This window comes from Arachis hypogaea, chromosome 17, assembly GCF_003086295.3.
Source record: "Arachis hypogaea cultivar Tifrunner chromosome 17, arahy.Tifrunner.gnm2.J5K5, whole genome shotgun sequence".
In the NCBI taxonomy this organism is placed as follows: Eukaryota; Viridiplantae; Streptophyta; class Magnoliopsida; order Fabales; family Fabaceae; genus Arachis; species Arachis hypogaea.
The window spans coordinates 24,900,008-25,031,234 of record NC_092052.1 but is presented as its reverse complement, the minus strand read 5'-3'; the positions used below and the strand labels follow the sequence as shown (position 1 = coordinate 25,031,234).

Here is a 131,227-nt window from a genome sequence, read left to right as displayed (position 1 = left end):
CTAATAGAGATGAAATTGCAAGGTTGGAGTAGAGGTTTACAGACCGAGACATGTTATAGTAACTAAATAGTCAAATAGACGATTTTCTTTAATAGACAATTAGAAAAAAAAATATTTTTTCAATAAAAAAAGATTTTTTTTATTTTTTAATGTATTTGAAAAATTTTTAGGGTTAACCACCAATTATACCCCCGAATTTTGTAAACGCTAACAATAATGCCCCTCACTTTTATTATCGACAAAAATATCGTTGGATAATTTAAAAACGTGCACCAAATGCACGTCTGGCAAGTGATGCCTTCTCCGTTGACGGAAGTGTGTGATGTGACAAACGGAAAAGCTTGTGTGGCAAATGGAAAGCTTACCTGGACCCGTTCCCAAATTTCCTAATTCAATTACCCTAATTCCTAATTAATAACCTAATTTCAACTAATGCTTTAAGAAGTTAAAAGATTTTAACACTGTGAAAGAGTAAAATAGTTAACACTGGAGTCATAGTAGCCTCTCCATCTTCTCCTCTTCAAGTCACTGTCGAAGACCATCGTCAGCCCATCGTCGCCGCAACGCTGGTTTGGAGAGACATTGTCGCATGTTGGTGGTTGTTCATCTAACAAGGTACCCGTAATATCTCTGCCTCTTTGCCATTAGGAACTTTGTCTTCGTTCATGTTTCTGTGGCTATATAGTCTTTGATGGGAAAAAAATGGCAACTAAATATGTGACAATTTGGATTTTCGGGCATTAAAATTTTGTCACTTGATGCATGCCTTGTTTGCTGTATTGCATTGGTTTAGGGTTTAGTCAGGTTAATTTTTTTCTGTTTTGGATGAACAATTTTAGTAGTTGATTGGTGTTGTACTAGTATTAAAATGTGTATTTTTTCTGCTTGAAATTTCAGATGTCAGCACTCATAACATTTGTGATGCACCACATGGGTAGGTTAAAAAGCAATCAAAAGGATGGTTTGCAATATTCTGGGGATACTGTTAGCAACATTGACAGGATATGTATGGATACTTGTAATTTATTTCTGGCAGAAGGTAATTACTGGGAGGCCCAGTGGGTTGGGGATGATGAGCATAACTTATTTGAGGTGAGGAGACATGGACACAGGGTTACTGTTAACACACCAGAAAGAACATGTACCTGCAGAAAGTGGCAACTGACTGGATTGTCCTGTTGTCATGGAGTGGCTGCTATCCAAAGGAAGAATCACCGGCCTGAGGACTATGTGCATCACTGGTTGTGCATGGAGCACTACAACAGGGCATATCAGTTTCACATTAACTCTGTACCCAGTGAAGAGTATTGGGGTGACTATGAAGGTTATCCTTGTCTACCTCCTTCGTACAAAAGACCAATCGGAAGACCTACAAAAAAGAGAGCACGTCATGAATCTGAGCGTCCGGGTAATAGCCAATACAAAATGCCGCGAAAGTATGGTCAAACTACTTGTAAGTGGTGCAAAAAGGTAAACACCTCACTTGATAGTAACCCATTAGTTTTGTACTTGAAATCAGTGTATACATGACTTGTTAATTTGTATTCTAAATATGTGCTAACCTATTGTATATGCTGCAGCAAGGACATAATGCAAGGACATGTAAAGAGAAGAAAAAAAGTCTTAGGAGAGATACTAGTCAAGCAGCCGAAACTGCATCAGAAGCAGCAAATGAACAAGAAGATGCTGCTGATATATCAGATAGAGAGCAAGAAATGTACTATGAGGAGACTCTTGAGGCAGCTGATGAACAACAAGTTACACAAGGGCACCCCCAATCTCAAACTGATATGGAGGTTAGCTTCAATGTTAACACCTTTGTACTTGTTTTTTCTGCAACATACACAGACTTCTGGAATTTATGTGTTGAATTTGTAGCAAGCCCAAGGGTTGGAATCAGATCCTGCAGCAGCATCTGCTTCAACCACCACTATCAACAAGTCAGCTCCACCAAAGGTTGCTGGTGCTGTAGCTGCTGCTCCAAGACTTGTGAGGAGGGGTGCATCTAGTGCTAGGGCAAAGATCCCCATTATGAGACCACCATCTACTATTGCACTAGCACATGATCCAATTAGGCTACCATAGGTCAGGTCCAGTGTGGCTGCTGCTCCCACTCCAAAGGCTACCTCAGTAAGGCCCAATGTACCTTTTAGACCACCACAGGTCAGGCCCAATGTGGCTGGAAGGTCCAATATTCATGTGAAGCCCAATACTTCAGCCCAAGTGCATGTGCCAAATTCTAGCTCCAGTGCTCCCTCATTGGTTTCTCACCAAACAATGAGTGCAGCAAGCAAGGGTACCACAAAGAGATTCATGGAATTCATGCCTACACCTGCACCTTTAAAGCTTTCACAAAAACAAAAGAAGAAGCCATGATGAATGTGTTGTATTAGTGTCTTTTGACATTGTAGAACTGATTTAGGAATCCTTTGTTTTGAGTGTTAATGAGCTTTTCAGCTGACTTGTTTAAGTTGTTTTCAGATATATTGAACTAAGTTGTGTTTGACTCTGTTAAGTACTTTTTGTGGTAGATTTTCCTTATGTCATTGCAACATTGTCACTTGATCACAGGTTATGCTTGAATTACAGAGAATGTTTATTTACTTTTTGGGGATTGTTATAAACGTTATGTAACCTGTTATGGTCAATGTGATCAGATATAGTACATTTAAATGTTAATTACCAAGTTTGTACTACAAGTATTCTATTTGGTTTTACTGCACTTTGCAAAACACAACTGACATCAGGTTCTCATCAAATTTATAGTTGAATAATTTGCTACACTCTTAATACACATCAGGTTCCATGAAAACACAATACAAGAGTTGTCATTCCCTATTTCAACCAAATTTGGCACATTCACAGTTATCAAAATACACACTAATCATTCACATTTACTCTTCATCCACTATTTAACATTAGTTCAACTCAGTTCTTAAACAGAGCAAAGAAATTGATGAAGACACCAATTGCAACCCCAATGCACATCATGATTAGAAGAATTTCAATCCTCCTTAATTTCTCCTTCAATTCTTTTGTAAGAACAGGTAGCACCAGGGGATCTATGTCCTCATACTCCACTGATTCGGACAGCTTCCTAGTGCTCTTCTGTTTGAGTTTTCCACCTGAAGATAACCTGGGTTTGTGGTTCCAAGAATATTCCACCTCTTCAACCATGTCTTGCTCTTTCAATTCATCAATCCATTGAAAATATTTGCAATCCTGATTTTTATTCTGTCAAGAACACAAATTGAAAACCCATGAAGAACAAATCAATCATAACGTGCAAAACACATTAAAACAGGAATAACTACAAAGACCCATTAGAGGCCAAAACCTAGTCATGCTTACCTTCCATAGTGGGCACCGAAGGAACCACCTCCCTGGGTTAGCATTCGTCTTCGATCTCAGAGCAACAACAGCAAGAGAACAACGACACATACCGTCATACTGCTTCGAACCAGAGTCTTCGCACCTATCGTTGCCGCCTTCTACCATTGATGCAGACCTTCGCTTCATCATACCTGCTGCATCCATGGTTGAACGGCTATTCAGATGCATCACGTTCTCATTTTGCAATTGGGAATTAGGGTAATTGAATTAGGAAATTTGGGAACGGGTCCAGGTAAGCTTTTCGTTTGCCACACAAGCTTTTCCATTTGCCACATCACACACTTCCGTCAACGGAGAAGGCATCACTTGCCGGACGGGCATTTGGTGCACGTTTTTAAATTATCCAACGATATTTTTGTCGATAATAAAAGTGAAGGGCATTATTGTCAGCGTTTAGAAAATCCGGGGGAATAATTGGTGGTTAACCCCAAATTTTTAATAGTAAAAGTAAAAATACTAAAAAAATAAAAATATAAAACATCTTTTTCGAAAAGCTCTAATTTGCATCTTTTTTTTTAAAGATTTTTTTCTTAAAAAAAGATGTTTTTCACATAATAAATAAACAAAAAAATAATTTTATCTTATTTTATCTAAACATAATTGATAAATAAAATAATATTTTTACATGAAATATTCAAATATAAAATCACTTCTATTTTTGTAAAAAAACTTTTAAAAAATCATTAAAAAAAAGATCTTTTTCGAAAATAATGCTCAAATCAATATTATTTTTTGTTCATAGATCTTTTTATTTTCTGAACGTAAAAAGGTCTTTATCATAGAATTATCCTTAGGAATTTGATCAGTGACATTGGAAGGGAAATGAAGACCAAGAAAGCTTCAACATAATGGTGGATATGCTCTAACTGATTTGGATGACTTTTTTTAGGGACTACTAATTTAAGGAAATAAGCATTATTGTCCTTGAAATTAAATTAGGACAATATTTCCTTTTTTGTTAGGCAATTAGGATAATTTTTGCTTGTGGTAGTAAAACTATCCAAAGTAAGTTAAACTATTGCAGTGACGAAATTTAAATATGCAAGAACTTAAAAATATCAATTTCGAGTGTCTTTTACAGTACCAATATCTAATAGTCCAATGGCCTTTTCGTCAATTTCTTCTTGGTCACCATGAATCTACTGTGAAATTATGAATGGTAACTTGTAACTTGAAGTAATAGAAACTTAGAAAGTACAAGTATGTCTGGATAGCGGCGTTTTGTTATGGACAGTTTAGGATACTAAGAGCAAGATTTAAAAGACAAAAATATAAAAATTAGAATTTTTATATTTTATTTAATAATAACTTAAATATAAAAAATAAATTATAAAAAAATTTAATTTATTATTATTTTTTATACAAAAATTTAAAAAATATAATTACAAAAAATAAATAAGAATAATAAAAAAATTATATCTTTTGTTAATATTTCTATATTTTTTTGGATTTCTATATTACCGTTAAAAAATTTTAGAGTTAAAATTAAGAAATTTCTTATGTTATAGTTAAAAAATTTAGTGTTATTTTTTTAGATAAATTATGCACATTTCAAAATTCTTCATTCTCCCTTTCTTTTTCATCATCATCATGGTTCTAAAAATCGGACCGAACCGACTAATTGGACTGGTCCAACGGTGAATTGGACGTCTCTGTGGTTCGGTCTAGTCCTTGAAACCGCAAAAAAAAAAAAACTATTTACAAGCGAATTGAATCAAAACCCGACCGGTTTCAAGAAACAGCGTCGTTTTGTAAGCAGGTTCACTCCTTAAGTCTTCAATCTTCATTCTCTGATTCTCCTCAAACGAACTTTTTTGGATTTTTCCCAAAACAAAAAAGAAACCCTAACCAAGTTGGGTTGGTCTAGTGATTAGCTCACTAGTCTGCTTAAACAAGTGTCGAGGGTTCGAACCCCGCCTTGTGCATGCAGCTATCCATTGGCCAGCGGCAAACTCTTAAATGGAGCTCAGTACCGCGGCGGATTAGTCCTTGGCTTACCGGACTGAGGGATACCATGAAAAACCAAAAAAAAAGAAACCCTAGTAGTAGCCTCCCCCACTACCGCAAGGAGTGAGACTTACTGCCGCTGCCCGTCGTGCTCATCCATCTTCGTCCGGTCGTCCGCGCTTCTTCCTCATTCAACAATCGAATCTTCTTCCTTGAGCTCGCCATCAGTCGTTAATCTTCGTCTGCTCAGCCTCTCTTCTGCCGCTGTTCGTCATGCTCATCACCACCGTCTTTGTCTGGGCGTCGAGCTCGAAGTCTCCAACTCATCTCCTCGTTCACCAAGTGCAGCTTCTTCCTCGAGCTCGATGTCCGCGGTCTTCTCTTGGTTTGCTCAACCACGCTTCTGCTGCCTCCGTCATGGTGCTTGTTGCTTGGTTTTCGTCGCGCTTCTGACCTTCCGCTCCGAACGAAGGGCTTTATTTTTTTTCGTTCTTTGTTCTTTGCCTTGGTTTCTTGCATTTAATTGAATTATTGAATGGTTAGTTCACTGCTGTGCTTTTTTTCTTGTTAATCTTTGGAAAAAGCTTGTTAATCATTGTATAAATTGTGCTGAAATCTTGCTAAAATTGTGATCAACTGAAAATCTTGTTAATCATTATTAAATTTATGCTGAAATCTTGCTGCTGAAGCATGAGTTTCTACTTATTCATTATGATCAGCCTTTTGTGAGGGAAGAAATAATGGGTCATCTTTGTTTTTGATGTTTTCCTTTTCAAATTGATTGCTGCTTCAATTTGAGGGGATTGTGAATTTTAGTTTAAGCTGTGATTGAAGGTTCGTTTATTTGTGTGTTCTTTCCTTTCTCAGTGTGTTTGTCAAAGCTTAGTCTTTGATTCTTTGAGCATACACGTATTAAGTTATTATTTTCTGCAATGGTGATTCTTGGGTATTTTTTTGTGGTTTTTGTTTAAGAATTTGGATCCTCTAAATTTTAAATTTTTACTTTAGAGGGTAAAGTGTGATCTTATACCCTTGAATAGTTTCTCTCTCATATATATTCTTGGTCCCATGATGAGCGGATATTTTATACGCTTTTTGGCATCATTTTCATATAGTTTTTAGTATATTTTATTTAGTTTTTATTAAGTTTTTATAGGTTTTAGTGTTAAATTCACATTTTTGAATTTTACTGTGAGTTTTTGTGTTTTTGTGCAATTTCAGGTATTTTCTTGCTGAAATGGAGGAGCTGGAGCAGAAGTATGATTCAGAGACAGAGAAAGCACTACAGATGCTGTCCGGATCTGACCTCCTTGCATTTAGAAGAGCTTTTTTGGAGCTACAGAAGTCCAAATGGAGCGCTCTCAATGGCTATGGAAAGCTGACTTCCAGAGCTTTCCAGAAATATATAATAGCCCATACTTTGCTTCGGATTAGAAGGCCCAAAACTGGCGTCCAACGCCAGCTTCCTGCCCCCTTCTAGGTGTCCAGCGCCCAAAAGAGCAGAGACCAATGTACAAACGCCCAAAGAGGACCCCCTAGCTGGCATTCCATGCCCAGAGACCTCATAGCACGTGGATCTCATCAAAGCTCGGCCCAAATACTCACCAAGTGGACCCCAGATGTGGATTTTAGCACTAAATAGACTATTTTACCCTTACTAGTCATTTATTTAGTATTTAAGGGATTATATTTATGTAATTCAAACCTTTTTATGCTATTTTTGAGTTTTACCTTGTGTTTTACATCAGTATAAGTTTCTAAACCTCCTAGGTTGAGGGGAGGAGCCCTGCTGAGTCCTATGAATTAATAAAAGTGTTACTGTTTCTCTTCGATCTGTGTTTGATTAATTCTAAGATGTATATTCATTCTTCATCAATATGAATGCGTTGAACTGACATAAGGTTATCACATTCTACATGGGTTCAAAGTGCGTCTTTCATCGGACAATGATGAACCACCAGCTTGAATATACGTCTCTCAGACGGCTAATCAACGACTTCGTTGGGGACTTCTCGAGATATCAATTCAGCCGATTTTCGGGGAGATCAGGGTCTCTGTGGTAGAGGCTAGAACCCAAGGTGCAGCATTCTCTGATCCGGAAGATCTGACCTTGTCTGTGGCGTTTTGAGTAAGATCATTAAGGAGAATGAACTGTATGAGCTTCACCCTCAATCAGAATGGATCCGCACTAAACCTGGGGTTTAGATCTGGAGGAGTATTGGCAGCTGCTCAAACCAGTGTCAATCACATACAGCCTGCCATTGAAGAAATCACTTACAAACAAAGAGAGCAGTAATACCGGAGTTAATTCAGAAAGGCAAAGCAACTCCAATCCTCAACTCTATCTTTAAAGTATTAGCACCCTATTATAATAATCTCATAAATATTTATCTATCAACCTTCTGATCTGCCTGACTAAGACCTGCAAGATAACCATAGCTTGCTTCAAACCACAATCCTAGTGGGATCGACCTTGACTCGCTCAGGTATTACTTGGACGACCCAGTGCACTTGTTGGTACTGTTGTACGAAGGTGTGGAGATTCGTACGCACCATCCCACCTATAAAATAAATGGTGAGAGATCACACTTTACTCTCTAAAGTAAAATTCAAACTTTAGAGGATCTAAATCCTTTGTTTAAATGTTCCTATTGGTGTTGTGTTGTTGCTATGTTTTAAATGTTCCTTTATTACTTTCTTTTTCTTGAATGCTCAATGAGTACTTAGTGTTTGTTCTTTGTTGATTGATTTTGCATATTACTTGTGCTTGATGATCACTTTTAAATTAATAACTCTATTATTGGCTTGTTGTTTGGTAAAAATTGCACTATTTGTATTACTGAAACACTGTTCATAACTTTAAATTTTGTTAAAGTTTCTTGATGATAAATTGCCTATGTTTTCTTATTCATTGCTTTTTTTTCTGTTGTTAATCATTGTGCTAATTTTGTTAAAATTGGATTGAAAACTTTATTAATCTTTGTTGAAGCATGTTATTATTGTGCTGACTTGTTAAAATTATATTGAAAATTTTGTTAATCTTAGTTAAATCTTGTTCATTTTTGTTAATCTTAGTATATTTATTTATATTTTATTTATTATTTTATCATAAAATAGTTATTCCGATTAAATCACGGTTAAACCAGTTAGACTAGTAAACCAATGAACTAGTCACTAGAGCAGTTCAATGATTGGTCTAATTTTCAGAACCTTAATCATCATCATCTTCTTTTTTTCTTTATCTTCTCCTTTCTATTTCACCTATTCATAATTCTTCTTATTTCATATTTTTAACAAGAAAAAAACAAAGAAAAAATAAAAAAATATTGCAACAACTAAAAGGAAGAGGAGGAGGAGGAGGAAAAAAATGCAACAAGAAAAGAACGATGATAGGAGAAATGCACGAAGAATGTAAAACCCTGTAAATTAATAAATAATTAACTAATAAGTTAATCATGAGCCAAAGGGAGTAGAAAATTAAATTTTATAATCTAGAGAAGTAAAACTATTTAAAATACGAATTAAAACACTAATTTTAAAGATTTTGGCCCGAAATTGGACCAAAGACTAAACCAATTGAACCAGGTCCAAGTGGGCCTAAGCCCACTTACATAAACCCACTTATAAGCTTGCAAATCAACCATCTCCCCCTTCCCCATTTCATTTCAATGCTGATGAGGAAGAGAACCAAAACAAAACCAGTGAATAGAGGTGCTTAACAGAGATGTTATAGCAAACTTTTCTTTAGCAAAGAACTTTCTCTTTGTTTTAATTAAGGCTTACTTTATTGTTACACTGTAACTAGGTCAGATTGTAACTGTAACTCTTGCTTGAGTCGACCCTAATGCTGCTTTCTTATATGGAGATTTCAGTCGAGAAAGTGACATGGAGCAGCCACAAGGACAAGGCAAAGCTCACGCTGATTACGATTATGTGTCAGAATTGAGAAAAGCTATGTACGGGTTAAAGCAAGTCATCAAAAAGAAGGAATGCCCCAACCACAATTAAGCGCTACTTTGGCCAAACCCTTATCACTCTCAAATTTCATTTGCCCATAACTTTCAATTCGTAGCTCCGATTGGCAAGTTGTTTGCGACCATGCATTCGTCTTGGAACCCTCTTTGTTTCTGTCTGAACAAAGTGGTAAAAAAAACTTTGTATTTCTTGCACAGTTTTTCTTTCTCTTTGAATTTGCATTTTGGCTTGGGGTTATTTAGTTTTTCATGGTTTTGATAGTTTAGGTGTCATCTAGCTTGAGTAATTGTTAGGTTTCACCCTAAGGATCAATAGGTAAAGATAAGGGCTACGTTCTCCCTGTGTTTATGAAGTTTTATGAAGCCCTAGTTTTTTAGTATTGTGTATATTATGTGAAATCAGTGTAGATTGCGTATTCGAGGCATTGTATTGAGCTTTGGTGGTGCTTGAGTTTGGTGGAAGTAAAGGTTGGAATTTAATATTGGTGAAATCTGCAAATTGAAGGTTGATCTTAACTTCCTAGAGGTACAATTTAAGTTTCATTTAAATACCATGTAATGTGGCATAAAATCTTAGGCTAGATGCCCCTAGGAATAAGTTTGAATTGTGTAATTGAATGGAATTGGTACGTGTAATTGATGCATTGTTGAAATTGACATTTGGATGTTAAATGTGTGTTCGTATAAAGTTGCATTGAATTGATAAATGCTAAGCCTGAGACCTTGAAAGTTAAGTTTGGTAAGTTGATGAAATGTGTTGAATGACTAAGCATGAGTTTGAGATGATAATTATGTGATTGAGCATGTAATATTTGGTAATGAATGAATTAGAATTTGGTTTGGTTATGTTTGGAATAGTTTGAAGTTGATGATTGAAAGTTTGGAAGGCTTAGGAATGGTAAGAAAGTGGTTGGAATTGAATTAAATTGAAGAATTGGTCAAAATGAGTCTTTATGCAAATTTGATAAAAATAGAATTTTAACCAACTTCAGCGGGTCATAACTTGGCCCTCAGAGTTTGGATTTGAGGTGAACTTTGTCTTGAATTAAAGATGATTATGAGAACTTTAAAACGGTTTAAAGATGAAGGAAAAGGAGTTTCATAGAGAAAGCTATAAATGTTGGAAATTAGGTATAAAAAATTGAACTTTGTGATGTTGCAGAAAACTAGAATTTCTGGTTGTGTGCCCATGCACACTATCGTGCGTACGCACAGAGTAGAGTGTGTGTTGAGACTTGTGCATATGCACGAGGGGTGTGCACACACACACCCTATGATCTTTACAAGTTGTGCGTACGCACACGCTGGGAATTCGTTCTGGTGCGGGCGTACGCACAGCAATGATGCGTACGCACAAGCTCTATTTTTCACACAAAATTTTGTTTTTTAACTATTTGACCTTTTTGGCAAACTTGTAAACTTTCGTAACCCCTATTTAAGGTCCAATATCTAGTGTTAAGTTTAAGAAGAAGAGCAAACCTATTGAGGGAGTTAGTTTGGTATTAAGGAGAGATGTATTAAATATAATGAGAGGAATAATAATGATTGAATTTGATTGAGGATGATGAGGTTGGCTATGAGAATGAAGAATGATGAGGATTGATTTTAATTATGAATTTTAAGTGAAGTGGAATGATATTGAAAATGGATTTGATAATAAGAATGGATTTGATTGAGAAATACCACCGGGTAAGATGCAATAACTTTGTCCACTTGCTCCGGGTAAAGGGTTAAAACACCGGATAAGATGTAATGGCGTCGTCCACTTTCTCCAGGTAAAGGTTTGAGACATCGGGTAAGATGCAAGGGTTGAGTTTAATCACACTTGCTCTGGGTTGAGAATTGTAACACCGCCTGGGTAAAAGACAAGGGTTGAAGTTGTCCCCCTTGCTCCGGATTACGTGGGTAAGATACAAGGATTGCGGTTTGGTCTCACTTGCTCTGTGTTGTGGTGTTCCTGTCCAGGATTCGCTACCGGACATGTCGGATTTGGCTGTATAACTGACAGATGATATCATCGGCCATAGAACAGGCATACATCATTTTGCATTTGACTGAATTGTTTGGGCTTACTATTCTTGTCTTGGCTTGTTTAATTGTGCATAATTAAATGTCTATGTGCTAAATGCCTTATTTGAATCTACTTATGTATTATTCGTTTGCTTTGCTTATGTTTGCATATCTGAGAGGTCCCTCATGCTGGTGTTGGTTGACACTAAGGGCTGTTTTTTTTTTTTTTTGGAGTTTGGAGGATGGTGGAAAACTTTAATAAAAGTGAACTAGACTAGCATTCCCTAGGAGAGTTGCTTGATTAGGGATTCGTGAGAATTTATGATGAAAATATTAATGCATGAAGTTTAAGATTGCTTAGTGAATTTCCTGTTACCTAATATTGTATTTATTTGCCATTTTTACCATATTGGGAACCCATGATCTTGGGGGTTCTCATTCCATATATATATATATATATATATATATTATTTTTCAGATACAAATCCTGGGGGCTCCATGGTGAGCTGGAGTTCGTCTGGAAGATAGCAAAGTTATCTTGAGTTCTGTATTTTATTTTGTTTAGATTTTCTCTCTCTTTTATTTTGAAAAATTTTAATGATTTACATGTAAATATGTCTTTTGAAGACTTGCCTATAGAGGCTCTGATGTATTCTTGGAAGAGATAGAAATTGTTATCAACTGTTTTTACTTCTGTAGCCCTATCTGACCTAAACTTCGCGGGTCGTGACTATTGGTTATTATACCTATATATATATATATATATATATATATATATATATATATATATATATATATATATATATATATATAATTTTCCCCTACCATATTCTTCCTTTTTTATCTTGAGTTTTTTTTATTCCATTTATTCAAGCGCGTTGTTATGTGATACGTGTGTTTGCGATCGTTATTTTCTTTTACTCCCTTTTCAGGCTTCTTGTTTTAATAATTTATTCTAATAATATATGTATTACAACTTCACCTTGAGTCGTACCACCTTAGTATCATTGAATTATGACTCGAGCATTAGGATTTGAATGTTAGGGTATTACAAAGAAGAGGAAGGAATGCGAAGAAGAAGTGAGTGATTTACGCATTAGTTTTTGTTGAGTTTAGGCCAATTTGGCTAGACTTGGTTGACAAAAATGCTTGGATGTATAGTGGAACCGTATTTTAACTATACTAGGTGCATATTAAAATTACTCACCAAAATTAGTTACACTAGTATACAATAATATATATTAAAATATAAAAATATACATTAAAAATAAATTAAATTACATATATATTTATACACAAATATGTGTTGATTTATTTATTAGTGGTTAATTTTTAATATGTATATAATATGTTTTTAGGGCAAAATACACATATAAAACAATTGGAGAGAAAATTTACAGAAATACAACATTCTGAAAGGCTTATATTCGGATTCTAACCCCTAATCCATGTAAACCGCAACACCCTACAAGGTTTTACACATTTTCATATAAAATACCATACTTTGTCGCGGATTACGTGCAAATATTCCTAAACCCTAAACCGTGACAACCTATCACGGATTATAGTCAATTCACTAAATGCTCATAAACCACCATTTCCAGCAGCGGTTTACAAGCAAACAAAACCATGCATAATCCGCTATTGGCGGTCCCGAATTATAAAGAAACTAGCAACGTAATTTTGCTGCTGACTGTTACGATTTATGTTTGTAGTATTATAAAATTGCAATGGTTAGTCACTGGATTATTTATTCAGGTGAGCTGGGATATTTCTGGTTGAGAGATTTTGAGAGAGAATCATGCAAGCACCATATTCTCATGGGGTCATGAAAGAAGAAAATTGTTTGTACCGATTAAATAGTCTTGCTAACGTTGCTGAAAACATTAATGAGGTTAGTTGCTTTTTTTAATATAAGACTTATCGTTTGAGTGAAATATTGGTGATAGTTTGTTATATGTTAGACCTTTATATTTTTTATCACCTTTTATCAGTGCAATTTTTTGTTGTAGTGAAAGATTAGATAGATTATTCCTTGTAAGAATTTGTATATTTGAAATATAAATAGGGCATTTGTATAAATGTTATATGTTAGTCTTTTATCTTTTTTATCACCTTACATTAGTGTAATTTTTGGCGGCAGTGAAAGATTAGATAGATTATTCCCTGTAAGCATTTGCATACTTGAAATCTAATTAGGACATTTGTATAAAAAATTATGTGTAAGTCATTTATCTTTTAAAATCTAATTAGTGTATGTGTATTTATTTTTTTCATTTGATGCAACCAACTAGGTATATTTATAGTGGTTAAAGGCAACAAAATATGCCTCTACATGACCGGATCATACCTTATTTGGAGTTCACTGGTTTGTATCACTTAGCTAGACTGAACAGCCATTGGTTCTGGGTGGATGAGCCTATGGTGAATGCATTTATTGAGAGGTGGCGTCCTAAGATTCAAACCTTCCATATGTCGTTTGAAAAGTGCACAATCACGCTGCAAGATGTGGTATATCAGTTGAGGCTGCCTGTTGATGGGAAGGCCGTTAGTGGGTGCTTCATTGACTTCAAACAATTCATTCTTAACGAGAAGCCAGCGTGGGAGTGGTTTGAGGATCTATTCGATGAGTTGCAGCTTCCGAATAAAGTCAAGTAGATGATGATCTACTTCACATGGTTCCATGAGAGGTTTAGGGTGCTCCCAGCTAATGCTAGTGAAGACACATTGCGTATATATGATTGGGCTTACATTTTGATGCTACTATCCACTCAGTTGTTCAGTGACAAGAATGAGAACTGGGTTCACCTTCGATGGTTATCGTATGTGGCAAAACTTGAATAGTTGCGCATTTATAGTTGGGGTTCAGCTACATTGGCATGGTTGTATAGATCCATGTGTTGGGTTGCAACAGAAATGTTCCTAACCTAGCTGGACTATTTTAGCTACTACAGTCTTGGATATTCTGGCAGTTTTCGACACTGAGGCCAGATGAATTCGACACATTTTCTTTCTCATTGGTATCCAAGTATCGTTTAATGTTTTTCGCTTTATACATGTTTTATATTAATGTAGTAGCGTGCATGTATGTTCAACTAACAAAGAAATTTGTAGGTGGGCGAGTTATCTACCGATTTCGAATGCCAAGGAGCAGAGACTTATGGTGGTTGTTTGTATTATATGTAGGTGATAGGCTTCTTTTTATGTCATTCTCTGAGCATAGATTCTCTAATATGGGAGCCTTATTCTGCCGCTGATGTGGTTCACTTGGGGATACTTACTGAGGAGCACTCTAGATTATTACAGGCGGTCACAAGCTTAACATATTTTATTGTGATTGAGTGGCATAAAGTTGATAGAGTGATACCACAGCTCAGCAACATACGACATCTACCTGAGAAAGCACTGAACATAGATTGGCTGCACATGAAGGATGCTAGGGTGGAGATTGTTGGTTCTCCATTTACCATCAGACGTGGCATTTGCATTGGAACAACTGAGTTGATTCCATCCTTCGCATTCAAGGAGTTGTTATGTGCCAAAACTTAAAGGACCATGCTGTGTACATGAATTGCTCCTTGTATCCTCATTACTATCCTTAACTATATGTCGATAGGCTCCTCGTTCATATCATCTTCTCGCATTGTATTTTCAACTTGATCTGGTTCTCTGTCGCCTGCACAATTAGAAATTATATTAGGAAAATGAGCCATCGCAACCGCAGCTCACGGAAGGAACGATTGTCCCCTACAACACAAGCATCTTCATCCTTGCAATTCAAATCAACCTCAAAAGATAGAGATGCAACCAATGGACAGGCTGGTGCAACCACAGCATCAAACTGAAAGCTCCCCCCAATGCAGTCGATTGAAGATTCGGAGCTGATGCTCCAAAACTGTCAACACAACATCTTCTAACTTTGCATACACTGGTGTATTCTCACCTATGAAAAACTTCACCGACAATGAAATAGAACCTGAAGATCCTCATTAGACCCTATTACAAACATATGATACTTTACACCAGTTGAGAAAATGGCAATTGGTATCTTGTAAAATAACTTCTTCACCTGCTTGGTCCCATACATCTTGAGCTTCTACAATATACTAGTTTTTAGATCTAACAAACTATTCGATGAAAGAATAAAGACACTCAGCAGCTCTTTGTCAGTAAACCTCACACCCTCTCTTTCTCTTTTTTGAATTTTTTCTGTGTAGTGCACAAGAGCTAAAAAACTATCTTCACCGAATTTGACACTCTACTTGACAATTACGTTCAATTGGTATATATAGTGGCTCTTTGTGCTCATAATGCGCTATAGCCCATAGTGAATTATCACAACGCATTTCTTCATAATCCGTTGTACCCTCACACGTATTAACTTCACTAGTTCTCACATAATCCGCTGTATGGTCTCGCGGTTTCTTAGGTTTAGTGGGTTGACTATAATCCGAAATAGAGTGTCGCGGTTTAGGATTTAGTATAATTTGCACAAATCCGCAACATGATATGGTGGTTTACATGAAAATGTGTAAAATTCTATTGAATGTCATAGTTTACATTAATTAGAATTAGGGCTGAAATATAAGCTCTTTCAAAATGTTACAATTATAAAAATATGCTCTCTAATTCTTTTAAATTTGTAAATTTTCTATTTTTAATTACAGAATTATAATTACCTTTATGTTATGTGTATTATTATCTATAAATAGATTTTTTTTTATCTACATTTTTTTACAATTAAGTGACGTTCTTTATTTTTCTATTATCACTTATCAATTGTCATTTATTTTTAGAAAAAGTGGAACATTTGATGTTTGAGCTCAGCCTTGCACATACCCTGAACTCTAAACCTTTTGTTTAAAGGAGTGTTCTAAGTTTTAACATACACTCATTATAAAGTACTCACTTTATTTTTAGCTAGGGATGATAACATTACCAGAACTCGTGGATCCCATTCCGTTCTTACCCATGTAGGGTGGGTAATTATTCGTTCTGGTGCGGGACGAATTTCTAGCGGGCAGAATCGAGTTTAAGTAATACCCACTTTTACCGCACTTTTTACTTTAATTTATATTATATATATAATGATGGTTATATAAAGTTCGAAATTTAATTTTATTTATTAGATTTTAATAATTATAAACGTGGGTAAGGGCGATACTAGTTAGGATTTAACTTTTTACACTACCTGCAGATAAATTTAAAGCAGATTTTATATGAAATATTGCAAAACAGGGTGGAGTCAAATAGGACAAAAGTCCATCCTACTCACTTTATTGCCACCTCTATTTCTACCAGCTTTCATCAACCACTTACTTCTTCCTGTAACACCCTGAACCTGTAGGCTACGTTTGTTTCTAAGAACAGGACAGGACAAGACACTGAGAATAGAATAGGACAAGACATTGATGGACAGAGACACAAAATTTTGTGTTCTTGTATTCTGTTTGGTGATAAATTAGAACAAATTATGAAAATTCAATTTATTCTTATTTTTTTTCATTCAAAAATTTTGAGATGAAAAATATACCAATAAAAAAAATATAATTATGAAAAATTAACAAGAATAATAAAAGAAAAAATAAAAAATAAGTTGTGTCTCTTGTTAGTGTCTCCGTGTCCTTCCTATCAGGATGGACACAAAATACACTAATTCAGTGTCTCTGGACACATTGTCTCTATTCATGTCTCCTCTGCCAAACATAATTTTGTGTCTCAGTGTCCATGTCTCAGTATCCTGTCTCTATAAACAAACGCAGCGATACTGATCATATCGTTTGCTTTTTAATCCTTCATGCTTATTATATATAAAAAAAAATTGTACTCATCAACAAAAGCATTTCTAACTTCAACTATTTTAATGTAGGCCCCATATATATATATATATATATATATATATATATATATATATATATATATATATATATATATATATATATATATAGTTATGAGCATTACCTATATCTTTAATCTTTGTCACGTTTATAGTTGTGAGTATTTATAAATCCAAAAATTTATTGTTAGGATAAGATAGAATTTAGATTTTTTAGGTATATAGATTTTATTATATTAATTAAAGTCAAGATTAATTTATTAAAGTTATTATTATGTTTGTGATATTAGATTCTCAAAGGAGTCACTCTCTTTGTTTACTAGAACATGTAGAGTAGAAGTCTCTTTTTTGGTTTTAGTCAATGAAAAACTTTGTATCTATAATTAAATTTTAGTATTATATCATTTTTATAATTATAGAAAATAATTTTAAAATCAATTATTTAATTATTTACTAACTTATTTGTTAACATGATGTTTATGTTAAATATTTAAAAAAAATCTTATATGAGACATAAATAGTGTTGAAATTAAATAAGTTTGCTATTTGAGAAATGAAATTATAGTTTAAATTTATCTTTGTATTTATACTTTAAATATAAAGTTAGTATTGAATTTGGACAAAGTTGTCATGTGAATTTTTATTGAATTGATAATACATATATTGATTTGTTTGACAACTATTAGCTTGATTATAGTTTGTATGTCAAAATACTTTAAAAGATTTTATGACAGAAATTGCGGCTAGCGACAGTAGGTGCTAAACTTGGTTCTCTTTGTCATTATATAATTATATTTTCAAGTCCATATGAAATGAAAAATAGTACCTGTCTGTTTCATGTCCACAAAATCAGTGAAACATGTCTGTTTCAGAATTCACACAAAGAAAAAACAATCTAAGTAAGATTTATGTCTGTTATTTTGACTTTTCTAGATTAGATAACATTCCGTTCATATTTGTATAAAATAAGAAATTTAAACTTTGATATCTATAATTAATTATCAATGTGTTTGATCATATTTAACTAAAAGTTTATTATTTGTACAAGTATTTCTTGTGAGGCTATAGATGCTCTGTTTATCATTGAGTTGCAAAACTCATCATGTTGTTCTTTTATTTTATTTTTTTTTAGATATGAGTTTTAATCCTAACCCAACTTCATCGGTTCTGTTCTAGTTTTGTTTGAGTTGGTGAGCCCTTTATTATTCAAGGGCTTGATGTTTTGTGTAAATAGCTTGAAAGTTCTTTAGACTTGTTAAACTGCTCCATGTGACACAGGCAAGAACCGACCTTAGTCACTTGAAATATGTTATTTTGTAAATATTCTAGTAGATGAAACTAATAGACCATGCTTTATGTAAATATTATTTCTGTATATATGTTGACTTTATATTAAATATAATGCCTGAGCAAGTGTTGCCTATTAGTAATATTGAAAATTCTATTTATTTTTCTTTGCTGTAATATCAAATTCTGAGACTTGCTAGGAAAGATTTTTATAAATGCTAATCATGACCGCATTGGACCGTGACATTTAATTTGTATAAAAAATTAATGACAACATTTTACTGTCAATCTCTTGTATAAACAGAGATAGAGAATACATAGCCTATAAACTAGAAGGTTACTAGAGATGTACTTTCATAAGCAATCATATTTTATTAATTATTGATTTTATTTGTCCAAAAAGATAAAAAAAAAAACTATATTGTTGAAGACATGAAGTTAATAATAGTCAATGAAAGAGATTAATCTCCCGTCCATTTCATTAGAATAATCCATTTATATACCCTAAATACAAGAGTATAATCAGGCTATAAATAGGAAAACTAAATGTACACTTAACAAAGATGATATACACAATCAGTCAGAAAATATTTATCATATATTCTAACACACCCCGCAGTCGAAGCAGGAGGTCGCCGAATGTTGAGACTGTCCCGAAAATCCTCAAATAACACCAACAAAAAACCCTTGGTGAATATATCTATAATCTGATAGCACAAGGGGACATGTAACACACGAACCTGGCCACGAGCCACCTTTTCCTGTACAAAATGTATATCCATCTCAATATGCTTAGTGCGTTGATGTTGAACAGGATTACCAACAAGATATATGGAACTAACATTGTCATAATACACCAGTGTAGCCTTCTGAATAGGACAATGAAGCTCCAACAGCAAGTTTTGCAACCAACATGACTCAAAAACCACATTGGCAACCCCTCGATATTCGACTTCTGCACTAGAATGGGATAAAGTAGCTTGACGTTTAGTAGATTAAGAGATCAAGTTATCACCCAGAAAGATACAATAATCCGATATTAAACGCCGTGTATCAGGACACCCATCCCTAAGCAACATCAGTATATGAAATAACAGTGGACATGGAAGATGGATAAAGATGAAGACCAACATCCATAGTACCCTGAATGTAGCGCAAAATGCGCTTAAAAGCGTGCATGTGTTCCGCCCGTGGATCATGCATGAATAAGCATACTTGTTACACCACATAAGTAATATCGAGCCTCGTGAATGTAAGGTACTGAAGTTCCCCTACAAGGCTCCTATAAAGAGATGGATCCTCAAAATGTTTGCTCGTAGTTGCACCGAGCTTTGGTTTTGTATCAACCGAAGTAGGAGATGGCTTACATGATGACATGTCGGCTCGATCAATGATTTTACTAGCATATTTCTTTTGAGATAAAAAAATCACTTGTATGATGAGTGATTGCAATGCCCAGGAAATAGCTCAACAGGCCCAGTCTTAGCAAATTCTGAGCTAAAAAGAGTTATGATAGATTGATAGAGCTCATCTAACGAAATAGTCAAAATAATATCATCGACATACAATAAAAGATAAGCCAGAGAAATACCACGATGATAAATGAACAAAGAATGATCTGAAGTACTGTGAGAAAATCCAAGAGTATGGACATAGCTAGCAAATCTCTTATACCAAGCCCTCGGAGCTTGTTTCAGGCCATAAAAGAGATTTCTTCAGCAAACACACAAGATCAAATCTATCAAGATCCCAGTACCCCAAAGGTTGATACATGTAAATAATCTCCTTGAGTTCGCCATGTAAGAAAGTGTTTTTTATGTTAAGTTGATAAATTGGCCAAGCCTTAGAAAGAGCCAAATTGAGAACCGTGCGAATAGTCGCCGGTTTGACTATCGGACTAAATGTCTCACCACAATCCACGCCCACCTGTTGAGTTTTACCATCACCTACAAGGCGAGCTTTATGCCTCTCAAAAGAACCATCAGGTTTTTCTTTATGAACAAAAATCCACAGAGACCAAATGACATTAATATTTGGAGGATGGGGCACTAACTCTCATGTCTTATTGTCAATAAGAGCATTATATTCATCCTCCATAGCCAATTTCCAATTCGGGTCACAAAGAGCAGACACGGGATTACGGGGTAGAGGGGATTTAGACATTGATGCAAAAAGGTTGAAAGACTTCTTTGGCTTATAAATCCCATGTTGACTCCTAGTAACAGGACTTGTGGGTATACTAGATTGAAAGATTGGAGTTAGGCGAGAAAGGGAGATAGGTGGGAGAGTGAATGATACATGCTTCAAATGTCCATGATATGAAGAGTTCAAGTGTTATTTAGAAGATATTAGCTTATATTTTTAGAATATTTTAATTTAATTTGATATATTTTGATTTTGTTTATTTAATTACTAGATTGGGATTTATGTTTATGGGCTTTAGGGTTTTCTTTGTTTTAACCTAATAAGAGGTTATAAATACCTCCTTATTTATTGTAGTCGTAGTACAAAATGATTTAGAGGTTTGAAAACCTTTTTTGGTTTCGTGATGAAACCATGGTGTGGACAATTGAGGTTGAGGAGTCTCTCTCTTGTTACATCAGGGAATTGAGTAGAAGGTTGAGGAGTCCCTTTGATTCAATTCTCAAACTATGATGTTGACAAGTTAGGTTAAGGAGTCCCTTTCTTGTTGCGTCAAGAAATTGGATAGCAGGTAGAGTGATTCTCCTTGTATTCAATTTTAACCTATCCTTTTTGTTTTTATTTCAATTACAATTTATCATAAAAAATAGGTACATTAAAATTGAAATAGAAATAAAAAGGATTGATTGAAATTGAGTACAAAGAGAATCACTCTACCTTCTACCCAATTTCTTGACGCAACAAGAAAGGGACTCCTCAACCTAACTTGTTAATATCATAGTTTGGGAATTGAATTGAAGGAACTCCTCTACCTTCTACTCAATTTCCCGATGCTATAAGAAAAGGACTCCTCAACCTCAATTGTCCACACCATAGTTTCATCACGAAACCAAAAAAGGTTTTCAAACCTCTAAATCATTCTGTACTATGACTACAATAAATAAGGAAGAATTTATAACCTTTTATTAGGTTAAAACAAAGAAAATCCTAAAGCCCATAAACATATAGGCCAATCTAGTAATTAAATAAAAAAAATCAAAATATATCAAATTAAATTAAAACATTCTAAAAATGTAAACTAATATCTTCTAAATAACACTTGAACTCTTCATATCACGAATATTTGAAGCACGTATTAGTGGAAGTAGAAGTTGGGCTCGGTAAGACAGGCTCAGAAGAAGGTAGGAAGGGGGTGTGACCGGTGAGTTTGTTGGAGTAGTGAAATGATGGACCACGTAGGGAGGTGGCCCATCGTCCAAAAATCGATGATTTTAAGGAGTATATACCTTTGCAAAAGGAAATTACGTCTCATCAAATAGGACGTGACGGCTAATAATGATTTTTTTAGATGACAAATCAAGGTATTTATACCCACGATGATGTAAAGGATACCCAAAAAAACATAAGGAGTTGACCGAGATTGAAGTTTATTTATGATTGTAGAGGGAATAAGAGGATAACATAAACAGATAAACACCCGAAGATGGGAATAAGACGAATTCTTTTGATAAAGAATGCGAAGAGGAGATTGATAATGTAATAGCTTATGAGGAAGAATATTGAGAAGGTAAGTTGTCATTTACAAAGTATGATGCCAAAAGGAAGGAGGAAGGGAAACATGGGCCAATAAGGTACGAACAATATTGATAATCGTACAGGTTTGTCTTTTGACTTTTCCATTTTAAGGGGATGTATGAGGACATGAAAGACGAAATGAAAGACCATTTGCTTTACAAAAGTCCCAAAAGGGTCCATTATCAAATTCTGTGCCATTATCATAGTGTATATTCTTTATGTCCGCTCAAATTGGGTTCGAGTAAAGGTCTTGAAATTCAAAAATGTGGAAAAAGTTTGTGATTTTGTGATAAAGAAAATGTCCACAAAAATTTTGAATAATCATCCACAAACAGGAGATAATATCTATGACCCGATGAACTCAAAACAGGTGACGTCCAAAGGTCACTATGTATAATATCAAATGGCATAATAGTGCTAGAATTTGAAACATAAAATGGCAACTTAATATGTTTTCCAAGAGGACAAGAATGACAAATACGAGTGTCTATAACTTGATGACATCTAATAAATTTATTCTTCCTAAGGGAGTTCAAAATAGGTGCTCTCGGGTGACCCAAATGATCATGCCAAAAAGATGGTGCTAAAGCAGCAAAAGTAGATTGAGAAGGGATTGGATTTGTGATGTGATAAAGCTCGCCCCGATGTTCACACCGCATTACCGGCCTTCCCGTTTGAAGATCATTTATAGAAAATCCAAAGGGATCAAATTCAATAGAAATAAAGTTGTCAGTTGTAAATTTTTTTATGGACACCAAATTTTTAACAAGGTGAGGGGCATGAAAGACATTATGTAATTGTAAAGGCGGACACGAGAAAGACAATTTAGTGTGACCGTAGCCATGAATTGGAATCGATTGACTATTACCACCAATGATACCATGTTTATTGCTCAGATTGAAATAAGACGTGAGGTTACCTTGTGCGGATGTCATGTGAAAAGTGGCACCTGTGTCCATGTACCAATTTGCATCCAGAGGAGTGATACCAAGAGTATGCATTGTGTCTTCAATGTCGGTTGGAGTTGGAGCTGCCATGTAGGCCTACTGGGGTCTGGTCCCAAGTATACCATATTGTGGTCGATGTTGCTGTCCATGAGTGGGCCTGGCTCATGAATTATAAGGATATGGACAAGGAGGTATAGCCCAAGGTGTCATCCAGGGCCACGGTTGCCCGCGCAGACCATGGAGCATTGGTTGGAGGGTGCTGAACTACTGGCTGCTGCCCAATACTGCGGCTGTTGCCGCTGCCAATCAGACCATTTCTGGTACTACCCTCTCCGCTGGTTCCCCTCTTTTCGCCTCCACGACCACCATTGTTGCTGTGATTTTTCCTTCCATTATTACTACGGTTTTGGTTCCTCTTTCCACCATTATATTGTGGTTGGAAGAGGCATGATTAGGAATATCATGAGAGCCATTGGAAAAATGATCAACCATGGCTGATGAGGAGCTATGTGCCGCCTTCTTACTAAGGTCGGCATCTTCAAGATTGAGCATCGAATGGGCTTGATAGAATTGGGGTAAAGGATCACTTTGGCGAATAAGAGTGGTCACACCTTTGTAGGGATCGGCGAGGCCAAAGACCAGTTGAAGAACAAGTTTATTATTATCGACGAGAGAGCCAATATTCTTGAGTTGGTCCGACAAAGATTTGAGATGTTGACAATAAGTATAGACATTTGGAAAATCTATCATGTCTACATGAGTAAAGTCATACTCAAGGATGATGGCATGAGAGTGCTTGTTATCCTGAAATATGTCACGCAGTCTATTCCAAGCCTCCATTGCCATGGTGTCGGGTTCAAGAATTGTATGTAAAAGATCGTAAGATATAGTGGCGTAAATTCACTATAGAACGATAGCGTCAAGAGTTGACCAAAGTTCTTTCTCCTCCTCTGTTGTAAGCAGCTTCTCCTTACCCTGCATCGGAGGAATAATATGATCAATTACTCTATGGGATCGTATGTGAATCTTAAAGAGTTCTACTCATGTGGAATATTGTACGTTCTCCATCTCAAGAGTGATAGGAACATGGTTCTTGATGTTGGATACAGCAAGAGCAGGATGAAAAGAAGATTTTGAATCAGACATGGTGATTGAGAAGAAGAAGAAGAAGAAGAAGAAGAAGAAGAAGAAGAAGAAGAAGAAGAAGAAGAAGAAGAAGAAGAAGAAGAGAGGAGAGGAGCGGAGCTGTGCTGCGAAAGACAGAGAAAGGTAAGGATCTTTTCCTAGGGCTCTGATACTATGAAAAAGATTAATCCCTCATCCATTTCATTTAAATAATCCGTTTTGTTACGGCCTGGCCCAAACCATTCGCGGGCCGGCCCGACCCGAGCACTACCCGACCCGGACGGTCAGGTTCGACACGTCCAGTTGCTGACCCGGACACGCGTCCCTGACAGCTTTGCTACAGCTGTGCGAAGGAAGCATCGAAGAAGGTGGGCCTGTCATTGCAGGGCCCACCTCTGACACGGTATATATGAGGAAGGTCCTATCCTTCCCTCAAGGTACGTCACATACCAATCAACCCTTTTTTGCCTGCATACGTTGCTGACTAGAGCGTCGGAGTGTCTTTGCAAGTGACACCCCCCCCACACGAAGTACTCGGGACGTCGTCTACTCCAACCCGGTAACTTGCGACCAGGCAAGATCTCCCCCTCATCAACCAGGACACTAATTCGATCCGTCCGGTATCTGACCTACCGAACATTGGCGCCGTCTGTGGGGAATCGATCGCCTGAATGGACGTTGTACTGGGCCCAGGTGGAACAGGCCGTGAGACCGAGCGCAGAGGGGAAGCCTCCGCAGCTTCTCCCCGGCAGCGCACGAGGACCCTTCCAAGACGAACCACATGATCTCCCGAAAGACGCCCTTTCGGGGGAACTGGCGACAACAGCGCCAGAATAATGCAAGAGCTACGCCACAGGATGCAAGACCTGGAACGCCGGCTGGCCAACCGAGAACTTCGTCAACAAACTCCCGAATCGAGCTACTCCCGATCCGTCTCAAGAAGCCGCTCCCGACGAACCGCTAGCCCACAATCTGAGCCCGAGAATGCCAGGGAGGGAGCACGCACAAGAAGGCGCCATGACCCCCTCATATACGCCAGGCACGACAGGCATACCATAGAGCGAGACCATGAGGATGCTCGTCGGGAAAACGACGAGGGAAGAACAACCAGAACGCGGGGACCAGTGATAATGGGCGCAACCCCATTCCATCGTTCCATCCTCGAGGTCCGGCTACCAAAACACTTTGACAAGCCAACGAACATGAGGTACGACGAAACCCAAGACCCACAGGAGCACCTTACGACTTTTGAAGCCAGAATGAACCTGGAGGGAGTGGGAGATGAGGTAAGGTGCCGCGCTTTCCCAGTCACCTAAGTGGGACCTGCAATACGGTGGTTCAATAACCTCCCGCAGGGCTCGGTGACTAGGTTCTCGGACATCAGCCGCGCCTTCCTAGCCCAATTCACAACCAGAATCGCGAAGGCAAAGCACCCAATCAATCTACTTGGAGTGACCCAGAGATCCGGCGAGCCGACCAGGAAATACCTAGACCGATTCAACGATGAGTGCTTGGAGATCGACGGGCTGACGGATTCGGTTGCGAGCTTGTGCTTGACGAACGGACTCCTAAATGAGGACTTCGGAAAGTACCTCACCACGAAGCCGGTGTGGACAATGCAGGAGATCCAATGTGTAGCCAGGGAGTACATTAACGATGAAGAAGTCAGTCAGGTCGTGGCTGCCAACAAACGGCATCCCTCTTACAATCAAGCCTGGCATCACGGGAGTAGAGAAAGACAAAAAGAACATGCCAGGGATGGAGGTCTGAGTAAGACTCCCAGGCCGTTTCCTCGTGTCGGAAAGTTCACTAATTACACCCCCTCACCGTGCCAATTATGGAAGTTTACCAACAAATAGCCGAGAAGGGGATCTTGTCGAAGCCCCGATCTCTGAAGGAATGAACAGGAGGGAACAAGAGCCTCTACTGTGATTACCACAAGGGCTACGGGTACAAGACACAGGATTGCTTCGACCTGAAGGACGCACTGGACCAAGTGATCAGGTATGGAAAGTTAGTCGAGATCTCCCACCTCATTAGGGAGCCGAGGAGACGGAACCACGACCACGAAGGCGAAGACAAGACCCGGGCAGCAAAGCGACGCCAAGAGCTAGAAGACCACGACCACGGCCTTACCAGTGAACATGGTAACAGCGAGAAACGTGGCGCCCAGGTCCAAGTTGGCACATAAGAAAGACGCCAAAGTCCTGGCGGTTTCCACATCCTCTGCGCAAAGCCACAAGAAGCTTCCATCCATTTCATTCGGCCCGGACGACCAATGGTTCGACGAGGTCGTGAAAAGCCCTCCCATGGTCATTACGGCCAGAGTGGGAACCGGCCTCATCAAGCGGATCCTTGTTGATACGGGGGCAGATTCGAACATCATATTCCGCAATGTGTTCGACGCCTCGGGTCTAAAGGACGCCGACTTAAAGACTCACCAGCACGGCGTTGTTGGGCTCGGCGACCACTTGATCAAGCCGGACGGGATAATCTCCCTGCCGACCTCCTTGGGACAAGGCCAAGGGAAAAGAACGGTAATGGCAGAGTTCGTGATCCTACGAGACTCCACGGCCTACAACATCATCCTAGGGAGGAAGACCATCAACGACCTAGGGGCGGTCATCAGCACGAGGATGCTGATAATGAAGTTCATAACTGAAGAAGGATCAGTAGGGTCTGTAAGGGGAGACCTGGAAACGGCAGTCGCTTGCGACAACGCCAGTCTCTCGTTAAGAAAGAAATCCAAGGAAGCATCAGGAGTGTTCCTCACCGACTTGGATGCCAGAATCAGCGACAAGCTGAGACCCAAACCAGAAGGGAACCTAGAAAAGTTTAGAGTCGGCGACACGGAGGAGAAGTTCACCTTCGTGAACAGAAATCTCCTTCACGAGCTGAAAGAACCTTTAATCGAACTAATTAGGGCCAATGGCGACCTATTTGCCTGGACACCAGCCGACATGCCGGGAATAGACCCCAACTCATGTCGCACCATTTGGCCGTCAAGCCAGAAGCCAGACTGGTGGCCCAGAGGAGGAGGAAGATGTCACAGGAAAGAGCAGAAGAGGTGGCCAAGCAGACGGCCAGCCTCCTTGAAGCAGGATTCATCCGGGAACTTGACTACTCGACCTGGCTGTCGAACGTAGTCTTAATAAGAAAGCATAATGGGAAATGGAGGAAGTGTGTGGATTATTCTGATCTCAACAAAGCATGTCCCAATGATTGCTACCTCCTACCCAACATTGACGCACTCGTCGATGCGGCGGCGGGGTACCAGTATCTGAGCTTTATGGATGCTTATTCCGGCTACAATCAGATACCGATGCACCGGCCAGACGAAGAAAAAACGGCATTCATAACACCAGGAGGAATCTATTGCTACAAGGCAGGCACGGACCCAGTAAGGGCAATGAGGGGGCACTTGCCCCCACTACACTCAATTAGTTAAAGTCCCAAATTAACTTTTTTATTTTCTATTATGTTTACTATTATTTAACCTAATTAAATTTAATTTTTGTACCGTTACTCTTTTATTCTTTTAAACTCTTTTTTTTATTTTTATATTTTTAAAATTTTTTCTATTCCTTATCTAGTAGTCATCTTCTGTTCATCAAAAGGTAAATTTTAAATTCTCTATATTTTTTTATATAACTTTCTATGACTCTATGTATCTTCCAATTTTATTTTTTTTTATATTTTCAATAACAAATTTTAATTCAAACAATTTTAGTTTAGGTATTAATCTAATATTTCTCTTCATGACTTTATATATTTTATTTTATTCTCAATTTATTCATCTTTATTACTTATTTTTTATCTTTTATTCTATTATATGTACCTGTGTTGTATATAAAATTTTAAAATAAATTAATTAATTTACTAATTTAGAATATATTTTTTATTTTTGAAAATAGTAAAGATAAAATATTTTAATTACAATATATAATTAAACAAATGAATAACATATTTCATCTAACATTATCTCAAAATTAAATTAAAAAATATATAACAAACTTAATTATTTTAAAAAGAACGAAAGAAAAAAATTGTAAATTAAGGTTATATTATTTTATATAAACATACTTTTATATACGGATTTAATTTTTCTAGTATTTATATATAATTATAGTTTTAAATTATAAATACTAGTGTGTCATTAGTTATTAATGTGACAGTTGAGTCAATCTTTTATTATTAAATGTGTATAAAAAAATTAGTTAAGATAACAAGCTATCTATAATTTAATTAAAATATTTTAAGTTCAAGTTTTAGAAATAAAAATATTTTTTATAAAAATAAAAGTGTTCATTAACTTTTTTAATTTTTATATCTTTATATAATTAATAATATTCAATAAAATTGATTTTAGTGTATATATTTTTGCCCCCATTCCTAAAATTTTCTGGGTCCGTCACTGCTACAAGGTAATGCCCTTCGGCCTGAAGAACGCAGGGGCCACATATCAAAGGTTGATGAACAAGATATTCGGCGACATCATTGGCAAAACAGTGGAAGTCTACGTGGACGACATCCTTGCCAAGACCACCCGAACCGAAGACCTTCTGAGCGACCTGGAAAGCGTATTCACGGCTCTCCGACGACACGGCATGAGGCTCAACCCTCTCAAGTGCGCCTTTGCCATGGAGGCCGGAAAGTTCCAAGGATTCATGATAACCCAAAGGGGGATGGAAGCCAATCCTGAAAAATGCCAAGTAATACTCCAAATGAAGAGCTCGGGCTGCGTCAAAGACATCCAGAGACTGGCGGGAAGGCTCACCGCGCTATCTCGCTTCCTCGGGGCATCAGCTGCAAAGGCCCTACCTTTCTTCAACCTAATGAGAAAGGGAATAGCATTTGAATGGACCCCGGCATGCGAGGAAGCGTTCAACCATTTCAAAAAGATACTTGCAACATCGCCTGTGCTCGGTAAACCTGAGGTCGGAGAACCGCTCTACCTGTACCTGGCAGTAACGGATGATGCGCTGACGACGGTCTTGGTGCGGGAAAAAGCGAAAGCCCAACAACCAATTTACTTTGTGAGTAAAGCCCTGCAAGGAGTAGAACTTAGGTACAGCAAGTTAGAAAAACTGACACTAGCGCTCCTAACCTCTTCCCGCAGGCTACGGCAATACTTCCAAGGTCACCAAGTGGTCGTAAGAACGGACCAAGGAATTCGTCAAGTGCTCCAAAAACCCGACCTAGCGGGAAGGATGATGACTTGGGCCATCGAGCTGTCCCAATATGATTTAAGGTACGAGCCTCGACATGCAATCAAGGCGCAAGCAATGACAGACTTCCTGGTGGAAGTAACCAGAGACCCAACCGAGGACACGGGCACACGATGGAAGCTCCATGTAGACGGAGCCTCCAACCAGACGTCCGGGGGCACCGAGATCATCTTAGAAAGCCCAACCGGGGTCATTTACGAACAGTCGGTCAAGTTCGAGTTTCCAGTGTCGAACAACCAAGCAGAGTATGAAGCCCTCCTAGGCGGCTTGATCTTAGCCCAGGAAGTCGGGGCTACGAGGCTAGAAATATGCAGCGACTCACAGATCGTCACGTCGCAAGTGAATGGAAGCTACCAAGCTAGAGATTCGCTATTACAGAAGTACTTAGAGAGGGTTAAAGAACTGAGCAAACAGTTTGAGGAGGTCATGGTCCAACACGTTCCAAGGGAGAGGAACACACGGGCAGACCTCCTATCCAAGCTAGCGAGCACAAAACCTGGAACCGGCAACCGCTCCCTCATTCAAGGCATCACGAGAGAACCAGCGGTTGCCCTCCACCTGACCGAGATAAGCCCCTCCTGGATGGACTCCATCACTGATTTCTTGCAAAACAGCAAACTCCCTGGAAGCGAGAAGGAAGCTAAAATGTTAAGAAGGGAGGCTGCCAAATACACGGTCATACAGGGCCAACTATTCAAAAAGGGACTTAGCCAACCTCTGCTGAAGTGCCTACACCCCGACCAGACGGACTACGTGCTCAGAGAAATCCACGAGGGGTGCTGTGGTCACCACATCGGGGGCAAAGCCCTAGCAAGGAAGCTCATCCGAGCTGGATACTACTGGCCGTCAATGATGGAAGACTCCAAGGAGTTCGTGAAAAAATGCGTCAAGTGCCAAGAGAACGCTAATTTCCATAGAGCACCAGCCACTGAACTGAGCCTGATGACGTCCTCCCGACCCTTCGCATAGTGGGGAGTCGACCTCTTGGGACCTTTCCCGGTTGGCCCAGGGCAAGTCAAATATCTCATAGTCGCCGTCGACTATTACACCAAATGGATAGAAGCCGAGCCACTGGCCACTATCTCCTCGTCCAATTGTAAAAAGTTCATGTGGAGGCAGGTGATAACTCGATTCGGCATCGCGGAGGTCGTCATTTCAGACAACGGGACGCAATTCACCGATAAGAAGTTTGTAGAGTTCCTCGCCGGCTTGGGCATCAAACAGAAATTCTCCTCGATAGAGCACCCCCAGACAAACGGACAAGTCGAGTCCGCAAATAAGATCATCTTGCTGGGCCTCAAGAAGCGGCTAGACAACAAGAAAGGAGCGTGGGCTGATGAGCTCGCCTCAGTCCTCTTGTCCTACCGTAAAACCGAGCAGTCTGCCACGAGAGAAACCCTCTTCTGCCTGACATACGGGGTAGACGCAATGATACCCGTAGAGATCGGTGAGCCGAGCCCACGGTTACTTCTCAAAGGGGTGGAAGAAGCTGTAGAGAAGGACCTAGTAGATGAAACCAGGGAGAAGGCCCATCTGTCAGAAGTAGCACTAAAGCAAAGAATGGCCCTACGCTACAACACCAAAGTGCTCAAGAGAGATTTTGAGCGAAACGACCTCGTCCTACGGCGCAATGACATCAGCCTACCGACCCAAGGAGAAGGCAAACTGGCGACAAACTGGGAAGGCCCCTACAGGGTCAGAGAAGTGCTTGGCAAGGGCACCTACAAATTGGAGAGGTGATAAACCCATATTTTATGATGTATTTTGTACTCAATTTAAGTGATTTATTCAATCTTTCACCCACTTATTCATGTAAATTGCATGGTTTTACTTTCCCTTTCTTATTATGTGACATATGTGAAAAACATGTTTCCTATGCTTTAGAAATATTAAAATTAATCATCCTTTATTACCATTCGATGCCGTGATTTGTTTGTTGAGTGCTTTCAGGCTTTGTAGGGCAGGAATGACTTAAAGGATGGAAAGGAAACATACAAAAATGGAAGGAAAGCACAAAATGGAGTTTCTGAAGAAACTGGAAGTGACGCGTCCGCATAGACGACGCGAACACGTGCTTTGCACAAACTGACATCCGTGCGAACGCGCACATGACGCGAACGTGTGACTTGCACGAATTACAACTGACGCGGAAGCATGCCTGACGCGACCGCATGGAAGAGCAGAACTCCAGATGACGCGACTGCGTGACCCATGCGGACGCGTGACAGACGCCACGTGCAGAAATTGCAGAAAACGCCCCCAGCGATTTCTGGACCCTTTTTCGGCCCAATTCTAAATCCAGAAACACAGAATATGAGCTAGAGAATGGAGAAATCAAAAGAATATATCATACATTCACTTTACATATTTTAGATGTAGTTTTTAGAGGGAGAGGTTCTCTCCTCTCTCTTAGGTTTTAAGATTAGGACTCCTCTTAAAGTATTTATGATTTCAACTCCCTATCAGGTTCAATATTCCTTTTACTTTATATTTCTCTTTTACTTTCAGATACTTTAATGCTTTTACTTAATTACTTATGTTGCCAGATTGGCTTATGAACCATTCATGTTAGGATTTTCTTTATTTAATATAAATTGAGGTATTTCAGATTTATGATTCTTATTTAGCTTTTTATATTCTTGTCTTTAATTGATTAACTGGATACTCTTGAGTTATCAAAATTATCGTGATTGATAATTGTTATCCTTGCTAATTGAATTGAATTCTACTAACTCTAGTCTTTCCTTAGGAGTTGGCTAGGACTTGAGGATCTAACTAATTAGTTCACTTGACTTTCCTTTGCTTTAGAAAAGGTTAACTAAGTGGGATTAAAACTCAATTCTCATCACCATCGATAAGGATAACTAGGATAGGACTTCCGACTTTTCATACCTTGCCAAGAGTTTAATTAGATATTAATTTATTAATTCCTGCAATTTATTTTCCTTGTTCAAACCTTTCAAAACCCAAAATTCTACCTTTTTCCATAGCTAATAATAAGTCATACCTCCCTGCAATTTCTTGAAAAGATGACCCGAGGTTTGAATACTTCGGTTTATAAATTTTATTGGATTTGTTACTTGTGACAACCAAACGTTTGTACGAAAAGATTTTCTGCTGGTTTAGAAACTATACTTACAACGTGATCACTTTTATTCTTTACCGACATTAAATCCCCTTCGTCAAGAGGCTCGATGGAAGGGAGGTCCCGAGGACTTGGAACACGGGTAACCTGAGAAGGTTTTACCCCTAGATCAAGCAGGCCGGCCAGACGATCTAACGAACTTAATCACTTACCTTTGTATCTACCATGGTAACAGACTTGTTTAATTATCGGTTAATGTTTACTTGTCATTTCTACCAATTTTACTCCTATTTGTTCTCTTTCCTACTTACACATCATGCGACAACAAGTTTCACGATGCGTTAAACGGAACCATGATACGGCACCCCGGAACTGATCACCCCAGGGGCCACCTAAACCAAAGCCATTACAAACGGCTACAACGATAGCAAAAGGTCACGACCTGGCTCCGCCGAACTACCAACACAACAGTAAACAAACACGAGCGCAAAGCTCACACCAACAAAACGGTAACACGACGAAGTAAAATTGCTACCAGAGGCAGAGACGACGATAACAATAAGCCGACCAAGTGACTTTTAAAGTATAACAATATAAACAAGTTCTACAACAAAAACCACAAATCCATACAAAAACACAAGGCACAAGAGCTCATTTCTTCGGCATGTCAACAATCCTGTCATCCTTGATCGTCTTGAAAACTCCAATTGCTGATGTGTCAAAGTCGGGAGCCACGATCTTCACCCGGGCCTTAAGGGCCTCCTCAGTCATGAAGATCGCGTTCTTTTCCTGCTCTCTAGTCGCCTTATGTTTCTTCTTAAGCACCTAAACCTCAGCTTCAGCGACCTTAGCCGACGAGATGGCCACGTCACGCTCCTCCTCCAAGGCCACCACCCGACCTTGCGCGGCATTAAGTTGGCTCTCCAGAGTCATCTCCCGCTTGGTTAAATGGGAAACGGTCTCATCGGAGGCCTTCAACTTCTCCTCGGCGGACGCGGCCTTCTCCTCAGCAGCCTTCAGTTTCTTCCCTATCTCAGACAATTGCTCCTGAAGAGTTTCAACTTGAGTTTTGAATTCGTTATTGGCCTGAACAGCAGACTCGAGCTTCCTGTGCAGCGACTGCATCCCCGAAAACTCGAATTCAGCCTTCCGAGCTATTGCGGCACCGCGGAGAAGGGTACGGTACATCCACCTCGCCTGCCCCGAAAGTTCAGTGCCGAGGAAATGATCCTCTGTGCCGGGAAGTAGCTGCAAATCTATGAAGGTCCCGGCATCAAAGTTCCACTCCATTACGATGAGAACCCCCTCTGGGCTGGAGGAAGCCCTCTGCCTTTTGGGGGTGGGGATAAGCTTCAAATCGTCATCTTCTTGTTGAGCAGAGGACGAGTGCTCTGGGCCGGCCGCTTCCTCACGAATAGGAGAAACGCGCGTCCCGTCCGAATTCTTCTCCGTCATCTCGGTATCCCGAGGAGACGGCGTCGCCTGATCCTTGTTCTCAGAAGGGCCCTCTGGTTTCCCGTCAACCTTCTCGTCGGCTTTCTCCTTGTCACTGCCTGCCAAGAAGGTCTTGAACAAACCCTCAAGCCCTGTCACCGAAGCAGACATCTCCACTGCAACAAGCAAATAAACAAGTCAGTCGTGAAACCGGCACAATCAAGTGAAGCAGTAGCAACGCAAAAGAACAATAAAAAACAAGGCAAAACAGCTCACAAATATAGTTCCTGCCGACCTCCCGGTCACCCATCAAAAGGTGGGGGTTCACGTGATTCTTCCCAAAAACCGCCAACAGTATGTCGGCAACCTTTTTGTCCACAGCGGACAACCCCTTATAAGACACCTTAATGAATGTGTTAGACCCCGCCCCAAAGCTCCAGTACATCAGAATGAGGCACTCCCCTTCTAACGACAACCAAAAGGGGTGACGACCCTTGACCGGACGCACCTTAAAGTATTTATCTTTAAACCCATGGTAAGAGTCCTCGAACAAACCAAAGATCCTCCGCCCCTGGGCAGAGCAGAAGGACATGAACCCTTTTCTCGCTTTCCCCTCCCTAGAAGGATTCGTGAGGTTGAAGAAAAAGAGGAAGACATCGACAGATACCGGCAGCTCTAGATATTCACACACCATCTCGAAACAGCGGATGGAAGCCCAACTATTCGGATGCAGCTGCGACGGCGACACGGATATCCGGCCAAGGAGCGCCATTTAAAACGCGGAAAATGGGATGCGAACCCCCACCTGGGTGAACATGGCTTTGTAAAACCAGATCCAATCGGCAACCCGAGGGGAGTGGAAGTTAATTTCGTATAGTCGTTCGCTGGGGGCAGGAACAAAGACGTCGTAATTGGCTTCCTCGTCTGTCCCTCCGCACAAGTACTCGCCTTGGCGGAACTCCGTTTGCTCCTCTAGGCCCATTTGATTAGGAGAGTCTTTTAAGTCGGAAACAACCCAAGCATAAGGATTGTAGCTCGCGGCGGAGGTAGAAGTCCGTGAGACGACGCGAGGCATACCTACAGTGGGGTTACCACTCGGTTAGTCTACCAGGTCGGGAGCTCAGAAAAACCCAGAAACTACACTTAACCTATCCAAATGACCAAAAGCAAGAATGGTTAAAGCGCAATCCAAGTAAAGAAAGTGGACACCCTAGAATGGTAACCCCCTAACGCACCTACTTAACGCTAAAAGGTCACTTATCAAACAAGGAGCAAAAACAAACAGCAAGCAGCAAACGCGCAAAAAGAACTAATGATGAAGATAAAAGGCAGTTGAAGCAAAAAAAAGAAGGGATTAATGTTTACCTGGATTAGTTGCAAAGACTTGAAAGAGAAAGAAATGCACAGGGATGCAGAAGTGAAGCTTTGGAACACTTGGGAGAGAAGAAGATGGAGATAGGAGAAGTGAAAATAGGAGAGAAAAACAAACGCAAACTGTTTAAAACTGCTACGCAAAGCGCGAAAGGATCGAGGGCATAATGGTCATTGCACACAGGATTTTCCAACCCATTATGAGCATTTAATTCCCGGTGCGAGGAACGAGGCGACAAACGGTCATCTCAGCAACAAACAGACACGCGCGCAGGGGGCACGTCCCCTCCACGGGCGGCCGACCTGACGACAACACGCGAAAGAAGAGATAACACGCCACCCACAGCCCTCACGACTATTGCTGGCGCGTTGGGGGCACTGTTACGGCCTGGCCCAAACCATTCACGGGCCGGCCCGACCCGAGCACTACCCGACCCGTACGGTCAGGTTCGACACGTCCAGTTGCCGACCTGGACACGCGTCCCTGACAGCTTTGCTACAGCTGTGCGAAGGAAGCATCGAAGAAGGTGGGCCTGTCATTGCAGGGCCCACCTCTGACACGGTATATATAGGGAAGGTCCTACCCTTCTCCCAAGGTACGTCACATACCAATCAACCCTTTTTCGCCTGCATACTTTGCTGACTAGAGCGTCGGTGTGTCTTTACAGGTGACACCCCCCTCACACGAAGTGCTCGGGACGTCGTCTACTCCAACCCGGTAACTTGCGACCAGGCGAGATCTCCCCCTCATCAACCAGGACACTAATTCGATCCGTCCGGTATCCGACCTACCGAACACGTTTATATACCCCAAATACAAGAGTATAATTAGGATATAAATAGAGAAACTAATTAGGCTATAAATAGAAAAACTAAATATACACTTAACAAAGATGATATACACAATTTATCAGAATATATTTATCATATATTCTAACAGTCAATAATAAAAATAAAAAATATATCAATAAATCACTCCATCATCCTATATTTTATAGTAGTCCTTGAGATAAATGTCTTACTCTAATTTGGTTCTTGAAATTCTAATTGCGCTATTATAGTATGCAAAATTGATTTTCAAATATCATAGTGGTTTCTTGATTCATTTTTAGTAGTGACTTAGCAAACAGAGTGATACTAACACTCCCGTGCCACGCTGAACACAAATGAAGCGACACAGTTTGTTTTTAACTCCCAACTTTGTGCAAACCGATTTAAATGTCATCATATATCAAAACAAAGCCATTTCTACTTTCATTGGGGCTGCCAAAAGCAAATGATATCGTTTCACTCATGTCCAATATAGTATTAGAGTACTAACTCATTATTTCGTTTGATGAGTCACTGCTAGAAAAGGGATCGAAAGACTATTATGGTGCACAAAGATCAATTTCGGAGATGATAACAGTGTAATTGAAATTTTAGAAACCAAATTGGCATAACGCATGAATCTTAGGGATCATCACTTTGGGAATTTAGTCCCAAATTGATCCTTTAAAAATATTAAATCAAACATTTTGGTTTATAACAAATATTTATTATCTATAAGTCTACCATAATTATTTTTTTTGAATAAATTAGTTCTTTTGTCGTTCTAAAAAAGACTAATTTGTTATATAGTAATCTTTTTTGGGATCAATTGTATGTATAATAAAATTTATTAGAAACTTAGTTGTTTTATACATATTAAAAATTTAAATCAAAATGATAAAAGACTAATCTATCTTAAATGAGTAATATAATTGTTGGGAATGTTTAATATATAAAAAAATGTTAGAAAATAAAATGTTCGATTTTACAATTTTTTAAAAATCAATTATGTATTTTTTTGGGTGACTAATCAATTTATGTATTTACTCTTTTAGATTTAATTTCATTGTTTACTTTTACCAATAGTCTATTTTGCAAAGTTCTTAAATCAGACCAGACTGATCGGTTCGACTAAATTAACTATGAATCTGTCTTTTGACCGGTCTGGTTGATTTCCAAAACCTCCTTACAAAATATCAGTAAAAAATTGGCCGAACCGATAATTAACCTGTGAACCGGCTGAGCTGGCCCGATTTTTTGAAGGTCTGATTCACTATTCAACATCAAAATGGTGTCGTTTTGATCCCAAAAGAAAAAAATGAAAACCCAAATGCCAAACAGGCAGAAGACTGGAAGCAGAATACCCAACGCCTCCCTCTCTCTTCTCTCTTACTAAAATCCAATCCTAATTTGTGTAATCTTATTAGAGCAAATAGAAAAGCCATGCTTCCACCATCATCCGCTACCACTATTGGCATCAACGGTAAAAACCAACGATTGCCATCCTCACCATTTGAAGTGTAAACTCCGAGTAAATAGTAAATAGTTAGTGAATAAATTAATTATTAATCAAAGTGATTAAAAATGGGATTTGATAGTTTAATGTGATAGAGAAAATTAAAACATAAATTTTGACACCAATTTTAAAAAATTTGGCCCAAGATTGAGCCGAACCGGGCGAACCGGACCCAAGGCCCAATTAAGCCCAACAACACTCAATTAAAACACAGCTTCCCCTTCCTCCTTACCTTTTCATTCATGGTGGAAACTGAAATATTCTTGGAGAAGAACTTAAACCCTAAGGTTTGATTCAAACCTCCATAACTTTCCACTCCAAGCTCCGATCGCCGCACCATTTGCGACCACACGACCACTGCGTAGAGCTCTACGATTCTATTGGATCAATTTCATAGGTAAGCTTCAATCTCACCTCAGTTTCTCTACCCCTTTGATTTTCAAAAATTGTGAGCCTCTATGTTGAGATTTTGTCGATTTTGGTATTCTAGGTTCGTTTTAACTTGCGAAACTAGTTGGGTTTGGTTCATTTGGTCTTTGGGTACCCATTAACTCTACTCAATCCTTTGATTTAGTGTATTGAGAATTAAATTTTGGATATATATATATATATATATATATATATATATATATATATATATATATATATGTGTTATATATATATTAAGTGTGTATGTATGAATGATATGAAGTCTTTGGAGTCATTGGAAGCTTGATTGAATACTTGGTGGATATTAGAGCTGAATTCTTGGTGATTGAAACTTTTCCCTTTTTGCCTAAGTGGGTTGCTTTGGATAATACGTGAAAATTGGTCAAGGTACGGTTTAGGTTTCTCGTATTTAATATTTAATGTTCTGTGAAAGCTTAGGCTAGATGACCATATGGTAGGTTGGAATGCACGATTGTGTTTAATGCTTAGTAAAACTTATGATGGATGTTGAATGAGTATGAGAGAGGTTGGATGGTTATTGCTTGTGGTTGATGATGTTGTAGTAAGGAGTTATGGATATGAGTTATTATTGTTATTTAATTAATTAATGTTTAATGCTATTTTGAATCTGGATTGTTGGATTGGAATGGTTGAAATGAAGTGTTGTATGATATGTAAATTGTTTACTTTGATGTGGTATCTTGAACAAGGTTGGGTTGTGGCTTGTTGTTGATATTGGTGTTGGAATCCTAAATGATAAATTAATGAGGTTTACTAATGTATGAAAATGAAGGTAAGGTGTGGTGGTTTGTTGGTAAATCTTGTTAATTAGGTAATGAATGTTTGGTATGAGATGATGTGTATATTGAGGTATATTTGTTTGAGGTAAGGTGTGGAGGTATTGGTATTTTTAAATGGTGTGTGGTTGTGTTGAATATGAGTAAAGAAAGTGGGATTGAGTTTAGTCTTTGTGAAAATTTGAGGTTTGAGCCTTTTGTGCAAAGTTGGTTTTTGGCCGAACTTCGGTGAGTCATAACTTGGCTTCCGGACCCCCAAATGGTTTCAAACTTATTTTATGTGAAAATTGGGTCCGTTAAACTTATGCTGTTCGAAAAACGGATGAAAAATGATTTAAAACGAAAAAGTTATGCGTGTCAAAAGTTTGAGGTTAGAAATTAAAATTCTCCAGCTTTTGAAACTTAGTGAAATTTTTGGAAAAACGCATGTCCACGCATACGCGTGGCCCACGCGTACGCATATACCCCCTTCGCGGACAAACGCTACTACCTGGTTTGCATGCGTACGCATAATCAGGGGATGCGTACGTGTCTTGGCCTAAACGCGTATCGACGCGTACGCGTGACCCACGCGTAAGCGTGGCCCCGTTTTTAGCAAAAATAGATTCTGTGTTTTAAAGCTCAAACTCGAACCTCTAGATTTCTATTTTCATTTCTTTAGTCTAAATATTGTTAGTAAGCTTAACAATAGGATGAAGCTAGGAAAAATGAGGTAACTTAGAGACGAAGGAAGATAACTAAACTAAGGATTGGAGAAGATGGCTTTTGTTTTGATAAGATTATGGAAGAAAGATATATGAGGCAGTTAAAAGAATAATGTAATAGTGAGATTAATGAATGAGATAATCGTGGACATTAACGAAATGAGGACGATGAGACAAGTTATGAATTTATAATTGTGTATCATAAAATATAAGAGGAATGAGTAAATGCTTATGATTTATTGAGAAAGTGCAGTAGTGTCGTAAGTATGCCGGAGATGCATATGTAAGCTGAAGATTGAACATTATTGAGCTTGGGGTGTTGTCTCTCCCATGTCAGCCAGGGATTAGTCCTATGGATAACATTGAGCTTGGGGTATTGTTTCCCCCATGTTAGCTTGGGATATTGTTTTCCCCATATCAGCTTGGGGTGTTGTCTCTTCTCCCCATGTCAGCTTGGGATTCGTCCCAGAGATATTATTGAGCTTGGGGGCGTTCTCTTTCCCATGTCAGCTTGGGAATTCTCTCCATGGTGTATTTTTGAGCTTGAGAACATGTCGGGATGGCTACGTAACCAACAGTTGATATCAACAACCATAGGACACACATGCATCATGTGCATATTGTTTGAATTGCTTATTTGTGAACTATTTGAGAATGCCTACGTGATTATAACATGCTATTTGTTTTACTTATTATCTGTATTACTTGTAAGTTACGTGTGTTTGTCTTGTTTGCTTATTTGTCTGTGTAAACTAATCGGAGATGGAGGAACGTAGGAAATGGTGGAAAAGACTTAGTATTAAGGTCAGGTTTAAGCTAGACTTAGATATTCTTAGAAGACCACCCTGATTTATGGTTTCTGTTTAGTTCTTTAAGTTTTATAATTTGAGTGTCGACGTTTTAGGATTGCCTCTGGCATTCCTAGGACCTTATATATTACGTGCGTGGCACATTTACCATGCTGAGAACATCTGGTTCTCACCCCATACTGTGTTGTGTTTTTCAGATGCAGGTCGAGAGACTCCTCGCTAGGCGTCTGGATTTCTGAAGCGGAGCAGTTTCTGGGTTCTTTTGTTATGTAGCTTATGTATATATATACTTAGCTTTCTCTCTGATAAACTTGTTTATTTTGTTCCTCTTAGAGGTTAAAGGAGAGCTAGGATTTTACCTATGTATTTGGGGTTTTTGGGATATGTATATATGTAGTTAAATATTCTCTGGCCAGCCTTGACTTCGCAGGCTGAGTTAGGAGATAGTTATTCTATATCCTTGACTCTCTATTCACATTTTTTGTCTATTTATACTTATTATCTTTAGATTTCTTAGCACGCAAGTTATCTCGTTTCCTGAGCGTTGCACTTTTACTTTGCGATTTTGTTTTACCCTTTTTCAAGACTCCTAGTTAAATATCTCTTTCACTATTATTATATATATATTTTTTATTTTAGAGGTCGTAATACCTTACTATCTCGGTCTTATGACTTAAGCATAAGATTAAGTGTGATAGGGTGTGTAACCACCCTACCCCATAAGGCCTGTGATTTTTTTTATTATTCTTTGCAGCGTTCGCTGACACGCATAGGTTTATATATAAGTAGCATAGATAACGAATTAGAATTAGAACACGTAGCACAAAACTTTTCTTTTAGTGCTTCCAAGCGACGAACCTTTTTCTGATTCAATTATTCTATGGAATAAGTATTCCCTTGAACCATATTAGTTAGATAATTCAAATTTTTGAACCGGTTTGATTTTCCTTCTCCCGGTTCAACCAAACCATGCTTTCCTTAAATAAACCAGACCTAGAAAAACTCTGATTAAACTCATCTTCCCTTCTTCTCTCACAACCGAACGTGTTGTCCAAGACCATGGTTACCTCTTCATTGTAATCAATACTATGATGTGGTGTTGCAAGAGGAAGAGGCCACGAAGCCTTGTCACACCAGCTCACCTCTTCCCACCTTCTGTAGATATATATAGATGAGCCAAGTCCCTTAATTTTCCTGGAAACCACACGAAGAGAAGAAAGGAAGCAAGAGTGGCGGCCAAGAAGAAGGAAGAGGAAGACCCAGCAGAAATCATCATCATCTGCGTGCGTCACCACCAAGAAAAAGGAGAAGGGTCATCAAGAGAGCTGCTACCCGAAGCCAAAGAAGGAACCCTACCGCTTTCCTTTCCTGGTTTTCTTAGTGTTCCTCTTGTTGGGTAAGAACCAGTAACTTGTGTTCTGTTGATTTTTCCTAAATTAAAGATTCTACCCTTATTGAGCTCCAATTCTTTTAATTGGTAACCAAACCAATCAATTCAGCCCATCACAAGAGTAAGAACTCTTCTCTTGCTCCATATGCAACTCGGCCAATTAGCTCTATGAATTGACAAATCTCTTTAATTATGTTTGTTAGGGTTTTCTGATTTAATATAGCAAAGGACAGACTTTGGTTTGTGAAATTCTCGAAGAGAGGTAAGGGATAGTCTATACAAGATATGTTACTTGCAGCTGTGTATACTGCTTATGACTGATGGTTTATCATGTGTTTGTTTGTTGAAAAGTGTATAGTGAATTTTTGTTATGATAAAGATGCAGAAAAGTGAGTTTGAGTTATGAGTGGGCCTTTGCAACAAGGGGTAAATTAATGAATATAAACTCTTAGAGCTGTGTTGATTATGCTAGTAACTTTAGTTAGTCAAAAGAACGGTAAAATTATGGTTTTAGATGAATCCTAGGCTTGAATATAGGATTTGGTATGTGAGGTTGTTGGAAATGCTTTGTGCAGAATTTCTGCAGAAATATGCATAATTGGCAGTAAAACGAATGATTTTCTGGGAGCAGTCCAGACCTAATTTTTAGCTGAGATTATTTTTCTGTAAAACTTTAGTGTGTCTTGAACATGCCATAAATATTTCAGAGAATTTGGCCAAGCGGTTTGGAAGATATGATTTTTTGAAGTTTAGTGGTTGCTGCAGATTTTTCTAATTTTCTGGTTCTGCAGTACCAACTTTCAGATGCTATAACTTTTAATTTAAACAGAATTTTGAGTTGATTCCAAAAGGATTTTAAAGATCTATCAGTATATTTTAAGTGAGTACAAGTTTCATGTTCATATCTATTTTGTAGACTTAGATAAGTCACTTGGAAAATCAGTTGTTTGCTGGAAACTCTGAACTGGTTTATGAAAACAGGGCTGTGTTCCTAAGCTCATAACTTTTTCATGTGACATGGTAATAATCTGAAATTTAGTTTTCTGGAAAGCTGAAAGAGTCTTGTCTAAGTACATAAATTTTGAAAGGCAATGGATGAGAACTGGATTTTTAGTGAATTTAACAAATTTACTGCTCACTGCTGTTTTCTGCAATGATAGCAGAATTTTAAAAACATTTGTACAATTTTTAGTTATGGTCGGAATGCCCCAGAACTAAGTTTTATTTTCTAAACCCGTGATTTTACAATAACTAAAGGGATTAAAGAGAGTATAATGACCAATTAAGAATGTTTACCTGGTAAATAGTTAAGGAAAGTTTGAACGTTGTTAAAGCTGAGGGAACCCGTAAGGGTGGTTTTAGTGCTATTTTAGAGGAGATTATGTCCGAATTTCTATAAAAGTTCAAGGACTTAGTTTAATGAAAATGTGTAAGTTGCCCCTAAGAAAGGTTAAAGTTAAAGACAATGATATTGAGAGATAAAGTGAAGAAAGAAAAATGAGGAACAAGGAATGAAATAAAAGTTGAGAATTATATTGAATGGGCCTTGTGCCGTACTGCTAATGCGAAAGTGCCCGCCTAATGGATAGCCTGAGATTGCTAATGCGGGAATGTTCGCCTAATTGATAGCAATATTCCTTACTGTGATACACATTGAAATGTTATTATAATGAGGCCTAATTGACACGGGTAACCGTGATGCCAAGGTGTCTAATTGACACAGTAAAGGGACCATACTCGGGGTTCACTCTAGTAACGTCGGGTTGCGGGTAGACAACCGACGCATGAGCTCATGGCCTGCGCTAGGAATAGGCATGCATCATCTTGTTTGCGCATATGAACTTCTTGTGAATTATTTACTGCCATTTCTTTCTTGTTCATGCTACTTACCTGTCATAAATATGTTTGAGCCTTGAGTCTCTGTATTTGTTCTTTTTCTGTTTCGTGACAACTTAGAGATAAAGACCCTAGGTTCCCCTTTTTCCTTACTGAGAACTCTAGATTCTCACCCTTCTTTTCTTTCTTTTCCCCCTCCCCAGACGGGTCCGGCAGAGGAGCCCTGTGAGTTTCGTTCTAACCGCTGAGCTATGAGGATCCGGCGCGCGGCGGAGTCTTCATATGGAGCATGTTTTGGACCTCTTTCTTGCACAATGTTCGGAGATCACTCCAGAGTTAGTCGCAGTGGATCTTTCGCTCCTGTTTGATGATCTTAGTATCACTTTCCCCTCACTTTTGTAGTACTTTTAGAGGGGTAGGACGTCTTAGTAGTTCGGTTCCAGCTTAGAAAACCCGTGTGAGGGTTGGGACTGATTTCTTCTTTTGTATCTGTACATATAACTTGGTGTGATACTCGGCTTTGATGGATGACACGTATCCTTGAACTTAACTCGTGTATATTATATATATGTTTATATAAGTTATTTTCTGTTGCCTTGTGTTTTCTTACACGACAACTCTGAAGAAACTAACCTTGCGAGCAACTAAACGCTATTCCACAAGTAGTAATCTGTTCACGATTAAACCGATAAAGGCTTTTATTGATATTAATTTATAAAAATCTGAGTCTAGAGCTAAGTAGGCCGCACGACGAGTAACACCTGGACATTTGGCATTGGTCATGACGTGTCGAAAGTTGGGGTGTTACAGGGTGTTACACGAAGGTCTACTCTTCTCCTCACGTCGCCAAAAGGTCGGTTCGGAGCTGCTGTTGGCGTCACCGCATCTATCCTTGTCGTCATTTCTATCTGTCGAGCTCATCGCGAAAGTGTAAAGTGCGATTATGCGAACGTACCCCTTGCCGTCGTGGACCCTTCTATCATCGTGGACTCTTTGTCGTCTCTCTGCCGTCGTAAGTTCTTCAATATTCAGTAATTCATTTTATTTTTTTATTCTGTTAATTATAATGATTCTGAATTGCTGTATTTTACTATTTTAAATTTTGGATTTTGGTTGCTGAATAGAATATATTCTAGTTGATATAATTGTCGAAAATACTTATAAGTTCAATTTTGAGTTTTTATTTTTGTATGAATCAGGAACTTAGAATAACCGAATAATGTTTTTGATTATGAGAAAATACTGTTAAAATTTATCTTTATTTTAATTTATATTTATTTATTTTGTTAATTTTACTGATTCTGAATTACTAAACTCATCATATTCTTTAGTTGCTATTTTTTATGTTTGTTGTATATTGAATTATCGAGTTGGGATTGTTGGTGGTATAATTATTGAGATTGGATCCTTTGCTTAATTTTGTTATCTTTGAATTCTCTGACTTTTCTATTTTTAAATTTTAAGTGTTTATTTTAAAAATTATTGCAGATTACTTGATTAAAACTTAAAAGTTAATTAAAATAAATTATTTTGTAAGCTTTTAATAATAAAATATGAACAAATTATTATATAAAATTATAAAATTTTAAATTTTATTAATTTAAAAATTATTAAATTTAAATATTTAAAATTTTATGTTAAATTTTTAATAATTTTATTGTATATTTAATTAAATTAATTTAATTATAATTTACCTCATTAAACTATTGAATCAATCACTTGACCAATTTAATGATGGATTTGATTCTTGCAACTTTACTATTTTGTCACCACATTGAATTGGTGATAATTAAGGGTTAATTTATTGGTTTTTTTTTCTAAGTGGAAAGAACTAATTGGTTGAAGGTTGAAAGGCAGAGAAGTCTAGCTTTGATTTGATAGAAGCCTAGAATCGTGACCCATTAGAACTCTAATTGCTCCGCTATATATTTTTATGAGAAAAATTTAAAATAGTCCCTCATAATTATTTCGAAAGACAATGAGATTTTTGACAAAAAAAATTTAACTCGATTTCTAACAATTATTTCAAAAAGACAACGAGATTTTTGTACTGAAAAAAAGTTAATGTTATTTTTGGCACAAGGATTAATCAATCCCAAAAGAAAATATCAAAAGCCGAATTGGATATTTTTTTTTAGTCTCGTTGTCCTTTTGAGATAATTATTAGAAGTCGGTGGGATATTCATTCTATTTTTATCTTGGGATAATTCCATAAAAATGCATAAAATGTCTTTTTGTAAAGACGCTTACGTGTCGTATTATTATGACGTATTAATAAACCGGTTATTTTTAAATTTTTTAATAAATTAGAATAAAACTAATTTTTTTATAATAATAAATTTAATTTTTTTATTAGAGATCTAATTGTATTTTTAAATTTTTAAGAATTCAAATGTCTGTAAAATAAAAAGTCAAAGATATATTTATTTTTTATCAAAAAATTTAAAGATATTCGATTTAAATTGTGTAATTCGATCGAATTAAACTGGATTACAGGTCTAATAATTATAATACAGACAATTGAGTTTATTATTGTTGCTATAATAAACTGATTTTGTTATGATTTATTAAAAAATAAATTATTAATCGACTTAATAAAGATGTCCAACAATAATATAACACATATAAACATCTAAAAAAAAAAAGGACATTTTTAGTATCAATTGGTCTCCTCCTATTTTATCCCTTCTTAACAAATATGTAACATTTTTCACTTTAATTGTGAACGCGGATTGACGTCAAGCAAAAAATTTCAATTTTTGACTAAGCGGATCTTGACCACAGCCCAAAAGCTATTTCATTTCATGAAAATGGGGCATAATAATTGCCTAATTGGCTTATATTGTGCTTTGATGACGCGCCCATATGCCATGATGAACTATTTGTAGCAACAGCCACGGATATTAGAATGATAGCAACAAGACATTTCCTAAGAAGAAATTTAAAGATGATTGCTACGGTACGATGATAAATTTATACGTACGATACGTTTAAAATGTGGACAAATAACAATAAGATAAATGGAATTTATTTTCTACGTCAGCATTTAATTTTTTCTTTTTTAAATATATAATATATCACCACTTTTACTAAAACACCCTTTTAATTAAATAAAAATAAAAAATAAATTTTATTTAATTTTAATGAAAAAACTTAAACATCCTTCCTTTATTTAATTATACAAAAATACCCTTTGAATACCCCTATCTTAACAGCTTCTCCCCTAAACCCTAGCTTCTCCACCACCGGCGCAAGGACTGCCGCCGTCCGTCGCTCTCAGGCACTACCATCGTCGTCTGGTCGTCCGTGCTTCTTCCTCCTTCAAGAATCGCAGCTTCTTCTTCCTCGACCTCGGCGCGTCAGTTCCTGGTATTCATCTGCTCCATCGCGATCCTGCCGCCGTCCATCGGGCGCTCAGTCACCATCGTCTTCGTCTGGTCGTCGCAGATTCTTCCAACCCACCACCGTCTTCAGAGTTGTGTTCGTTGCCTGGCCTCTGTCTCCATCACAATTCTGCCCCCCTCTTCTCAGACTGCTCAGTAGAAAAACCCATCTCCATTCCAGTTTTCTTCCTTCGAGTTCAGAGAGCAGAAGCTCAACCAAGAACAAAACCTTAGACTTCGACGGTCAGTATGTACTCGAAGCCATGCATCATATCCCTCCAACTCCTTCCATGGCTGCTGCAAGAGAAGAATCTGAGAATGTTATGTTTGGTGCTTTGGATAATCTCTTTGCTAATACAAAGATTAAGCCTAAGGATATTGGTGTTCTTGTTGTGAATTGCAGTTTGTTTAACCCAACTCCTTCACTTTCTGCAATGATTGTGAACAAGTACAAGCTTAGGGGTAACATTAGAAGCTTCAATTTGGGTGGTATGGGTTGTAGTGCAGGAGTTATAGCCATTGATCTTGCTAAGGACATGCTTCAAGTTCATAGGAACACTTATGATGTTGTTGTTAACACTGAGAACATTACTCAGAATTGGTACTTTGGGAACAAGAAATCTATGCTGATCCCAAATTGTTTGTTCCGTGTTGGTGGTTCTGCTGTTTTATTGTCCAACAGAGGCTCTGTTAAGAGAAGAGCAAAGTACAAGCTTGTTCATGTTGTGAGGACTCATAAGGGTGCTGATGATAAAGCTTTCAGGTGTGTGTATCAAGAAGAAGATGATGATGGCAAAACTGGTGTTTCTCTCTCAAAGGATCTTATGGCTATTGCTGGTGGGACTTTGAAGACTAACATCACAACTTTGGGGTCTCTTGTTCTTCCAATAAGTGAACAGCTTCTGTTCTTTGCTACTTTGGTTGAAGCTTCTGAATGCAAAAGTGAAGCCTTATATACCTGATTTCAAGCTTGCATTTGATCATTTCTGCATTCATGCTGATGGGAGAGCTGTGATTGATGAGCTTGAGAAGAATCTTCAGCTTCTGCCTATTCATGTTGAGGAAGAATGAGGAAGGGGAATAGGATGTGGCAGATTGCATTTGGAAGTGGATTTAAGTGTAACAGGGCAGTGTGGCAGGCACTTAGGCATGTCAAGGCTTCACCCAAGTCTCCTTGGGAAGATTGCATTCATAGGTATCCAGTGCAGGTTGTTACATAGCTTTAATTTCTGCTACTCTCTCTGGTACACATAGCATAAGCTAATAATCAATCCTATTCAAGGAGATAATAGATAATGTCTCAGCTGTTCAATCATCACTTTAGAAGCATATTTTTGTTGTTATTTTTAATTATTCTAATGCTTCTGTTTTAGTTACTTAATCCTTAAATTAATATTTATGTATTTGTCACTGAATCCTTTATTTCACTTGGTTGCATAAAGACTAATGCTAGATTTATATCAGCAATATAATGACTTTTGCTTTGCCTTGCTATCATGTATGAGATGCTACTAAGTTTGGTTAATCACTGTAGTCATCAAACATTTTGCTAAGTTAGACATCGTTTTCCCTTCTGGTAATTTTTTGTGTTGTGCCAACTGGAAGAAAACCTGTCTCTGTTCCTGAGGTAACAAGTTCTGGGATATCTTCTTGTGCTGAAATTAATTCTTGTTTCCTTCTGGACTATGCTTATGCTTAGAAACAAACTTTGTTCTGCCCTTCCAGTTTTTTTATGTTTTGTTTGTGTTTTTTTTTTAAAGAAAAAGAGCAGCAGCTTTGTTTTTGGTATGCTTGGAAACCAAAATTTATAGTGTGCCAGTAACTTTGTTTTTGTAAGAAATTGCATCTTCCCAGAATCCTATAAGCTGTTGAAAATGGTTGGACTATTTTAATTATAGTGCAGGAATTTTTTGTTATAACTAGTGATGTAAGTTTATCCCATTTTTGCTTTGTTAATTGCCTGTAGCTTCTGGAGAGTAAGATACAGGAGGCGAGATCAAAGGAGGATACTCTGAAAGCAAGAGCTCAATCTGCAAAGTTTGTCCAAACCATTTTCTGATTGACTCGCATTTTATTACAGTCTATTCCTAATCCCTTTTAATCCTGGTTTTTTATTTATGTAATAAATGTAACTCTCTGATTTTGTTCTAGAACAATTCATTTTTCCATTGAATTTCTTGTCATTTGTTGAAAGAAAGTGAAAGAAGTTTTGTGGTCAAATATTAACTGTAAGAATAGTTAGATCTCTTACGAAGAATTCTGGTGTTGGAAAGTTATGGCATTAGCATTTTTTTATTCTTCAGCTATGTTTTGTTACTATTATTTTCATATAAAACACTGAATATTTAGCATCAATGGCCTTGTTACAACGTTTCTACTCATTGATAAAGCTTACATAGACTTCACTTATGCAATTTATAAATTTCATTGTGGATATTAATGTACAAGGAATCAAATCAAGGAATGTTACAAGCAATTGTTAAGTTGTAATCATGATTGCATCCTCTGAAAATGAACAAAGTATATACATGAAAGAAGAAAGAAAACAACAATTGAGTGGTGCAACATGCACATTTCAAAGTATATCAAGAGCATGTACCTCGAAGCAGTGTTGAGTTTGATTCTTTATATATACAAGTAAGACAGTGAATGATAGATTACAGGCTTCATTTTGTTAGCATATCAACCGTTGAACAGAAAATTATCTAAACATCAATTTCAATATCTAAACAACAAAGATATCTTAAAAAATGCCAACTTGTAAAATTTATCCATGCCAGCAGAGTTTGGCATGTAATTACCATAGACATTTAATCCTAGCATCCTATAGCTACATCTTGTGGTTTCCTATAGCTATGCTACTCTGGATTTGAGGAAAAGAATGCCTGTAAATAAATTTATTTAGTTTGATTTGTGTATTACGACCTTCAACTTAGAACCTTTCCCTTCTTCACAGTAATTTAAAAATTTGGATCATCCTCAACAAAGTTTAATAAAAAACTCAAAGCTGAGGTCTTACAATCAAGTTTGGTTTGGGAAACCCTCTTCATCATTCGTGAGTAGAGCCTTTTGAGCTGTGGAATGCTGTAACCGTCGCTGCGCTCAACAAAAAGCTGCTTAATAGATTGCAATCTTGTTGAAAGTTCAGTATCTGATATCGTGGCGTCTTCAAGACTGCTACCATGAACACTTTCATTTGTACCCGTTCCATGCAAATTCCCATAAGTTGATTGGGTTTGACTCTTGGATGGTAAAGGCTCTTGTCCTGACTTATCTTTTGCTATTTAAACCCAATTTTGAAAACTTCATATAATCAGTATTTGATTAAAGGAAAACAGTGAACGATCAATTGATAATTTGCAACCAAGCAACACGGAACCCAGCGTATTTATACGCATGCATACAGAAGTGGTAACCAAATACTAAAAGGGAGTAAATGGAATCCAGAAGTTCTACAGATTCGTCACTGATGTAATTCATGATTATCATGCCTCAGGTCCACTCATGATGGCTAAAACACCATTAATATTAGGTACAATTCGAATGAGTTCCAGATATTATAATTTATTAATTTTACATTGGAACATAAATAACAAGCATACTGTAAATGAATCTATCCATACCTCCACGTGCAACATCAGAACTCTTCTTAGTGTGCTTCAATGCTTCATAGCTCTGATCCACACTAACCTCTGGTTCGACATTACGAAGTCGAGCACTCAATTTAGTGGCAGTTCCCAGTTGTACAACGGGAGTAGCAGGGAATGTAGACCCCCTTAATTCATTAGACAAATGAACCGGGCCACCTTGGGCAGCAATCTTGTCACAGTATGCAACTAATGCTGGATCCATCTGTGAGATCATCTCATGCACCTGACAAATGTAAAGAGGAGAAAAAAAGAAGCAAGGTGAGTCCACAACTGAACATTTATAGACACTGGTCATCAGCACAAAACTCCAGCTCAAAACTAATCATAAAAGGAAGTTCATTTATACCACATCACGGAGCTGACAAGCTCTACTCACAATCCAAGCACCGTTGTAATCCTCTCCATTGTAAACCTGTGGGGAAAATAAAAAGGATCAATTTCAGATAATAAAGCACTCTCAATCATTTTCAACTATGTCACATCACAAGAATGGACATTGGATAGGACCCAGCCACGTTAAAGGCCACAAGATGTATACCTTTGCAATGGAAACAATAAGATCAATGTCCTGCAGGAATGCAGAACGTGTAATATACCAGCCATTATCAACACGCTGTAACATGGTTACCATGTCCATCGGGTTCTGGATAATTGAGTGATAGTTAAGAGCATCTTTGTCTGAGACTGGATAATGGAAGAGATTATATCGCTTGTCATATAATATCCTGCCACAGAAACAGAAGAGACAAAATCAGAGAGCCAGAGAGAGAAGCTTTATGTGTTCAATTAAATATGACAATGGCCCAAGTGAAGCCAAGAATTCATGAATTTAGAACATATTAGTTGCACTTGTCTTACTTGCAATGCTTATTCGTCACATACTCACATCAGTTATATCAATTTAAAACAATTTATAGATATTTTGGTTGGTGTATTTTAGATAGCATTCAGAGCTTGGTTAATAAAACAAAATCCATTAAGGACTTTAGGATCATTCTGCAACAATGTCATTAGAAGTTTAAGACATCAATCAGACCAAGAACAGGCCAAAAGGTTAAGAAAAAAATGTTTTGAGAATTGCATAGACCTAGTAACAAATCTGGCATACTGAAGCATCCACAAGTATGTTAACCTAAGAATCATTTAGGAGTCATGTAATTTGTTTACTTAAAGGAATCACACAAGCTAGTGTTAACCAAAACATCACCAATCATGTTCTTGTCACTCCTTTTCAAGACATAAGCATGAGCCCACAAACCCAAAGACAAAGCACCCAATCCAGCACAGGAACTAATCACACTTTGCATGGTGTAACCGTCAGGATCATGAATCCTCTGCATCTCACAGAACATTCTCAATGCAGTGTCATACTCACCAGCACTTGCATAAGAGTCAATCATGATGTTCCATGAAACCTCACTTCTTTTGGACATTTTCTCGAACACCTTGTGTGCCAAGTCTAGAAACCCACAAGTTGCATAAAAATGAATCAAACTGTTCCAAATATGAGTATCCGATTCAAACCCAAGTTTCAATACATGAGCATTCACCTGTTTCCCTTCAGAAAGAGAGAACAAGTAAGCACATGCCTTTAATACAAAACGGTATGTGTAATTATTAGGAATAACCGCTGCACTTTGTTGTTCTCGTTCCATCATTAACATTGTTTTGTAAAGTTCCATGGACTTGTGTTTTTGGTCTGAGGTTCTAGCATAGGCTCTTATGAGTGTGTTCCACGTGAAGGAAAAAGGAACAGAGATAGCGCCGGCGGCGACGATGGAACAGAGCTGCACGACGGAAAAAGGAGGCGAGCCCCGCGACGATGGAACCGAGCTGTGCGACGGTGCTTTCAAAGCTGAAACAGTAGCTGCACGATGATGGAACAGAGCCGCACGATAACGACGGTGGCTTCGAAGCTCGTTTCGGCGACGGCGGCGGGAGATGGACGGAGGTGAGGGAGTGAGATCGATGACGGAGAGAGGAAGGAGGAGCTCGAGGGTGATGGGAGGGATGGGTTCGCATTTAGCTGTTGTTGAAGTTAAGGTTACTGGGTTAGGTAATTGGCTAGGACATCTCAGCACATAGGAAGAGGAGAGAAGAAGACGAAGAAGACGGAAACCTTCAAAAAGAGGTGTGAACGAGAAGTTTCCTGAACTCAGATGAAGAACAATTTTAGTTTTTTATTTTTTTAATATATTTAAATGAAGAATAATTTTAATTTTTTGTTTTTTTAATATGTTTTTGTTTTGTTTTTTTAATTATTTAAAATTATAAAATTAGAATTAATTAAATTTTAAAATTTGATTAATTTAAAAGAGTATTTTTATTTAATGAAATAAAAGAAGGATATTTAAGTCTTTTCATTAAAATTAAATAAAATTTATTTTTTATTTTTATTTAATTAAAAGGGTATTTTAGTAAAAGTGGTGATATATTATATATTTAAAAAAGAAAAAATTAAATGCTGACGTGGAAAATAAATTCTACTTGTCTTATTATTATTTGTCTACATTTTAAACGTATCAGTACGTATTAATTTATCATCGTACCATAGCAAACACCAAATTTAAATAATGTAGATTCACGACTTGATGAGGCAAATTTTATGGTGCTGAAAGGCAAACACCCTTTTACGAAAACCAATAAAATTTTAAGGAAAAGTCTAGGGGCCAGCAATTTTATCACATTCTGGCCAGCATATAACCATCAAAGAAGAGTGAGCCATTAGATGAAATCTCACATTAATCTCTCACCATTAAAAGCCTCATTGATGGCTATTTGATGGCTATAAATCCCAAATGTTACTGGCCACTTAGCATTCTTCAAATTCTAAACTCTAAACTCAGGACCTTTTACTAAAGAAAAATTTTATGGTACTGAAAGCCAAACGCCCTAAGCCTTTTGCTTATAAAGAGAGTTCCAAGTTCCAACATACACTTATTACAAAGTAGTAAGTACTCACTCCATTTCTAGCAGCCTTTATCAACCACTTCTGGCTACAACACCTTTGATCGGTTAATCCTCTACCTCCACCTCCATGAATCATCCATCTTCACCTCCGGTTCCACCAACCAACGCCTACCACGTGTTAGCTATTCCGTACCCAGGTCGAGGCCACGTCAATCCAATGATGAACCTAGCCAAGCTCCTCCTCTCCAAGAACCCAAACATCAACATAACCTTCCTCCTCACCGAGGAGTGGCTCGGACTCATGGGCTCGGATCCGAACCTACCCCGCAACAACTTCCGATTCGCCACAATTCCCAATGTTATTCCCTCTGAAGAGGGAAGAGCCAATGACTTCGTCGGTTTCCTTGGATCCGTTATGACCAAAATGGAACAACCCTTCGAGGACCTTCTTAACGGCCTCCAACCGCCCCCGAATCTCATCGTCTGCGACGGTTACCTGTTCTGGGTGGTTCGGGTTGCCAATAAGAGGAACCTTCCTGTGGCGTCGTTTTGGCCCATGTCGGCGTCGTTTTTCGCGGTCCTCAAACACTACCATCTTCTGGAGCAGCATGGTGACTACCCAATCAATGTGTCGGGTCAGTTATTTTCCACAAACCTTCTATTACTATTACTGTAATTGTAATTGCATTACAATTATTCAAGGACCACGATTATGAAGATCTTAAGACAACAAAATGGCTAATTTTTAATTAATTATTAAATTTAATTTTAATGTATCTATGATGTAAAATTGGTAGCATAATAATAATTCCCCCAATAGGTATGAATTATAATTATTTTTAAGTTTGGCTCAGTAAAGTTTTTTTTTGAAGAGTTACATGTTTAAAAGCACAAGCATTTTATGTTGTGTTTGGTAAATTTAAAAAATTTTTGTGTTTAAGCTTGCAATTTTTAAAAATTATAGATATTTTTTAAAATATTTAATTTTTTTTAAAATTAACTTATATTTATTAAAATTTAAAAATTTAATATTATTTTATATATTAATTAATATTTAAATTTAATTTTTATACTAAAATTTATTATAAAATTTTTAAATTTTAAAAATTATTTTACCAACTATATTTATTATTACTTGTACTTATTGAAAGTTATTTTTAATTTAATTTATTAAATATAATTATTACAATTTTTGAAAAACTAATTTTTATAAGCTAAAATAAAAATTTGGTCAAACCAAATCTTAGGATGGTAAGATAATATGTAACTGGAAAAATGCCTACAATTTTACACAAAGGTACACGAAAATTAAATATTGAGTAATACCAAAATAGCTGCGGAGTCTTTTAAACGTCGACAAAAATGTTTTTTATTTTTATTAATGAAAAAAATATAATAAATATATTAAATATTAAATATATATTTTTAAAAAATATTTCAAAAATTTGATTTTGATATTATTTTTTATGATAATAATTAAAAAAATAAAATATTTTTATCGTTAAAATTTAGTGATTATATGTTAAGTAAATTTTTTCTTGTTATTTGTTTTTGTTAATGGACAATAATACTTTTACAAAATAAAAAATTTTAGCGATATTTTTGTTCAACTTTTTGAATGTATTTCAAATAGTTATTTAAATATTTTTACAAAATTTTAGATTAAATACATAAATAATTTGTCAAATAAAAATGTCTTTTATCACTTAAAAATTAATAATTTTTATTATTTTTATCATATTTTAAAATATTTTAAAAATATTTTTATTATTAATCAAAAAAACGGATATTTTGGTTTTTCACGGTATTTTTTAATCCGGTATATCAATAAATTGCTATATGCACAAGAAATAATTTGAATTTTTGATTTTTAATTAAACCAGTAATGAGCTAATCACTAAATCAACCCAACTTGCTCATAACAAATATTTTTATCATCATCAAAATATCGGATATTTTGTTTGTTTGCATAAAGGGCAGTACTATCGAATCTTAATAGTATACTATGTTTATTCTTGCCTGAATATCTAGAAAATTGTCAAAGATTAATTACAATATTTTCTAAATTATTTGAATGATTTGCACTGTTACAGAAAATGGTGACAAACGAGTGGATTACATTCCTGGCAACACCTCAATTCGCCTAGCGGATTTTCCACTCCATGATTCAAGCTGGCGTAGCCGTAAACTTTTGCAATTGGCATTGAACAGTGTATCATGGATGGAAAAATCACAGTATCTATTATTCCCTTCTATATATGAGCTTGAGTCATTAGCAATTGATGCATTGAGGAAAGAGTTCACAATACCCATCTACACTATTGGCCCTGTCCTACCTAATTTCCGTGATCATGGTAGCAATATTAACTCTACAGGCACCAACAACCTTGGGGTTGACCTTGGCTACATAAATTGGCTAAACAACCAACCGGCAAACTCGGTGCTTTACGTCTCGCAAGGGAGCTTTCTTTCGACTTCAAGGGACCAAATTGATGAGATTGCATTTGGCCTGAAGGAAAGTGGCGTTAGTTTCTTGTGGGTGCAGCGCGACGAGGACTCGAAATTGAAGGAGATGTGTGGTGACAAGGGGCTATTGTTGCCATGGTGTGACCAAATAAGGGTGTTGTCACACCATGCTATTGGTGGGTTTTGGTCCCATTGTGGGTGGAATTCCACTAGAGAAGGTATGTTTTGTGGTGTACCTTTTCTTTCATTTCCATTATTTATGGACCAACCATTGAATTGTAAATACATTGTGGAGGACTGGAAGGTTGGGTGGAGGGTGAAAAATGATGCTAAAAGTGAAGCTTTGATAACAAGAAATGAAATTGCTGGCCTTATTCGGAAATTTATGGATTTGGATAGTGATGAAGGAAGAGAAATGAGGAAAAGGGCTAGAGCTCTTCAACATATATGCCAAAAAGCAATTATGGATGGTGGGTCTTCAGAGACTAATATTAATGCTTTTATGAGGCACGTGTTATAGTGTGCCAAACTGCCAATGCATATATGATGAAAATTAGCCTACAATTGCTTTGAACATATTTTAGATATTATTGTGATTGAACTTTTCCTCCAAAAAAACCAATAATTATTTGTCTAAATTGTTGGGATAAACATGAAATGAATGCCCATTTATCAATTGGGCAGTTAATAATCTTTCCCATACAAAGAGATTTATTTTCAAGAAAGAAATTTGAAGACCAACCTTTAATGAAGGTTGATTTTGTACTACTATAAATAAGGCATCATAGCCTTTACGTACAACACACAATAATACAAAATAAAGCATTCCTCTCTCCTCTTTTACTATAATATTCTTCTTATACACTAATAACAATTCTCTCTCTATTTACACTGACTTTTCTTCTCTCTTTCTTTCATACGTTATTACATATATTATATATATATATATATAAATCATCTCTTTTATATTAAAATAGTAATTGTGGTGAATATTACTAGAGTTATTTAATTATATTTCATATTTATATTTGTTACATCTTTCTTATTTATTTAGTTATTTTACAACACGTTATCAGCACGAGACTCTGATCAAATTTTGAGGAAGACTCAGGTAACAAATTTTCATTATGTCGAAGCTCTCTCATCTTGAATTCAATGCTCTTGATATATCTGGAAACAATTATTTATCATGGATACTAGATGCTGAAATCCATCTTGATTCAATGGATCTTGGAGATACCATTAAGGCTGAAAATAATGCATCCCAGAAGGATAAAGCTAAAGCCATGATTTTTCTCCGTCGTCATCTTGACGAAGGATTGAAAAATGAATATCTTACATTAAAAGATCCTGCAGATCTTTGGAAAGACCTTGAAGAAAGGTATAATCATCAGAAAACGGTGATACTTCCTCAGGCCCGATATGAATGGACGCATTTGCGTTTACAAGATTTTAAATCTATAAATGAATATAATTCTGCAATGTTTCGAATCACCTCACGAATGAAATTGTGTGGGAAAAAAATAACTGATCATGATATGTTGGAGAACACTTTCTCAACCTTCCATGCCTCGAATGTGCTCCTGCAGCAGCAGTATCGAGAGAAAGGGTTTAAGAAATATTCTGAGTTAATTTCTTGCCTTCTTGTTGCTGAACGCAACAATGAGTTGTTATTGAAAAATCATGAAGCGCGCCCAGCTGGCGCTGCCCCATTTCCTGAAGTAAATGTGGCAAATTACCCCAGAAGAGGTAAATGGCAAGGTTTTAATAATAAGAAAAATTATGGAAGGAAAAAGAATTATGTTCAAAAGAGAGGATCTCACCAGAAGTGGGATAAAGAAAGGAATATCGGGCAGAATAAATCAACCGAGGAGAAGTGTTTCCGCTGTGGTGGAAAGGGCCATTGGTCACGTACCTGTCGTACCCCAAGGCACCTAGTCGATCTTTACCAGGCATCTTTGAAAAAGAACGACAAAGGAAAGGAAACGAATTTTGTTTCAAATGATGCTGAGAACTCCACCACTCATTATGATGTATCTGATTTCTTTGAGGATCCTGAAGGAAATATTGGTCATTTGATCAATGATGGAATAGTTTAATATGTGAGATTGTGAAGTATCTATGTAAATAAATAATGTAAAGAATTTATTGTTAAGTTTTATTTTCTATGTATTTAAGTTTCAAATGTGATGTACATAAATAATGAAATATTAATGTTTATGAATTTTGAAATTATTAAATATGTCAAATTTTAAAATAAAATTTCAGTATATGACATTATTTTATGTACAATGTTTTTTTAGAAAAATGATTCTGATCAAATATTCAATTTAACTGTGCATACTGCTCATTTTATTATTATTTGTTTTTGAAGAAAATGGTAAGGATATGTAATGAAGATGTATGCCTTGCGAATAGTGCAAGTTCACACACCATTCTCAAAAGTGATATATATTTTACCCATCTTGTGCCAAAAGAAGAATGTGTTAATACTATTATTGGCTCAGGCAATGTGATAGAAGGCTCCGGAAGAGCTATAATTTTGTTTCCTGGAGGAACAAAATTTATAATAAATAATGCACTATTATCTACCAAGTCTCGAAGAAACTTGTTGAGCTTTAAAGATATTCGCCGAAATGGATATCATATTGAGACTATGAATGAGGGAAGTCATGAGTACTTATGTATCACAACTCATGATTCAAATAAGAAAGTTATATTAGAAAAGTTTCCCTCACTTTCTTCTGGGTTATATTATACCAAGATTAGTGCAATTGAATCACATGCCATTGTAAACCAGAAGTTTACTAGCCCAAATGAGTTCATAACTTGGCACGACCGATTGGGTCATCCGGGAACAACCATGATGATGAGAATTATTGAAAACTCTCATGGACATTCACTAAAGAACCAGAAGATTCTTAAAACTGGTGAATTTTGTTGTGCTGCATGTTCTCAAGGGAAGTTAATTTTAAGGCCATCACCAGTAAAGATTGGATTTGAGTCTCCTGAATTCCTAGAAAGGATTCAAGGTGATATATGTGGACCTATTCATCCACCATGTGGATCTTTTAGATATTTTATGGTCCTGATAGACGCATCTTCGAGATGGTCACATGTGTGCTTATTATCTTCTCGCAACCTGGCGTTTGCGAGATTACTGGCTCAAATTATTCGATTAAAAGCACAATTTCCAGAAAATCCAATTAAAGCAATTCGTCTTGATAATGCTGGTGAATTTACTTCCCAAGCTTTTGATGCTTATTGTATGGCTAATGGAATAAGTGTTGAACATCCAGTAGCTTATGTTCACACACAAAATGGGTTAGCAGAATCACTTATTAAGCGCCTCCAATTAATTGCTAGACCCTTGCTTATGAGAACAAATCTCCCAACCTCGGTTTGGGGGCATGCTATTTTACATGCCGCAGCACTTATTCGTTTGAGGCCAACGAGTTATCATCAATTCTCTCCTATACAATTAGCTTTTGGCCAGCAGCCAAATGTTTCCCATTTAAGAATATTTGGGTGTGCGATATATGTTCCCATTGCACCACCTAATCGCACCAAAATGGGACCCCAAAGAAAATTGGGGATATATGTTGGATATGATTCTCCCTCTATAGTGAGGTATCTTGAGATACAAACTGGTGATGTGTTTAAAGCCCGGTTTGCGGATTGTCATTTTGATGAATCAAAATTTCCAACATTAGGGGGAGAGAATAAGCTTCCTGGAAAGGAACTTAATTGGAATGCATCATCGTTGATGCATTTAGATCCTCGATCAGGGCAATGTGAACTAGAAGTTCAAAAGATTATACATTTGCAAAGAATAGCAAATGAATTGCCCGACGCATTTTCCGATACAAAGAGGATAACCAAATCTTACATACCAGCGAAAAATGCCTCAATTCGAATTGACGTCCCAGTAGGACAAGTAGCCACTGAAGCAAATTCACGCCAGAAGCGTGGCAGGGCGGAAAATGCCCCAATTCGAATTGATGTCCCAGTAGGGCAAATAGCCACGGAAGCAAATACACGCCAGAAAAGATCTTGAAGAGATTTTATATGGATAAGTCACATCCATTAAGTATCCCAATGATTGTAAGATCTTTGGATGTGGAAAAGGATCAATTCCGTCCTAAAGAAGAGAATGAAGATATCCTTGGTCCTGAAGTACCATATCTTAGTGCCATTGGAGCACTAATGTATCTTGCTAATAATACGCGACCTGACATATCATTCGCGGTGAATTTACTAGCAAGGTATAGTTCCTCTCCAACCAGAAGACATTGGAGTGGAATCAAACAAATCTTTCGATATCTTCATGGGACGGTTGATATGGGATTGTTTTATCCCTATGGATCCAAGTCACAACTAGTTGGCTATGCAGATGCTGGATACTTGTCTGATCCACATAAAGGGAGATCTCAAACAGGATACTTATTCACATATGGTGGAACAGCTATATCATGGAGGTCTACGAAACAGACGATTGCTGCAACATCCTCTAATCATGCCGAAATACTGGCGATTCATGAAGCTAGTCGCGAGTGTTTTTGGCTAAGGAGTCTGATCCAATATATTCTGTCATCATGTGGACTGATTGATCATAAGATAGCTCCAACTATCCTGTTTGAAGATAATGCAGCATGTATTGCTCAACTTAAAGGCGGATACATCAAAGGCGATAGAACAAAGCATATTTCTCCCAAATTTTTCTTCACTCATGATCTTCAAAATCAAGGGACAATTGATGTGCAACAGATCCGCTCAAGTGACAATCTGGCAGATTTATTCACAAAATCACTCCCAAAATCCTCATTTGAAAGATTGGTACATGAGATTGGAATGCGCCGATTTCGAGACATTAAATGATGTCGGCAAGAGGGGGAGACTGTACTCTTTTTCCCTTGGTCAGATTTTTTTTTCATTGGGTTTTTCTTGACAAGGTTTTTAATGAGGCAGTCCCCATCACTAAAGGATATTGTACTCTTTTTCCTTCACTAAGGTTTTTTCCCATTGGGTTTTCTTTAGTAAGGTTTTAACGAGGCATAATCCTTAATGGGCATTCAAGGGGGAGTGTTGGGATAAACATGAAATGAATGCCCATTTATCAATTGGGCGGTTAATAATCTTTCCCATGCAAAGAGATTTATTTTCAAGAAAGAAATTTGAAGACCAACCTTTAATGAAGGTTGATTTTGTACTACTATAAATAAGGCATCATAGCCTTTACGTACAACACACAATAATACAAAATAAAGCATTCCTCTCTCCTCTTTTACTATAATATTCTTCTTATACACTAATAACAATTCTCTCTCTATTTACACTTACTTTTCTTCTCTCTTTCTTTCATACGTTATTACATATATTATATATATATATATATATATATATATATATATATATATAAATCATCTCTTTTATATTAAAATAGTAATTATGGTGAATATTACTAGAGTTATTTAATTATATTTCATATTTATATTTGTTATCTCTTTCTTATTTATTTAGTTATTTTACAACATAAATGTCACTTTTTACAAAGATGATTTTTTTCCCCCTTGCATTACGCAGTAGCATCTAAACAAAAAAAAAAAATTGTTTTTAATTAGTCTCAAAGGTTCAATATTATTTAGTTGGCAGTTGTTTTAAGGTTAAAAATATATATGTTAAAAAATTATGTTCTCTTGAATATGATGTTTGGGAGTATTATACCCCAGCACTAAAAAAAATGTTTGTTCAGTGCTAAAATTGATTGGAATTATTATTAATATTTTTAAGAATAAATTCATTGATACGTTTGTTTTATTATACATGTGTTTGGAAATCAAGTCTTAATTTCTGAAATAATCCAAATATCAATAAAAGAAAGAATTTATTGAAAAAAAAAATAATAATTGAGAGATATAGTAATTTTATATACCTTAAGTTTTGTTATCTTGACATGAGAATATTAAAGACTTACTTTTTTATTGGCATAGAATTTTGTATAAGAAATTATTCTTAGGAATAATTAGTTATTTCCGAAAATTAGATTCTAAAATTTCAAACATAAAAATAATGGGTTCTGGTCTTTTTCGAGGATGATGAAGGACCATTTTTTAAGTTGGATAAAGGAGCCGCGTGGAAAAGAGGTTCAAAAGCAGTGTTTGAGGTGCTTCTGTGCGATCATCTAGCACATCTGGTTGGAGAGAAATAGGAGGATATTTCAGAATCAAACTAAAGGCGTAGAAGATATTATTCACATAACCAGGCTTAGCTACGACGAATGGAGTGGTGTCCCGTCCTAACGTTGTTGATGGCTATGCCGAAAATGACCCGTGGATCCCATTCCTGTTGGTTGTTAGTACCTTTTGGAGTTGTTCTTCTTTTCCTGTTGTTTGACCTGATTGCTCCACTTAGTGTGTTGAGCTCTTTAACTTTTAAAAAAATATATATCTCTATGATTAGAGATTGATCTATGCACCAATATGTGGGACAAAGATTTCAACTAATATTGTAAAATTATACATAGTAGATTAAGATTCGCGCGACGAAAACTAAATTAATTATATTATATAATATAAATTTAAAATATTACATATATTATTTAAAGATATATTAGATCATAAATATTAAATTTAAAAGTTAATTTATAAAAAATATTATACAATATATTTATTTAATTTGATAATTTATATATAATTTAATAATATTATTATTCAACAAAAAAATACAAAAAAATATATAATATAGATAATAATTATAAATAACCGTTATTTTATAATTCAATTTAATAATAATATAGATTAAATTTAATTGATTAAGAAGTTTAAAATTTTGTTTAGTAGCATATCAAAATTAATTTAAATTTTATAATAATTAATAATAAATGACAATTTTAAAAAAAAATTAATTCAAAATTTAATAATTATAAAAAATAAAATTATACATAAATTAAACTATAAGTAATAAAAATATTCAATTAAAATTTATTCACCTAATTTTATATAATTATTTTTATTTTTATTTTTAAAATAGTTATTTTTGTTTTTTAAGATTATATTAAAATATTATGGTACAACAATAAAATTATTAGATAAAATATAAGTATGAATATTATTAATTTTTTGATAATTAAAAATTACATCAATTTTTTAATTTTATTTTTCATGAATCATAACAACATATATTTTTAATAATATTATTACAAAATGATATTAAAAAATGTAAAAATTGTTAAAAAAAGAAGTGATATATAGGCAACAAAGATATTATATAACTTATAAATATAATTACACAAAGAAATAAAAAATTAATGAATACAATCACCTAATACATACGTTTAGTATATTTAAAAATAAAAATAAAAATTATGGTCATTAACCAAAGTTTAATTGTGTAAAAAATTAGTAAGAATAGAGAGAAAGAAAGAGAAAAAAAAAGAGGTATGAGATTATGTGAGAGGAAATAAAGATAATGTGCGAAATAAATATTGATTTATATATTATATATAAGAATGAGTGATGAGTATGAAAAGAGAAGAGAAGAAATTAGATTTTAATTAAAAATAATAGTGTAATTTACATAAAAATAAAGGTTACGAGAATATGAAAAATTAAGGTTAAAAAATAATCCTATAACATTATATAAAGATAGGTTAGTATGAGGAAATAAAAGTACAATAAAAATCTTATGGCATAATGTAAAGATAAAAGATTGTGCTCAAGTTGTGTAAATTAGCTACTTAAACTGATGTAACATAATAGTAAAAAACTAGAAAGTGTTCTGATAAGAATATGAGGTGGATATGAGGTGGATGCCCATTAATGATACGGGGCGACTGTAGTTTTCAAGAAAAAGATTTAAGATTATTACAAACACTAACCTTTAATAAAAGTTGAATTTGTACACATATAAATAAGATTTCATAGCATGAGATACAACACACCCACTACTACAATAACATATAAAAGTTTCTCTCTTTCTATATATATCTTGTAGGTCTTAAGTTTCAATATATATATATAATACTAGTAAATATATAAATTACTTCTATTATTATAATGAAGAGCAATGCTAGGGAACCAAAAGGGTATTAGCAAAAAATCAGCCAAATACTTTTGGGTGAATCCAAAATCTCTACGAGTTAATATATATGGATGTTTCTTCTGCTAAGTATCAGAATGTTTCTTTTTCATACTAAATGGATGTTCTTTTATATATTTTTCGAATTTTTTTATTGCAAATATGAATGTCTCTATTTCTTTAAGAATTTCATATTTTTTTTAAATTTAATAGATATTTAATTATTTTTGCTAAAATATAATTGAATGCTTCTTTTGTTAAGTATTATGATATTTTTTTTCATATAAAATGAATATTTTTTTACAATTAATACTGACAAATAGCAATTCTTCCCCAAGTTCATTCTTTCAAGATGTAACCCGACCTCCGTACAAATATACCTGCATCATCATCAAGATCCATATTATATTATATTAAAAAAACACACACAATGCATGTGAGAATGGATTGGATTGATGTCTCTCCTTCCCTCCCTCCCCGCGGATCCTCCTATCACCCTGAAACAGAAAACCGCTCACACTTACAGAGAGACCACTTACTGTCCTAAACACATCGTCGTTTTTAAGTCTCACCATGGTCTGAGTGTCACCGAGTAACTTGCAAAACACTGTCGTATACCTTCAAAACGACAAAGAAAACGCAAAAGCAAAAAAAAAAAAAAAGAGAAGAAAGAGAATCACAACGATGGAGTGCGTTGGAGCGAGAAACTTCGCGGCAATGTCGGTTTATTTAAGCTCTTCTTCGAGGAAGGAAGAGGAGAAGGTTTTGCCGGTGATGAAGTCGAAGGTGGACTTCGTGTTAAAGCGGTTGTCTTGAATGCGCTTGTTGAGGGCGTCGCGGAGAGCATGGAAGTCGCCGGCGCTTCTAGCAGCATTGGTGAGAGAGAAAGAGGTCCGTGTATATGATTGTTGGAGGTGGGTAAGTTAATATGAAAGAAAAGATGAAGGCTTTTATAGATTTTAATTAGGTTTTAATTAGGTTTACTTAATTAATTTTAAATTTTTAAATTTTAAATTTAAAAAATTTAAAATTAATTATTAATATAAATTAATATGATTTTGTTTAATTTTTTGCTGATAATCTTTTGATTCCATATACTTTCCCTATAATGAAATAGTAATTATGGTGAATACTACTATTATTTATACTTCTTTATTCTATATATCTTCTTTTTTTATTTATTTTACAATATAAAACTAATAATGCATCTAAAGACTACCTTAAATTCTATTTTAATATATTACTAATAGATGTGTGTCTTATATTTGCTTTAACATTAAAATAAAAATTATTGTATTAAATTTAATTTCACATAATAATAAAAAATTTGTTAAATTTTATCTAAAAGTATATATATATAGAGGTGAGTTCTACGGTGGCCAAATACTTCATGGCTAAGGATGGCTAAGTATTGATTATCCAACCAAAGCTTGACACTTGGCATGAATGTTTGAAAGAGAATTTTTAATCAACTCCCTGATTAATGATTATAATGTGTGGTAAATTTGAGTATTCCAATGACAAATTTGTAATTTTAAAACTAAAATGCTATTTTTGATCCGCTTAGCACCGATTGCTCTTACTCTTGAGAAGAGATCTGTGAAATCGAAGGTCACATCTGTTAGAGTTTTGGAGTTTTTTGCCGGAAACTTTCAATCCAAACGGTGAAAGTGTGGAAGGTAGAAATGCTAGGCTTATTTTTGTCGCAGCTCGTGAAGCTTCTGAACGACGGAACTGAGGAGCTTTAACGGCGGCATTTTGTCACTTTTGGCTTCGGTTTCGATGTCTCAGTCAGCGAAAGCCGAGCTTGTCCGTTCTAAAATTTTCAAGACAGTTTCGAAGACATTGCAGAGCACCGCCTCCATCAATTTTATGGCGGAGAAGTGCCTGAGAGTGCTGACAGTGGTGGAAACGTGCGCTGATGGTAGGACAGCGATGAACAGAGATATTTCTTGTGCTGCGGTAGTGGTGAAGAGACTGGCGTAGGCAGGGAAAGCAGCAACCGAGGACGCGATGGCAAACGAAAAGATGAGGACTGAGTAGAACCGAAACGGTGACATAGTAATGCACTTGAGGAGGTGGGGTGGATTTGATTATGGTTATTGAAAAAATTTTACAGCACAGTATGTAATGTAACTATTGATTAGGGAGTCGGTTAAAAGATTTTTTTTTCAAACAATCCTGCCAAATGTCAAGCTTTGGTTGGATAGTCAATACTTAGCCACCTTTAGTCATGGGATACTTGGGCTACCACAGAACTCACCATATATATATATATATATATATTAAATCAATTTAATAAACAACAGTGTGATATAGTATTATTTAATTAATAAAATTATTTAGTTAAAATTTACATTATTGAGATTTTTTTATTAAACACTTAAACTAATATTAAAAAATTTTAATAATATATTTCAACTCCAACAAAATTTTATTTTCTAAAAATGTTCAATAAATATTTACTTTCAATCAAACTTTTAATATAAGTATTTGATAAATAATATTTTAATTAATTTTATTTTAAAATAATTAAATTAAAAAAAAAACATATGAATTAGTCCTCTTCAATACAACCCAGCGCCTACCTTGGCTCCTGCTGCTGCCGCCTTCCTCTGCTACCTTCCTCTTCTCCCCTTCCTTCTCCTTCTCTGTCTTCCAACTCCGCCAGAGTCTTCGCCTCAGGCATTGTTGCTCCGTTCTCCGCATCTCCTCCTGCGTCGCCGCCCGCGTCTCTGTCGCCTGCGCGCTGCTGCTAGCGTCTCTGTCCGCCAACGTATCTGTCCGCCCGGGTCGCTGCCGCCAGTGTCTCTGCCCTTCCGCATCACTGTCACCCCCATCTCTGCCACCCGCTGGTCTACTTGCCTCTCTGCTCTCCTTTCCGGCCATCTCTGCTCACCTCTTAGCCCCGTCGATTCCCACCTTCTCCGCCGTGGTTGCTGCCCTCCCTCGTCCCTGGTTAAGACTTACTGCTCTCTCAATTTTTTCATTGAATTTGCTTCATCATTAACGAATTTGAGTTTATCCTAATTAATAACAAGTTTCTATTAATGTGATTTATTTATCCTAATTAATAATAAGTTTGCTATTTCTGAGTTGCTGTTTAACCTTCTTTTGAAAATTTCGGTCTCAATTTTTTTATGGTTGTCTCTTGTCTGTCAAACTAGTGAGTTAACTTAACTTGTACAAGTTAGGGGTTTAGGTCGTAGAATTGAGAAGACTCGGGCTCAAACATGTTTTCACGTATACTCAGGTATTTCTGACGTTACTTGTTATTTGTTACTAATTATGAATCTACGTATCTGATGCTGGAACTTGGTATTGATAGTTTGATATAGCATACATAGGTTAGGAACTTAGGATGTTGATGTTGAAACTTGATATTGATAATTTGATATGTTTTTCAGGATTGGTAATTGGTGAAATTAAATTATTAATGTAGAATACTTTGCGAGTCAAGTCTATGAGAGCTCTAGAGGTTTAGTTAGACTCGCGAGTTTTACTACCTTTGTCTCATGAATATATGTTAGGGATTATGAGTGTTTTGTTTGATACAAAATCTCTTTCTGCGGCTTTTTTTAATTAAAAAAAAAGGGAAACATACTTTTGTTAAACCTTTTTCAATGCACGATAATACTTATTCCGTGTGGTTTATATCATGAGTTATTTGTATGGTCTATGGAATTCGATAACAAGCACTGCCAATCTACAGATTTTGATTGACTTCAATCTGGGATCTTGCTTTGCAAATTTTTGACAGTTCAAGATGCTTACAATCAGAAAACTTAAAATCAGGCCAGATATCACTTCTGCTTTCATTATTGCCAATCGCCGTCATAGTGTTGCCCAAGTTTTCAACAACAGCTGTCACAAACCAATTGTTAAATCTATTAGCTCTTATTTAGCCAACTCAAGTTCACAAGCACGTCTTCTCAGATTAGAGAATAAAGTTACCTTTCAAGAACTTTATTTCTCAAGTGTGCCTGAAACAATTCTGGTCCAGGCTCGAGACCCAGCAAAAGTAAGCCTGGAAATACAAAATGCTATCGCGGGGAATCAATTAGGTTATTCGTGGAAGTTATTTGAACAACACATGCAGATGGAGGGATTTCCTAGAAAATCTGTCTTCAACCAACTGGTAACAAGTTATGTGGATGGCCTTGATATGCAATGGTTAGAAAGGGCTTATGAATTGGTAGATCGAGCTATTGAGGAAGGCAAACAAACTTTGTTAGAAAAGGAGGTTCTTATATACCTTAGCTTTGGCCTTGCAAAAGCTGGACTACCTGTTCTTGCATCAACTATTTTGAGGAAAATGATAGATATGGAATTTTTCCCCCCAGTTAATGCTTGGTCTGCTGTTTTGGCCCACATGTCACAAACAGCTGATGGAAGTTATCTTGCTGCTGAGTTGATTCTTGAAATAGGTTATTTGTTCCAAAACAATAGAGTGGATCCGCGTAAAAAGAGCAATGCACCTTTGATAGCCATGAAGCCTAATGCTACAGCTTTTAACATTGCTTTGGCAGGGTGTCTCTTATCTGAGACATCTAGGAAAGCAGAGCAGCTTCTTGATTTGATGCCGAGAATTGGTGCCAAAGCTGATGCAAATTTACTGATAATAATGGCACACGTGTATGAGAGAAATGGGCGAAGAGAAGAGCTTAAGAAGCTGCAAAGGCACATAGCGGAAGCCCCAAATCTAACTGATGTTCAGTTTCGACAATTTTATAATTGTTTACTCACGTGCCATTTGAAACTTGGGGATCTAGAATCCGCATCAAACATGGTTTTGGAAATGCTTAGGAAGGCTAAGGAAGCAAGGAATTCTCTTGCAGCTGCCAAATTTATGGTTAATGCTGCTACAACTGATAATAAATATTCTCCTGGACTGGCTTCTCTCCAGAGTTTGAGAAGCAATGGGGAGTTGGATAGTTTTGAAAATAACAAGCCATCAGGCAATGCTGTCTTATGTTATGAGGAGTTTTCTAGAGATCGAAATTTCTTAAAACTCGAAGCAGAATCAAAAGCTGTTCTTGATTCTTTACTAGCGAAGTTGCAGGTGCAATTTGACTTGATTACAACCGTACATGGTATACTTCAACCAACTGAAATGATTTATGTGAAATTAGTTAAAGCATTTTTAGAGACTGGCAAGATGAAGGATTTGACAGTGTTTCTCCTCAAAGCAGAAAGGGAAGATTCCCCATTTTCCAATGATAGTTCAGCCTTGGTTCATGTCATCAATTCATGCATTTCACTTGGATGGTTAGATCAAGCACATGACCTTCTTGATGAGATGCGTCTAGCTGGAGTCAAAACCGGTTCATCTGTATATGCCTCTCTTTTGAAAGCATATTGTCGAGCAAACAGGGCTATGGATGTCACGTCACTTTTGAGAGATGCTAAGAAGGCCGGTATCCAACTTGACTCAAGTTGTTATGAGGCAATGATTCAATCCAAGGTGATCCAGCAAGATACACATGGAGCACTCCAACTTTTTAAAGAGATGAAAGAGGCTAGGATTCCGAAAGTTAATCAACTAGACTCTAGCATGCTGGCTAAACCTGGTACAAAGAGCGATGAAGCCGCACTACTGAAAGGGCTGTTGCAGGAAATCAAGGAAGGACAGAGTGTGGATTATGGAGTTCATGACTGGAACAACGTAATCCATTTTTTTTGCAAGAAGAGACTGATGCAAGATGCAGAGAATGCTCTGAAGAAGATGAGAAGCTTAGGCCACACACCGAATGCACAAACTTTCCATTCTATGGTGACTGGGTATGCTGCTGTTGGAGGGAAGTATCTTGAAGTGACAGAGCTGTGGGGTGAGATGAAATCTCTTGCTTCCGCAATCTCAATGAAGTTTGATCAGGAACTTCTCGATTCTGTGCTTTATACTTTTGTGAGGGGTGGATTCTTTGCTCGAGCGAATGAAGTTGTGACAATGATGGAAAAAGGGAACATGTTTATTGACAAGTACAAGTACCGAATGCTATTCTTGAAATATCACAAAACACTATACAAAGGTAAGGCTCCAAAGGTTCAAACAGAATCCCAACTCATAAAAAGAGAAGCGGCACTGTCTTTCAAAAGATGGGTAGGCTTGACTTGAAAAAGTGAGAATCAACAATCAAGTATTCTCTCTTTTAAGCCATCATCTTCACGAAATTTGACATGTAAACTTTTATACTCAGATTTTCCTTCATGAATTTATGGGTTAAAACACTAATGTAAATATGTAATGTCAATATGCAAAGGATAACACATTGTTTTTATAGGAAAGTTTTCAGACTTCTAGATTTTCTGTATTACTATTAATTTGGTTGTAACAAATAGAAGAATTTGTAACATATGCTCACACCACATAACAGGTTTAGTATGAAGGTCGAGGAAACAAACATGGAAACACTCACTACATAGTCTAAAACCATTTCTCTCTTAACCAATTCTCATTATTTTTTTTCTTTATTTAAATTCCGACTTTGTACAAAATATCGATTTTCACTTGGCCATAGTCTAATATACTGCTGTATTCTGTAAACAGCATTATCTCATTAGTGACAAATTCAATTGGCTTCCTATGTTTTTTTCCTTCCAATGCTAAGGATACAAATGCACTGATGTTCTATATTTCGGTAGTTGATTTTATTGCTAGTTTTACAAGACACATATCACCTTCATTTTGCATAGAATAATAGAAATACTGCTTGTTACTTGTTAGTTTCATTGTATTTTGTAATTAATGCACTATTGTTCATTAAAATAAAAAAAAAACTTTAGTAAATAAGATGAATGAGTTAAATTAGAAATAAAAATAATGTCATATAATATCTATAAATATAATTTAAATAAGAATAATAATTATATAAAACACATTTTTTTCGGCCAGGTAGATGTAATTTGATCAACCAAAACACGATGAGTTGATTCATTTTTTTATGGTGGAAATATTCAATTTTATGGTAGAATATACTGCTGAATCTAATTTACGAAAGCAAATACATCTTAATTCTTAAACCAAGACACCAACAAAAATACGTCTTAAACCAATTTAATTTGAAAATTAATTTATTCACGGTTTTATTGTGCTAGCATTTACATGGAATAAAATAAGAGTTGAGTTTACACTTTTTTTTATTTTGATATGGAGCCCAGCATCGTGTATACCAACAATATTGGAGTCTGGCATGTTTCACTAGGGTGTGGTGGCTGCGATGAAATAATCGGATGGTCCGATTTTCAGGAAAGTAATCAGATAGTCCGATTACGGACTTCAGGGTTACACAAATCGGACCGTCCGATTTGCGTACCAACGGCCACATGTCATGCATGCAGCAAGCCGGTCCGTGCATCCACTTTCAAAACCAAGAAACCCCACCCACCCATCCCTTTCAACCCCACTCGAACCCCCTTATTCTCCAGCAACCAACCCCGCCCACATTCTTCCCATTCTCTTTTTCCATTGAAGGTGCAAAGCTAAAATTGAAGAAGAAGCTGCTGCAAGGAGGAAGAACAAAAATCAACAATGCCAAGAATACCAAAAATAAAAGATGTTAATCGTCCAGAACTACATATTGTTAATTATCTTGGTCATTCTGATTATGTAATTTTTTTTACTAAATAATTTAATTTAATCTAAATAATAATAATAACATTAAGATTAGTTTATTGTATTAATTATTAGAGAAAAGGACAAATAGGTCCCTAACCTTTTGTCCCGCGGATATTTTCGTCCCTAACCATTGAAAAATACTTTTAAATCCCTGACCTTCACAAAACTTGGACGGATCAGTCCCTGACAGAGACATTTGGACGGATCGGTCCCTGACGGAGGTATTTGGACAGAGGGACTGATCCGTCCAAGTTTTGTGAAGGTGAGGGACTTAAAAGTATTTTTCAATGGTCAGGGACGAAAATGTCCGCGGGACAAAAGGTCAGGGACCTATTTATCCTTTTCTCTAATTATTATTAAGTGGTGTAGGTATATATTAATATTTATATAATTATTAATTGTTAGAAGGGAACAGTAGAATAAAATAAATTTTAGGGCAAATTATCATAATAAATAAAGTAGTTTCCAATATTACCAATATACACAATTTGCAAAATGGATACCAAAATGTATTTTTTTTCATAAACTATGTAAACTGCGAGAGGGGACCCGCGGTTTACAAATACACGTAAACCGCTATAGGGGTGTCGCGGTTTACGTTCTAGGCTAAAATTAACATAATCCGCTATAGGGGTGTCGCGGTTTATGTGTGAATGAGTAGTGTGCGACAAGGGTCCAGCGGTTTATGCGTGAATGAGCAGTGTACAGAAACATAAAATAAACTAAGTCCATGGTAAATAAAACATACGTAACACATACATAAGTCCATGGAAACATCACATAATACAAAAGTACACGACAAATCAGACATACATAGGTATCATCAATGAAAACATAAAATAAACAGAGCTACGGCTCCTGCCTGAACGAATACAATGTTATACACATGTATAAATTGCTAATGACCTAGTTAACAGGTAGAACCATAATAAAAAAAAGTTACAGTTCAAGTCTAACTGTGCAGATATGTATACCTAGAAGCCAATGGGAAGGAATAGGCGTCGAATCCCCGCAGCCTGAGGCTAGGAAACCGCCAGAAAATCCATGACTGCAGTAGCTGCAGGGGGCCTGCCAAGTTTGTCACGTTTCTGTTGGCCACCCGACACATGCAACGATATAGCCAAGCCAACGCTGCCGACCCCCAACTATAACTGCCCATATCATCAAGCCTCATCACAAAGGGCAACCACCGTATATGAAGCCGATCTCCACTCTTGTACTTATCTTTACTTATGCAATTTTGGATAGGACAAAAAGTCCTGACCCTTGAGATCATAAAGATAAAGATGCGGCTAGTCCTTAGAACTTTTAGGGCGAGAAAAATTTCTTTCTTAACCCGTAGGGATTAGTGTGTGAGAGAGCTTATAGACAATAAATTGGAATTCCGGCGGCTTTTGCCACTTATGATCAGTGTTCACAAGAGCGAGACTGTTCAATGCCTTGCCGCCACACCCGGCTTTCCTAACGGTAAGGCTACCATGGGGCCACCCACCCCCATCTCGATTCTGAGTGGAAAGCAGCATCATAATATAAGCCCGTGCATATATGCGTACGGTATCCTCTGTAGCATCATCCGGCAACACCCTGAACCTCTCATGAAACCAGGTGAAGTAGACTGTATACTGCTTTACCTTATTCTGTAGTGGAAGCTCGCCAAACAGTTCTTGAAACCACTCCCATGCCGATTTGCCTTCTTCCATAAGCTTCTCAAAATCTGTAAGGCACCCGGATACAGGTAAACTATCCACGGGCAGCCTCAGCTGGTATGCTACATCCTGCAGCGTGATAGTGCATTCTCCAAAAGGCATATGAAAGGTATGTGTCTCAGGACGCCACCTCTCAATGAAAGCGCTGACTAAGGGCTCATCCAACTAGAACCACCTCGCGTTGAGCCTCGCCAGGTGGTACAAACCAGCCCTCTCCAGATATGGTATGATCATGTCATGCAGAGGCATGTTCTGCTGCCTCCGGACACTATAAATACACCTAGTCGGCTGGAGCATGTGACAGAAGAAACCAAACAAATAAAAAATCCAACACTAATTTAAAGTAATCTAACACAAAAAATACAATATTAAAGTTTAAACAGGTAACATACAGCTCCTATTTTCTAATCACAAAATTCAATAAAACCTGCATAAATAATTCAAGACATTAATTTAAATTAATTAAATACTAAATTTTATGATTTTAAAATAATAATTTAAATCTAAATTTAAATACCTAAATCATAAGCCTTGGAAAAATATTAAACGAAATACATCAACTAAAAATAACCAAACTAACCTCTTCGTTTATGCTGCCAGCAACGAGCGCAACGCCGTTGAGCCTGTAAAGACTGCGTTCCTCCACCAGAGTCCCGGCCCGAACAAGCTCAACCAACCCACACTTTTCTCTCTTTCTTTCTCTAGAAAACATCTCCTTCTCTCTCTAAAAACCTGGAAACAACTACAAATGAATAATCCGCGATACCCTGAAACGTATTTATACTAACGCATAAACCGCTGGACTCCTGTCGCGGTTTATGCACACTACTCATTCACACATAAACCGCGACACCCCTATCGCGGATTATGTTAATTTTGGCTTAGAACGTAAACCGCGACACCCCTGTAGCGGTTTTCGTGTATTTGTAAACCGCGGGTCCCCTGTCGCGGTTTACATAGTTTATGAGAAAAATGCATTTTGATATCCATTTTGCAAATTGTGTATATTGGTAATATTGGAAGCTACTTTATTTATTATGGAAAATTGTCCTAAATTTTAAAGATTTTGAATAATAATTAAATTAATTGTTATTATAAATATATTATTTAAATATTTAATTATTAATTAGTGTATCTTGTTAATTAGAGAGATGTGTAATTAAAATTTATTTTATTGTATTGTACTGAAAGTTAGTTAAAATGTTGAAGTTTTCTAAATATAATTAGTGAAATAAGCAAGTAATTAATTAACTGAGATATATTATTATTATTGTTATTATTGTGACCGTTAGTTTAATTTAATTTAGCCTGGTTTAGGTAGTTAATTATGTTAGTAACAGTAAATTATAAAATGAATTTAATAAATTTTGTATGATTAAAAAAAATTTGCGGTACGGTAATAATAATAATAATAATAATAATAATAATAATAATAATAATAATAATAATAATAATAATATTGAGGAGTTTAATATAGTTATATAAATATAAAATAATGATTAATAATTATTATTATAAAATAAATAGGTTTAGATATTAGAATATATATTTTTAATGGATGTAATGATAATAATTAGATTTATATTTTAGATTTATTTAAGTTTAAAATTCTAGTTATATAAATATAAAATAACGAATAATAATTATTATTAAGAAATAAATAAAAATTAGATATTAGAAATATAGTTTTATTGGATATAATAATAATAATTAGATTTATATTTTAGATTTATTTAAGTTTTATTAATTATATTATACTGCTTATGTGATAATGAGATTGGAAAAATGTTAAATATTATTAATTAATTAATTATAGTTATATTTGATTAATATGATATATGCCTACGTTTTGTAGGATTCATGAATGTTAATATGTGATAATCTCATTTAAGAAGCGGGTCATTTTTGGCTGACCTTTGGTAACCTGTCTGAGAAATGAATTGCCTATGAATTGAGGTCCACAATAAACAGGCCACGTTGTTGGATTCTCTAGTGGCCTAAACCTAGCTCGGTATACTCTTTGAACTTGGTCCATCTTGTATACGTCATGAACGTACACTTGCCAATCAAGCCGCTGATTTGCACAACAAGCAAATACATGTTGACACGGAATCCGGTCCACTTGAAATTCACCACAGTCACATACTCTTCGACGTAGGTCAACTACATACTCCACTCCACTCGGCATCTCACATACTTCAAATACGTCATTTTGTCTATCAAAGCAACTAACCTGGATATTTTCTGATGCCCGCTGATTCGCATGAAATTTAGAAGTCACAAGCTCAGAGAATACATGTCCAACATTAATACGAGCCTCAGTCTCAGCTCTTTTTCTTGTGAATAACTCATTAAGCCTGTAAAACGTTGCCTTAACAAGTGTAGTGACTGGGAGATTGCGTGCTCCTTTCAAGACCGAATTGATACATTCCACTAGATTGGTGGTCATATAACCCTATCAGTAACCACCATCAAACGCCAAAGCATACTGTTCACGTGGGATCCGGTCTAGCCAGTTAGTGTAAGCCTCACCACGTTCGCATAATCGCTGATAACGCATCTTGTACTCGCGAACCGTCCTCGAATATCCTATGATAAACAAAAGGCCTCCTTGTAAAAACATGCATTATAACAGAATCTGAAACAATAACAAATTTTGTTGTATTCAAATTTACCTATATTGACGATAAGCTTTTGTAAGTACGGAGCCTTGAACTTCCTCAGGAAGTTTGACTCTATATGCCTGATACAAAACATGTGGAAAGCTCTAGGAGGAGACCAGGCTCCATTATGCCGAGCAATAGCTGAGTTGATGGACTCATGTCGATCGGAGATAAGGCCCACATTGTCACGTGTCACCACATACTGTCGCAAGTTACTGAAAAAAAGTGTCACGCCTCAGATGTCTCTCCCTCCACTATAGCAAATGCAATAGGCACTATATTGTTGTTGCCATCCTGTGAAACTATAACCAACAAACAACCCTTATATTTTCCATACAAATGAGTATCGTCTACCTGCACTATTGGCTTGCAATGTCTGAATACTCTAATACAAGGGTAATAACTCCAGAAGACTCGATGTAAAACACAGATATTAGGAACCAAGTCATCACCCTGGTATGCAGGCATTGTTTCAAAGTGAACGACTGCTGTTGGTTCTTTGTGACACATGGCCTCAAACCATATGGGAAAAGCTTCATATGAAGCTTGCCAACCGCCAAAAATTGACTCCACTACCTTCTGCTTTGCTAACCATGCTTTGCGATAACTTATGGTATAGTTAAACTTGGACTGTACTTCCGCAATGACTGATTGCACCTTTATAGATGGGTCAACTTCTACTAAGGGCTTAATTGCTTCTGCAATTATGTTGGAACCCAGCTTCGAATGGTCGTGAGAAATGGTTGCTCTAGTACAAGTGTGACTACCATTGTACCTCCTTATCTCCCAATAGTACTTCTTGCACATTTTACTAACCCTGATCAGCCAGTCACAACCAACGCCGTATTGTGTACATTTAGCATAGAATGTCATTGGTTCCAACTCATACACCCGATAATTTACGCCTCGACGGATTGTATAATCTTTCATCGCCTTAATCACTGCCTCCCTAGAACTGAATTTCATTCCCACGGTGAATTCACCATCCGCCACAACAGGAAGCTCTGCTACATTCACACCACAAAATATGTATTTCGATAAATAATTGTTAAATATATGTCTTAACAGTTAAAATCTTTCTGTAAATTATAAATTACAATATAGATATAAATAAGTAATAAAATAAATATAAATATAAATATAAAATCTATCAACATTTGTCGTTATCCAAAATATAAATATAAATAAGTAATAATAAATTATTAACCACAATATATAATAAATTATAAAATATACATAAATAATTAATAAATAAATAAAAATAAATAATCAATCAAATGCTACTTACTAAATAAAAAAATCTTACATGATCAATTGATATTCCACAGATCACATGTTGGTCATGCTATCTAATCAATCTGCAATATTTATCTATCATACATTGTATCAAAAATACATACCTGCATTCATATACTGAGAAAATTTCGGTGCATGCATGGCCTCCAAATCCAACGAGCGCATAAAAGTAGGCTCCACAAACGGACGTTGGTTTACTAGTGCATTTGCCACCTCCGCCACATCTACCTCCATAGTGTTGTCAGCCTGATCTATGTCTCCAACCGGATCAATGACCTCATAGTTACTTTCAAACTCCTCCTTGGTATCACTATTATAATCTTCCAACTCAATATTTCGGTCTGCTTCAGATTGTTCGAACTCAATATACAGCTCGATGAACAATATCTGTGATCAAGTTTCCATATACACTAAAAACATATCTTGCATGCTCGCTTCATCTGTTACATATTTGGTTTGAAACTGAACGAACCCACCAAATACGGATATAAGATACCTGTACAAAATGCACGACACTCTCCTAGATATTTGAGAACCCATTTTCTCACAAATCACACCTTTTAATTCTTTAGACGACAATGTGAATAGAATAACGATATCTAACGGATTTTGATGTCGGGCAAATCGTCGGTCTAGAAATTTATCAATGAAAATCACGTTGCGGGTACAGTTCCAAACCGACAACTAACCCTCGATCAAAGTTAATGTGGTTGTTACAGGTTCAACCCCAATAAAAATTAACCGAGAGTATTACTCCCGGGTCGTCCTCAAGAGAATGGGCAAGCATGTGAATTAAAGTTGGTTGGAAATCCAGGGTTGAGAATCATAAACAGGAAAGTAAACTTAGCAAAACTTAACATGCAAAAATCTTAAATTGCAAGAAATTAAATCAAGACAATTAACATAAAAGCTAAGTAAATGGCAATTTAATAAGACAATATATAAATATGATTCTATTCTAGAAATAATTAACCAACTAAAACTAACTAAAGCAAGAAGTAAACAAGTAGGATTTGGGTTTTTTTCAAGTATGAATAATAAAGAACTCTTGGTTAAGGCTTGAGAATTGAGATCACTATCCTTGTCTAATAACTATATATTGACGACTATGAGGGGCCAAACCCACTAAGTCTACCTCTATGCTTCAGGTGAGTCAAATAGGCTTGATCAATCATCAACCATAAGTCCCAACCTAGTTACTAATTAGCTTAGTAGTAGGTCAGTCTTAATGGACATCAAATTGATCAACAAGGGACCCAAACCATCAATCCACTTAGACTCAATGACTCAACGTTACTCAATCCCTTTCACCTAGGCCAAGAGTATGGGAAAACTACTCCATAATTGGTAAAAACAAGTTGTCAAACATTTGGTAGGCAATAGTTAAAGACATGGCTAGATTGCAAATTCAAAGAGAAATTAAAGCTATCAATCAACAATTATCTATAATATAAATTCCACTAAGATGGTAAAACAAAAAAGAACATCATTCCATTAATAAAAATTCAAAGTCAACAAGGTTCATAAAAAGAGAAATGAAAGAGAACTAGAAGAAGAATGTGACAATAACAATGAAACTAAACAAACTTAGAACTAGAAAAACTAAAAGTGGAACAAATAAACCGCGATCAACAAGCTCCAATTCTTAAATTCCAGCAAGATGATCAAAATATAGCAAAACCCTAGAGAGAGGTGAGAGTTTCTTTCTCTAGAGAACAAGGAACAAAAACTCCAAAAAACTAGGTTGTGTGTGTGTTGTTGCCTCCTTTTCCCCCCTAAGTCCTTGGCCTTTTCCCATTCAGAGTCATGTTGGAATTGGAACTGGAGCCTCTCAGAAATTGCCAGCCACATTTTTCACAAATGAGCCACGTGCTGAACGTCATGCGTGCGCGTCGGATGAGCTCTTCACAAGTCATGCGTACGCAGAAGGTCACGCGTGCGCGTCGACACCAGCTTATCCAAATCTCTATTCTTCATGTTCCTTCCACTTTTACATGCTTCCTTTCTATCCTCTGAGTCATTCTTACCCTATAGATCCTGAAACCACTTAACAAACACATTACGGCATCGAATGGTAATAAGAGAAGATTAGAATTTATCATTTTTAAGGTTAAAGAAGCATATTTTGAACTATGAAGTATAATTAGGAAGAAATTACAAAAACATGCATTTTATATGAATAAGTGTGAAAAACATTGATAAAATCCATCAAATTCAACACAAGATAAACCATAAAATTGCGGTTTATCAGATTTTCACACACAAATTTCACTCCTTCAACTGTTTGTAACAAAATCTGTCCATGATAATAAATTTTTAATATCACTCTATCATCCATTCTGATATATTCACATCAAACACTCAATCTTAGTATTGTTGCTATTGAAACAATGAAGAAGAAGAAAGAACCAGAGGGGTTTTAGAAGAGAGAATTGAGAGATGAAGAAGAAATGGACATGTTCGGCCAACTTTGGGTATATATAAACACAGAAATCGGACGGTTCGACCGCATTTTAACCGGTTTAAATTTTTTATAGCACTAAAATTGAACTGTCCGATTTTAGTTATATACGAATTTAAAAATATTGCATGTATGAAATAAGACCGTCCGATTATTATACAAACATTGATTTGAAATTCTTTTAGCACACACAAATTGGACCGTCCGATTTGTGTTCCCCTTTCTGCTGCAAACAAATTGGACGGTCCGATTTTTTTCCCCTAACTTTGAATACCTAACATCGTCACAACACTGAATTAACCCCTCATACCTCCATAACTCAGCGTTACACGCACATTATAATCATATTCAAAATAATGAGCCTTGAGTTTACTCTTTGAAAGAAAAATGTTCAGTGAAAAATCTATCTAAATATCTTTTTTCTTTTTTTGGTGTTTTAGAAAATTTTACAACATGGCACAGAAGTTAAAAGAAAAATAGAAATCAACTCAATTTTTGAAGGTTACGACGGAAAGCTTCACGCAGCTCCTTCCAAGACTGCAGCCACTCAACAAATTCAGCACTATCCCAACTCCTTTCTTAATTAACAGATCAGCTATAACATTAGTCTCCCTTCTAATAATATTAACTTGAACCTCCCAATTAAAACTTAGTAATTCTCTAACTTTTACAAGTAAATCACCATCAATGCAAAAACCTACTGTGAATCAAATTGAAGTAGTAAAAAAGTATCTGTGGAGTCCGTTTCAATGACAATCGCCTTATAATCACACTCCCAAGCAATAACCAATCCCTTTCGCACAACAAAAAGCTCACAACGCAAAATACTCTAAATAAGGAGGAAACCAGAGCAACCATTCTTCCAACAACCATCGTCAAAACTAATTACACAACCAAAATCGACGAGATTGTTATCAAGAAAAATGCTGCCACCGCAATTTACCTTCACCATGCTCGCTGAGAAAAGAGACCAGTTAACATCAGCTCCTTACACCTGCAAAAAGCTATTTGAGATCCTAATATTATGCAACTCTTGAGCAAGTATCTGAGCAATAAAAATAAATTTTTCGTCGTACTAGTCCTCTTGAGGATAGAAGAAGATGAATTCCTCTTTCAGAAGCTTCCGCCAAAAGTAGCTCAACATGGTAGCGCGATCTATCGAGGAACTGTCGCCACCCAACCAAGACACACCCAAGATGGACTAGATATTACAAATTCTATAACACCCACAGTAGCAGTGAAAAATAGCCTCCCTCTGCACATTGCATAGCGGGCAAGAATTTGAAAAAGTCGAGCCACGATGAGAAAGAAAGAAAGCTATAGGCAGGAGCCAAAAAAGAATTTTAATCTTCTCTGGTAGTTTTGAACACCACAACCAATTTCAATTAAGATTATCACTCCAATGAAACCTTCGCTTCAAGAGCCAATAATAATTGTCCTTAGTAGAATAAGTCTTCGAAGGAGTTGAATACCATTACCATCCAGAATTGATGCTAATACGAGGAATAATATCAAGAATATAATTCTTAACCATAAGAGTTAAAGGAGTGGCTAAACGGTCTAATTGACAAGTAGAATACGACTAACCAGAAGTTCAGAATACGCAGAAGCAGATCGTGACCTAAATATCAACAATAATAAAAAACAGAACAAATAATTACACAACAATAGAAAACAGTCCAACCATCAACCTTAACCAAGATCAGAAAAATCATAACCAAAAACAAAAATAAAAAAATAATCAGTCCAACAATAAACCGTAACCACAATCACATTTTCTCAGATCCAAAACCACTAATCATCAAATAAACAAAAGGAAACATATAGCATTCCATTTGAGCAAGCAAACACTTCATACTTGCTCTCTTCTAAACCAAACACGATTTTTTAAACCAATTACATGAAAAATCATCAAATTGCAAAGTATTGTTGCTTATGAGACCATTGAAACTTACATTAACCACGTTATGAAACATGGATTATTGAACTGATAATAGCAGCAAATCCAATTCAAAACACAAGTTCAACCCAAAATTCATAGCATCTTTCAACTACATAAACAAGGTGAGTAATGATTTACTAGTAAATTTTTGACACCTTTTATATCATCAATTCTTTTATTTTGTCATCATAGTATACTTCCAATTTTTGTTATTTCTTTCCTCACAAATATTTAATATTACTTATTATTTATTATTATCTAATAGTCAATTTTTTTTTATTTTCATATTATATGTTCGTAACAATTGAAAGTTTTGGCAAATGGAAAACTTGAGAAAATACATTTAAAATTGGATGATTCTAGATTGTGTTTACTTATGAAAAATATTTTAAATAGAATATACTTAGTTCTAAGTTACTAAAATTAGTACTAAATAAATTAAAATTAGTTGTTTTGCAAAATCGCCAAAGTTACATATGAACATATCTTTTTTACTAAAATTAAAAAATTAATTATCGGACCATTTTATTACAAAATACACTTCTTTTAAAGTTACGTACTAATATTATTATTCTCAGAATTATTTTACAACTACAAATGTATAGAGTACTAATTTTATTATAAATTTTATCTTTTAAATGTACAAATTTTACAATAAATTTTATATTCTATTAACTATAATTTAAAAAAGATGAATATCAACGCATCTAGAAAAAACTATTGATTTCGATCAATAGACCACTAAAGCTCCGAACCTACTTACCATTGATGTCACAGAAAGATATGTCTTAAGATCTCACATTTTTAACCCTTCCTTTTTCTTTATTTCAATTTTTAATACATAATTTTTTATAAGAATTTTTATATTCTTAATTATATTATATATTATATAATATATATACAATGGAGAAAATGAGTAATAAATAAGTGATAATTTGTTTTATAACTGGTTGATATTTAGTCGACGACCCTGTTGCTTTGTTTTTCGATAACAAATATGACATACTGAATCAATATTAATGTATTCATTTTTTTATTAAAAATATCAATCCTACATATATGTTATATTAATTCTTAATTAAATAATTTATTTTCTTTTTGGAAGTGTATTTATTGAGTTCCTCTATTTAGTATTAATTAGTACTCACTCCACTGAGTATATGGAATAATATATTACATAAGCATCTATTAATCCAATTTATATCCTCACTAATAAGTAACATAGCTTATTAGTTATTTATATCTAAATAGTCAATTATGTCTCTATTTTCATTTTACATGTTTGGAACAAAAAAACTTATTTAACTAATTGAAAATATTAACATAAATAATTAGGATGAGATCATCTTGAGTTGAGTTTAATTATGTCCAAATTAATGAAATACTGTGTAATTATAGTTTACTTACTAAAATTAATATTAAATTAATTAATACCTGATTTTTTAAAAACTGTCCATGCTACAAATTTGGTCTCTTAATTTAACATAATAAAAAATTAACTATCAGACAATTTTATTAAATAATAATCTATTTTTTATACAATCAAACTATTTTTGTTATTTTTGGAATTATGTTATAACTACAATGATGTAGAGTACTAAATTTAATAATAATTTTACTAATTTCACAGTTGTACACTACTTTTACTAAACATTTTACTTTTTAGTAAGTGTTTTGTTTATAATTTGTTTATGATTAATATTTTTTACACCTCAATACAAATATTTTTATAATCTAAAACTAATTTTTACATGCATAAGAATGTCTCATTCACTATATTGATCCATTTAACCTTGTCTTTTTTTTGTTTATCTTAGGGTGTGACTTTTGAATTCTTGAAAATCACATTCAAGGTATGCATCGAAATGTTAAAGTTGTGCTATGTTTGAATTTGTGTTTATTGAGTTCTTGTATTGTATCTATTAACACTATCTGAATTAAACCTAATGAATAATATATTGATTAATGAAAATGAAAAAAATCTTCACAAACCAATATGTATAATAATATTAACTTAACTAACACATAAGACAAATATTTATTCCCTTCTAATGAGTATAAAATAACAGTGGATTATAATCATAATATATACAAGTCCTCATCCATTATTGCTTAAAATAATCAAAGTATAAACAAATGTCACAAAAAATACGCGGTAAATAACACAACATATATTTTAACTCCTAGTAAAACACAATAAATTATATCACTCAAATAAAATATTCTAAGCATTTTACACTTTATTTTAGTGTTTAACAAGTTATAAACTCATATTTTTATCTTAATATATATAAACATTGGATTTATAGGAGAAACAAAATAATATAAAACAATAAATGATGATGAATAATAAATCCAAACAGATGTAAAATATAAAAAAAAATCTTTGAAGACATGAGTGTTAATATTTTTTAATATGTTTCATTCTTCTCATTTCTATGTAAATTGTAATTAGTTTGAAATTTTTTCATCGTATAATAGATATGGATAAAACTTGGATTCTAAAGCCACGAGATAGTGTAGAATATAGACGAAGACTTAACAAGTTCCTAGACTTTGCATTTGTGAATGCATCGTCCGATGGCATGATAAAGTGTCCATGTCCTCAATGTGGGTTTCAATATATGTCAACAAGAGAGGATGCGTACGACCATCTGTTGATAAGACCCTTTCTCCCTGGATACACTATGTGGTTGCGTCATGGTGAGAAACCAGGTGAAGATAGCTCTAGTTCCACACCAGTGGTTGAAAAACCTACATTTGAGGTGAATCCATATGTACAAATGGTGCACGAGGCATTTAACTTCACAATGCCTCACGGAAGCGAGGAGACCACAACGGGTGAACATGTAGAAGACGATGATATGGAGTTGCTGTACTTGTACAATGGTCCAAGTCACGAGGCCTAGAATTTTACCGACCTTTTTGCGGATGGGGAGGATGAGTTATATCCGGGTTGCTCAAAATACTCAAAGTTGTCTTTCCTGGTGAAGCTTTATCATATTAAATGTCTGTGCGGTGTGAGTGACAAGGCTATGTTGATGACTCTGAACTTACTGTGAGATGCATTTGAGCAAGCAAAACTCCCATCCACATTATATGAAGCCAAAAAGACTATCAGAAAGTTAAGGATTGAATACAAAAAGATAGATGCATACCCAAATGATTGCATGCTATATCGGGGTGATGATGAGGATTTGACCAAGTGCAAGCGATGTGGGACTTCATGATGGAAGCGAAAGACGCGAAAGGGTTCCATTGTTAAACTCAAAATACCTGTCAATAAAAATGGAAAGCCTCTACCGGCAAAGACTTTCCGTTACTTTTCTCTGATACCACGACTGCAACAGTTATTCATGTGTAGCAAAACATCATCTGACATGTTTTGGCATAAAAATGCTGGTAATAATGATAGGTTCTTGAGGCATCCGAAGGACACTGAAGCATGAAAAAGTTTTGATGTAAAGTATCCATATTTTTCTAACGATTCGCGCAGCATTTGTTTAGCGTTAGCTAGTGACGGATTTAATCCCTTTGGAAATATGAGTACAAAGTATACCATTTGGCCTGTGATTCTTATTCCGTACAATCTTCCTCCATGGCTTTACATGAAACAGACTTCTTTTAATCTATCTATGATTATTCCTGGTCCCAAAATGCCTGGTAATGACATAGATGTTTATTTGGAGCCCTTGGTTGATTAGTTGAAGCAACTGTGGGATGGCGTTGAAACTTATGATGCTAACAAGGGAAACACTTTCAATGTGCGCACAGCACTAATGTGGACTATTAGCTACTTCTCAGAGTTGGAAAATTTATTTGGGTGGAATACTTACCGTGGGTTAGCATGTCATATGTGTAATGTGGATGCTAAGGTTCAGCGGCTGATATTCAGTCGAAAATGGTGTTACATGGGCCATCGCCGCTTTTTGAATCAGGGTCATAAGTATAGACTAGACCGGAATAGATTTGATGGGGAAGTCGAAAGCAAAGATCCACCGAAGAAGTTATCTGGAACAGATGTCTTGAGGCAACAGTCTAACGTACTAGTTTCATTTGGGAAGCAGTCACTGTGACAGCAAAAAAAGATGCAGTGGTCAAGATACAGATCAAGATGACTCGCCCTTGAAAAAGAGGAGTGTGTACTTTAACCTTCCGTACCGGGAGGATCACATGTTGCGTCATAACCTTGATGTGATGCATATAGAGAAAAATGTTTGTGACAATGTGGTTTTCACTATCCTAAACGATAACGCCAAATCAAAGGACAATCTTAAAGTTTGCAAAGATTTATAAAGCATGGGCATAAGGCCTGAATTGTGGCTGGACGAAGGTGGTAAATATCCTTCAGCAATATTCACAATGTCGAATCTACAGAAGGATGTATTCCTGAAGACTCTACAGAAAGTGGTCTTTCCAAATGGTTATTACTCTAGTAATACGGCTTGTTGTGTTGACTTGCGACAGCGTAAACTGGGTTGAAAAGTCACGACTGCCACATTATAATGGAACAATTACTTCCAATTTTGGTGAAGAATGCATTGCCGTTTCCGGTGTCAACTATGATTGCAAATTTTTCATCATTTTTCCGAGAACTCTGTGGAAAAGCTGTAACCTTATGCTGCTTGGTGAGCTTTAGAATCATGTTGTGCAAACTCTGTGTCAGATGGAAATGATTTTTTCCCATCCTTCTTCACTGTCATGGTTCACCTTACGGTGCATCCCGTTGATGAAATAAAACTTGGTGGCCCGGTACATTATCGGTGGATGTATCCAATAGAAAGGTTAGCTCGCTAATAAATCCCTTTAATACATTCAATTCATTTACTTGTGTATATATTGAGCGTTATGTCCTATTTTTGTAAAAGATATCTAGGTCGATTGCACCAATATGTGCATAATAGGGAACAAGCAGAATGCTCAATTGTGGAGGGCTATTTATCTGAGGAAATTTTGACTTTTTATTCTAGATATTTGGATAATATTAAAACTAGAATCAACTGACCAGGATGAGTTGATGAACAACCTATTGATGTCACACAACATTTAGGGGAAACTATGTTCCCAAAAATTGGAAAGGCTTCAGGGGTTGTTTCACATTTTGGACTCACTCCAATGGAAAAACATCAAGCACATCATCATGTGCTAGTCAATTGCGAGGCCATCGACCCGTCGTTTCGTTTCTTGAGTAAGTATGCACATGTAATTCCTAAACACGAGGATAACTCTTTTCACCCATTAAGTAGTAGGACTAATTTTCTGTTGTGTCATAAAGTAAATTTAGGGCAAAAACAAAATGAAAATTACGAACTCAAATAAGGTCACAATCTAAGATAGACAATGTTGTGCATGCAGAATTTTTCAGCTGGTTCAAGCATGAGGTTCCTATAGATTTAACTTGACCAATGTTTTTTTTTTTTACAACTTAGTTTGTATTCAATCTTTATAATGTTAAATTATGATAAGTGATAGTCAAAATAAGAGAATGAAACAATATTATATAGAGTTATTACAAAGATACTTAAAAAATAATTCACATTTATAAGATCATTAAAAGTAGTGATAGTTAACTTAAAAAATTAATTTTTGAATCCATTCAAATAATTATTCAATGATATTTAATTTTATTTTAATATTTATATTTTTAATTTTATACAACAAAAAAAAATTTATTTGTACTTACTAAAATAGTTGCTAATATAAATATGTGAAGCTTGAATATTTAAAATAGAAATTATACAAATAATTATCTTGTACAGAATCATCAATGTATATTTTTATAATTAAACTTTGTGATTTTAAAAATATACCTTTAAAAAAATTTATTTGTATTCATAATTATGTATTTAAAATAATATTTATTAATTATTTTTATTATTTATTTGAGTTCGCATAATGCGCGAATCTCATTCTAATTTAAAACTAAATAAAAAATTGATCTTTTCGAGGAATAAAAATATTATGTATATATAAAAAATTAATTATTATTTATTTGTATAAAAATATATATTGTTTAAATTATTTTTATTATATGGTAAAATTTTTTATTTAGGCTTAGTTTTTCGTGTGAAATATGTAAAATTGAATTGAATTGAAGTTTTGAAAGGACGAATCTAGTTTAGCATATATAGATAAACAAAAATATAATTAAAATTGTACATATGAAAATGCTATCTTCTCAGTTGCCATCCACAAAGGAGAGGGCCTCGAAAAAAAACAAGATTCCAAAACGCTTGGCTCACGAAATTTCTCTCTTTGAGCATTGCGGGCTTCGTGTCATGAGCATAAAAACACACTTCCTCCCTTTCTATTTTTCATTCACAGTGTATAATGGGAAGCACATAGCAATAGCATTATTATAGCAGATGGTGTTTCTCATCAAGCCATGGCATCACTGTGTCTCATGAACTCATTGCCAGTTCCACCATCTTCTTCTCACTCTCCAAAGCTCACTGAAACTTCTCTTCCTCCTTCTCCTTTGGTTCTTCATAGTAACAATAATCATAGTGTATCAGCACGTGCCTTGAAGCCCATAGTTGTTAGTGGAGACCCTCCAACTTTTGTTTCTGCTCCTGGTCGCAGAATTCTCGCTGGTTTGTCTCTGTTGCTTTATATTCCTTTGTGTTTTTTAATGTTCATCATTTTTTTTTCATTTTGCACATCCTCAAAGGGATGAAAAGATTTATTTTAAGAGTGTAATTTTGATGCATAAAACGTTTACATGGAATCACATTTATTTTGTTGGATGATCATTGACTTGAATGTAAAAAATAATTATTTTTGTTGACGTAATGTTACATAGTTGGTTGCAAATGTAAAATCGCTTTATACGAATAATACATTAAAATTAAATTTTTATTTTAAATATAGATAGTTTAAACATGAACATAGTTTATGATAGGCATAGTGGCGTCTTTTTATTCATATATTCAGACTAGTGGACAAGGATTAGTTTTTGTTGGTTGAATGCTTGAAATAATATTTATTTGCATTTTCAAAATGGGGATCATATTCATCCTGTCTTCCTCATGAATTTTTTCCCCTAGCAAATGTGGAATAATAATTCTTTTGTTTAAAGTTGAACTGGAGTAACCTAATCGGAGTTAGCGAAGTGGAAGTAATCTCTTAGAAAATGAAGTGTAAATCTTTGATCTCTTAAGCACATCTTTCTGTGCATCTACCCTCAAGTATTTCATGATGGAATTCTTATAGGATCAGCAATGCACTTATTTTACTACTAATTGCTTTTATTGAAATTTTCAGACTATATGATGAAGCATACATGCTTTATTTTATTTGATTCTCTTATATGGTGGAACTCTAGTATGAAATTCTCAATGTCAAAGTGAAAGTTTCAATGGATGGGGATGTTTTCCATTGATTGATTCTATTAAAATGGTTATAGGTTTTTTTCTTGTTAATTAGTTTTAGACATAATGTTTTTCAGCAATGCATGCTTTTTGTCTCTTATATATCTCACCGGAGCCAATTTTCGTTTAATAGTTGGAGATCTACATGGAGATCTTAAGCAGGCTAGATCTGCACTTGAAATGGCTGGTGTATTGAGTTCTGATGGTCAAGACTTGTGGACTGGTGGAGAAACGGTATGTGTCCTGTTTTTAGAAACCGGTAGCTTTTAGTTTTAAACTTTAATTTTAATTTGAGTCACTAGTCTTTTGCCAATGTGTATAGAATTGGAAATTGATATTCTAAAGTAGTTGAAAGGTTTTGGTTTGAGATTTATCACTTTAACATTGTGGATGTTTATTTTTATTTCTTGTTCTAGGTGTTGATTCAAGTTGGAGATATACTAGATCGAGGTGAAGAAGAAATTGCTATCTTGTCCTTGCTGCGATCATTGGATAAACAGGCGAAGGCAAAAGGCGGAGCTGTGTTTCAGGTTTGCCATTTTTAACTTTGAACCATGAGACAGAACTTTAGCCGCTGTCATACAAAGTTACAAACTAATAAACCACTCAAGTTATTGTCTCAAATAACCGAGTGTTAAAGAATTGGCAAGGAGGTGACAATTTCTTACACATAATACTGTAGCTTCCTCTATTAATTGTAAAACATTCGTCTCCATTTGAGTCTCATTACCAGAAATATATCGTATGAGTCGATATGAAAAAGAAAATATTTGATAGGTAAAGCAATGATTTTCTGGATTTCTTTTCTATGGATTGATATTTTATAGAAATACTAGAAACGTAGATTGATCTTCTCTTGTATTTTAAAATTAATTTTAAAAAATAACTTGTATGTTAGAGCTTGGAATAATCCCTTAAGCTTGGAGAAAGGAATAGAAAATAATTCCTATTAAACCTCGATGAATTATTAAGGAGTTATTTGTAAAATTTGAAGAATCTTGTTATTACCTTCTGCTATTTAAATTTTCAATTAACTTTCCATAATTGGATCTGCCTGATCTAGGTAAATGGAAACCATGAGACTATGAATGTGGAAGGTGATTTTAGATATGTTGATTCTGGGGCATTTGATGAGTGCAATGATTTCTTAGAATATGTCAATGATTCAGAGGATGGCTGGGAAGAAACTTTTACCGGTTGGGTTGATGTGTTCGAAAGGTGGAAAGAACAACGAACAATGTCCAATAGTTACTGGGGTCCTTGGAATTTAGTGAAGGTATTATAACTACTTCTACTTAATGTGTGCCTCTTGTTTTCACTATTGCATAATTTGTGCCCTCGGATAAGTTAATCTTTCAAACTACATTGTTTGAATTTCAAAATAGATTTCATGCCAAACCCAACATGTTGATATATCTTGCATATAATATGATCACATGTAGTCCTAGTTCCCTTTTGTATTGAATTTGATTGCAATATAATAAAATTATAGCAAATACTTTTGATGAAGCATGAAGGGCCCCAAACTCGACTATGGTATGTCCTTTTTGAGGTTATTTCCCAACTAAAAGTTTCTTTTTGACCAATAGCTAAAGATGGGTAGCTCAGTAATTTATTTGACTATATCTTTATTGCATCTGGGATCATATGGACATCATTGGAAACTTTATAAGTATTATCTAATTTGTACCTTTTTCATGAAGGAAGCTATATTACTGTGATGTTATATTCTATTATTGTTTTTGATGAAGTTTTCCAATTATTTAGGACAGAGGCAAAAGGGAGTCATTGCTAGATCAATCCTCTTTAGGCCTGGCGGCCCCCTGGCACGTGAACTCGCAAGACATGCTGTTGTACTTAAGGTCAATGACTGGGTGTTCTGTCATGGTGGCCTTCTTCCTCACCATGGTAATGGTTTTGTTAACTTGAGCTCGAAGTCTCTACTATAACAACATTCACTGCTGCTTTAAAATTTTCCAACCTTTTGTAATTCCATGTCCCTGATATCATTTTCTTTATGATTCTCTTCCCGCTTTCATTTTCTACAGTTGCATATGGCATAGAGAAGATGAACAAAGAAGTATCTGAGTGGATGAGAGGCTTGAGACAGAATGACAGTACTCCAAATATCCCTTTTATTGCCACCAGAGGCTATGACAGTGTTGTTTGGAATCGTCTATATTCAAGGGATGCACCAGATTTGGTGGACTATCAGGATAAACAGGTAGATTTTTCAATTAATAGGAAGATCCTATGTATGGTAAATAGAAATATGTTATCCCCACCTGCACCCCTTTGAAACTGTAGAGACTTCATGCAGTGTAAGTGCAAATTTCCTTTTTCTCTTCTATTAAATAACTAGAATAATCTAAGAAACTAGTTTCATGACTTCATCTATGCAAAAATGTCTGGTTATTTTATGGAAGAAGTGATGAGCACTTTATGCTATCTGTTACGTACCCTGAGAAGGGTGGGAGCAAAAAAAAAGGATTCTATTGAAGCAGCAACAGGGGTTAAGAGAATTCCTCCTTTACCCTTCATTCCTACCCGAGTTCTTGTTCTTCTATTGCGTTTATTTTGGGTACAGTTGTTACACTATCCTGTCATATATCTTGTAATTCCAATGTGATTACTTAACAACTTCCATTATTTATTTTGTGATATAATTGCAGTGAGTTGAGTAACAAAATTCTGTTTCAACCTGAATTGGACAGTGTGATAGACGGTTTGAAACTAAACAATATGATTTTCAGGTATGTTCTGTTCTCGAGGAGACTCTGCAAGCAGTTGGTGCCAAGGCAATGGTGGTAGGGCATACTCCTCAAAGTATAGGTGTGAATTGGTAAGTGAGGATTACTTCATATGCATGACGCTCAATATTGTCCCGCTTTTTAAGATGAGCTGCTAATTTTTTATATTCTTGTTCTACTTGTATTTAACTTCAACATAAATGCACATATACTCTATGGACATCTTTGTGGTGTGTTGCGGAAAAATTGCTGCTATTCATTGATATAACTTCTCTGCCTCCGACAGTAAATACAATTGCAGCATATGGCGTGTAGATGTTGGAATGTCCAGTGGAGTTCTTAATTCAAGACCAGAGGTAACAAACTTTTAGGGCTTATACATAATGTCCTTGTTTATGAGATATGATTCACACTATAGCATTTATGTTGGAGAGTATTAGAATTATATTTACTTTGTTATTTACTAAATATTATTTGAGAAAAGTGATGTGCTTCTAAGTCTTTACCTTAGACTTCACCCACTTCTCATTCCGTAAAAAACATTCATGAATTAATAATTGCTTCCAGCCGTGAAAGCAGCTCGACTCTTACCTTAGGGTGAAAATGAGTAAATTTGATGTTAGCGTTTCAATCTTTGACCGATAACATATCACTACAAATTGATATCATATGATAATCAGGTATAACGTAGTATTTTACAGGTTTTAGAGATTATAGATGATAAAGCGAGAGTCATAAGAAGCAAACGAGATAGATACAGTGAAGAACTTCAGGTTGTTGCATACACTTAAAAGAGACAAGGATATGGTTTATTAGGTATGCATCTTGAATTACAAGTCCCTTGTCCATTAAATATAAACTAAAAGAACAATCTCCACTGATGCAATCTGCTTTATTTTTTCAGTATTTTGCAGGAAAGTACATGTTGCATGCATCCAGCTATTAGTGAAGTCCAACAATGGCAAATTTATTCAATGCACATTGTTGTTAGTTGTTTGCTTCACCTTGTGATTCTATAACTAACTTTGACAATTCAAAAATGTTGTCCCATGCCATATAATTTATTCGATATCAAATTTTCAATGTCTTGTGAAAGTTTATTTGTGTGAAATCATATGATAGGAAGATAACTAATTTTTCTTTTTTTTTACAATTTGGTTAGGTATCCGCATTATCATCCAAATAAAATGGTTCATTATCATATATTGCATTTATATTTTTTCGCACAAAATATAAATGAAATTCTATGCACTCATTGTCTGTCCAAGTACCCAAAATATAAAATAAAATCATTCAGTAAATTTCACACTCTGTTTTCTATTTTTCTTAGTTGATAAATGGTGAAGACAACTGTATAGCATCTACAAAATACCATAACCCTCTTCCCCATTGATATATATATGAGCCACATCTTCGTATTTTTTGTGGACTACTTTACATCTTTTTAGAATCGGTGTAGTTTTAATTTTAAAAGTAAAACTCTTAATTTCTATTTTGGATTAATTTAGGTGTCAAATATATACTCGATACTCTTTAATTCAGGATGTGTTAAAGATATTGTTATTTGTAGACTTATCTTAGAAAATTACTCTTAGCATCCCATTTCATATGTTGGTCATAGCTATTTTGTTTCCGGTCTTCAATTTTTAGTGAGTCTACATTTATAAAGGTGCTTTGCAATCATTCAGTATTTTTAGTGAGTCTACATTTATAAAGGTGCTTTGCAATCATTCAGTATTGTGAATTTCATGAAAATAACTGATTTTGAAGAAAATGCTTCACATGAATGATATATTTGATGCACTTATTGTAAATTTGCAATGTTGGCTGTTTTTGTACTGAAATGATTTTAAACATATAATGTCTACACACAATCAATGTAATAACTGAACATAGATAACATTTCAATGGTTGAACAACAAGTAGAATAAGTGGAGAACAAAAGAAATCATAGCGTGAAATGACATCCATTAATTTCTCTATTAAATGTTTCATGGAAAAAAAGTTTACATTGTCATGAAACCAAGGCCAAAATTTCAAGTAAAGGTGTAATCCATAGAATAATGTTATGTCCAATGACAATAACAAAATTCAAACCACAACAAAAAGGATCAACTTCATTATTAAAATTGAGATTGTGTACAATAAAATAGTTTCTTCATTCATAGGTTAATCCAATTCAGGGCTAGAAAAAGCTTGGTTCTTCAGAGTCATATTTGAAGTGCTTTATTCCAACTCAAAGTGTTATTTAAGTGACAGTGTCAACATCCTTTGGTTGATTGAAATCTTGAAAAAAGGACTTTCCCGCTTCGTATGTAGACCAGCAGATAGCAGCTGCAGGAGCATGAAACAGCATCCTTGGAATCCATCCTCGCATCAACCCTCTGTATCCATCCTTTTTCACTATAGTTTTAATTACATCTTGAATTGAACCATTCGTGAACCTATCGCATCCACACACACCCTGCACCAATGACCAATGTCAAGACCAACTTTCCAATGAAATGAATGAGAGCACGCCCCCCATTGATTTGGTTTATAGCATCATACGTATGCCAATGGATACCAAACATTCATATAATATAAGTTGTTGCACAATCCATCAATTTCCAAATAAACTATCAACTGAACGAGATTAGACACCAAATTAGAAAATGAAAAAATATATACCAAGGGAAGATGTTGATCTACAAAAGATGTTGTCATTCCATTTTAAACTAATAAACAAAATGCATCAAAAGTCAAAAGACAAATGGAACAAATGATATCTGTAGACTATCATAGACCATCGTCTTCAGCTGCACTCCGGTTCAACTCAATCATCACATATGCAAGATTTGAACATGCCTATAACCCTCTTGTTAATACAATATTGGGGGGGAAAAATGAAGTTAACGTAGGCAGACAAAAAGGAATCTCTAGGAGCAGTTTGATCCTCATTGAGTCTCAACACACAAACTCCCACTAAGGTCATCTGTAACCATCCCATCAGTCCCATCACTATGTCCTATGAACTACCTGTTAAAGGCAACCAAGTTACATAAATTGATATTTTCAGAATGATTAGTAGACATTTTCTTAGGTGGAATCATAGGAACAGATGGCATTAAAACAATTACCATTTTTTCCTGCCAATTTTACTATCCCCTTTTTATGCAAAACAGGTGTTTCTAACAACTAAGGATAGGGAAAAATGAGAAATTTAGGCCCCCATTCCAGAAATTTAACTATTACACCCTCAAGCTTGTAGAACGGACTATCCAAAGTTGTACTCCTAAAGTAATCTAACCTCATCCTTTACCCATGTTAATCAAAGTAGTTCCTGTTTGACTACTTTTTTCATGGACTATTCATTGATGTTGCAGAATAACTTTCACATGAAATCAATATCACCACAACATAAACCATAATGATTAGTAGACATTTTCTTAGGTGGAATCATAGGAACAGATGGCATTAAAACAATTACCATTTTTTCCTGCCAATTTTACTATCCCTTTTTATGCAAAACAGGTGTTTCTAACAACTAAAGGATAGAGAAAAATGAGAAATCTAGGCCCCATTCCAGAAATTTAACTATTACATCCTCAAGCTTGTAGAATATTGTTATCCACTACTTTTGCCACATATCTGAACTGGACATAAATTCTAGGAAGAGCACATTATTCAGGGTAGCGTTACTCAGATCAATAATACAGCTAGGCCACTATACTAACCAGTTGGCTAATGCCTACATGCAACCAATGGTCAAAGTCAACATAATCAACAATACAATACCTCTACATACAACAAATAAACCCAAAGGGCAGCCTACAGCACAAGGCTCCCAACTGATGGGATCCAAAGAGGGCAGATATACATAGCGTTAATCTGTCATGCAAACAGGCGAAGACGGTTTCTAAGACTCGTCATAAAATATGACGCTTTAGTACTAAAGAAAGTCTAAAACAGCAAAGTACATATAACAAATTTTCCTTGTTCATACACTGAATCTTCCAGTTATGCACTATGCCATTCAGACTATAGTGAACTACAGAAACAAATTTTAACATATAACAATAACAACCTCAATTAAACTAAAACAAAATGCAAAATTTGGGATAACAATAACAATAATCATTGATAGACCAATATACCTGACACTGCAATTGAGTTTTAACAACATCCAGCGGCGTTGTGACTGCAGAAGCCAAAGCACCGGCAGCAGCCCCGGCTGTGGCATGAACCACCAACCTCTCATCATCCACGCTCTCCGGCGACACCTCCATCAATCCTCGCTTCGCAGCCTCATATGTTGCAAAATGCACCGCCGTGTACGGTGCATTCATCAAAATCGTGGTCCTATATGAAGCATAAAACGCCCCAAACCCTTCCTCACTCATCACCCTCTTAACACAATCCCAAACACCCTTGTAACCACTATTGCTCAATTGGAGCCTCTGCTTCACCATATCCATAGGGGTAAAAACGGCGTCGCTCGCCACCGTGGCGACAACACCAGAAGCAGCGTGAGCAATGGGGTTATTAGGGTTTCCACTGGAAAACCGTTTCTTGCAGGTCTCGTAGACGGAGAAATAGACGGCGTGAGCGGGTCCTGCGCCAAGGCCCATGGCGGCGATGCCGCGGTAGAGAGCGGAGGGACCCTCCGATTGGAGAATTGAACGGAGGGCCTGACGAACGCTGACTGACTTGATGGGGCAGGAGCCGAGGGCTTGCATGTGGGTCTTGACGGTGTCAACGGGGAACATTGCCATGTGCTCCACGCAGCCGGCGATGGAGCCGGCGATCATGAACTGCCAGAAGTGGAGGCCGTCGTGTGCTGCGGCAGCGGTTGTTACGGCGGCGGGGAGATTCTCTGGCGGATGGAAGTCCGGCCGGAAATCGGGGTTCTTTTGAAATTTGGCGGTTGCGTCTGTGGCCATGAATTTGGGAAACTTTCTTTTCCCTTTTCAATTTAGGGTTTGAGTTAGAGGGACAAGATAAAATTAAAAAACAAAAGTGGGAAAGCTATGTGATTAGGTTTTGAATCCAAATTGGTGTGTGAAAAATTGGATTCTTAGAAGGTGGGGTTATTTGGGGTGCTGTAATTGGGCGTAGGGTTTGAATTTGACTTTTGGTTTGTTGTTGTATTGCCATAAACGATTAAGATAGGGTTAATTTCATTACCATGGATGGTGATAATGGTGATTCTGGATTCGCAGGGTTTCAGAGTATTGAGCTTTGATACAGGTTTTAGAGAAGTCAAGAATGGGAGGCGGAATTGGAAACTGATGGATTGATCGATGCGTAGACTTTTTGAATCTTTTGTTTTCTTTTTGATAAGTTAGGGCTCTTGGCCTCTTACTTCCTCCAATAAGTTGGGAATCGTATTCTTTTTTTTTCCCCAACGAGGTAGAAGAATAATTAGTGTTTCAGTTTTGCACGTAACAGTAGAACTCGATTTTACTTCCTGCTTGTTTGCTTGCTTTTTTTTTATTATTATTTTAGTCTCTTGCTGTTAGTCTGTTGAAAATGAAATTTTTTTTTAATAAATGAGAGAGTAAAGCATAATTTTCCACCAATAATTTTATAAATGAGATAAAAAATAAATATAAAAGATAGAGTAATAAAAAATTAGAGATTATATTTTATATTTTTAATTTTTTTTAATAATTGAGAAGATTCATTTTCCTAGTCTGTTGAGTTAAAATTTGATACTAATATCAGTATTAGATTGGTTTTTAAAATTTCGATTGACTCAATTTAAATTTTAAATTTTAATTCCTTTATTTATTCCTATTAAACGATGTCTTTTTTTTTTTTTTTTTGCATATAGTCTCTCTTGAAACGATGCCGTTTGAGATATTTAAGATTAAAATACAGTTCACTTCAGTGTTGATAATCAAAATACTCGAAAAAAAAATATTCTTCTTTTTCATTCTTTCACATGTACTATGGAAAAGAATATTAATGTCGCTCCTATGGCCTCTAGCAAAACTCATCGCACACATTCCCTTTTGCTAGGGCGAAAAAGAACATATGAATCACTGTTTTTTCAAAAAAGATTAATAACGTAACTATTCTATATTTGGGTTCAATATTTTATTTTGTGTCTTCTATCGGTAGAAATTTATTGGCCATTGATTTGTATTTTTTTTAATGCTCAAATGAATTAGGTGTATTATAAAAATAGATAGATTCAATTAATAATTTTTTTCTGTTAAGATTTTTTTTTTCTAAAAAAAATTAGTTATAATTAATATTAACTGTGTTACAAAAAAAAAAGTATATTCAAGTTAGTGAAGTTCGCCACTTTTTTATATAATATCTCCTTATAAATGATTTCACTTTTTGATTCAATGCTAGGTATAGTTGAAAAAAGAATGACTTTTGCTTGACAAATGTTAAATCTATTAATATATAATAGGAGACAAGTAATGGTTCTATGCTCGACACGTGTAGCAGTTTCTTGAATGACAGGTGGCATGCAGGGTAAGTAAGAAATTTAAGCAACATACAATGGGTAAATCTGACATTACAATACACATGAAGTAAACCAGTCATATATATAATTCAAATATCCACTTTTTGTCATTAAACAATCCTGGCGGGAGACCTGAAACTCTCCACTACTTCTCAACCTGGTAGGAGACCTGAAACGCAATGGATGAACATTTTGATTTAGTATCAGATGTGAACGCCAAAAAACTTGCATGGAATTTCAAAGTATTTGTAATAAGGGTGTGGACAACTCCAAACAAGTTCAATGTCAACGAGATTGGCTCCATCGAAATGGTACTTCAAGATAAACAGGTAGGAGCATTTATTACAAAAACATAACTGTGCTTTATATGTCATTGTTGTGACTTAAACATGTTAAAGATATACTCACTCTTTAAGTATTCACTTCGTTGTCACAGGGTGGCAGGATTTATGCAACCATACCAAGATCACTGGCAAAGAAATACATTAGTGTTATTCTTGAGTTCCACATGTATACTATGAGTAACTTCATAGTTGTTGACAACATGACCAAGAAAAAAAACGGTGTTAGTAGGTGGGTACTTGTGTTTTCACATAGAACAAGGGTTGAACATATAGAGAATCCAACTTTTCCTTTGGAAGCATTTCGATTTAGGAACCTTGCAGAGATGCATACAGTCGAGAAAGTAGAGGATCTTGAACTGTTTGGTGAGTCTAATACTATATGTAATGATATATAGATATGCAGAAAATTTATAACCACTTGAAAAGCCATATCTAAAAGTGTGTGTCTTATTGTTTTGTAGATATAATTGGAGAAATTGTTGGAAAGGAAGATCCAAGAGAATTAGTAACTAGCAAGGGAATAGAGACTAAGCGCTTGGTTGTTATTGTGGAAGACTTGGAGTAAGTTCTATGTGTTTTTATTAAGAGATGTATGTTGTTTATTTGGTTTTTTTATTTATATAGTAAGCTTGAATTCCTGGGGCTGATGACAGGAAGAACAGGTTAAGTTGTACTCTCTTTGGCGAAACTGTTGACCAGATACTCCCTCACCTTGATGAAGATCGACTTGAACCACTTATTGTGATCCTCCAATATTTTAAAGCAACCAGATGGAATGGCAAAACTTCAGTGCAGAGCCACTTTGAACTGTCCAAGGTCCATGTCAACCCAGAACTAAAAGAAGTTATGTCATTCAAAAAAAGGTCAGTACATTTTAAAAAGAAGTTGAATGTTTTGTGGTCATATAACATTGTTTTCAAGGGTAGGTTATCAATAGCTTAGATTCTGCAGCCTTTTATTCGAAGCTACTAGCTTATCAAATTTACCTTTTAAAATATAATTTTATATTCATGTAACACATTTTTTTGTTGAACAAAATGAAAAAAAGAATATTTTAAAATAAAATTTTCTAATAATGTAACGCATTTTTTTGTTGAACAAAATGAAAAAGAATATTTAGTTCCTATAAAGTTCTTCCAAAATAAGATAACCAGTTAAAAAAGGTTATCTTTTAACTATTAACAGATATTTTGTCAAACCAAATATACAAAATGATTGAGCATCCATAATTATCCTTTCAAATTTGAAAAAAATGCAAAAATGTTCCAGCTTCAACTTTTCAGTGGTTATGCATTGGATTTAGTTTACATTCCTTTAAACTAATGCTGCCTAGATAATTAAGTCACATTAAAATGTCGAATATACTATTTAAAAGATAGATCAATATATAAACATTCTGAAAATAATTCAAACACACACAGATTTGGTTTGGTAACACACAGAGATTTGGTTTGGTAACAGTATGTTGTCTAACCATTTAACACGTGAATTGCAGCCTAATGAGCGGCTCTGAGTCAACTTCAGTGAGGATTAGCCATCAATCGACCCAAAGTTCATGGGTTGGGACTGATGAGCTCAACAATGGCACGGCTATTGTGAAAACGATCGAACAAGTTTTGAAGTCTGTTGAGGTAAAAGTTATTGTAATTATGAATTTTAATGCTGTTTCAAAAATCAGATAAGCTATTAGGTAAAAGGTCTTAATGTGTGTAATGCTTCCCAGGAGGGGCCAACCTGGATTGCAGGTACTATTGTCTCAATCAATGCTGGGAAGGATGATTGGTTTTATAAAGCATGCAGGCGATGTCCAAAAAAGGTGGAAACTCCTATTGGGAATAGGTACGAATGTGCAAAGTGTGGCCACACCCATGGTTGTGCAGCACTCAGGTGTGTGTTCTTAATTTGAGTGATTATTAACAATTAGCATCTTCATTTTACTTGATATTTGTGATCTTTGTACTAAAACTATTATTGCTATTATCACGTGAAACAATAGATATAAGGTTGAGGTCATGGTCTTTGATGGTACCGGAAGCATTACATTGTTGTTGTGGGACAGAGAAACCAACCAGCTGTGTGGGAAAACAGCTGAAAAAATTGTAGAAGAGGATGTATATAGCACACCAAATCCTTATGCTATTAGGGATTAAAGTTATAATTTTGTTTTTCAAAATATTATAAATTATATACACACAAATACATCTAATTATTGATTGGGATTTCAGGATGCTAAAGAGGATGAATACCCTAAAAGTCTAGACAACATGATGGATAGAATGGTGCTTTTCAAAATCAATGTGAAAAGTGGTAACATAAAACACTATGATCAGATTTACACAGTCATGAAAGTGTGTGATGATGAAGAAACAGTTGCAAAGAACAAGCCTCAGCAAATGGACGTTAGCACATCTATGAACATCACTGTACGTGTATACCGATTCCACTTTAATAAGTTGATGTTTTTCCAGACCATACAATTATTTTTTTTTTATCAAAATGTACATTAATATCTAATTACGAGTAGGGTTTCACTTTAAATAGGAGAATAGAGGTAGCAACACGCTGGAGATGTCCGGACATGTTGTTAATCTTAAGAATGATAATGATCCTCAGCTTACTGTGGTAAGTATATGCACGTGTTTTGAATATATAAAAAAACGTGATTTAGGTTCTGAAATTATTCTAAATGAACTGTTATGCATGTCTTTGTGTAGGATTCTATGGAAGACTGTGTTGAAAGTCTCAAATACAAAACACCAGCTAAAAGAATTGCCGGCAGTTTGAAGTATGGTTCGGTTGTTGATGAAGAATGCCAGCTTTCAACAAATAGGTTCACCCGAAAGGGAGGGAAAAAACTAAAGTCTCAAACATCTGAGGCGGATAATTAAGTATTAACTAAAGTTGACAAAGCTATTTAATATTGATTGTATTTGTTTAACCATAGACTATTTGTTTTGGAAGATGTTCTATGTTTGGGGATCAGAAGACTTGCTTATGTGCAATGATATCCAAAAAACAATGTATTATCGTGAATATATTTTGAATGAGACTTATATTATATATGATTTATAATATTATGTTATGGTGTATGAAAATATATGTCTTAAACATAATCCATGATGAGTAATACCTTACAAAATTGGAACACAGAGAAATTGATGTTAGAACTTATTTTTTACGTGATGGATTATAAGTTAACACAAATTTGACATTATATTAAATACAACTAACCTCCTAAATGGGAGTTTCTAATTTACAAGGACTATTTACATATTGACGACGACTATTGATATAGTCAAGTAATCCAAAATATCACTTTTTTTTAGAGTTTATTTCTCATTTGTGTGATGCTTGGGAAGCCTATTCATAATAGTTAACGCGAGTTATAGAATGGTGTACAAAGGACAAAAAACTATTAATTAAACTTCATTCTTTAACCATGTATAATTATGGTGCAAAATGATTTTCAACCTTGGAGAAGCTATATCTAAAGCCATATCTAAAATGTGTTTCTCAAATTGCAAGGTAAATAACATAGAAAAGCAGATTGGTTTTTGAATGGGAATTCAATTTATGAAAAAGTAATAGAAACTATTAATTAAACTCCATTCTTTAGATATGGCTTATTATTGTGCTGAAAAAAATTTTAATAATAAAAAATGCTACGTAAATGAAATAGAAGATTATATTGGTTTTTAACATCTTTTTATGACAAGGTCCATAAAGGGATGTCTGACTAATTATAGTAGCAATCCCAATAAAAACTTTCAACATCTTTTTATGACAAGGTCCATAAAGGGATGTCTTTCAAATAAGATATGATCCTCATTCAGTAAGATAAAGTTGATGGATCCTTATACAGATTAAGTTAAAAAATTCTTCTCGACAATTACAATGATGAAAGACCCCATATATGATTTTTAGAGATAGTTCAACAGGTTTCACTAATAAGTAGAAACGAAAAAGCAAAGGATCTAAAGGCATAAAGAAATTGGATAACTTGAATAAAATAATATATCTACTAATTGCTCGACTAAGTGACAAGAAATATAAATATTTTTTTTTCAGATAGAATATGGGTACAGCTATCGTATGTTATACGCATAAACCCTAAAAGTTTTATAATGAAAGTAGAAATGTTTCAGAATGAGGGTCAAATCAGGGGTAAAGCTTTATAATGAAATTAGAAATATTTCAGAAGGAGTGTCAAACCAAGAGTAAAGTACTTGCAACAAGGATAGTCATTTGAATGGCATAATCTTTGAAAGTTTCAAATGGCATAACCGATCAAGTTGATACAATAAAAAAGGTTAGCTGACAAAGACGATACATTATATTGCATAGCCAAGGATGCTGCAGCATTGGCTTTTACATACACTATCACCCATAAATCCAATTTCATGTTTATTTTGTTCACACGCATTTGGAAGTAAATTCATCGGGTTTCTAAATTATGATGGTTTCAACAGTCAACGCATTTACACATTTAGAGCACCTGGAAAATTAGGGTTATTTTTCAATGAATTTGAAAGTTAGGGTTATTTTTCAGAGAATATCAAATTGAATTTTAGTTGTATTTTTTTTAGGGCTATATTCTAAGACTCTAAAAGATATCATGATGTGGTCCACAAGCAAATTGAATTCTCATAATATGACTTAATAAGAATTTCTCCATCTATACAATACAAGGATTATACCTGCATAAAGAAAGATCTTACTAAGTTTTATGGAGCAGGATAAAAAATATTAAAAAATCATAAAACACACAACATTGGCAACCAAGGAGATAATTACTATCATCTATTTCCAGTGATCCAATCACGAATCCACATAAATATTATTAAAGAATATATATTCAAACTCATTTACTTTTACCAAGAGTTTGTAGTTCATTCTCATCAAATTTTTTTTTCCGAAGAGGATATACAAAGATAGACGTAAAATCATTATGACATATACATATTAAGTAATCATATATACATAAAAGTATGTATGCATTAGCCAATTGACTTTTTTTACTTTTCTAAGCATTCAAATATAAGAAAATGAAAGCAACTTTTGCTGGTTTGGGTTATAAATATAATCAGTCTTCTGTCTCTTTAGTCAACTCAAAGCACATTGCACAATAGATACATATTAAGTAATCATATATATAAAAGTATGTGTATATTAGCCAGAAAATTTTTTTACTTTTCTAAGCATTCAAATGTAAGAAAATAAAGGCTGACACTTAGATTTAATGCAACTATTGTTCTTAGAAAAGCTGATCTTGCTGGTTTGGATTATACATATAATCAGTCTTCTCTCTTTAGTCAACTCAAAGCACATTGCACAATAGATACATATTAAGTAATCATATATATAAAAGTAACTTTACATTAGCCAGAAAGTTTTTTTACTTTTCTAAGCATTCAAATGTAAGAAAATAAAGACTGATTTTGTTGTAAGTATCGACAGATTATAACAAAAGTAATGGGCATTTGAAAATCACTACAGATTATAACAAAAAGCAATGGGCATTTGAAAATCACTGTATAGATGCGATGCAAGTATCGATGCATGTAAATGCTCATTGTTATAGACTAATCAACTACAACGTAAATAAAAAAACAAAAATATGTATTATGAAGTAGACTAAACCCTTTAAAACAGCTACAGTATTGCATGAAATACACTTCGTATCATTCTGTATATAAATGACATCCAATCCAATGGACACAAACACAAAACATAAACACTTCTCTCTATTTAAAAACTTCACCAAGATGCTTTTAAGCTGCAAAAAGAGGGATCTTACTAAGTTTTATGGAGCAGGATAAATAAGATTAAATAGTCGTAAAACACATAAGACTGGCAATCAAATCATAATGACTATCAACTATTTCCAGTGATCCAAGCACGATTCCACATAAATAGTTTTAATATATATTCGAACCCATTGACTTTTACCAAGAGTTTGTAGCCCATTCTTATCAAATTCTTTTTTTTTTTTTGAAGAGGATATACAGAATAGCAGTAAAATCATTATGACATATACATATTAAGTAATCATATATATAAAAGTATGTATACATTAGCCAAAAAGTTCTTTTTGCTTCTCAAAGCATTCAAATATAAGAAAATGAAAGCTACTTTTGCTGGCATTCTTTATACGTATAATTAATCTTTTTTCTTTAGTCAAATCAAAGCACATTGCACAACAAATACATATTAAGTAATCATATATATAAAAATATGTATACATTAGCCAAATTTTTTTTTTTACTTTTCTAAGCATTCAAATATAAAAAAATGAAAGTTGATTTTGCTGGTTTTGTTTTTGCAACTAATCAGCCTTTTATGTCTTTAGTCAATGCAACGAAGTCATAACAAATGTGTGCAAGGATCAGCATAGTTACCAACCACTATATGTAATTTTTTGGAGACTACACATTTGGTCAATTAAACAATTATTTTTATAGCTTTATAGGTTAAAAAGTGACAATTAATAATTAAGTTAAAAAGTCACAGCTATATAAGGAGAATCAGCAAATGGCAATGTGTATATCTTCTTGGTTAAATGTGCAAACCAGATGTTATATCACATCACTTAACATGTTTCATGTTTTAGGTTAACAAATATATAAATAAAGCATGGACAGATTATAACAAAAGCAAAGCCATGGTATTTGGAAATCACCATACAGATATGATGCAAGTATCGATGCATGTAGCCATGTAGTAGATAGTTGTTATAGACCTTGGACAAAAAAGTAAATAAAAAAAGGAATATATGTATTATGAAGTAGTCTAAACCCTTCATAATAGATTTAGGATTGCATGAAGTACACCTCCTATCATTCTATATATAAACGACATCTAATCCAATGGATACAAGCACAAAACATAAACACTCCTCTCTACTTAGAAACTTCACTAAGAAATTTACAAGCTGCATTTCACAAATGAGTGGCATTTCTCCAAAAAAAAATCCATTACCATATCTTGGTGATGACTTAGTATGGAAGATCTTAACTAAGGCTGATCCTAAGACTGTTGGCAGGTGTAGGACACTCAACAAGTCTTGGAATTTCAGGCTTAACACACCATACTTTGTGAAGCAGAACTGGGCTGAACAAAAGGGTCAAAACATCAATGTCATTGTTGGTGTTGGGAACCCTCCAGCAGACGAAAATTCTCAATGGTTCATTCGTGCTGATGTAAATGATGGAGTGCACTCGCAGCTAAACCTTCCAATTGTGATCAACCAACTTGGTTTTTACTCACTTATTGGCTCAGACCATGGAGTTCTTTGTATAAAATTATCTCAAGGAGGACTTAACTCAAGGCTACTCATATGGAATCCACTCACTGGAATGATGAAATATGTATTTGATGAGTCCAAAAAACACTCCCGTCATCATGTTTCAGTTTTTGCATTTGGGTATTTGTATGATTCCATGGAGTATCGAATTGTGCATGTCTTTAAGCGCCATTACATACATAGGACCTTGGGCTGGAGTTTATATTGTTCATTTGAGAATGACTGGTGTGATTCCGGATCATTCACCAGTGACGTCCAAAAGTTGGGGCCAAAATCTATCATTGTTGATGGAATTGTTTACTGGATTGGCTGGGAAGGAACCAACTTCACTGAACCATCACTGATAATATCTTTCTCCATGATACAAAGGCAGTTTTTTGAAAGCATTATTCCAATTGATGCAAGATCAACCTATCACTCTCTTACAAATCTGCATGATGGGGTTGGTTTTATACCCTATCGTAATATAGGCTTCTCAAGGGAAGTTATAGTTTGGGAAATTAAGCATGATGGACAGGACAAGCTTAATTGGGATAAGAGGATCCGAGTTACAGGACTTGGCATTCCTTACAATCCATCTATGTTCATCGGAAAGGATATCATTTCCATCATGGAGTGTAGGAGTCGTTTTGGGGGATCCAATGATGCTGATAGGACAGATCTTTTGCTTTCAAGACTTAAGTGGAACGGAGCTAGGAGGGAGCACCTGATGCACCGTACTTGGCAACAAAATGTACACGTCAAGTCCATGACCATGCACTCTGAAAGTCTCTATATTGTGTAACCAAGCTTATGTTTCCAAAAAATTTGTTGTGTCTATCTATGTTATTGTATTTTGTTTTAGGTCAGAGCATCCTCAGTTGTTATAGTGGATGCATAATGATAGTTAGTTTCTTATTTGTCTTGGTTCTGAGTGTATGGTTTTGTCAAAGAAACTCTCGAGTTTACAATATTTTATAAGAAAGCAGAATATAATCTGCAGGGTATTATATTATAGTGTATTAGGTCATTGCTTAGGGTATTATATTATAGTGTATTAGGTCATTGCTTAGTGTGATTTCCTAGAGTGTCTTGGCTTAGTATCTACTCATTAATATAAATAGTTATAAGATTTGGTTGTAACACCAATATTGCGAGTGTTTATGTCCACACAATAATATAGATCTCTGAACACTCATACGCATTTTTAATTTGAGCTCATACAGTCGATAGTAACTAAGTTAAACACAAAGAAATATAAACCATTTGGAAACGGTTTTGCAAATAGTTACAATAAGCTTGGCCACCACAAATATAGTAGGATAAAAAAACTGTAATGGAGGCTAAATTACTAAGAAAGTTGATTACTTAGATATTAAAGGCAACATGAGGGTATAAAAAGACTATCAAAACATAACACAAAAAGGAGTAAGCTTGGATAATAGAAATTTTTTAAACATTTTTAATGGTCAAGTTTATAATATCAAAAGAGTCAAAATAGAAGTAAAAAATGAATAAATAATTAAAAGATAAACTTTACCCCTAAAAGAAACAGGATCTTTTTAGTTATTAATATATTGTGTTTTGTAGTCCACAAAGAAGGAATCAAAACACTATGGTTAAAACCAGAATATTAATGCAAATTGAATTAAACCATAAATGCAGATATTAGCACGAAGAAGGAATCTATACATCAATAATTCATAAAAAACAATATGGTTAAAACCAGAATATTAATGCAAATTGAATTAAACCATAAATGCAGATATTAGCACGATATAGTGGTGAATCAAAAAATTAATCAACCTAAGAACTAGGTCAAGAGGCAAGGGAAAAAAAAATACAGTGGGGTATATAAGAAACAAAGATAACACCAGCATTGAGATAGTAGTTTAGGTTTCTTTAGTGAGTGAAGACGTTTACCAAAATATCCAAACCAGTAGAAATTTCAACAATACATGTGTAGCTAACAAAATACTGTGGCTGACCGTGTGTGGCTAAAGAAACTTTAAACTAGAAGTTATATGTAGGACTACTGTTAAAATGGACCAAAACTCCTCATTCATATCTAGGTGTAAAAGGAAGATTATCATGGATGACAAGAGAAAGAAGTTGAAGACATCACAATCAGACTCTCAGAGGACATTGTACACTCGAGTACCTCTGCAGCAAATCTTCCATAGCTCATCTTCACAAGAATCAGGTGCGTAAATTTTTAATAAAAAATAGTGAAATCTGTGCAATGTTCATCACTATATAATGTCCACTTAGATAATATCCTAAAGACGAAAATTTGGTAGTATTCTTAATAAGGTTCATCATATTCTGAAGTATATGGAATATGCTATGTAACCATGTATGGGATATCAACATGCCTCAAAAACCTAAGATGGACTTTTTTTTCAGATAAACTTGAACAAAGGATGACTGGAAGAAGCTCAAGGTCTTCTATCTCAAGTGTTACAGTAGAAGAAAAAAAACAAGGGCACAATGAAGCAGCGAGTAACATAACATTTGAAGTTCTTTAGATTAGCAAACTGTCTTACAAAAATGGATTCACTTTATACTCGATTTCTATGCAGAAATTTTAGAAAAAGGAAGAGAAACTCATTATGGAACTCATTACAAGGATAAGGAAAATTATGATACTGCAAAACACCACTACATAGACTCCGGCAGCTTAGGTACGTCCAAAAGGTCCCCATTAATTACTATAGCAATTTATCATGAGTGTGTGGGTGGCAGTGGTCATGGTGCTCATTCGAGAGGCTAGATATTTTGATATGGTTAACTCATTTTCTATAGATTTTTCCAACAGGTTGAACTGTTTTTCATAATATAGTGTCACGACTTGATTATTAGATCTAGACAAACTGTTAAAAAAATAGCAATCCCGGATACGGGGTTTTTATGAAGTCAGCAGATAAAAATTTTGTGGGATGTAAAGCTTGGAAATGACATGTATTGTGTTAACCCTATAGGTAACATAAGTGCAGAGACGACGAAAATTTGCAGGAGGGAAAGGGCTCTTAAGCTGGCTGAAAAAAGAAATGTGAATACTCGATCAGGTTAGTTCCAAGCTATTTATGTTGAGTACAATAATTTTTAACGACATTGATGCAAATGGTATGGTCCAAGTAGATATAGTTCAAAAGATAGATAATTTTAAGTGTACTATGCAAACGCATATAGTCCTGGGGGCATCAAATCTTCTCACACATGGTACACACACTCAGTTGATAATCTTCCTTTGTTTAGGGGTTGTTGCTTCGAGACTATTTAGTTCCTCAACTATAAACTAAATATATACACTCAAATCTTACTACCATATTTACAATTGAAAAATTTTATTGCAGAAACATATTCCAGGATAAATACGCGAACTCCAACCTCACTTAGAACCACGGCAAAAACTAGATTGCCACAAATTTTTAATTCAAATTCAAATGGATCAGGTCATGACGAGGGTGGCTCCATGGACAAGAGTAACGTAGCAATGGGTAAGAAAATTTATATACAATATTAAGTGGCAGATATTAGAGAAGGATTCCTAATTAATTGTGTTAATTAGAAAAAATTGTGAAAAAATGTCTTAGCTTCAACTTCAAAGTGGTTATGTATTGGATTTACTTCATATTCCTTTAAACTCACTCTGCATAAGTAATAAAGTAAAATTATTTAGCAAAACTGGCTATTATGTTAAAAAAATTCAATGAACACCTAAAAGTGATTCTCACAGACACAAAAGCTTGGATTTTACAGCCTTTTATTCGAAGCAACTAGCTTATCAAATTTACTTTTTAAAATATAATTTTCTAATAATGTAAAACATTTTTTTGTTGAACAAAATGAACAAGAATATTTAGTTCCCACAAAGTTCTCCAAAATAAGTAAACCAGTTAAAAAAGGTTATCTTTAAACAATAACAGATATTTTGTCAAACCAAATATTAAAAATTATTGAGGATCCAAAATTTTTTAAAAGAATACAAAAATGTTCCAGCTTCAACTTTTCAGTGGTTATGCATTGGGTTTAGTTTACATTCCTTTAAACTAAGGCTACCTAAATAATTAAGTAACCTTAAAATGACGAATATACTATTTACTTAATAGACCAAAATATAAACATACTGAAAATAATTCAAACACAAAGATTTGGTTTGGTAACAATATTTTTTCAAGGGTAGTTTATCAAAATTAAATTTCAAAAGATAGTGTTTTTAATTTCTTGAGGTTTATTTTTGTTAAGTCAGAGTAAAAATACATTTTTAATTTAATGAGCATAAGCAACATTTGTTTCATCAATTACTTTTACAGAATACCAAATACTATATATGCATAAACTTAACAGACTTTTTGGAGGAATAATCTAACTAAGTGACACAAGATAACTTTTTCCTCAAAACTATATCTTGACTTCATCTATTATGCAGCAAATCGACCAGCTACTAATGACGCATGCGCAAGCACGCCTCCAAATAATCCTAACGAAGGTATATGGCCGAAAATAACCTACCTTAATGTGCCACAAGTATGTATTGAATGTTAGTTTTCAGACAATTTGGCTAAGTTGTCTATTATCATGTAGAGTACTGGCACATGGGAGATGCAATTCATGAATGTCAATATTGCCATGCTTTGTTTTGGTACGATGAAAGGTCACAAAAACAATACAACACATCTACCCCTACATATACTCTCTGTTGCAGAGGAGGACAAGTTGAAATTCCTCAGCTCCAAGAAGCACCCAAGGTTTTGTATGAGTTGTTATATGGCGATGACATCAAAAGCAAGCATTTCCGTGAGAACATTAGGACTTATAACTCTATGTTCCAATTCACCTCGATGGGTGCCAAGATTGATCGAACTATAACAAACAGCAAAGGGCCACGCACGTTTATTCTATATGGAGAGAATTATCATCTGATGGGTAGCCTTATACCCGAAGAGGGGTGCATGGCAAGATTTGCACAATTATATGTGTACGATACACAAAATGAAATTCAAAATCGTATAGCAGTGATAAGGTGCGTAACGAAATTAAATATGGCCATGGTTATTATGTGTTGATTAAATCAATATGAAACTATTCATTTAACTAACACAATTACATAAATTTCGAAAATGATTGAACATGATACAGAGGAAAAGACAACAACAAAATACATGAAGATATTGTTAGAGATTTGAAGAAGATGTTGGACGATAACAACGTGTTGGTCAAGGCATTTCGAATGGTTCGGGAGTCTATAGGACCTGACTACACATCCACAGTGAAGTTGAGGTTGTTTGGCAAACGGGGTAAAGATGGTAGGCGATATAACCTACCATCCACTAATGAGGTTGCTGCGCTGATAGTAGGCGACTTTGATTTTACCAAAACTGATAGAGACATTGTGGTTGAAACACATAGTGGGAGGCTACAACGAATTAATCAGCTAAATCCAGCCTATTTGGCATTGCAGTACCCTTTATTGTTTCCATATGGAGAGGATGGATTCAAGGAAGACATTCCTCTAAATAAAAAAAGTGGTAAAGAAGATAAGGGTAGGCAAGAGGTCTCAATGAAGGATTTTTTTGCGTTCAGGATCCGAGAAAGGCTAGCCGATGCATCTCCATTGCTCTATTCAAGAAGGTTATTTCAGCAATTCTTGGTAGACGGATTCTCCATGATTGAGTCAGCCAGACTAAATTACATTCGGCTTGATCAAGAAAAGTTTAGGTGTGAAATGTACAAGGGCTTATCCGAAGCAGTGTTAAGTGGGGAAACTAGACCTGCGTCAAGAGGAAAACGTATCATCCTGCCTTCTTCATTCACGGGAGGGCCTAGGTACATGATACAGAACTACCAAGATGCAATGGCGATTTGCAGGGTGGTTGGCTATCCAGACCTTTTTCTTACATTCACATGTAATCCGAAATGGCCTGAATTAGAAGATTTTCTTAAGAATAGAGAACTACATGCAGAAGACCGACCAGACATGGTATGTAGAGCTTTCAAAGTTAAGTTGGACAAACTTATCCAAGACATCAGAAAGAACCAAATATTTGGGCGCGTTAGTGCAGGTAAACAATGTCCCGTTACCTACTCTTTAATATTAATATGCATGTTTTTTAGCTTTTCCAATACGTGTATGTTCGTTGTGGAGATATTTTGACTTTTTATGCAACCAATCATTTTATACAATAAAAAATTAACTTCTTCTATCACACGTTTTTAAACAAATCCACACTAGAAATTTCTATTTCCAAAAAATACCTTAACACATATACACAAAACCCTTTATAAATTAAAATGTGTGATGTGAAGATTTTTGGATGAAAAGAAAATATGGAACTGTAAAAATAGGGAACTAAATTACTGTTGAATTCACCTGCAGCCTAAGATGGCTACATTTTTTATATATTTCAGTTCCAGTGAAGTTTTTGAAACTATAAATTGCGAATTCCATTCAATTATAAAAAGTTTGCTAGATTTGTATGAATAAAGAGACAATCATTTATGAAATTAACCAGCGTTGTCGTTTTTCATCATATAACTATGTAAAAGCATCTCCTGTATTAACTAATGGGAAGTACACAATGTCTAAGAACCTGTATACATGTGTTTGTACATAATCTCCTTTGCAGTTGTGTATACAATCGAGTTTCAGAAGCGCGGTCTCCCTCATGCACATATTCTGTTGTTTCTACATCATGATGACAAGTTTCCAACGGGAGAAGACATAGACCGGATCATAAGTGCTGAGATACCCGACAAGGTCAACGATCCACTATATTACGAAGCAGTGAAAAAGCACATGATGCATGGTCCATGTGGTAGTTTTAGGAAAGATTCACCATGCATGGAAAATGGTCAATGCATGAGGCACTTTCCTAAGAGATTTGTTGCGAGTACTACTATTGATGAAGACGGTTATCCGGTTTATAGGCGCAGGGATGATGGCAAAATAATAACCAAATCAGGTGTGGAACTTGACAATCGATATGTCGTGCCTCACAATAGGAAGTTATTATTGAAATATGGTGCTCACATAAATGTTGAATGGTGTAACCAGTCAAGATCGATTAAGTATCTATTTAAATACGTCAATAAAGGCCACGACCGTGTAACAGCTTCATTTTACAAAAGTGCCACAAGTGATGCGGATAATGATCAGTGTGATGAAGTTAGTATGTATTATGATTGTAGGTACATATCCCCGTGTGAAGCTGCATGGAGAATTTTCGGGTATAGCATTCATTATAGGAACCCTTCTGTGGTAAGGCTAGGCTTTCACCTTCCTGGTGAACAACCAGTGATATTCAAAGACGATGAAAACCTGGATGACGTTGCTAGGAAAGAGTCTGTGAAAGAATCCATGTTCTTAGGATGGTTCGAGGCAAACAAAAAATACCCTGAAGCTCGATCTTTGACGTATGTGGAATTTCCTTCTAAGTTTGTATGGAAGGCTAATACTAGAAAATGGTTTCCAAGAAAATCTCATGTAGTTATTGGCCGTATTTTCTTTGTACCTCCAGGATCAGGAGAAATTTACTACCTAAGACTACTTCTAAATTTTGTTAGAGGACCTACCAGTTATGAACAAATTAGAACTATTGATGGTGTTATCTACTCGACATTTCGAGATGCATGCTATGCATATGGACTTTTGGCTGATGATAAAGAATACATTGATGCTATAGAGGAAGCAAGTCACTGGGGCTCAGGAGAATATTTAAGAAGGCTTTATGCAACACTCCTGTTTTCTAACTCGATGGCTAGGCCGGAGCATGTATGGGAAAACACACGGAGAATGCTATCTGATGACATTCTTCATCGGCAAAGAAGGTTACTTAACAATCAAGGTATGCTGTTATAGTTATTATTATTAATTGTAGAAAAATAAGTGTTCTTATCTTTGTATCAGTTTGTCAATACTATTAATGTTACTAGACAACTATCAGTATAATTCTATCAATAAATATTAGTTGACTTATGAATGTGCCAGATTATAATATATTTTTACTTCACAAAATAAAGTATGAATCTCATACAAAACAAAAAGACATGGACACAATTCCCTAAATTAACAATAAACATTACTAACAAAATAATATACACATGGATCAAAACAAATTCTTTTTAAATGACATACTTACCTCGAGGTGGTTGAGCCACAAATTATATCTGAAGTTGACTATGCACAAAATGTCTCCATGGTCATGAATGCTTATATCGAAGTGTACAATAGGGTGTATCCTTTTTCCTTATTCTGCATCTTGCTGTATATATGCCCTGCAAAAAATCCAATTCTATTAAGCATTGAAGATATCATAAGAAGCTGAAAATATATTGCTATATAGATAATATACATCCAAATAGCGGAGTTGAAAATATCCAATATAAATGTGGGAAATATAATAATCAACTACATGAGATAAAACAAACGTATATTTAACTAAATAATGATCTCGGTCATAATAAGACAGATGTAAATGTAATTGATGTATGTATTTTATTGCAAATTTTTATCTTCTTCAAAATCATACTATTACTTACAACGGTGTATACACTTTGTTGAACAGAATTACAAATTACAGATGAAGAATTATGGGATCTGACGTTGATAGAAATTGAAAAACTACTCAAGAGTTATAACAAGAGCTTAAGAGATTTTCCATCAATGCCATTCCCTGATATTGATACAAGTTTGATGCAAATTATGAATGGGGGAAACAATAAGTTGATTTCTGATGAGTTTCGGTACGATAAACGAATTTTGACTGCTGAACATGAAGTGTATGTACAACAACTTACAAACGAGCAAAAGAGAGCTTATGAAGAAGTGATGACAGCAGTGAATAGTGGGCAGGGTGGTGTTTTCTTTCTATATGGTTATGGTGGTACGGGAAAAACATTTCTTTGGAAGACACTTGCTGCAGCTATTAGGTCCAAGGGTCAAATCGTGTTGACAGTTGCTTCAAGTGGCATAGCATCCCTCTTATTACCCGGTGGTAGGACGGCACATTCTCGCTTTGCAATACCACTCAATTTGGATGAATTTTCAACATGCAACATAAAGCAAAATACTCCATTGGCTGAATTAATAATTAGAGCTAAGCTTATTGTGTGGGATGAAGCTCCTATGGTCAATAAACTTTGTATTGAAGCACTCGATAGGACCATGAGAGATATTTTGAGGTTCAACAATATTGCAAGCTTGGAACAACCATTTGGAGGAAAGACAGTGGTTTTTGGGGGTGATTTTCGACAAATACTACCAGTAATACCCAAAGGTAGTAGGCAAGAGATTGTCAATGCTACAATTAACTCATCATATATATGGGATAGTTGTAAGCTGTTGACTTTGACAAGAAACATGCGCTTACAAGCGGACAATAGCAATTGTGAAAACAATGACTTAAGAGAATTTGCTTATTGGATTTTAAGCATTGGAGATGGCAAATGTGGATCATCTATAGATGGTATTGATAAGATCAAGATCCCAGATGATATATTGATACATGATATATTGATACATGATTGGGATGATCCTATTAGTTCGATATGTAAAGCAACTTACCCTGAATTATTTTCCGGTTCAAGCTGTGTTTCACATGTAAAAGACAAAGCCATCCTCGCACTGACACTACAACTGGTAGATGAAATAAACAATTATATGATGAGTTTGAACCCATCCGAAGCTCAGACTTATTATAGTTCTGATACAGTTTCTGAATCTGAAACAAATAATGATATTTTGGCATCAATTCACACACCAGAGTTCCTAAACACTATTAGATGCTCAGGAGTACCAAACCATGAGATAACTGTTAAGGTAGGGACACCAATCATGTTACTAAGAAATATAGATCACTCAGCAGGTCTATGTAATGGCACACGATTGGTTGTGTCCAAACTTGGAAAGCACATAATAGAAGCAAAAAGTTTAACAGGGAAAGGAGCTGGCCAAAAAGTGTTTATTCCTAGAATGACCCTAACCCCTTCTGATCATAGGATACCATTTAAATTTCAAAGGCGACAATTTCCTATCATGGTTTCTTATGCAATGACAATTAACAAGAATCAAGGGCAGTCGTTGTCACATGTTGGTTTGATATTAAAAAAACCTGTATTCACACATGGACAACTATATGTTGCAGTTTCAAGAGTTACCAATAAAAGAGGACTCAAGATCATAATATGTCATGAAGAAAAAGAGAAGAAAGAAACAAACAATGTGGTGTTCAAAGAAGTATTTAGAAACGTTGTATAAGTAGTTTTATAATGCGAGTACCACCCATAAGGTATGTCCCAATTGCATGCTTCTTAGTTCAACATCCTCATATGTTTTTAATATATGGATATGTTCTAATTTCATGGTTTTTAGGTGGACGTATCAATGTATAATTCTTGGTTGTGGGTTAGTCAATCAAGTTAAAGGGAACATATAGGATCAGTAAGGTATTAAATGTAGCATTCCATCAGAATAAATTCCATTCGAATATATATATATATATATATATATATATATATATATATATATATATATATAGAAGCGCATTTTGTAATGTGCATAAAAGAAATTCACAATGATCTCTATATGGGATGGCAGACCATCCTTATAACAATATACCACAAATCCATCATAATTAACCTAACAGATCATTCTTTTTGCAGGTGATATTTTCAAACCAGATATGTTGAGTAGAAAAAGAGAGCAAGAATCCAAAAAATGACATTTTGGAATTAAAGTTCACAACCGCTTGCAGAAATAGCTCTAATCCTACTATATTAGCAAGTAAATCAGTTAGGTTGGCATTAAACATGTGAAAAGTATATGCTCAGATGTCGTTCATTTGGCATTAAACATGTGAAAAGTATATGCTCAGATGTCGTTCATTCAAATTCATCGACAGAACTCATGTCACATTTAGTGATTTTTTCTAACTAACAGTTAAAAAAGGTAGCATTCTCTTTCTTTATTTCAGGTGAATTTCATATTAAACCCCCAGAAAAGGAGTCACACAAGTAGAACAACTATATAGTATCCCCTCGATCAATCTGACCTCAAGATGGTGCATTTTGGTTTTTTATGACTTCACAAGAGCATTAGTTGGCCTTTCATAAGTCAAAAGATGGTGCATTTTTATTTTTTATGACTTCACAAGAACATTAGTTAGCATTTCATAAGTCGAGTCATGTTAACTTTAGTGCGTGTGGAAACAGAATATATGAAGTCTAAATTTAAAATTTGTTAGAACTGTGAGGATATAACTTTATTATCCATTATTTGATAAAGTAATTTTCTTAAAAATGTCTTTTTATAACATTTGAGGCAATCACTCTATCAGAATTTAACATCCATAATATGAAAAAATTATCTGTGATTATGCAGAAGACTATCTAAAATTTCATAACAATGTTACCGTTCAAGAGTAATATATATATAAGTAATATATATATAAACACCTGCTTGGCAAAAAAACGTGCTAGCAAACACATACACTAAACCAATGTTAAAAGGAGGGTATAAGATATGTTATAATACTTACACAATACATTTCGCAGATCTTGAGTATAGTTGGTTTGGTAACTTCCTAAGCTGCACAACAATTTAGAGCAACGATGATCAAACACACGGATAATTTATGGAAAACAAGAGAGAAGATACATTGCGCTAACAACTAATTCTTCAAGAGTTACTTTAAAATATAAAAGATGATGGCTACTCATTCTTCAAGAGTTACTTTAAAATATAAAAGATGATGGCTATTTAATTTAAACCTCTGCATAACTATATTGCATACATGTTAAAACTTTATATCATGGGACCATATCATAGTTGTCTTTCTCTATACCAACAAATTTTGGCAAGCCTTACATTAGAAGGATTCTTCGTTTCTGCCTCTGTGCTTTATATCATTTTCAATTGATAAAATAATATAAATGGAAAACACATTTTTAAAAACCAATTGACAAGTAGAATTAGAAATCCAAATCTGATCTCTTATTTTCATTTAATCAGCAAGATCCTCACTTAAATTAACATAAGAATACCAACAGCATCATAAAACAGCATCATAAAAGAGAGAGAGAGAAAAGGAAACTTAACATAACTTGAAAAAAGGAATAACACGTCTCCAACAGCATCAGAGCTCCACAGATCTGATATAAATTCAGAATTTCATTTCATCTTTTGAAATCCATTCTCACTCAAAGGAAATCAACGGTGAAATTACCATCAAAATTACTCTTCAACCGAACTAACACACCAATGCACACAAGCCAAAACTAACAACACCAGCAGATTACTCTTTGCATTTTTATTCAACTTCAAAATAGAACATTGCATTTGATACATTCTCGCAAAATAATGGAAAGTGATTATAATAGAATATAAATGGAAAAATACCTGTTCAGAGCGAACACAACTGGCATTAGATATCAAAATCTCTTATTGAAGTTCAGAATCCCTTTTCATCTCCTGAGCAGCATCTATGCTCAAATCAACGCTCAACAAGGAGAACAGCCATAACAAAAATATCAAAATTACTATTATGAGCATCATAGAAGAGATAGATGAAATTAAGAAAAATCAACTTTCATAGAAAAGGGAAAACAACCTGTCCAACACGAATACAAGTAGCATTGAACCTCCAAGACCACAATTTATTTTTATCTTTTGAGCCGCATTTTCACCCAAACAAAGCTTCAACAAAGAGACAAAAACGTCATCAAAATTTCTCTTCACCCGAAGAAACACACCAACGCACACAAGCAAATAGTAACACCACCATAAATTAAATTTAAAATAGTTGAAGCTTAATCAGATCACAATTTTACCAACGCATCTACTAATTGTAACATTTTTTCAATGGTTATTTTTTACAAACAACAAATTGTTTCTATCCACTTATATCAGGAACAGTTATATCGGAATGGTGACCAGCATACGGTTTTCGATAATATATTAGCAATAATCAAGACTAAAAAGTAAATTCATAAAGAGATCACACATCACCTCAATTAAGTTTCGGTGATCTTTTTCCCCACCATTTTTTTTTGCTGGGCCAATCTGATCATTTTGGAACACATAATTAAACTCAAACATTACGAAACCATAACAAACATACAAAAGTTAACGCCTTTTACAATTGTAATATGAAAATGCAGATCCCAAAGAATTTTCAAACCGATCACTGAATCGTACCTGATGCATGCAAGCTTTTCCCCAAAAACTGTGTTCAAGCCAGCCTTGAGCGAGTTTTTTCAACATCTTTAGTGATATCGCATTCAACAATACATGATTGATTCTGAAATTTCATTTTCGAAGAAAATAAAAGGATTTTTTCAAAGTGATTATAATTACAAGTATCTGCAGCTACTCATTATATATATAGTGGGTCATCTTGATTTAGTGGCACCCATGCGGTGAAACGGTAGGTGAGAATTAATTTTCATTAAATGAATGGGAGGTAGAGATGGTAATAGGATATAATCAAGACACAGCTGTGATCTACTAGAAGAAGAAAGAAGAAGATAGGAGGACATGTGTAATCTTTTATCAAAATTTATTACAAATAGTTGACATCTGTCAAAATATCAACATGTCTTTTTTATAAGCTAATTGGGCTTTTTGTTATTGGAGTGACACATGACATAAAAAAAATATAATGAATTAAAGAGCTGACACCTAAGTGAGTTCCATGCATTGTCATTCTCATTTTGTATGCAAATGTATTTTAAAATTATCATATGCTATATTAGTACATACTATATTACTATTCGTATTGGCACTATATTATTATATTACTATAATTATTATGAAATTATTATATTATTACAATTATTATATACGATAAAAAAAAGTTTTAGGTATATTGAGAATATTGATCTTTCAGTTGTTTTTCTATACTATATTACTATACTATACATTGATGATTATCAAATTAAAGAAAATTCATAGTAAAGTAACTATTTACTATATACTATATTAGTACAATAGAATATTTGTAGTTCAAAATATAAGTAGGACCATTATCCTGATTTTTAAATAAGATTGATATAAAAAGAATGAATAACTATAAGGGAAACTATAATACACTAACTGTTAAGTAGTATTTTTACAATTTAATTATATAACTGATTAAACAAAATTTACAAATAAAAAATTATATTTCAAACATTTTTTATAAATTGAAATCACAATTTAAATAGCATTATAAATTATTTTTAACTGTCCTCTGTTCCACTTTGTTTAGATAATAAAAAATATAATCATACACCAACAAATAAAATAATGAAATTCAAAATAATTTAAACGAAAAAATAAATTACGTTATAATGCAACTAACTAGACATTTATTATTCGTAAAGAAGTGAAGCTTCTGGACATACATTAACATATTTAAATTGAAGGATTGACTTTTATTATTACACATGTTTATATCATTGTGTTTAAATTTAGACTTTTTTTTTATTTCTTTAATATCAATTTTTATGATTGATTAGTCATATAGATAAATTATATAACCGCGCATAGCGCGGGTGGTACTCTAGTATAGATAACAAAAAGTAAGTAGTAAAGAAAATTCAAATATAAACCATGAACAACCAAAAGGTTTTAAGTTCTTTCAAGTATATTAGAAGTGGTATTGTTTTGTATTGTATGCTTTTGTTTTTAATTTTGTCTTATAAAGATATATGTATATATAACTAAGGTTATTTATGTAGTTGTTACAAAGGATGACTTTTGTATATGAATTTTTTTCCTCATTTTTATTGTGTTGAGATATTTTTAATTCTTTTTGTTTTTATATTTTTGTTGTAAAATTTGAAATAGATCAGTCGTATAGTTCTTCACTAAAAAAAAAAAAAATTAATCGAATGTTAATATGACAGCAACTGATGCATAATTTAAAAGGACTTAGATTTTGAAATTAATTTGTTAATTATTTGAACCTTATTTGTAGATAAGTGATCTATTATCTATCATCATGAATGCAATTTTGTTATGAAGAAGGATGACAGTGTAATTTATGAAAGGAATAACACAGATAAGTTGAGTGGATTAGATAAAAATAAATTTGATATATTTTCACTGAAAAATTACTAAAAGAAGCTACTCTCATAGAAAAACTGGCGATATTGCCTATGCTCTTGCTGCTGCTGCAGCTGTTGTAGCTAAATCCATCTCAAGATGGAGCTAACCCAAATGCATCAAATGATGTTGCGGTAGCTGCTAATACACAAACTGCTGATGCTCCATAGATTTCAGAGATTAACTTCATCCAATCCACTTATTCATAGCAAAAAATTATAGAACAGGTAACATTATATAATAATTTAATTAATTATTTTTCTAAAATTTCACATGCTTAACCCTAATTAATCAAATACTTCCAATTACATGTAGATGCTTCCATCAAATCTATCCCTAAGCTCACCTCCACCTCCAGTCACAAGGCCTCAATAAGTTGCCGTTTAAAAGAATAGCAATTTTGTGTATGGACCCAATGCAAGAAGCTAATTTTGGGACACACCAAACAGGGATTATGAAATTTGTCCCCATTCCAAGTTTCAAACCACCAAGAAAGAAATAAAGATCAATTTATATTATCTTGTGTAGATGAAATTGATAAATATAATCTGAAGTTATGTGTTTTGAGGTTGTTTTGTGGTTATTTATGAGTGTGTTAGTGGCTATTTATTTCTTTTGTAATATTTTATGTTAGACTGTGTTTTAAAAGTTTTTAAATAATCATTTTATTTTGTGTCTATAATAATGATATTCTAGACATCACTCTTGATTTATTCTATATGTTAGAATATTTATTGTCATGACTATGGTTACTTTATAAATTCAGATTAAAGGTTTATTGTTTTAATTTATTTTACAATTTAAAAATTTGGTATATATGACAAGTTAGTTCATTAATTTTATTTTATATTATCTCTTCCACTGTTATAAATATCATAATAAAAAACATATATGTGTAATATACTCAGTCAATTTCTAAGTTCAATCACAATTTCTCACTTCTAATTTATAAAACAAATTTGTAAATTACATAATTTAAAAAAGAAGATTTATAACATAGTTAATTAAATTTTACTCATCCCTTTTATACACTCGACATATCCAACGATTACAAACACAAACAAAATAAGAGAAAAACTTAAAATGCTATTTAATACTTTTAAAATGCTAATTTCAGTTTCAATTGCACTAATCTTCTAACCCACATTTATCTTCCAATATTCAACACTATTTTCATCTTCATTTCTCTTAGTCATGTCTTCTTCTTCTTCATCATTTGTCCATACAAAAAATTCACACCATCTCTTCCCAAATGTCTGTCACAACAAAAACTATAAGAATAAATTAAGCATACATTACAAAAAGAAGAGGTAAATTGAAAAAAAAAAAAAAGCAGTACAAGAACTTACACTATAGTTTAGCCATCCAAAAAATGATCTCTTTGGATTTGTTTCTATTTCGGACCAACGAAAAACGGAAGACATCTCACAACCACACCAGTGTAGAACCTTTCCAGTTCTAGCTCGATTTGGGTTCCTTGCGAAACTTTCATGTGAATGAGACCTGCTACAGTTCCCAGAACTTTAGCTGGTATTTTTCAACATCTTTTTCAACACCCAACAATGATATTAATTTGAAAATTTGGCTCTCATATTAGGGTTTTAAGTTTATTAAAAGGGACTAAATTGAGCCTATGATAAATTTTACCATGTCAAATAAGTGTTTCAGACCACTTATTAACCAATGTGTCACTTAACGTTCTAGCTAAATACGCCGTTAATAGAGATAAGCAAAAGGGATAATGTGAGTAGACTTTTAAATTTTAGGAGTTCAATTTGAGTCAATTAAAAATTCGAGAACCAATTTAAAACCGATGCCAAATTTCAAAGATCATTTTGAGTATTAATTCTAATTTGCTAGTATTCATTTTAAAATATACAACCACTAATATTTAACGAAAAATTTAGACATTAACAAAAAAATATTCTCACAAGAACAATTTCAAAAAACTTAAACATATGACAAAAACAATTTGTAAAAGTATTTACTTAATTATTTAAAATGTACATGCACAAAATTTAAACCCTATACTTTTTATTTTTTATAGACTAAATCACTAAAATTATCCGTAGAAAATTAAGTCGCTAATAAAGATATCAGTAAAAAAAATTAAAGAAACAAGTCCAAGTGCTTATCTTTTGAAAAATGTTATTCATCTTTTAAAATATAAGTTTTTTAACATTCTTTAAATTTAATTATTTATTATATTAATTTTTTAATGAATTATGTCCCTATTTTTAAGGTACTATGAGTTATTTAATTTAATTTAAATTTTATAATTAGTATATTTGAAATTATTATAACTGTTTCGGCAAGAGGCATTTCAAAACATGGAAGGAGGCATTTTAAAGGTAGAAACTCAGGTAGCAGTTAATTTTATTATATGAAATTGATAATTAAGAATCGTTAAATAATTTACAAATTTATCTAAATTATCATCTAACGAATTTTTATTATTTATTTCACATGAAATTAATTATACCTGAATTTCTACAGATTTCAAAACATTGAAGGAAATAGTAGTTTCTATTTCAAAACAATTTAAATAATTAATTTGCGCTTCAATTTTTTTTTTCAAATAGCAAACATTCCATTCAAAGCACGAAAGAATAGTATTTTCTATTTCGAAACAATTAATTTACATGCACTTCAAGCTTTTTCTTTTTCCCAGTTTTCATGAAAATGGGATCGAAATAAAATATTCATAAAAAAATATACCAACAAGCGAACCATCTAAGTGGGCAAAAACATTGATAATTTAACATTACATTAATCAAAGACTATTTACTCATTTTGATTTTCAAAGAATTTTGAATCACACACTTTAGTCTCCAATTAAAATTAATTATTTGATTAATCCTTAACAATTAACTCTATCAGTCACTTAAATCTTTTGTTCGGTCAACTATAAAATTCGGTCAAACCGTAATTAATTAAATAATAAATTAAATAGGAGCGAATATTGTTAGAAAATCTAGCAATCGGAATTTGATAATTTAAATATGATATTTGGACTCAGTAGATTTTTCTGAGTCGAAAAACATAATTTTTTGCGTAAAAATGCGCACTGAAAATTTGACCGGCAGTACCGGCTACGATCTGTCTAGTACTGTGGCTGAGAAAATTAATTAGGAGTGAGTAATTTTAAGAAATAAGAATTTATAATTTGGAAAGCTAGAAATATTTAAAATACGATTTAAAACTCCAATCTTGAAGGTTTTGACCTAAAATTGGGTCAACAGACAAAAATAAGTGAATCAGACTCAAGTGGGCCCAAGACCCAACATATATAAACATTAGTTATGAGCATTTTAGCTCATTTACCCTAGAGAATGAGAGGGGGCGCTGGAATGGTAAAGAGAGGAAGAAGAGAGAAAATCCTATCCCCATCAAAATTCAAATCACCATAACTTGAGCTAGGAGCTCCCATTGACGAGTCGTTTGTGGCCACATGTCGCTCTTCTCATTCTCTATAATTCTATCTAAGTTTTGTGGTGAGTATCCCACTGTCCTCTGCCCAGTTTTTGTTCTTCTCTTTAAATTTGAATTTGGTTTGGGTTTTGAGGAAATCTTGTGATTTTGGTTGCTTAGGAATGCTCTAGTATGAGCCATGGGTGATATGCATCACAAACTTCAGTGGGTTAAGGAAAGAAACCCTCCAACCCTTATGATTTATCATTTTCATGAACCTTACGTTGATGTATATATGTGAAATTGGTTATGTTAGTGTATTTGGTGATTTTGGTGCACAATTGGGAGGTTGGCGTTGCTTGAGGAGCTTTGGTGAGACTTGGAGCTAAGGGTTGGTGGAGTCTTCCAAGAAAAAACTCAATTATTTTGGCTACAAGAGGTACGGTTTAAGTTTCATTTAAGTACCGTGTGGTGTGATGAGAATTCCTAGGCTAGATACCCCTAGGATTAAGTTTGGATTGTGCAAATGGTTGGTACTAATATGCGTAGTTGTTATGTAATGAGAATTGATGATTGGGTTGAGAATTGTGTGAATTTGTATGTGTGGTGTCTTGAGAATTTGATGAATTGGATAATGAATATTGGTTTGTAGAATATGCATTTAAATTGTGAATTTGGGCCGGAGGTCGTGTATTTTGGTTTGGAGGCGGGAAAGAGTTAAGGAAGGTAAGTTGATATGTGTATTGTGTGATGATATAAGAGATTGGATGGATTTTAGATATTGAATGTGTGAATAATTGGTTTGGTTATTGAATAGTAAGGTTTGAGGAATTGAAGTGTGAAATTTGATAATTTTGGGTGAAATTGTGTAGAGGAGGTAGGTTTGGTTTGGTTGGGTGTAATTATGTGAATGTAGTTGGGTTGTGGTCATTTGGATGAGTGAAAATGAATTTGGCTTGTGAACATTAGAAAAATTGGGAATTTCTATTTTGGGGTAAAAATTGATTTTTGACCAACTTTGGCAGTCCGTAACTCAGTCCACGGAGTTTGAAAATTTTCAAAATTAGATTTTTATGAAAATTTATTCAACGATCTTTCCAACGATTCAAAAATGGTTGAAAAAGGAAGTTTGTAGAAGAAGTTATGAGTGTTGGAAGTTTGGGGTTTGAAAATGTAATTCTGCAGCCTTTTTAACTTAGTAAAATTTTTGGTAAAACGTACTCCGACGCGCACGCATGGCCGACGCACACGCGTCACTCACAATTTTTACCCTCTCACGCGTGCGCCTAGCCGACGAGTACGCGTCGATGTACTGATTCAAGTGCCCAGCCAAAGTTCCCAAGAGTTATGCAGGTATTGTGCTGGTTTTGTGCGTGAGGCATAAACCGCACCCATGCGTACGCGTGGCTAACGGGCAGGCGTCACTTTACTTTTCTCCCATCCACGCGTGCGCATGGGCGATGCGTACGCGTCACTATAACTTTCCTGCTTTCCACGCGTGCGCATGGGCGACGTGCACACGTGACTCCATTTTCACTCTAAAGCTAATTTTGAGTTTTCAAGCTAAATTCCAGACTCCTAAGTCTCCAATCTCACCCTTTATGTCCTCAATACTTATAGTATGCCTAGCGATGGAAAGAGGCTAGGAGATGTGGTAACTTGTGGACGAAGTAAGGGGAGAATTAATGATGAATTATGATTAATGATGACTGTATGAGTTGACTGAGGGTGATGATGGAAGTGCGGTGTACGCCGTGAGCCAAAGGGCTGTATTTGATAATGATTATTGACTAGTTATAGGTTATGTTATGAGCCGGATGGCTATGATAAATATTGATTTATGGCTGGAAATAAAAATATGGCTTTGAATGATTGCTTTATCTTGAGCTCTCTTTCTCGGAAGTGCGACCCTAGAAAGATGAAGGAAGGCGAGGATCCCCTTCCTTATTCCTCCTGGTATTGTAAAATCGCCCCCAGCGAGATGGTGGGAGGTTAGTATCCCCTCCTTGGTTCCTCCTGGGCATATGAGAACGTACGTCCTGGGTGGATGCAAGGGTTGTGGTTGTGCCCCACTTGCTCCAGGTTGGTTAGTATAGAGGCTCCCCGGGTGGACGCAAAGATTGTGGTTTCACCCCACTTGCCCCGTATTATGATGAGTCATGTATAAAATGTATAATCATGTGATGTATAAATGACGATATGGTCATGATGAATGATTATGGAATGTTATGAACGAATGTGAAATGATTATCTGAGATACGAGTTTCCCTGGATGAAAGTAGTGACTAGCCACCACGTGCTCCAGGTTGAGACTCGATACTCTGCTGACCCTATGTCGTAAGTGTGGCCGGACACTGTGAAAATTCCGGATGAGCTCGCTCCCGTGGATAAACACCAGTGTGGGTGTTGTATGATTATGATTATGATCATGTATATGATTGAGAATAACTCGAGTTGGGGATGCACGACAAAAGGACAGTCCAATGGTTAGCTACCAGGACTTGTCGGGTTGGCTTTATAACCGACAGATGAGACTCATCAGCCATAGGGCAGGGATACATCATTTGCATATGTTTGAATTGTTTGGGTTTGCCTATTTGCTTTGGATTGCTATATCATATATGCTATGTTACCTGATTATGTGCTACTTGTTCTACTTGTACCTTATTGTGCATTACTTGTCTGTATTGCTTGTGTTTGTACAACTGAGAGGTCCCTCATGATGGTGTCGGTTGACGCTGAGGGCTGTTCTTGATGAGACGAGTTGATGATGTGATTGAATAATGATGATGATTATTGAATGAGATAATTTGAGTTCCCTGGGTAGATGCAGTGAAGTGATTTCAATTGCTCCAGGTTGATAATGAGATCATATGAGTTCCCTGGGTAGACGCAGTGAAGTGATTCACTTGCTCCAGGTGAGAGTATGAAGTATTGATATAGAATTGTTGAGACAAAAATAACTAGTGATGGTTTGGCTTATGATTTTGATTCTGATTTGTCGGAGAGTTAAAAAGTTGGGAAGCATGAGGAATATGAATTAGACTTAACATTCCCTTATGACAGTTGCCTGTTTATGGATTAGGGAGAACATAGGGTGAATATTGGTGAAATGAAGTTAGGATGCTGAGTGAGTTTTATTGCAATGCATTATATTTATTTGACACTTTACCGTACTGGGAACCCATGGGTCGGAAATTCTCATTCCGTATATATCTCTTGTTTTTCAGATACAGGTCCAGGAGCTCAGAAGTGAGCTGTGGTTCATCTGAGAGATGGCGAAGATCTTTTATATTCTTCACTTTATATTTTGCTTAGAATCTCTCCACTTTTATTTTGAAAAGCTTTATTATGTATTGAACTCTTCTGAACTTGCCTATAGAGGCTCTTATGTTTCTTTTGGGAGAGATTAGAAGATACTATTGTCAACTACTTTCATACTGTACCCTAGCCGGGCTAAACTTCGCGGGTTGCGACTAGTGGCTATTTACTTATGTTATATATATCTATATATTGTCCTTCTCTTATTCTCCTTTATGCCTTTATCTGTATATTGCTTTTGGCTTCATGCTTTATCTTTTAGTTGTCAATGCGTGAGGGATAGAACTTCGTGTTTTTATTTTTACTCTTTTCAGGTTTCTCGATTAATACTCCTTTCAATTATACTTTAATTATGTATTAAGAATCCATTTGAGAGTCGTACTACCATAATATCATTGACTTATGACTCGAACATAAGGATTTGAATATTAGGGTGTTACAATATGGTATCAGAGTAGGTCGTCCTTGTGAGCCAGAGGGATGGAACTGCTTATGCTTCAGTGCATACTCTGAGTTTGTGCCTGTGCTAGTTAGGGTATCTAGTTGATACATCTAGCATGAAGTTTATGAGTGTACTTTTAGTAATTTGAAGCACTTAACTTGAGATATTGAGTCTGATCACCTCGATATCGCTTGTCTAGTGTGGACAAGAATCGAAGGGTGTCTCATGGACATGAATGAAGTAATCGAAAAGAGGAATTCCCAAGAACGAATCGGTGAGGGAACGCGGTGATATGAATCTTGTCAGTGGTATATATGGGAATGGTGTGTTGATTTTGAATTGATGAGTGGAACACTTGGAGGTGGATAGTTTCTTGAACAATTTGTTTAATTAGGTTTGAGTTTATTAGAGTCTGATGATTTAGGGCAGAAGGGGCTTGTAATTGACATTGGAATAGTTGGATTTGAATGGGAATGAAAGTTTGTGAAAATCGAGCACTTGTGTAGAAATTAGAGGATGAAAGCGGATATTATAGGTTTTAAACGACTAGGTAATGTGAGTATAGAGATCAAGGATTTTAAGAGGATACGATTGAGTCTCACGATGAGCGTAAGCATTATTTCTGTCAGGTTGAGAAAGCTTAGAAGTGGGCCTAGGTCTTGTGATTCGATAGGGGAATATGACATGGATTCATGATTGGATTCTTGGTGGTTAATAATCAGAGTGACACAGCGGAAGCTTGCTGAAGCGTTAGCATAATATGGTAATAATAAGGAATAGTAGGGTATGATTAGAAATGCTTTATGTTTTGAGTACTTAAAATGTTAGTGAACTAATGCAGATAATGATTCTAGATAATTGGGATAATTGTGGCTATGAACTTTGATGGTTCCAAAATGGATGAGGAAATGATCGTGGATGAGTAATTGGATTTAGATGATGAGTGAGTGCAAGTCGTCGTGTTTGAGAGATGAGTACTACGATATTTGGTCATGGTGGCCTTGGATTTAGATTGAGATTTATAATGATTGATTTTGAAAGACGAATTTGAAAACCATAAAATTGAAATACTGATGTTGTACTGAGATTGGTTTGAGAAAACCCGTGACAGGTGGTAAACTCCAGTTTTTAGGGGAGGTGTTGTCGAAATTTTTCCAAGAATTTGAAAGAGTGTTGGTTATAGTTTTGAAAATGATTTTTTATTTGAGTAACTTTAACAAAAGAGATGTGTTTCGAATGCTTTTATAGATTATTAAAGAAAATCGGATTCTTATGATTTTGTTAACTTGTTATTTCAAACTCATTTGATTTAAAAAAAATGAAAAGAGTTTTGATTAATTAGTCAAAGACTTCAAAACAGAAATATATATATATATATATATATATATATATATATAAATTCGAGGGTTTAGGAATAAAAAAGTAAATCTGGAGGTTATGTTTGGAGTTGAGCTGTGGTTAGTGGTAATTGGCTTGGCAGAGAGAGAGGATAAGGATGGAGTATGATTAAGGTATGGTGATGATTTTTAGTTGATTATAGTGATGTGAGATGATGACTATGATTAAGGATGATGGTAATATTATTGATGACATGATTTGAGATTTAATAAGATGTGAGTTGATGAGATGAAAAAAGTAACGAACGAGACTGTTGGTCGGCGTTGGACGAATGATCGAGACCCTCGGAGATAGAGGAATCAGAGCGTGGCAACGGAAGCACGCAGAGTAAAAAGACCTTAGAACTACTATGCGTTGGATATAAAGGCAGACTACGCTCACTTACTCGTGGTGGCGGATGGAATTTTCAAGGGCGAAAATTTCTGTTAGGGGGTAGAATGTAAAATCCGGTCAAACCGTAATTAATTAAATAGGAGCGAATATGGTTAAAAAATCTAGCAATCGGAATTTGATAATTTAAATATGATATTTGGACTCAGTAGATTTTTCTGAGTCGGAAAACATAGTTTTCTACGTAAAAATGCGCACTGAAAATTTGACCGGCAGTACCGGCTGCGATCTGTCTGGTATTGCAGCTGAGAAAATTAATTAGGAGTGAGTAATTTTAAGAAATGAGAATTTATAATTTGGGAAGCTAGAAATATTTAAAATACGATTTAAAACTCTAATCTTAAAGGTTTTAGCCAAAATTGGGCCAACGGACAAAAATAAGTGAACCGGTCTCAAGTGGGCCCAAGACCTAACATATATAAATATTAGTTATGAGCATTTTAGCTCATTTACCCTAGAGAATGAGATAGGAGGCGCTGGAATGGTAAAGAGAGGAAGAAGAGAGAAAATCCTATCTCCATCAAACTTCAAATCACCATAACTTGAGCTACGAAGCTCCGATTGACGAATCGTTTGCGGCCACACGTTGCTCTTCTCATCCTCTACAATTCTATCTAAGATTTGTGGTGAGTATTCCACCGTCCTCTTCCCAGTTTCCGTTCTCCTCTTTAAATTCTAATTTGGTTTGGGTTTTGAGGAAATCTTGTGATTTTGCTTGTTTAGGAATGTTCTAGTATGAGCCATGAGTGATATGCATCACAAACTACAGTGGGTTAAGGTAAGAAACCCGCCAACCCTTATGATTTATCATTTTCATGAATCCTAGGTTGATGTATATATGTGAAATTGGTTATGTTAGTGTATTTGGTGATTTTGGTACACAATTGGGAGGTTGGTGTTACTTGAGGAGCTTTGGTGAGGCTTGGAGCTAAGGGTTGGTGGAGACTTCCAAGAAGAAGCTCAATTATTTTGGCTACAAGAGGTACGGTTTAAGTTTCATTTAAGTACCGTGTGGTCTGATGAGAATTTCTAGGTTAGATACCCCAAGGATTAAGTTTGGATTGTGCAAATGGTTGGTACTAATATGCGTAGTTGTTATGTAATGAGAATTGATGATTGGGTTGAGAATTGTGTGAATTTGTATGTATGGTGTCCTGA

At 35.1% G+C, this 131,227-nt stretch overlaps 8 protein-coding genes, 1 long non-coding RNA gene, 1 other non-coding gene and 1 pseudogene across 20 annotated transcripts; 6 read left to right on the top strand and 5 right to left on the bottom strand.

The window, feature by feature from the left end:
• The first annotated feature begins 28,960 nt into the window (after positions 1 to 28,960).
• LOC112763039 (uncharacterized) lies at positions 28,961 to 30,433 on the top strand. Its single transcript, XM_025808813.1, has one exon. It carries the CDS (start codon positions 28,961 to 28,963, stop codon positions 30,431 to 30,433), a length of 1,473 nt encoding a protein of 490 aa, XP_025664598.1.
• Positions 30,434 to 41,351: 10,918 nt separating this feature from the next.
• Positions 41,352 to 44,240, top strand: LOC112766542 (uncharacterized). Its single transcript, XR_003184424.3, has 3 exons — positions 41,352 to 41,815; positions 42,013 to 42,071; positions 43,849 to 44,240. It is a non-coding gene; the product is annotated as an uncharacterized lncRNA (long non-coding RNA).
• Positions 44,241 to 46,816: 2,576 nt separating this feature from the next.
• Positions 46,817 to 48,443, top strand: LOC112766539 (3-ketoacyl-CoA synthase 4-like; annotated as a pseudogene).
• Positions 48,444 to 49,580: 1,137 nt separating this feature from the next.
• On the bottom strand, positions 49,581 to 52,820 carry LOC112766541 (ATPase family AAA domain-containing protein At1g05910). 3 transcript variants are annotated; one of them, XM_025812429.3, is made up of 5 exons: positions 51,886 to 52,820; positions 51,217 to 51,403; positions 51,025 to 51,090; positions 50,652 to 50,901; positions 49,581 to 50,308 (listed from the first exon to the last, which is right to left on the bottom strand). In XM_025812429.3, the coding sequence occupies exons 2-5, from the start codon at positions 51,313 to 51,315 to the stop codon at positions 49,989 to 49,991; spliced, it is 735 nt and encodes a 244-aa protein (XP_025668214.1). In that variant the 5' UTR covers positions 51,316 to 51,403; positions 51,886 to 52,820; the 3' UTR covers positions 49,581 to 49,988. The 3 variants fall into 3 exon arrangements, with proteins under 3 accessions (XP_025668214.1, XP_025668213.1, XP_072078715.1); XM_025812428.3 differs by having other exon boundaries at positions 52,054 to 52,196; XM_072222614.1 differs by having other exon boundaries at positions 51,766 to 51,901.
• LOC112763038 (pentatricopeptide repeat-containing protein At1g59720, chloroplastic/mitochondrial) lies at positions 51,633 to 52,849 on the bottom strand (the record flags this gene model as incomplete). The annotated part of the gene is made up of 1 exon (XM_025808812.2): positions 51,633 to 52,849. A coding segment is annotated over one exon (1,008 nt), but the record flags the coding sequence as incomplete, so codon positions are not given.
• Positions 52,850 to 53,360: 511 nt separating this feature from the next.
• LOC112766305 (UDP-glycosyltransferase 87A1) lies at positions 53,361 to 56,919 on the top strand. The gene is made up of 2 exons (XM_025812213.2): positions 53,361 to 54,223; positions 55,682 to 56,919. The coding sequence occupies exons 1-2, from the start codon at positions 53,716 to 53,718 to the stop codon at positions 56,572 to 56,574; spliced, it is 1,401 nt and encodes a 466-aa protein (XP_025667998.1). The 5' UTR covers positions 53,361 to 53,715; the 3' UTR covers positions 56,575 to 56,919.
• Positions 56,920 to 66,687: 9,768 nt separating this feature from the next.
• Positions 66,688 to 70,415, top strand: LOC112764812 (pentatricopeptide repeat-containing protein At1g03100, mitochondrial). The gene is made up of 3 exons (XM_025810610.3): positions 66,688 to 67,088; positions 67,333 to 67,383; positions 67,891 to 70,415. Exon 3 carries the CDS (start codon positions 67,897 to 67,899, stop codon positions 70,243 to 70,245), a length of 2,349 nt encoding a protein of 782 aa, XP_025666395.1. The 5' UTR covers positions 66,688 to 67,088; positions 67,333 to 67,383; positions 67,891 to 67,896; the 3' UTR covers positions 70,246 to 70,415.
• Positions 70,416 to 75,909: 5,494 nt separating this feature from the next.
• LOC140180536 (uncharacterized) lies at positions 75,910 to 77,950 on the bottom strand. The gene is made up of 5 exons (XM_072221759.1): positions 77,894 to 77,950; positions 77,515 to 77,797; positions 76,469 to 77,121; positions 76,127 to 76,316; positions 75,910 to 76,040 (listed from the first exon to the last, which is right to left on the bottom strand). The coding sequence occupies exons 1-5, from the start codon at positions 77,948 to 77,950 to the stop codon at positions 75,910 to 75,912; spliced, it is 1,314 nt and encodes a 437-aa protein (XP_072077860.1).
• A 10,016-nt stretch (positions 77,951 to 87,966) lies between these two features.
• LOC112766463 (shewanella-like protein phosphatase 1) lies at positions 87,967 to 93,028 on the top strand. Its single transcript, XM_025812361.3, has 10 exons — positions 87,967 to 88,406; positions 89,317 to 89,417; positions 89,600 to 89,713; positions 90,247 to 90,459; positions 90,956 to 91,091; positions 91,232 to 91,407; positions 91,937 to 92,025; positions 92,220 to 92,289; positions 92,635 to 92,749; positions 92,838 to 93,028. The coding sequence occupies exons 1-9, from the start codon at positions 88,199 to 88,201 to the stop codon at positions 92,722 to 92,724; spliced, it is 1,197 nt and encodes a 398-aa protein (XP_025668146.1). The 5' UTR covers positions 87,967 to 88,198; the 3' UTR covers positions 92,725 to 92,749; positions 92,838 to 93,028.
• An 856-nt stretch (positions 93,029 to 93,884) lies between these two features.
• Positions 93,885 to 97,353, bottom strand: LOC140172911 (uncharacterized). The gene is made up of 2 exons (XM_025812575.3): positions 96,070 to 97,353; positions 93,885 to 94,397 (listed from the first exon to the last, which is right to left on the bottom strand). Exons 1-2 carry the CDS (start codon positions 96,853 to 96,855, stop codon positions 94,182 to 94,184), a joined length of 1,002 nt encoding a protein of 333 aa, XP_025668360.1. The 5' UTR covers positions 96,856 to 97,353; the 3' UTR covers positions 93,885 to 94,181.
• A 947-nt stretch (positions 97,354 to 98,300) lies between these two features.
• LOC112766676 (uncharacterized) lies at positions 98,301 to 119,469 on the bottom strand. Of its 9 annotated transcripts, none has more exons than XR_011875059.1 (11): positions 119,218 to 119,469; positions 119,029 to 119,082; positions 118,631 to 118,716; positions 118,420 to 118,502; positions 118,120 to 118,172; positions 117,560 to 117,609; positions 115,588 to 115,659; positions 114,164 to 114,299; positions 99,452 to 99,574; positions 98,805 to 98,865; positions 98,301 to 98,565 (listed from the first exon to the last, which is right to left on the bottom strand). It is a non-coding gene; the product is annotated as an uncharacterized protein (transcript). The 9 variants fall into 9 exon arrangements; XR_011875061.1 differs by having other exon boundaries at positions 118,125 to 118,172; XR_011875063.1 differs by having other exon boundaries at positions 118,420 to 118,519; positions 119,218 to 119,374.
• Between the last annotated feature and the right edge of the window lie 11,758 nt (positions 119,470 to 131,227).

What these genes read in the sequence shown, in the direction of transcription:
- LOC112763039 (XM_025808813.1), top strand. Translation starts at nt 28,961, where the DNA reads ATGAAGAGCTCGGGCTGCGTCAAAGACATCCAGAGACTGGCGGGAAGG.
- LOC140172911 (XM_025812575.3), bottom strand. Translation starts at nt 96,855, where the DNA reads ATGGCCACAGACGCAACCGCCAAATTTCAAAAGAACCCCGATTTCCGG. An exon ending in AAACTCAATTGCAGTGTCAG is followed by an intron (nt 94,398 to 96,069) that starts GTATATTGGTCT and finishes TCATTGGTGCAG; the next exon opens with GGTGTGTGTGGATGCGATAG.
- LOC112766463 (XM_025812361.3), top strand. Translation starts at nt 88,199, where the DNA reads ATGGCATCACTGTGTCTCATGAACTCATTGCCAGTTCCACCATCTTCT. An exon ending in TGGTCGCAGAATTCTCGCTG is followed by an intron (nt 88,407 to 89,316) that starts GTTTGTCTCTGT and finishes TTCGTTTAATAG; the next exon opens with TTGGAGATCTACATGGAGAT. An exon ending in AAGGCGGAGCTGTGTTTCAG is followed by an intron (nt 89,714 to 90,246) that starts GTTTGCCATTTT and finishes TGCCTGATCTAG; the next exon opens with GTAAATGGAAACCATGAGAC.
- LOC112764812 (XM_025810610.3), top strand. Translation starts at nt 67,897, where the DNA reads ATGCTTACAATCAGAAAACTTAAAATCAGGCCAGATATCACTTCTGCT.
- LOC112766541 (XM_072222614.1), bottom strand. Translation starts at nt 51,821, where the DNA reads ATGATTCTTAGGTTAACATACTTGTGGATGCTTCAGTATGCCAGATTT. An exon ending in TATGCCAGATTTGTTACTAG is followed by an intron (nt 51,404 to 51,765) that starts GTCTATGCAATT and finishes TTTCTGTGGCAG; the next exon opens with GATATTATATGACAAGCGAT. An exon ending in CTTGTCAGCTCCGTGATGTG is followed by an intron (nt 50,902 to 51,024) that starts GTATAAATGAAC and finishes TACATTTGTCAG; the next exon opens with GTGCATGAGATGATCTCACA.
- LOC112766305 (XM_025812213.2), top strand. Translation starts at nt 53,716, where the DNA reads ATGAATCATCCATCTTCACCTCCGGTTCCACCAACCAACGCCTACCAC. An exon ending in CTACCCAATCAATGTGTCGG is followed by an intron (nt 54,224 to 55,681) that starts GTCAGTTATTTT and finishes GCACTGTTACAG; the next exon opens with AAAATGGTGACAAACGAGTG.
- LOC140180536 (XM_072221759.1), bottom strand. Translation starts at nt 77,950, where the DNA reads ATGGGTTCTCAAATATCTAGGAGAGTGTCGTGCATTTTGTACAGGTAT. An exon ending in TGTACAGGTATCTTATATCC is followed by an intron (nt 77,798 to 77,893) that starts GTATTTGGTGGG and finishes ACTTGATCACAG; the next exon opens with ATATTGTTCATCGAGCTGTA. An exon ending in TTCTCAGTATATGAATGCAG is followed by an intron (nt 77,122 to 77,514) that starts GTATGTATTTTT and finishes GTGTGAATGTAG; the next exon opens with CAGAGCTTCCTGTTGTGGCG.